Here is a 104027-nt window from a genome sequence, read left to right on the forward strand (position 1 = left end):
TTGGTTAAGGTTATAATCAGTCTCCAGAAATCAATGTGTGTCACTGTAATGTCGCATGGAAACACAACTTGTATGTGTGTATATGTTTTGTGGAGGCACATGTGTCCTTTGGGTGCTTGTGTGTGTGCGTGTGTGTCCTTAGGGTGCTTGTGTGTTGTAGGTGCATGGGTGCGCACACATCTGAGGCTGTTTCTGTCAGACTGGAGCTTTGATCTGGCCAGGGCTGACCTAACACAATCCAGTGCTTTCACCCACACACTCAGACTGCAGCCCACCGACCCTATGCCTCCCTTTATCAAAGCAAAACAAATGTACGTTTTTTTCTATAAAACTATATGGACTGTATAAATAAATAAATGGACTGTGTGTATAAATAAGGGAGATTTACCCAAGACTCAACAATCACTGCAGGAAATGAAAACACAAAGAAGACACAAAGCAGTATTGGAATAAAATGCGAGAGAAAATGGTCATTTTGTTATTGATTCGTAATCGGTAACGGTTTGGTTGGGGGGTCCATCACCTGCTTATTTCTATGGATGTGTCTCTACCTGGAATGTTCCACAGTATGACATTAAACGACTCTACCTTACTTTTTTTTAAATTACAGATGGCTTTATAGCTCCAAAATACCTAGAAATACAAACATTCTGAGTGTGAGCAGGGTCGCCTTTCCACAGATCTGGCCCGTAACTTGGTCTAGTTTGGTCTCCATGAAGATATAAAGGTTTAATGCCATACTGTGAAGCATTCCACTCAAAGCAAAACATCTCCACGGAGAAAAGCTTTTGACAGACTCTCCACCAGAAAAGTTACACAATGCGCCTTTAATAGTTAGTCCTGCACTGGATTGGATGCAGGACATTGTTGTTATTTGTCTCTCCAATTGTCTCTCCTCACTCGTCACCCCCATTTCACACCACCGTCTTGTCCTGTGAACCACAAAACTCTTCTGTTCAGTGGAACTCAGAGTGCTACAGTGGCTAAAGGTGCACTATGTCACTTTTTCATGCCTTCTGCTTGTCTCCATGGCGATGCCACTTTGCCTGGAATGCTGAATGTCGTTCTTACTGTGAGCAAGATTGTTTCTCCACAGATCTGACCTACAACTAATCATGGTTTCACTTACTTTTCACCATAGCGATAGATACATTTAGATAGATGAAGGAAAAGGTTAAGGTATACTTTATTGTGTGTTCATGACATGTATCCTTTGGGTGCTTCTGTGTATGTATTTGGGTGCTTTGGTGGGTTTTTATCACATTTCTCACATCATGTAGGACCTACTTTCATTATGAAAAAAAAATTAATAAAATCAGGTCCCCATGACATAAATCCTTTATTAGATAAACAACATCGTTTAAATCAAGGGTCTCCCATAGGGTGCATCATTTGCCTCGATGTCAGAAATTCAACTTGTACCCAATTTTAAAATGTGACAATACCAAATAAAAGAAAATCTGTCTGGCAGAAAAATAACTTTAAAAATAATGCATTTAGGACCATGGTGTCAATGAAAGTTGAATATAAATGTTGCTATTGTGCATCTTTTGGTACCAATTTTATATCTCTATCTCCATAACTTTTTAAGACATGACAATTTTGTCCAAATTTTGTGTTTTTTTTTTTTTTTTCGTAATTATCCAATACCCACAAAGGCCAAAGATGAAATGAGAGACATAAAGTTTGTCCTTTCTGTAGTGATCATAGACTGATAACGTCTCAATGACAGGTACAGCTCAGGGTTTGGTAAACCCAAGCTTCCAGAAAGGTTAAGTTTGTTATTAAAGAAACACAGATTTTTCAGCTCAGATTTAAGGCATCCACAGGCACTAAACTTCAGAGGCTTGGTGGACCCAGTAAACATCAATAGAATTTCATCATATTTCTCACGGAAGTTTGGCCAGTGTAAAATATTGATACTACATATAGATTGATTTTCAAAAATGTTTCAGAAAGTTGAGCAAATGATGCACCCTAGTTTCTAATCTGTAGCTCAGAGGCCATCAGTCTTCTAAGTAGCTCAAGCAGGGATTAAATTAAAGTAAAATTTGATGAATTAAATTCCTTTTCCAGTTGTACATGTAACATTTTGATGCTTAACTTTGTGACTAATAAATGGATAATGTTTATGTTTTATAGGCATCTAACTGTACCTCATCTAAGGCTTGCCATGGCTCTTATATGCTCATTTTTTTGTGACCGCTGAAACTAGTAGCACTCTGGCATTTTTGTTTTAAAAAAGCTCAGCGAAGGAAAAAGGTTGGAGCCCGTGGTTTAAAGGGTCCATATTACAACGTTTTCTGATCAATTTTATACATTGTTCCTTCCTCACAAATATACTTGGGGTTGTGTTTTGTTTCATTCATACATGTTTAACACACAAATCCTGCTTACTGTATTTAGGATGAGTTTTTCCTCTCAAACTCCATATGTCTTTGATTTGATTTGGATGATTTCAGCCTTGGATTCTCAAAAGTTAAAAGGTCACTGTTAACTTGAAAATTACCGCTTCGTGACATCACAAGGTCGAACAGAGCATTTTGACCTTCGGAGATGTAGACAGACTAATAATAAATGGTTACTGAATGAAACAAAACACAACTCTGGGTATTTTTTGAGGAGGTAACAGCATTCTAACATGGCTTAAAGCTCACAAGAGACAATTTTGCCTAATAAAAAGTTTTGTTTAAGGTTCATATATGGGTTATGGGATGGTATTTTAATGCTGTACTGTGGAACTTTAATGTTAAAAGTATGAAAGTAGAAGGAGAAGTTCATTTTACCAGTTCAATCAGCATTTCTGCAGTTCACCTTATTAAGAGACAGCATGACTAAATAAACAGTGTATTGCTCCAAATCTGTCAGAGTGCACGCAGCCCACATGTGAGTCTGAGCTTTGCGCAGATGGGTACATTACAGTGTTTTTGCCGTGGCGCCCGTACACTGGTGATCAGCTCATTAGCCATGCTTTGTCAGTGTGATGGGCTAATGGCTAATTGCATTGTGAGGCCTCGGTGTGTACATGCCGTAATGACTTAACGCTCTAATAAGATTGAGTTACAGGCAGTTGGATCGGAGCAGCCAAAACACTGATCCTGGGTCAGTGCTGCGCGTGGCCCCCTAATGGCCGTGATGGGAAAGTGGATAGGATAAAGTGATCTCCAATGTCCCGTGTGCCTACTGCAGCCACTGAGTGCAATCCATCATCTTAAGCAGACGCAGTTTAGATGCCAGAGCACAGGGTTCCTCTAAGAAAAGCTTTTACTGATCTTTAATAATGACTGGATTTGATAAACTACGTATTATATTTAGTGGCACTGTGGGATGCAGAGAGTGGATTGAATTGTTGATTAATTTTCCGATTCAAGAGCGCGTCCTTGTTTACATCACCAAAAGACAGAAACACAGGCTGCAGTTTGATTTGAAACACACATAAATCATCTAAATTGAACTGAGATGCATCAATAATCAGACATGAGAGTCAGTTCATTTAATCCCTGCCCCAGTTGTTAATGTGCCTTCCAAAAGTGTGAGTCATGTGCCAAAATGAGTTAACGCTGGAACAAACTTCCAACAAATATGTCTTTTTCAGAAAGACATTCCTACATTCAACTCACTGTTGCAGTAAAACAAGAAAGACTGTTTGGTGCACTGGTTTATTACAAAGCCCTGTACTTTTCTCACAATCTAAATAGGAAAGCACTGATCCAGCCTTTTCAGTTTTGATACCAATATCGATACTTTAGCTGCCAATACCCCAATACCAGTGCGCAGATGGACAATAGCACTTATTTCTTTAAAACACAGTAAACACAAGAGATCTAATAATATTCTGTAACTGTTATTTATCGTTCACATTACTGAACAGCTTTGTATGAATAAAAGCTTAAACATTATGTGACGCTCTAGGCCAAAATTAGCCACTAAATAGTCTTATTATATCCAGTTAAAGGCCCAACCAGAATATCCTCTGAAATTATATCATGGAATCGATAACCAATCCAGCAAATGTATCAGTATTGGTGCCGATATGTGATACTAGTGTCCAATCAGTGCATCCCTACTCTCAAGTATTTATTTGTTTAGGACTTATCTATAGCTTAAAAACAAGAATTATAGTTACAAGAGTTGAAATTGGTGGTTTGGTGATTCTAGAAAGTGATATGTCATAATCTCAGAAGCAAGTCAGGAGACACTTTTCCCTACTGATAACATTGTAAGGTCAATTCACCAATTTTGAACATGATAATTTTTCTTTCTTTCTTTCTTTTTAAAACATAAAAAAATATATATGATTACTGTACTCCTTGTTTAATGCTGCACACCATACCGCCAGAGCACTAGCTAGGCTGGCCCCGCCTAGTACCTCCACTCAATTTCATATCTCTCCAGTGACTAGGTCAGGAATCGGAATACACTAGATGGTTTGCTAGAACCCCAGAAGTGCGAGTCCGGGCACCAGCCAATCAGCGAAGACCCATATATTCTGTGTTGGCAACGATTCCCAAGACTGAGGATTCAAAACCTACACAAAGAGAATGTTTGGTTAATTTTATCAAGGGGAAAGACATTATTGCCCTTCTGGCAGTAGCTCAGTTGGTAAAGCATTCTCCCACTGATCTGAAGTTTGGCGGTTCGATTCCAGCTCTCGACATAAACATCACAGGTTGAGTGGTTAGATCCACTGACCCACAGGTTGGCTGGTGTGATTCTAGCTCCCACAGATGAATGTTGTTGTTGTGTCCTTGGGCAAGACACTTAACCCACCTTGCCCACAGTGTCTGCATACACTGGTGTGTGAATGGGTGAGTGGTTCCTTGTTGTAAAGTGCTTTGAGTGCCTTGAAGGTGGAAAAGCGCTATAGAAAAATGACCATTTAATATGCCAGTTAGCCCCGTTAGTGGTGCATTACATACATCACGACCAAATAGCATTGATTGGTTAAATAAAAAAAATTACCTGCCTACCGTCAAGCGAATGAATCCTAATGATGCGAGGTCAGATGGAGTGAAACTGGCTGATGAATCAAGTTACCAAAACGCAGCCCTAGTTAAAGAACTGTGTTCATTGACAGTGGGAATAAAGCTTTTTTTGACATTCTGATTCAATAAAAAAAAAAAAAAAGTCAATCAAGTCAAATCTAAACTGGGCCCATTGTGTTTTATACACATATATTTTCTTGCATACAAAATAGTGATACAGCTGCATGTGACATGATCATGCATTATTTTCATGGCTTGCCTCTGAGTGCTTTTGGAGCCCGGCCTTAACTTCTGCTCAGTACATTTGAATAGCACATCTCTCTCCCACTGCACCTGTATCAGCCTTCATACATAAACATTCACATATGCGCCGTGTGCTACGAGCCTCAAGTCTGATCTACAGCTCATCTCCTCTCTCCTTTCCATGTAGTATAATGCAATCTACTTATCTGGCAGTGTGATTCTCTGTCCATCATAATTGTCCATATTCATATCCTTTTGTTCCATGTAACTTCAGTCCCACAAAGCGCATGTACGGTGGCCTGCATGTACAAAAAGAGGCCTGTTTTGCTTTCATCATGTCTCAGCGCCGCGGGGTTCTACAACTCACGGCTTGATCTGCGGAGTTGAAACAGCAGTATCCCTTTCATCCTCTGTGCTTATCCCCCCCCTCCCCCCTCCATCTTCACACTAACCCTGTTTCTGCATGCACCACTGTACGCACTGTACTGGACACCGAGGAGCAGGCGCACCACAACTATATCAAATGCATGTTCAAAAGCATATATATCTGTTATTTAAAAATAAAGAGAAATGTGTGCAATACATAATGCATTCACTGAAACTTTTACTTTCTCATATAACGTAAGAAAAAACAAATGCACCCAGTTGATACTTTGCAGTGACATTACGCTGAGGGATGCTCTACATGTATCTCTATGGTGTAATGTTCTGTTTAGGTGTTTGATTTTCAGCAAAAAGGTGAGAGTGACTAACTGAAAAACTGTTGGCCAATATTATGCAATTTTATGTGAGAGGGTTTTGTTTATCAGCACCTGCTGTAGGTTCAGCTAAGGCTACATTTACATGATGACAGACTGAACAGAAGACGCAAAAGTGGCATCACGTCTTCACTTTTTAATCTGCGTTTAGAGAGAAGGAGATCTGTGTGCGACAGTGGCTCAAAAGTGTGTGGAATTTGATTGGGGATGCATGCAAGGTGGCTCGGTGATGTACGTGACGTAAACGCGTACGCGACGTGAGCAGATCTGACCAGAGTTTTGCGTCTTGGGCAGTGTAGATGGAAACGCTACGGCGGAGTGTATTCAACTTTTCCACTCTGGAGGATGATTTCATATTTTTGCGTTTTTAAGCCCAAAAAACGCTGTCATCGTCTAAACAAGGCACTTCCTATAAAATATTTTGTCGTTTTTACCCACAATCGATCTTGTGTAAACAGGCCGTAAGTCAGCTCTTTCTGTTCTGATTGTGTTAAAATAAAGCTCAAATTAAAGTTTAATAGAGCCTCAGACAGTGCAGTGCCTACAGTTAGCATCACATCCCCAGGGAATGTTCATGAATCTTGTGTAAAGTATCAATTGTAAAGCACAAAAGAGATCTAAATTAAAATATGTAATGTCTATGCTCTGTAATGTAGAATAGAACTGTAATAATGTTAATATCCCCTTATAATATATACTATTACATAAAACTGCATATTTATCTAGAGGAGGCACATCACCTGCATATTTTCATGGAAATAGAAAACCAGACTTTGGAACATCCTTTATGGAGAATAGAAGTTTTATGTCATATTATTGAATATTATAGCCAAAGGAAGTTTTTCATTGCAGTAAACACAACCAAAATGAAAAAAATAAACAACAGCACTTTCCTTTTAGTCCTTTTTTGGGGCTAAAAGTTATATAGTGTAGCTTTAAGTATACCATAATGACTAGGAGTGTGCAAAAATATTGAAACATCGATATATCGTATCGTTTAATGTGATGATACAGTATCGATATCGTGGGCTGTTGTATCGATATATCACCAAGAGTATTTTTTGGTATATTTTACTAAATTATTTTGTTACAGAGCTACAGTTTTGTTGTTTGTTCAGAGGAAGGAAACATTTTCATGGAACACATTTAACATTTTCATTTTGTGATGATTAACTTTGCACAAGAAATGGTTTACATGAGTTAGGCTTTATTTTTTTATTGAACCACATAGAATCAATTTTAAATATATTGTATCGAATCGAAAACTCACTGTATCAATATATGTATCGTATCGTGGCCTATGTATCGAGCTATGTATCGTATCGGCAACTTCTTAATGATACCCTGCTCCAATAACGACATGACCCAACTTCTCTTCTCTTACTTTAACCTTAATCTTTACATTGACATTAACCTTAATCATGTAATTGCCTCATGTTGTAGATTGTTTTATAGGTAGATAGATAGAAGGGATGTAACAATAACCAAAATATTGTGATATCGTATCATCAAAAGTCTCACAATAATATCGTGGCCTGTCACAATATATCGAATAACAAGTTCCTTTGCTTAAATGCATGGTTTTATAGGAGCAACATTGTATAAACATAAGGAACTCCATATCCCATGATTCATTTCAGTGCAGACAACGTGAGGAAATATGCTTTTTGACTTGAATTCTTGGGATTATGGTGGAAATAATTCACACCAAAATATTGTTAAGGTATTTTAAAAGCAAAAAAGTGTCATATCTACAATTATACAAGCCTCTTCAAAATATCGCAATGAGATGCATATCGTGATGGTATCGTATCGAGAGATTTGGATATCGTTACATCCCTGAATAGACAGATGATTAGGCAGCTTCAAATTAAACTAAATCTATACTATAACCAAAATAATCATTACAGATAGTGCATCATCATTGTTGTTTTTCCACAAAATAATTCAATATGAGACTTGGCATAATAATTGGTGGCAGCACAAAGGCAGAGACGCTTCAGCTGAATGCTCATACGTTTAGCTCTGTATCGCCTATTTAAGCTGAGACTTTCTCCTCTCAGCACACTTTCTCACCTGTTATAAGAAGGGCTGTTTACCAGTCCCATGCATTCTGTCCAAACAGGGAAATAATGACCAATCAATGCCAGCACTGAAATGCATACTGTCTCCCGGCGCTCATGGTACCTCCAAACAAACAAGGAGCTCTTCCCAGTAGGACCTCTCAGAAACAATTACATTTAGCTTGTTTGCTGCTTGTATCCATGGAGACGTTGTTGTTTTGCTTAGATATACAGTATATCTATCTTCACGGGTGATTTTATTCATCAAAATTACCTCAAAAATCATGTATTCTTACTGTAAATGAGCTCTTGTATGTGTTGATAGCGACATCTGCTCGTCTCCATGGAGATAGATAAGTTTAATGCCATATTTTGGAGCATTCTAGGTAAAGCAATACAATAAGGAGGCATGAAAGTTGCATTGTACATCTTTAAAATACAAAGAAAATACAGTGAACCAGTTATGATCGATATGATATTTTCACGATGCACATTCCATGGTATGATATTTATTGCGATATTTTGTAGACACTAATTGTGAAAATGCAACTTTTTCTTTTTAAAATGCCTTCACAAGACTTTTGTTCTGTCATAAACTAAAGAATTAAGATTTAAAGGTGCTTAAAAATTATGATTACCGTATTTTCTGGACTATAAGTCACTCCAGCCAAAAAATGAGCAATGAAGAAGAAAAAAACATATATAAGTCGAACCAGACTATAAGTAGCACTTTTTGGGGAAATGTATTTTATAAAATCAGAGACCAGACATCAGAGAACCTTTCATCTTGAAAGGCAAGTTCTAGTAATATCAACAGAATAGAGAACAACAGGCTGAATATCGCATAAACAACAGAACATAAGTTTACCAAACTCACGATCTCACTCCAAATCACTAAATCCATTGAATCCTTCATCTTCGGTGTCACTTCTGTGCAACTTCCTGAGATAAATCATAGATCCATGATGTAAATGGAGCACCGTTTCTTCTTCTGTGTAGCTGTCGTCAGACTCAGCATCAGTTCCAGTTAGAATTATTCTGGCCTTTCTGAATCCCTACAGGATGGTTTCAGTTTTCATTGAAGTTCAGGCTTTGTCGATCCATCCAGTGACTTCCAAAAAAGATTCATGGTGCACCCTCCCGGTTGCCTTGAAGCTGTGTTCTCCATTCCCACTTTCCGCCAGTCCCTCACAGGTTTCTCATTCACTCCAAACTTTCTTTCTGCTGCTTGATTACCTTTTTTGGGTGAATATTTCACTATTTGCAGCAGAACAATGGCTTTTTCTACAGGAGGCATGCGCAGTAGAGAGCGAAGTAGTACAGGAGTAATAGATGCTGACACACAAGCCTAGAGCGCCCTCTTGCTGTTGTCAGTCTGAAAATTTTAATATTGAAGTTGCACTGGAGTATAAGTCGCAGGACCACGCAAACCATGAACATAGTCATAGTTATAGTCTGAAAAATACTGTATTATTATTATTTGTATTCATTTTCATGTAGTTTGCATTGTAATAGAGCAAAGGGGTGGGCAGACTTTTTGACTCATGGGCCACAAAGGGTTTTAAAATTTGATGGAAGGGCTGGACCAGGAGCAGATGGATGGATGGATTTTAGCTATTGCTGCACCAAAACAATGAATTTAAGCAAAGAGACTTGTAATTCAATATATTGTGTTATTGTGAGACTTTTCACGATACAATATCACGATATTTCAGTTATTGTTACAGCTCTATAAATAATATGAACTAGTGAATGAAATGTATTTTGGGCTACAGTGCTGCACTATACTGCTCCCTGTTAAACACATCGAGATCCATTCATTACACCAAGAAATGAAAACAAATACGATGCCAAAACCTCTCCATCTGGTCCGGTCCATCTAAATAAACCTAAAAGCTGTCAAAATTACTCATACAGGACTTGCTATGCTTCGTAGATATTCCTTTGAACTGTGTATTTCAGGCACATTTTTTGCCAGAGAATCATTTGTAAGCAGGATTTCCCCGTAAAACTCCAATTGTCATCTCTCTTGTGTCTCGTGTATGGGACAGTGCGTGCCTGTGCCTGTTGAATGCCGGTGTGTGTGTGTGTGTGTGTCTGTGCTCGTCTCACACTGTCACAGCCTAAAGGGAATCCATCTTGGAAGCCTGGGATGAAAGATTAAGATACCCCCACAATTTACCTTGTTCTGTGGCGCCTCATTATCCCAGCAGCCCCCTCACCCTCTCCCCCTCCTCCCCTCTTTCATCCTCCCCCTTGAGCACATTTTGTTCACAACCTGCTCGCCTCTCTGTGCTGTAACAAAGGTTGGGTCCACAGCTGAGGCTTTCTCTGTCCATTTGTATTGTGCACACATTGTACTCTGAAGGTTACGCTGCCACATGTTAGTTTACTTTAGGCTAGTGTTGGCAGAAGTATTGAAAATCAAGTACTAAAGCTAGTATCGAAACTACTTTTGAGCAAGTATCGATACTAAAAAGTCACATTCACAGGACAGAAATGAACCTTTCCTGAACAAATTTAGAATGATCTTTTGCTGTATCAGAACAAGTACAGAACCTATGGAACCTGCCAGGACGACTCTGAATTAAAATGGAGGTTTGAATCTTAATATTGTGACAGCTTGGGCTGGGTATCATTCAGCAGTTGCCAATACAATACATACCTCGGTACAGAGAGATTACGATTCAGTACGATATATTTAAAATCGATTTGATATGGTTCAATACAAAATAAAGGCTATGTCATTGCTGTGACACCGAAAGTTTTTGTTAAACCACTTCTTGTGCAAAGTTTATATGAAACACAAACATTTTAATCATCAAAACTGTGAAAATGGCAAATGTGTCGCATAAAAGAATTTCCTTCCTCTAAACAAACAACAAAACCGTAGCTCTGTAACAAAATAATTTTGAAAAATATACCAAAAAATACTCTTGACGCCCATGATATTGATACTGTGTCATCACATCAAACGATACGATATATATCAATATTTCAATATTTTTGCACATCTAGTGACACTACAACAGGTTCTGTTCAACCAATTAATGCTGTAACAGTAGAAATCATTTTGCATGGAGATTTAGCATTTTTTGCATTTATATAATAAAAGGCAGATTTCCTAGTACTTACTTCTGTATAAACTGTCATTTTTGCATGAGCTCTCGTGCAGTTATAGTCTTGTGACTTTAGGTCAGATAGAGATACGTAATAGTCGATTAATCATCTTTAGTCAACTACAGCCCGATGTTACTGGGGAGCATGAGTGCAACCAGTTACTGTTGTTACTATAGTAATCGTGTCGCATGGTGATTTGGCAAATATTTATGCCAGATGCCCTTCCTATCACAACCAGCCAGTGCACTCTGAGGGCTGCCGTGCACAGATGTTTGGTTATGGGCTCTGTTCAGCCAGTCAATGTTCTAGCAGTAGTAATCATTTTGCCTAGTGACTTTGGCAGATTTTTATGCCAGATGCCCTTCCTATAATAACCAGTTCCCTCTTAGTTTAGTGCAGTGCCAATATGTTATATGGCTGGCTCAACCACTACTATTGATTTATTGAGAGGAAGCTGAGCTACCTGCTCATTTGAGTTGAGTTTTTTATGTTAGATGCCCTTACATCACAATGAACGTCATCAGAAAAGTAGTAGTAGTAGTAGTAGTAGTAGTAGTAGTAGTAGTAGTAGTAGTAGCCTTGTAGTAGTGGTAGTAGTATTAGTAATAGTAGTAATAGTAGTAATTGTAGCCATAGCAGATGCTGTACCAGCATTTGTGTAATTTGAGTTTATTTTTAAATGACTAGCCTTTCAAATGAAACATGTTGTGTTTGTTCCACTTGTGACAGACGCAGCTGAATTTTTGCCATGGCTCTCCTCTTCACATGTTTGGTTTCAGAGCATGTTGTTAGCTTATGGTAATGCTATCGGTTGGAATAGAGCTGGGTACACAGTGGAGTAAATATGGAAATGATGCTTCTTTGGGTTTGTCGGCCATGTTGACAGGTCCTAATCTGCTGCCAAAATCCTCATGGGGCTGCACGAGGTCATTTGTTTTTCTCTTGTCCAAATCAGAGCAGACTCCCTTCATTAAAAAACATACAGAGGCTTACTGTTACATGGGAGTGAGTAATGCTGACAAAAATACATGATTTTCTTAAAGGGCCCATGTCACGCTATTTTCTGATCTATGTTTTATGCTCTTTCTTCATCACAGACAGACCCGGAGTTGTGTTTGGTTTCATTCACACATGTTTAAAACACAAACCTGCATATTTAGGCTGAGTACTTCTCTCAAATTGGAAACTCTTTGTTGCATCTTGTGATGTCATGTGTTAATACAGGAAGTGCTCCACCGTGTTTTTTAAACTCCATACACCTTCACTTTGGATACTTTCAGGCCCCATCCACACTAGTACGTATTTGAGTCGTTTTCGTTGTGGATGCAGTGTTCATCCACACTAATCTGATTGAAAATGACTCCAGAGACGGAACGATCTGGTGCCACCAGCTCCCACAAATTCATCTGTGTATGGATCTGATCCAGCACTGTGTGGACGCCTGAAAACGCTGATACACTGATGTAGTTCGATACACCGTGAAGTAAGAAATTAAGAGGTTAGAATATATGTCCATTCATATATATGGTCTATGCCCTGCAGACGTATAATCTCTGAAAAGTTTAACATGGACCATGTCCAACGCGACAGAAGCACAGACTCACCATCAGCAGAACACCCCGCTGTCACAGAAAGAACACTCATAATCCACTGAGTTGTGTCCTTTAGTCCGAAGGAAGCTGAACCGCATCAGTGCACAATAGCGTGCTGTTTTTTTTTTTATCTTAGTTTATGCAAATTAGCCATGCAGTTTAAAGTTTTGTTTCTATAAAATGTAAACAAATATGCTCAAAGCTGTGTGGATAGGGAAGGTTTACGGACGGACACAGAAACGACGTGTCTGGATGCAGATCCATTTCCGATACGGTGATTTGTTTCAGTGTAAAGTTTCAATTGAAAACTCCTACTTCATGACATCACAAGATGGAACAGAGCATTTTGAGTTTTGGAGATGCAGACAGACTAATAATGCAGGGTTACTCATGTGTGAATGAAACAAAACACAACTCTGAGTATGTTTTTGATGAGGTAACATGACATAAAGGTGCACTATTACATTTTTTGGCTGGGGGTCCATCACTTGCTTTTTTATATGGATATGTCAATGTTCTGCCAGGAATGTTCCACACTGTACTGTTTAGTACCTTACCCATTTGTTTTCAGTTACAGGTGGTTTTACAGCTCAAAAACAATCCTACGTTTCCTTACAGCAGGGGTCTCCACCCTTTTTCCTCTGGTGAGCTACCTTTACAAAATGAAAATGCCAGAGAGCTACTAATGTTAGCAGTCGCAAGAAACTGAGTGTATATAAGAGCCGCAACGAGCTTTAGATGAGGTACAGATGGATGCCTAGAAAACATTTATTCAGTTATTAGTGCACAAAGTTAGGCATTAAACTTATAGATTTACAATGATAACAGACATTTAATTCCTCATTTGGAGTTCAGCACAATAAGTAAAATTAAAAAATCCTTTGGTGAGCTACTTGGAGGGTGGTGGAGAGCTACTGGTTGGAGAACAATGCCTTACAGCCACCCAACCACCACAACTACCCGACCCCACACAACCAAACATCACAGTCACATGCACACAGTCTCACCCACATGCATACACTCTGACGCATGCACACACACTCGCACACACTAACATGCTAAAATACATACAACTACATAGTAAAACATGTGGCACTCTAGAAAAAAAGGTATTCTGTCTGTTTGTGGGGTCGCCTCTCCACAGATCTGACCTGTAACTTGGTGTGGTTTGGTCTCCATGAACATAGAAAGATTTAGTGCCATATTCTTCCAACATTCCAGACATTTCAGAAAAGCATTTGACGGACCCTCCACCATAAAAGTTACACAGTGTATCTTTAAAGCCCACAAGAGTCCATTTTGCGTAATATTGGGCCTTTAATGATAATTTGTCAGCAGTATGTTTGAAGTCCACTCGAAATGTGCTTGTCAGTTTGTAGAGGAAAGGATTAGAGAGAACAGTTGAGATCTCGATAAAACCTTTTCTTTTACAATCATAATTTATTCAGTTTTATAGCGCTTTTTAAAACCCTCGAAGGCACTTTATATTACATTACTTCTGCCACAGCTATCATGGGGCTGACTGGCATGATAATGAGAAGAATATTGTTCAGAAATTCCTTAAAAGACCATTTCATCAAAAACATACTTTTTATGGTTCATTTGTGCTAGAACTCTTAAGTTTCTATATTACTGTCTCAGAGCAAACAGAGCCATTAAAAACTTAAGCATGTGTTGTTCAAAGAAAATACAAGTGCATTTATCTGGAGGAGGGTCTGTCACCTGTTTGTCTCCATGGAGATGTCATTGCTATGTCTGGAAGGTTCCACAGTATGGCATTAAATAAGCAGCTACAAGATGCATGATGCCGCTGCGTTAAACTAAGATCAGATCTCACAGTCTTTCCATAGTGAATACATGTGATATATCTAATGCCATTCTGTGGAATATTCCAGGCAAAGTAATAATATCTCCATAGAAACAAGCAGGTGGCAGATTCTACACTGGAAAAGTTGCATAGTGATTCTTTAACTATGATGCATAAATGTCACTTTATACTATTGTTTCAGGGTTCCTGCAGTCATGGATATCCTAGAAAATGTCATTTTTCAGGCCCGAAAAAGTCATAGAATTTTGTAAATTTCCTGAAAGTTTTGGAAAAGTCATGGAATTTTAGTTAAGCTAAGTCATTAGGCTATTATGATTATTTCTGAACAGGTGCGCCATTTTTTAAAAGAAGAGACAACAATAAATGCACTGACAGTATTTTCAATGTTAAAAAACTATAATACAAAACCATAAGGTGAGTGGAAAGGTTAACATTTCATATTTAGCCCTAAAAGTCTGATCAATTCTACACATGTAGATACTGTAAAGTCATGGAAAATTCACTATAGGTCATGAAAAAGTCATGGATGGAAAAGTTCTGAAATTTTATCAGTGAAAAAGAGTGGGAACCCTGTTTATAAGCTCTTTGCTGGTTTAATCATAATGTACTTAGTATTTTCGTTTGGGATATCACTAAATTTGACATCTTTTTGTGTACACTACCGGTCAAAAATTTTAAAACACCACAATTTTTCCAGTTTCTTACTGTTTACTGTTGACCAAAACGTATTCTAAACTTTTGATTCATGGAAGTGTTCGCCTTTGGCAGATATAACAGCTGAACACACTCGTGGCTCGTTCTTTTTACAATAAAAATCAAATATCCTTCAGAAAGTTCTTCCCAAGTCTGTTACAGAAGTTCCAATAAATCTGTGACACTTGTAGGTTTCTTGGCTTTCACTCTTCTGTCCAGTTCATCCCAAAACCAGCTCGATGGTGTTTAAGTCTGGAGACTGTGCTGCCAAACCTTTCCTGAGGTAGTTTTGGCAGAGCTTAGACTTGTGTTTTGTATCTTTTATCTTTTTTTTTTAACCTCTGGCTGTTTAGTACTTACCTTTGTACCATTTCAAGCTCTTTATTGGACTTGCACGACTTGAATTGCAATAATTAACTGGAAAAATGAGGGTGTTCTAACTTAACGGTAGTGTATATTGCCAAGATATATTATTGTAAGATTTTGAAGTATGTTCTGTATGCCTATGTTTTTTAAAGTTGCATTGTGTAACTTTTCTGGTAGAGGGTCCACCACCTGCTCATCTCCACGGTGATGAGATTGTTTTCCCAGCAGTATTAAACATTTCTATTTTGCATTTACTCCATTACAGATGTTTTTACTGATTACATATTCCACGAAAAACAAGCGCTCTTACTCTACACTGAGACACCTCTCCACAGACCTTGTATCTTGGCCTAGTTTAGTTTCTGCTTATTTTCTTGGAGGTAGATGAGTTTACTGCTTCATTATGGAACATTCCAGGCAAAGCAATGGCATCTCCACGGAGTCAAGCAATTGGCGGAGCGGGCCCTCCACGAGAAAAGTTGCACAGCGGACCTATGACTAAGTCTGTTTCTCTTGGATTTGATTGGAGGAGAGCGGCGGGGAGTCGGACCAGGTTGAATATGCTTTGGTGTGAGTGAGCGCTTGTTAGCCGTAATGGATGCGTGTAATTGGTGAAGTGCTGATAGCTCTCTCCCAAAAAGATGCCATCAGAGGAGGATTTTCTGTTTCATTAAACCGTGGTCCTGAATAATAAGATAGACATCTGTAGAGAGGGGAGAGAAGGACCGCGCCGAAACCCTGCTTACAGCTCCTGCTTTTGTTGTGCTGTATGATTACTGTATTCATTTGCATATAGCTCCTCGGAGAAGGATCTGCTTGGACAGTTAAATTACAAAAGGAAATGATTTGCCTTCTCTGTTGCTATGAGAGGGGAAAATGATGGCTAGCGGTCAAATGTAGCTATTGGTAATTGAAGACGGAAGCACTGCAGCTGTGTTCAGATCTCTCGGTAATTTCAGTCTTACAGTCAGAGTCATTTGCATAACTCCAAATATCCCTCATTTGTTATAAATATTTGCTGGTAGTAAAAATTATTGAGTTTTATAGTTCCCAGAGATTTGGAAGTAACTTTATAGCAATCTACCCAGGTGCTAGTTAGTGATTCAGTGTTTTTTATTTTAATTCAGCTCTGTGCTCAACCACAGCCACATTCTTTTGTAGTTACCAACAAATCCAAATCCACTTTATTTATATAGTACATTTCACAAACAAAGCGGCTTCCAAAGTGCGGCGCAGAAATCAACAAATGGTATCATTGCTAAAAATTTGATCAGATCTGTTCTAAAACAATAAAATCAGTTTCCTATTAAATAAAAGCAAAACCATAAAATCATGAAATAGCAATTTTTGGAGTGTTTTAAATGATTGGGCAAGCTCTCCCCTCCATAGACTTGACCTGTAACTTGTTCTGCGTCAGCTTCTTGTCTCGTGGTGATATATAAGAATCAGAAAACAGCTTTATTTCCATTGTCAGTATATAACTTTAAGTGCAAACTATGGAACATTCCAGGCAAAGCAGTGACATCTCTCCACCAGAAAAGTTACATCGTGCAGCTTTAATGTTTTACAGTCCTATAGTGCAGAGTTTCCCACAGTAGGGACACACAAGCACTAACCAGGGGGTACTTGAAATGGTTTCAGATGTAAAAGAAAGATGGAACGGAATAGGATATGAATCTAAAAGGTTCCTAGTGATACGATTTACATCTTTAATAATATTTTGTCATTTGTAATCTGTAGGATAATTTTACATAATCATCATTAGAATAACAAATTACAGAAGTTATAAATGGCTATATTAGTAAACAATAGGGGGTACTCACTTTTAATGTCTCATGATGGTGCACTTTGAGCTTTTTGCTGAGTTTTTTTTTAACTACAAATACATTTTGCCTGACATAAGAGTTGGGTTGTTGGAAGTGAAGGTGAAAGTGCCAAACCTAAGAGTTGATTTGCTGAAAGTGTAGAAAGTAAGATATGAATCAATATGAGTTTTAGTATCAAAACTACAAATGGCAAATGAAGTAGCCAAACCTAAGATTTGGGTTGTTGAAAGTGTAGGAAGTCAGATATGAATCGATACTAGTTTTAGTATCGAAACTACAAATGGCAAATAAAGAAACTGAACCTAAGAGTTGGGTTGTTGAAACTGTAGAAAATCAGATACTAATAGATATTAGTTTAAGTATTGAAACTAAGGATAGGTAAATTAAATACTTATCTGAGCAAATATCGATACTGACAGGATCAAATTGGACCTTTCTTGAACAATTTATCTTGAGTTTTATCAGACCACAAGTTATAATGCCCACAAACATTATTAAAATTGTCAGTATTGTCTAAAAAAAAATCTTTCAAAATGATCTTGTGGACGTCAAAATCTGTATCAAGCATCAAGTGTACTCTTAGTATCGAAATTGAGTTTGAAGTTTTTGTGTCATGACAACACTGCCCAAGAGTGTGAAACAACACTTTGGAGGTACACGAGATAAAAACAGCTGGGAAGCACTGGTCTATATCAGGCTGGTCTCGTGTACAAGGCCGGTCTCTTTATGGCCCGGGATCAAAGAGTGTGAAACATGAGGAGAAAGGCACGCACACGCACACCATTACCCACACTTCACATCCACAAGTGCTTACTCATCACCTCTCTCCCTCCTGCAGCACCACTGGCCTGTTTATGTGCCCGGCTTTGTAATGCTCTGATTACTCAAGAGGAGAGCTAGCCCCACCGATATCACCTCTTAGACTTTTTTTTCCCTCTCCTCTCGCTCTTTCTACAATGAATGAACTGCTTATTTACTTGTGATAAACGGACATGACCATCCAATATTAGACTGATCACTGTTGTGGACCAGAAAATGAAGGCGCCGGGGCATAGAGAATCTGTGTAATGCGCAGAGAGACTGAAAAAATCTGCTTGACGAATGCTGAGATGACATGTCGCTTTGCAAGATAGGCCATGTTCACACACACTTTCTCTAGATTTAAAACAAAGGAACGCATAAGGACACACCTAAACTCCCTGTTATCCTGCCAGCTGACACAATTCTGCTCTCGAACAATCTTGCTAATTATAATTGTTAATTAATTCTCTGCCTGCGTCCTCATCAGGAGACTAATAACCTACATTCCCATTAATTAGACCTTCCACCCCGCGCTCTTTTGGCTGGTCTCGGCGTCCCTCTCCAATCGGACCGCAGTCCCCCGCCCCGCCACACAAACAACAGTGAAACAGCAAAGTGATTAGTGACGACTGTGTGTGAGTGATGGGTGTCATGACGCAAAGCATTATGGGAAATCAGAGGGTATAACTGTAGACTGTATATATAAATGGACATGGCTCATACACTAGTCACCGTGTTCTAAATAGGAAGCTCCATCGACTGTCAAGTGTTTAGAATTGACTTTACACTGAAAACGTCACTCTCTCTGTAACTGCGGCACTGAGCCTTGTCATTTTGGTCTTAAAATGTTTGTATTAACCCGCTCTACATGATCCTGGTGTTTTAATACCCTATTTTGTCTGTAAATAAATTCCTATTCCTAGTGTAGAACTCGTTTCCAAATTTGCTCCTATAATGAGGAGGGTCGGTCTGCAGCACGGGCGTTTCAGATGTGCAACAGAAACTCCCTAATGGATATTTCTGTAGAGTGTAATCAACTAATCAGAAAGAGTTTTGCACTTTTCTGCTTTTTCGCCTCTTCTTGGCAAAAGTCTATACTGCCTCTGGTCGAAACAAAGGTGCAACACATGTGTTTCACGAGTTTCACAGCATGAGCCTTGACATTGGCTATTGATAGACTGCATAGCTGTGGTGTTGTTAATTGACTTGTTAACATGGTTGCTTTCATTTTCAGCGTACTTACCGGAGAGGGTCTGATCACATTCTAACATTGTTCTGTTTATGTACATTTACCATGATGCTGGAATTGCTCAAACTGTTCAAATAAATGATACTTACGGACAAAACCTCTTGTGAAACACACGTGTTATCGCTTTGCTTCGACCATTGAAGTTTCTGCTTTTACTATTCGGTTCAATCATAGATGTATCTACATGCATATATGTCTATGGGTTCAGTGCTAACATCAATGTACAAATCTGACTTTGACATACAGTATATGTTAGACCGGATGTTGACAGTTCCTTGTGGAAGGAGAAGAAGAAAACAGGAGGTGCTCCCGTTTAGAGAAGAAACGCCCATTTATGTTCTGCAGACTTTGCTTGCCTTTGTGACTAAAACCAAATGCTGTGGGTTACGTCACACTCCCTTAGTCCACTTCTTTAGAGTCTATGGGTCTAACATAGCAGAAAGCCCAGTGAGCTGACGGTGTATACACAGTAGAAGTTATGTTGGTAAGTTCCATATAGGTGCGAACAGCTTAGGGCACTTGAATAATTCACTTTTGGGGAGTTTTAAAATTATATAATGCAGAGGATCTCAAACTTTTCACACCAAGCACCACTTAAGGGTCTGTACCTGATTTCAAACTATGAGTCAGGAACATGTTTTAGTTTGAACTTATTGCCCCATGACACCGGTGTAACTGTCTGGGATAGTCTCATTGTAGCAGATGTTTCCATACAGTTCCCCATCTCTGCCTGCTATTAACTCTTCTGACGCTCTGGAAAATGCACCAAGACAGAGAATCAAGTGTCTGGGATCGTGCCAGGCAGTTGGTTTCCCATGATTCTTAGTAACAATGTGCCTGAGTGGGCAAAAAAGGTGCCAGTAGCTTCTGTGTTAGATATTACTACCCAAGAAAACGCTATGTAAAATGAATACATTAGATTTTACAGCCCAATTTTTTTCTTTTCTTTTTTCTTTCTCTTATTTAGCAGTTTTTGCGATATTATGCAAGATGTAAAGAGCATCTATCTTGACAAGAATAAATTAAAATCATAACAGGCCCAGATGTAAACCCAGACTCAGACTTAGGACAAAACTTGAACATGAAATTAAACACTCACAGTTTAAGAAATTATCTAGTGGTTCTGAATTTAAAAGAAAAAATTTGTCATTCTAGTATTTCAGGACTTCTTTATGTTCTGTTCTGAGTTTTTAACCATTTCAAAAATTCAGTATTATGAATTGTTATTTGCTCTAAGATAAGTGTCAAGTATGAATGTAGTGTGTGAGTAAGTTATTTGTAGTGTATGGTAAAGACAGCCACGTTTTCACTATTCAAGGCGGCTGTTTCTAGAATTAACTTTCTGAAATTAGTTCCTGTACAGCACTGGTGTTTATGATGTGTAATCTATCTGTTATTCTTAAAGGTGTTGTGTAACTTTTTGGGTAGGGTTGTACACCACCTGTTTGTCTCCTTGGAGATGTATTGCTTTGCTTGGAATTGTCGACATGGCATTTATTCAAGTACAGGTGTTTTTATTGCAAAACACAGGGTTCCCACAGTCATGGAAATCCTGGAAAAGTCATGAAATTTGAAAATGTCATATTCCAGGTCAGAAAAGTCATGCAACTACAGTGTTCTGTTAAGTTATCATTAGGCTGCTTAGATTATTTCCAAACGTGTGCACTTTTTGTTTAAAAGAGACGACAATAAATACACTGACAGTATTTCAGATGTTAAAAAACTATAATCCCAAACCATAAGGTGAGTGGAAAGGGTTAACATTTCATATTTAGCTACATTCTAAAGATGTAGGTGCTGGAAAATTCACTTTAGGTCATGAAAAAGTCATGGATGTAAAAGTTCTGAAATTTTGTCAGTGAAAAAGAGTGGGAACCCTGTTTATAAGCTCTTTGCTGGTTTAATCATAATGTACTTAGTGTTTTCGTTTTGGATATCACTAAATTTGACATCTTTTTGTATACACTACCGGTCAAAATTTTAGAACACCACACTTTTTCCAGTTTTTTACTGTTTACTGTTGACCAAAATATATTCTAAACTTTTGATTCATGGAAGTGTCCACCTTTGGCAGATATAACAGCTGAACACACTCGTGGCTCGTTCTTTTTACAATAGAAATCAAATATTCTTCAGAAAGTTCTTCCCAAGTCTGTTGGAGAAGTTCCCATAAATCTGTGACACTTGTAGGTTTCTTGGCTTTCACTCTTCTGTCCAGTTCATCCCAAAACCAGCTCGATGGTGTTTAAGTCTGGAGACTGTGCTGCCAAACCTTTCCTGAGGTAGTTTTGGCAGAGCTTGGACTTGTGTTTTCTATCTTTTATCTTTTTTTTTAACCTTTGGCTGTTCAGTTCTTCCCTTTGTACCATTTCAAGCTCTTCATTGGACTTGCACGACTTGAATTGCAATAAATAACTGGAAAAATTAGGGTGTTCTAAAACTTTTGATCGGTAGTGTATATTGCTAGTGTATATTCACTTTAGGTCATGAAAAATTCATGGAATGTTTTGAAATTTGGTCAGTGGAAAAGAGTTGGAACATGAGCTGAAAACATGAAATCTTACTGTGAGTGAGATTTCCTCTCCATGGATCTAACCTGTAACTTGGCCTGATGGTGTCACCTGCTTGTCTCCATGTGGACAGATAAGGTTAGTTACATAGTGCACCTTTAATACCATAATAGACATTTCAGATACAGTATATGGAACAGATTGGAAAAAACACTTGGCAAGCTAAATGGAAATTAGTTAAAACATATGACATCTCAACCACTGCGCTCCAGTCCGCCTTGTGTGGTTTTTCACTGTTCTGTTTCTGTCAGAGCTGGACACAGGGCCCACCACAGCCCCCCCTGGAGGCGGAGACGACCTGCTTTCAGACGAGCTGTTTCTGTGCCACACTGCTCTGTTTGCATGGCATTGTTCAAACTAAATTAACATGTTCATTCTCAGGCCTGCTTCTGCTGTCAGCCCCAGACCAGCAGCACAATGTGAGTGTGTTCCAGTGTTGTGTCATAAGATTCTAAGGAGGCCATGGTTTAAAATGGAGATCACAATGTCTGGCCCAGTTGGCGGCTTAAAGACTCCACCTGTGTGTAGATTTTGCCACGTCAGTTACAGAAATAATTACTGGATGTATTTATATGGCACGAAGTTGTAACATAGAAGTGAAGTAGGTCATTACTTTTCTTCATTTGGATTTCTATCAGTTTAGATCACTTTATATTAAATGTTTGTCCTTACACATGTATTAAAGCCACGAAACCTTTTCGTGATTTTTCACTTACAAAAAATTATATTTGTGATTTTTTTTTACTGGATAATTAAAGCAAAATTCTCAATTTGATTAAAATTAAATTCCCAAAAATGAATGCAACCTATTCACTGGCCATGTTTTGGACCTTGGTGAGCTACATATTTTTACTGATGGAGGTCACACCACCTGCTTGCCTTCATGGAGAGGTTTATGCTTGATCCAGCAGACAAAGTTAGAGGTCAGATCTGTGGAGAGGCTGGATGTTAAATTAAAGCAATTAAAACACCTAAATGAAGATTCCAGATTACATGAAATTGACTCTTGTGAGTTTTAAGTCATGTTATAGTGTTGTTGCCTCCTCAGAAACATACATGGAGTGTTTTGTTTCATTCACACATGTTTGAATAATCCTTAGTCAGCCTACATCACTGTTTCCCTAAGACTGGGTCACAAGAGATTTTTTTTTTAAGTCACCTTGTCACGATCTGCATGTAGGTCTGCAATTAGACAGGCTACTTATATAGGCTACTTCTGGATACCTTTTATTGCTGGTTCAGTGACTGTTTTTCATTGTTTAAAACTTGAGTTATACTAATTGTTCAGAGACACGATCACTCAGTCAACAATAAAACATCCTCATTAATGTTCAGTAATGGTCAAATCCACTTTTATTTTGTGATTTACGAATAATGTCTATTGACTTGGGTCGTGAAGGTTTGTGACTTTTAAAATATGGGTCCCCAGAAAAAAGTTTGGGAAACACTGATCTACATCTCCAAAGCTCAAAATGCTTGTTTCAACTTGTGATGTCATGAAGCACTACTTTTCAAGTTAACAGCTATCTTTTACCTTTAGTTAAATTGAGATGGGCAATTCCAGAGCTGGAATTATCCAAATTACTTTAGTGAAGATGTATGGAGTTTAAAAACACTGCGGACTTTTTACCACCTGTTTTACCACATGACATCACAAGGTGGAATAGAGTGTTTTCTATTAAACGTGTGTGAATGAAACAAAACACAACTCCAGGTATTTTTTTGGTGAGGAAACAACGTAACATAGATGTAAGAGAAAACAGAAAATGTCATAATATGGGCCCTTTAAATGCCGAACAGGCAAGCCGATAGTATCCATGGAGACAAACAGGTGCCATAACCGCCCCCAGAAAAGTTACGCAGTGCACCTTTATGCCTCTGCTGTGTCTTTCCACGTTCTCTCCCCTCTCTTGTCCCTAGGTCCTCCTCTCTCCTCCCCCGGCACACGAGAAGACAACTTGGCTGGTGGTTCTGCATCAACCGGTGGCAAAATGGCAGCTTGCGTGGTGTTTTTTAGCCGTCCTCCTTCCCCTTCTCTCCTCGCTCTCCGGAGACAAGTAACCCAGATTTCAAAATGAATCGCTGCCTATTCCCCTCAATCTTTCTCTCTTTCTCTTCCCTCTCTCTATCTCGCTCTCTTCTGGTCCTCCTCTGCGTCTTCATCTTGGAAAGAGACTACCACCACCTCTCCATCCTCCTCATCCTCCTCATCCTGCCTGTGGGTTCACGGATATACTCGACTTCACTCTTCTATCTTTGGTTACTAGAAAGCTCCAATCTCGCCCAACACTTGCTGCTTTGTTTTCGAACGTTGATTACTTTTTAATTTTTCCTCACAACTTTCTACATTTTTTGGAGCTGCTTCGAGTTGGCAAGCTACGAGTGCCACTTTTGGACAATTTAAAAAGGAGCAGCTAAGAAAAGCAAGTGAAGATTGCATCCAGAATTCCAGGTAATTATCTGTTTTTCCTTTGCAACATTTTGCTTTAAGGCTTGATAGACTTACTCCCTCTCCATCTTCTCATTCCCGCCACAGGTTTCTAGCTGCAGGCGTAGTTACAAGCATTTATTTATTCATTAAAATCTGTTTCATGTATCATTTATACAAGCAACGCTGGTATGCTCCCCACACAGTATTTGCTGCTTTGCACTTTTCACAGCACCCCATAGACATCGAGAATTCTCCAAACTTTTTCCCCTTCTCTAAATGGCGCTAATTAATAACAAGGGCGGCCAGGAAGTGGAGAGAAAGAGGCATGCTATATTGGAGCAGGTGCTGGGGGTGTAGTCGACATGGCAACAGGAGGTGCAGCTGACACGAGGAGAGCGGGGGCGGGGGGAGGGTACGGGGAGGTGGAGGTCCGTAAATGGGACAGTAGCGCTAATCGTTCCGAGTTGTGGGTCTCAGAGGAAGGTTCTGTTCCAGCTTTAAATTAACCTCTCTTTCTCCTTCATCGGTAAAGCGTTTCATACTGTAGTGTACGCGCACTTGTCGCCTGGGCAGTGCTTTGCGTCGCTTTTCTGGAGCTTTCTCGACTTCATTCGTAGCCTACTTCCTGTGCACTACCAGTGTAACTGTCTCCTCTCTTGTGGCCACTGCAAAAAAGTCAAATGAAATAGTGTGTGAAATAGCGTCTGGATTTTGTGGTAGTTTTGGATAAAATTGAACTTATTGAGTCTAAATAAAAAGTTAAAAAAGAAAAAATAGTGAAAATAAAGTTACTTTTGACTGAAACGAGGAAACCTAAATTGTGAAAACTGTCAAAAATATGTAGGAATAACTTAAATATCCTTGATCAGTTTACTAAATGAATATAAAGTGGTCTAAATACCAGTACTACAAAATTACAAAGGTTAAGCTCTCTCATAGTTTTGCAGTGTAGTGTCCTTGCTTCGTTCCTATAGCCTAGTTTCCGGCGCTCATTATCCTCCTCTTTTCCAGCAGGTGCGATGTCCACCCCGGTCTCCCCGATGCTCTCCCCTCTGAACCTGGCCTCCCCCACCTCCCCCTCCTCAGCTGGAACGTCTCCCCTCCCCTCGCCCCTCTCGCCCCCTCCCCGCGTGCCTGTGTTCCAGAGGAAGGGGGCGCTCAAGCACAAGCGCATTGTGGAGGTGAAAGACCACCAGTTCACCGCACGCTTCTTCAAGCAGCCCACCTTCTGCAGCCACTGTACTGACTTCATCTGGTAAGACGCTGTAAATGTACAGTACTCTCGTAAAACACAATGGCAAAACATAATATTCAATGCTAGAACGGGGAAATACACAACACACAATTAACTGCACTAACTTTATGCTGTTTATGTTATTGCTTTCCCTGGATTATAATAGTAAATGTATCTATCTTGCATTTATTGTCACTTCCCACTTCCCGTCTCCATAATGGTATAGTGTGGAATGTTCAGTGTAAATAGGGTTTCATCGGTGGTCATCTGTTTTGCAATCAAAACGTTTTTTTTAGCTCAAATCGTTAAATATGAAAATTACTTAAAGGGACAGTCTGGAATTTTGGACATAGAACCTAATTTCCTTGTGAGTCAGAGTGTTTAAGACATGTGGAGACACTTTAAAAAAAATATTCCATCCAGTCCTTGTATTTGCAGAGGTCATTGGTGCTCAGCTAGGGCATATCAATGGCCATAGTTAGGCTGCCACTAAAAACAGTCTTACCCTCTCCACAAAGCACCCGAAGCAACTCTATTATAATGTCAGACTGTCAATGTGAATATCTGTGTTGATAGAATCATTTTAGAAGTAAAACCAACCTTGCATTTGAAGGATTTATGTCCGAGCAGCAGCAGTGAGTTGTACTTCCTGATAGAATGCTTGACAGCGGCGGACTGATATATGAAAAAATAGTCCCTCAACATGCAGCAATTCATGTGATGCAAGGTTAGTTTTATTTCAAACATTATTCTGTCAACACAAACATTCACATCGACAGTCTGGCGTAATAATAGATTTGCTTTGGGTGCAGGACAACTATGGCCATTGACATGCACTAGCCTAGCAAAAGCGACCTCTGCAAATACAAGGACTGGATGTACTATTTAAAAAAGTGTCTCCACACATCTCCAACACTCTGACTCACTAGGAAATTAGGTCCTATGTCCAAAATTCCAGACTGTCCCTTTAAGAACTTGAACTGGCTTGGTACATCATATTGAACCTACCGTAATTTAAGGACTATAAGCTGCGAAGTGACTCAATGCAAAAAGACGACAAAAGCTTTCAGAGGCAATAAAAGCAGACGGCCTGAACTTGATAACATTCTTGAAGACGTGGGCACCTGAGGCTTATATTTAGGTGTGGCCTATGTATGTACAATTTAAAAATGTTGTTAAAATTTAGTTGATGCAGCTTCAATAGTCTGGAAATAACGGTATATTGAAGCACCTACGCTGAACCACTCCTGGACGAATAAGGGAATACGCTATATCTTGGAATATTCCAGTCAAAGTCATAAAATCTCCATGGAGACAAGCTGGTGGAGTCTGCTCACCAGAAAAGATATATAGTATAGCAGAGTGTAATAAGTATATTATGTTATTCAAAAATAGACAAACACAACACAAAGGAAGTGTGTCCATGTCAGCCGCCTCAGGGCTACATATGCAAAACATGAATATATCAAAGCAGCATATTGTATTTATAACACATCCATCACACTGTTATATAATGTGTGATAGACAGTGGAGCTGTTTATATTGTAAAACATGGCACTTTGTAACTTTTCCAGTAGAGGGTTCACTGTCTGCTTGTTTCCATGGAGATGTTAAGACTTGCCCAGATGTTCCGCAGCATGGCATTGTACTTGCCTATCTCCATGGAGACAAACAGAGGGCCTCGCCAAGCCAAGTTAGTGATGTGGAGAGATTTGAAAAAGTCTTTACAGCGCTGTTTCTTATTTCTACACAAAAAACAGGACTAATTTGTTTTAAACAGTTTGCAGTGGTCCAAAGTGATTCCCCATTTACCTTATGCATTCTGAGCATCTTAATTTTTGCTGTGATGTTAATACTAACAACAACTAGCACACAGCTGACTGGTTTTGACCTAAAGAGCTGCTTATACAGTTCATTAGGGACAGTGGCAGAGTCAGCAATTTGGGGGCCTGAGGCGAACTTGAGTTTGGGGCCCTCACTATAATGCACTGTTTTTCTGTTGTTGTTGTTGTTTATATATAGATTTATTATCTGTTTTTCCCCATTGTTCTTGAGACATCCACATCTCCGTTTATTTATTATTATGGTGGATTGGAAACTTGTCTTAATAGTTTGGTCGCCTACTAGATAACCAGAACTGAAAGTAGTTTTATTTTTTTGCTAGTACAATTACATTTTTGTTTATATCATTACACATGTTTATTATAATTTTTTACCATGATTATTATTTAAAAGTAAATTACTCTCATTTAATGTCATATTGAGAGAAAATCTGATTACTCCATTTGGCCATTAGAGGCACTGAGGGTAGTCAGTTGGGGCCCCTCCAGGTTCGGGGACCCTAGATAGCCACCTACTTTTGCCTAATGGTAGCGCCGCCTCTGATTAGGGATGTAATGATATCCAAATCTCACGGTACGATATTTACTGCGAATATAATTGTAGATGGAACACTTTTTTGTTTTTAAATTACCTTGACAATATTTTAGTGTGAATTATTACCGTCATAATCAAGAATTCAAGTAAAAAACATATTTCTTCATGTTGCCAGCACTGAAATGAATCATGGGATATGTTGTTTTCGATTTTTATAAGCTGTTGCTACCATAAAACCATGCATTCACACAAAGGAAGTTGTAATTCGATATATTGTGACAGCCCACGATATTACTGTGAGACTTTTGACAATACCATATCACAATATTTCGGTTACTGTTACATCCCTTCAATATATCTGTAATTGAGCAAGGAAAATTTCGCTCAATAACATGTGAAAAAGTAGGGTACATGACCTTTAATATCAGCACATTCAAATCAGATTATTTTAGTCGATGGTATAAACAAATTCTTACCTCAAAACCATTCAACAGGCAGTTCCTCTGAAAACCTCTGCTCCATCTTCTCTCTGCTGCTTGTGTGTGAGATGGAGAAACCACCCACACTGCTTAGCAACCAACTCTGCCCCATCTGGTCACTACAACCTCACCTCTGCACATGGCACGCCCCCGGGACCTCAATTAAGGCACACGGCTCCACTGTCAATATTTATGCATGTTTCATATACTGTACTGTGGGGGCAGGCCTATTCAAACCTACACACATGCACCCATCCAATCTCCCATCTCAATCAACTGGTTTTCAGCCGCTGGGTTCCAGTTAGGGGGCGGTGGAGAGCTGAAGCCCGTGTAATTTAGCCCGAGGCGCATGCTGGTTAGGTGCAGGGCTAACATGTAACATTCACTCTTGACTTCGTTCCCCATGGGCAATTTAGAAATACCATTCCTTATACATCCATACCTTTGGACTTGGATTGCACCATATTGGAAAATGTTGTGATGGGTGAGATACAGTAGTTCTTAAAAGTCCATATTACGCTATTCTCTGATCTATGTTTTTATAATGTTGTTTCCTCATTAGGAGCATTCCCAGGGTTGTGCTTTGTTTAATTCACGCATTTTTAACACACAAATCCTGCATATTTAGGCCGTGTTCTTCTCTCAAACAGAACACACTCTGCTCTGCCTCATTTGGATAATTCCAGCCCTACAATTTCTAATCTCTTCTAAAGAAACGGTAAAAGGTAGCTGTTAACTACAATATTTTTCAGACTATAAGTCGCTCCGGAGTATAAGTTGTACTAGCCAAAAAATGCGTAAAAAAGAAGAAGAAAAAAAAACATATGTAAGTTGCACCGGACTCGCTAGATCGCACTTTTGGGGGGACATTTATTTTATAAAATCAGCGGACCAGGAACCGACATTTTATCTTGAAAGTAAAGTTATAGTAATGACAATAGAATAAAGAACAGGCTGAATAGGTGTTAATATGTTAACGTAATATATGAACAATTCAGATAACTATAGCATAAACAACAGAACATAAGTTTATCAGAACTCTTGATCTGATTCCAAATCACTACATCCATTGAGTCCATTGAATTCTTCATCTTCAGTGTCACTTCTGAGCAACTCTGTGCAACTTTGGTTGTCACTGAAGTCCAGGGTTTGTCATCCAATGACTTCCAGGAAAGTTGCATGGTGCACCCTCCCAGTATCCATGAAGCTGTGTTCTCCAATCCCGCTTTCTGCCAGTCCCTCACAAGTTTCTCACTCACTCCAAACTTTCTTTCTGCTGCTCGATTACCATTTTCTGCTGCATATTTCACTACTTCCAGCAGGACAGTGGCTTTTTCTGCAGGAGATATTCCCAGAAAAATGAGACACAAGCCTAAAGTGCCCTAGAGCGGCTGTCATATAATTTGCACCGGAGTATAAGTCGCAGGACCACCCAAACCATGAAAAAAAGTGGTTGAACAAAGTTTTTGAACTTTTGGAGAAGATGGAGACAGATTAATAAAGTGTTTCTCAAAACTCCAGGTATGTTTTTGAGGATAGGAAGCTTTACTAGTGTCAAAATAAAATTATACAGACACAAAACCAGGCCTAAATCAATGCTAAATTTGAGGAAAATCATTAATAAAATCAGCTTTTACTAATTCATAAAAACGTCAATTTAAAACCTTGGTGGTACTGCAAAGTCATTAGGTTTTCTGCGATATCGATTAGTGCGTCAGTGAATATTGCATTATCGATTTTTTTGCGATATATTGTTCTGCCCTACTTTGGACACTCAATTCTTACAATGAAGTATCCGCTCTCCATTCACAACAAGTCATATTTGAAAAGCCAATAAGTGTCAATGATGTGAAATATTAGGCCCTGGGTAGATGACATTTTATTGCGGGTATGGTTGGAGTGATTCATTTGCCTATAGTGACTGAATGTTTAGTGTTTGAATGGGCTGTGAGTATTTACCCTGCACTTGACTGCCAATCCCCCCCTCCCGAGTGTAGCTCACCTCAGGCTTAAAGCAGCTGCACATAATCCAATGAACAATGGAAGTGAACCAAACAACATTTTCATATACATTGTACCACAGTACGACATCAAACTGCTGTGCATTCATCTTGAAGGGTCTTGAAAATGATGTCGGCTTTTCTAACTGTAAAGGGACTCGTCTCTCTGCAGCCTCGTAGACTCACCTGCTCATCTCTATGGATATAAATGTGTTTAAAGTCATACTGTGGAACATTCCAGGCAAAATCATAGCTGATGGGGGGCCGTCCACCAGAAAAGTTACATAGTATAACCATGGATCTATAATAAAAACTGGATAAACATTCTCTCTCTGCCCCGGCTCCAGACAGACTAGTGGTCGCTCCAGGTACTGCAGCTCCCGGGAGCTTGACCCCAGAATGAATTCTCCCATAGAAGCACAATGCATTTTTGGGGAATTCAGACTGCCCGTGTTTGGCTGACAGGGCATCCACAACTTTCACAAAGGTCGGATTTGTAGGGATTCTTCTCTATTTTCACAACATAAGCTTTTTAAAATTATTAAATCCTCAAAGCGCTTAAAATTGACCTTTGTAAGAGTTAGCCTAACTTTGCTTTGAGCCACTCTAGCTCTGCACTAGCACCTCTCGATCTGATTGGTCCAAATGCTCCACGCTGTGCACGTTACAGACATCACACGGGTGGGAGGCGCTCGCCCCTATTGAGGAAGCAAATGCGGAAGTGAAAATTATTTTTGGGACCATGCACCAATGAGCACAGGCCACTGAAAACAATACAACGCCACCTTGGATTCATCTTCCAGATTTGATTATAGTTCTATGAGTACAACAGGGTATATTGGGTGTAATATGTTATGCAAGGGTTGAACTTTTTTTTTTTAATCTAATTTTTCTGTCAATTGTTGTTGTTGTTTAAAATTGAGATAGTTGACTAAACATGCCAATGTTCAAAAAGGGAGAAATTTCAGATGTACTGAGAAATATTAATTGCTAAACCAACATGCATTCCACCTTAGGGAAACTAAGGGTCAACATGCTTTATTGACAGACAAAGATAAGATCATTTGTTGTTTGCAGAAGAATCCCATTGCAATTTGCTAATTGTGCCCATATTGTAATATCAGTTGAATAGGCTGTATTCACGCTTTTACATCACAAACCAGGAAGACATTTGGAAAGATGCGTTTACAACTTCCAGTGTAGTTACCGACACTGGGCTCGCCTAACATGGATCTATTATAACCGGCTGTGATAAAACCTACTGAAGTAAATGTGATCAGCGGTAAAATGAAGCCTGCATATGTATGTGCTGTTTGGAATCATCTTGAATTTGGCATCTCTTCTAATCGCATGAACCAGTGCGCTCGGAGTTGTGTGTCAGTGGGGAAATTAGGAAAGCTGAGGTATGGTTGTAATTGTTGATTAGCTGAACATAACAGAACTCTACAATGACATTTAGATGAAAAAATTGGGCTTGGGAAGTTGTAATTGCATCTTCCTAAACGTCTATTGCTATTACTCATCCCGCCATCCTGCTCACTACTCCCCCTACAGTCTGCACACAGAATACTCACACTCCTCCAGCTTCATTGTCTGTTTGTGCGTCGTAACAGCGTTGTTGTGTAAGCGGAGATGACTTTGTAGCTCACAGTATGAGCGGGCGAGCGGGCGCGGGGTGGACATATGGTGGGCGTGTTTTCAGATGTGGGGCAGAGCAGGTGCCAGCAGCCTCAGGGAAACTCTCGGGACATTTCTCCAACTGTCTGTGGCTCTGTGGTCATTCATGGCATTTAGTTCAGGCTGAAGCAGTTTCCTTTACAAAGATGTCACTGCGGCCGCTCCTCAACCTGAGCTCTCACTTCTTCCCCGCGGTGGACTGTGACATTAATTAAAGACTAAGGAACATGGCCAATACAAGGAACATCATTATTCAGGGGACTTCTGGTTTTACATTCTTCATTACTTCTCTCTGGCATTTATCAACTCTGTGAAAAGGTTACAAATCTGTCACAGTTTGATGGTAAAAAATATCTCCAATTATGTACAAAATTAGAAACAAACATAACTGAACTTTTGAAATTGAGTTCATTGTTATCATAAAACACTGTCTTCTTCACTAAAGCCTCTTCAAAACCTCATGTCACGTCAAAACCGAAAACTTATTGATGCTTTGTCTGCTGTCGTCAATATTTCCTGGGGTGTGATGCTAACTGATGGCACTGCTCTGTCTGAAGCTTTGTTACTCAAGTTAGACTTTAATCCGAGCTTTGTTTTAACACAATCAGGCAAGAAAGAGTTGATTTAGCCGGAACTATAATAGGTGAACTGATTTGTGCTGTTAAAGGTGCATCGTGTAGCTTTTTAGGTAGAGGGTCCGCCAATTAATTGTCTCCATGGAGATGTTACAGCTTTGTCTGAAATGTTCCAAAGTGTGCCATAAAAATCTGTAATATTTGATGTTTTTTACCTCAAAATGTTGCAGAATCATGTTATTAACTTTAACGCCGTTCATAATCACCTACAGAACATAAATCATAGACTACAACACATGAACCAGGACTACACCAGGACTGGATCAGGACTAAACCAGGTCTAAACCAGGACTAAACCAGGACTAAACCAGAGCTGAACCAGGACTAAACCATATCTAAACCAAGACTAACCCATGACTACACCAGGACTAAACCAGGTCTAAACCAAAACTGAACCAGGACTAAATCAGGTCTAAATCAGGACTAAACCATGACTACACCAGGACTAAACCATGTCTAAACCAGAACGGAACCAGGACTAAACCAGGATTAAACCAAGACTAAACCAGAACTAAACCAGGTCTAAACTAAAACTGAACCAGGACTAAACCAGGTCTAATACAAGACTAAACCAGAACTAAACCAGGTCTAAAGTTTAGACCTGGTTCAGTTCTGGTTTAGACTCTAAACCAGAACTGAACCAGTACTAAACCAGGACTAAAAGGACAGAAAATTGGTTAGGAAAGGCTGAGATTCTGTGCGATGACCGAAGTTTTGCGAGGATTCACATGGGTCGGAGGTACATTGTCAAGGTGGCCACCTTAACTATAAAGTGTTGCGGGAAACATTGGTGTAGTCGCCTCTCCACAGATCTGACTTATAACTTGGCCTTGGCCTTGTAACATCACTTGCTTGTTTATGTATTTTGAAATGGATATGTTTAATCCATGCTGTAGAAAATTCCAGGCAAAGCAAAAACATCTCTATGAAAACAAGCTGTTGGCGGATCCTCTACCAGAAAAGTTACACAATGCACCATTAAGCAAGTCATTCACACATAAAATTAGAATCACAAGTTTTAACAAACATTAGCAAATAGTCACACTTAAATCACATAGTCACACTTAAACAAGACCATAAACACTTGGATTGATCACAGGCTCCTGAACATGTGCTGATTAAAGCCATTTTGGATTTTTTCTTGACTTACCAGACGATCTTAAAAGTTGACTGCATTGTGTGTCCATGGTAACTGCTGTCCACCATACACATACATGCAGAACCTCCCCAGCATGGCTTTAACTTCTTGGGTTCTTTTTAAAGACAATTCAGTGAAGTGTATGTACCTTGTTGAAATGTTTTGGCTGCTGCTGCAAGCCATCTTCAGAACTGTCACCTGTGTTGGTGGTGACTTGTCGTAGATCAGCTGGTGTTATGTCCTGTCAGCCTGATGGACCTGGTGGTTCAACAACAAGTTCAAACGCTGGATCAGGGAGGCCATTGAAATCAGGAAAAGAGGCACAGACGGCATTAACCATGATGACAGAGCATTCCTCCTTTTACACACCTGGGACACCCTCCTCCTGAGAACACCGGGCGACGGGAGGCGTGGTCAGTATGAGAATCCTGCCAAGCCCATCAGGCTGACCACACCTACAGGAAGTAACAACAGCTGATATACAACACGTCACCACCAACACCGGTGACAGTTCTGAAGATGCCTTGTAGCAGCAGCTGAAACATGTCAACCAGGTAAATACACTTGTCTTTAAAAAGAACCCAAGAAGTTAAAGCACATAAGAAGACAAAATGAACATCTTTGGCTCCCCAGCATGACGTCACTGCAAAGTATCAAACGTTTTTTTATTATATTTCCTTACCCACCTCAGAGCTTCATAATTTGATCCTTTTTGACACTAATATATTGCTATTTTTATGCCAGATGTCCTGAGACTACCCCTTCATTTATCTGGTCTTGAGAGCACACAGACTTCTGACACTTAGTTGAATTATATTTTAATGTCCTGCCCAATCAATGAAACTCTCAGTCTGGAATCCCAATAGTTTAAAATGGAGCTGGAGGACGGGTCAGGATTCAAAAGTGGAATTAGCTGTTTAAAGTGTGTCTGACAGGTTAGACTACTCAAATCACTAAAGCAAATTTGCCCAGTTTTACTTCTTTCCTTTTTTTTTTATTTTGGTGAAGTTCATTATCTTGCTTCCTGGTTGGAGACGGGAAACAGATGTTGAGGTAATTTGGTAACTGTTACCTAGCAACCATAATATTAGCAGTGGTCTAAACCAGTGGTGTAGAGGGGATTTTTTAAGTGGGGGTACGCGAAATCGTGACGTCATCGAATGTGATAAATTCTGCCCACTGACCCCCCCAAATAAACATAAAGGCGCCAGCTCAGTTAAAATCAGTAATATTTGATGTTGTTTACTCAAAATGTTGCAGAATCACATTATTAACATTAGCGCTGTTCATAATTACCTACAAAATATAAACCAGGACTAAACCAGGTCTAGACCAGGTCTAAACCAGGTCTAAACCAGGTCTAATCCAGGACTAATCCAGGACTAAACCAGGTCTAAACTAGGTCTAAACCAGGTCTATAACAGGATTAAACCAGGACTAATCCAGGTCTTAACCAGGTCTAAACCAGGACTAAACCAGGTCTAAACCAGGTCTAAACCTGAACCAAACCAGAGCTGAACCAGGACTAAACCAGATCTAAACCAGGACTAAGCCATGACTAAACCAGAACGGAACCAGGTCTAAACCAGGACTAAACCAGATCTAAACCAGAACTGAAGTAGGATTAAACCAGGTCTAAACCAGGTTTAAACCAGAGCTGAATCAGGACTAATCCAGGTCTACACCAGGTCTACACCAGGTCTACACCAGGTCTACACCAGGACTAGACCAGAACTAAACCAGGACTAAACCATGACTACACCAGGACTAAACTAGAGCTGAACCAGGACCTAACCAGGACTAATCTTGGACTTGGAGTCAGAGGGAGAACCCAGAGTCCGTGGAGCAGGGTGTCTGCGATCAGGCGATGGCTGTGCTTAGCCCCGTGGAGCTCGAAGCTCTGCACTGGTCTTTTCTCCTGCGATCACCCGACAGACAATGCGGGCGCACCCCCGGGCCCATCCCTACACTCAGTCCTGGTTCAGTCCTGGTTCAGTTTTGGTTTAGTCCTGGTTCAGTCCTGGTTTAGTCCTCTGGATTCAGTCCTGGTTCAGTCCTGATCCCCTCATGTCGCAGGTCACTATCGGACAGTACTGGAGATATCATGAGTCTATGCAGGTTTTCACCATTGCCCATAGCTCCAGTTTGGCATTTAAGCTGTAGCTATTTTATATTTGTTATTTTTTTTATGTCTCTCATCGGGAGAAGTGGGTGGATGGCGTAACCCCGCATACCACGCCAACTACACCCCTGGTCTAAACTAAATATTAGTTATGGTTAGACTAGTAAAAGTATGTTCAGTTCAGGAGTTTCCAGCAGGTACCATTCCACTGAACCAAGCCAAGTAATAATTAAAAATGAAAAACTCTACACTTTAACTTTCAGATTGCAGATTTGTTGACCTGGTTTACGGTTAATATCACTGCAATTAAAACTCTGTAATTGGGCCTATCCACATGAAACCAAAACTTGTTCAAAGTTCAGCGCCTCCTCTCCCTGCATAAATAAAAGGAACTAGAATTATATTTTTTTACAACAGTTTAAGAAAGCGGTGCCATTACTCAAGATTCAAGATATTCAAAAGGTAGAATATTTTGTCAATGGAAAACACTGCGGTGAAAATCTGCTTATTCATTTTCAAACAGAAGTGATAAGAAAGTCCTCTATTTTCAGTCATTATTAAGCCAGTTAGTAGAAAGTAGTGTACACCCATGGAGAATACTTTGACTGTGGAGTGTGGGTTATTTTGAGTCCACTATTAAGGGTATGATAATTTTTGCTACACAATCAGAAAGCACTAACAAGGCCACTTATTTAAAGAGGCACTGTGGAACCTTTTTGGTGGAGAGTCCGCCACCTGCCTGTCTCCATAGAGTTGTTTCGCTTTGTCTTGAATGTTCCAACATTTTAATTGCATGGTAACACTTATTAACATCTAACTACCTGCTGATTACCATAGTTATAAATGGTTAATTTGTCATGAATTAGTATTTATTCAGCACTTATTAATGTCTAATTCCCCATAAGCTTATTCTCCTATTAGTTAAACATTTACAAACACTTTCTTATGAATACACTCCTTATTACTGCTTATTAATATGATAGTAGGTCATTTTTGTCCATGAATTAAATAAGTCAAAACTACATTTCTTGTGGTACTAGTCCTTAACAACACTAGTTTATTAAAATCATAATTAATATACAAAAATGGCCTAGTATCGTAATAGTGTGCAATAATAACAAGTGTATTAATAGGAAAGTGTAAATGTCTAATAAGGCTGGGTATCATTAAGAAGTTGCCGATACGATACCTCGATACGTAGGCCATAATACAATACATACCTCGATACAGTGCACTTTTAGTTTGATATGATATATTTCAAATCAGTTCGATACAATTCAATAAAAAAAATAATGGCTAAATGATGGCTGTGATACTAAAAGTCTTTATTAAACCACTTCTTGTGCAAACTGAATATGAAACCCAAACATTCTAATCATCAAAAAAGTGAAAAATGTCAAATGTGTCACATAAATGAGTTTCCTTCCAAGAAAACAAACAACAAAACTGTAGCGCTGTAACAAAATAATTTAGTCAAATATACCAAAAAACACACTTGGTGATATATCGGTACAGCAGCCCACAATATCGATACTGTATCATCACATTAAACCATACGCATAAGCATATGGGGAATTAAATACGAATTAATCACAAATTAACCATTTACAACTATGCTAATCAGCAGGTAGTTAGATAAGTTAGTAAGTGTACCTAAAATAAAGTGTTACCAATTGCTTTTGTTCAATTAAAGATGTTTTAGTACTCAAAAACACCTTGAAAATGATGCTTTCTTACTGTTAGTGTTCTCGCCTCTCCGCAGGTCTGATCTGTAACTTGGCGTTGCTTGTTTCTATGTAGATATGTAGATAGAAACAAGCAAGGCCAAGTTACAGATCAGACCTGTGGAGAGGCGAGAACAAAACTTTATTTTAGGGTGCACTTACTAACATCTAACTACCTGCTAATTAGTGTAGTTATAGATGGTTAATTTGTCGCTAATTAGTATTTATTCAGCGATTATTAATGTTTAATTCCTCATAAGCTTATTCTGCTATTAGTTAGACATTTACAAACACTTTCCTATTAATACACTGCTTATTATTGCATATTAATATGATACTAAGCCATTTTTTTACATTATAATTTAATAAACTAGTGTTGTTAAGGACTAGTACCACAAGAAATGTAGTTTGTACATATTTGTGCCAAAAGCTTATTAGAATCATAATTCATGGACAAAAATGACTTACTATCGTATTAATAAGCAGTAATAAGGAGTGTATTCATAGGAAAGTGTTTGCAAGCGTCTAAGGGTAGGTATTTATTCAACATTAATAATCGCTAAATAAATACTAATTAATGACAAATTAACCATTTACAACTATGGTAATCAGCAGGTAGTTAGATGTGTACCCTAAAAATAAAGTGTTGTTCAATTAAAGATATTTTTAGTACTCAAAGCGATCTTGAAAATGATTCTTTCTTACTGTTACTGTTCTCGCCTTTCCACAGGTCTGATCTGTAAATTGGCCTTGGTTGTTTCTGTGTAGATATGTAGATAAGTTTGATGGCACACTGTGGAACATCTTGGCGTACGACACCTCCACGAAGACAAGGAGGTGGCAGGTGGCTTCCTCTCCTTCAGAAAAGTTACACAGTGCAGCTTTAAGTAATCCACCTTAGCTGTAGTGATTTGAAGACTGCAGTAGTGGAAATGACTGTTATTTCTGTTTACTTGTAGCCTTTAAATGTTGAGAGGGACTGAAATCAAGGGACGAGGAGACAGAGGACATGACAAGGAAGTATTATCCACTCAGGCAGGCTTCATATTGAGGATGCGAGACTTTGTGATGGCTACTGTTTTGACAGAGGTCACCACTACACAATATTGAATCTTACACAGTCCTGCCTTTCCCACTGAATCCACTGTCATATTTACTGCAGGGTCTATGGTGAACGCGCTGTCAGGCTGCCGCTATCTCTGACTGGCTCTCTTATGCCCTCTGCTGGCAGGAAGTAGAACAATCCTGATGGAGACTTGAGTGTTGAATACAAATGAAGAATGCGATTACTCTCTGCGAAACATCTTCAATTATTCCTGAGCCAGATGGTGAACCAAAGCATGATGAGTAATTATGGTCAGTTTAAACCTTGTCTTTTGCGATTGTGGTGGTTGAACTCGTCTCTTGTTTTCTCTGATTTCTCTAAAGCTTCTCATCAAAAAGCTGATCCGTGAACAGACAGGCTACTGCTGAGTGGACCCTTTAGTCAATCAATGGCTTTAATTATTCAATTACAGCTCTAAGGAGAGGCAGGAAGCTAGTCAGCAGCGCTCGGTGCAAACTGGAGTAATTGTGTTGGGCGCTGCATGTGGCTGCGTGTGAATATACTCTCCAGTGTCCATGAATAAGAATGAGGGAGGGAGGGGAGGGAATTGAGTACAAAGCTGCACTATGGAACTTTTCTGGTTTTGCCATGTTATGACATTAAACATATTCACCTGTAATTTATTCATTACATGTGTTTCCATTGCTCAAAAATACAAAATTCTGTCTGTGAATGGGGTGACTCTCCACAGATCTGAACAGTAATGTGCTTAATCTATACTGTGGAACCTGTGGAAATGTTACGCAGTTCACCTTTAAAGCTGCACTATGGAACTTTTCTGGGGAGGGTCTATCGCCTGCTTGTCTCATGGAAATGTTGTTGCTTTGCCTGGATTGTTTCACCGTATGGTATAAACTAGGAATGTAACGATTTGGGATGTAACAATAATCAGCAGGTGTGTTAGTTTCAGTGTAGTTAGCTCCTCTCTGCAGACAGATATAAGGAAGTGTCCACCAGCGTCTGACCAGAACTGAAGAAGCAGCTTGGATGAGCTGCGAAACGTCTTCAACCAAACTTACTTTTGTCCAGTCGACAAACTGAATTTTCACCTCGCCATGGATTCTACCTGGACAACTCAGGGATTCTTCACAATAACCAAACTATCGTGACATCGTATCGTCAAAGTTCTCGCAATAATATCGTGGACCACCACAATATATCGAATTAAAAGTCTCTTTGCTTAAATTAAGAGTTGGCCACCTAGTGCCTCCGCTAAATTTCATTTCTCTCCAGCAACTAGGTTAGGAATCGGAATACACCAGACGGTTCACAAAAACCCTGTAAGTGTGAATTCGGGCACCAGCCAATGAGCGAAGAGCCATTCATTCTGTGTTGACAACAATTCCAGAGATCGAGGATTTAAAGGCGGAACAAAGAGAATGTTTGGTGAATGTTTCAAGGTGAAAGACATTATTGCTCTTCTTCCTACGGGATTTGGGAAAAGCTTAATATACCAGTTAGCCCCGTTAGAAGCACATTACATACTATATGTCATGACTAAATTGCAGCGATTGGTTAAATAAAAAAAGTATTTGCCTACCGTCGAACGAAAGAATTCTAATGCTGCGAAGTCAGACGGTTTATACAAAGTTAAACCGGCTGATGAATCAGGCTATTATGGTGCAGCAATAGCTAAAAAAAGACAGAGGGAAATACACACCATGATCCTTTGCTCCATTTCAGTGCAGACTACATGAAGAAATAACAGTTCTAAGCATTTTTAAGTCTTAGCTCTTTGGATTAAGTTTTGTCAAAGAATTTTAAGAGGAAAACACAGCATATTAACAGTTTTGTTGCCTCCACAAAATATCACAATAAATATCGTACCGTGAGATGTATATCGTGAAAATATCGTATTGAGAGATTTGGATATTGTTACATCCCTAATCATGAGCATTCCCACCATATCGTGAGCTCTCCCATGATATCGCAATAAATATTGTACCATGAGGTTCATACCGTGACGATATCGTATTGTGAGACTATCCAAATCTCACAGTATGATAATTATTGCGATATTTTGGGGAGGTTAACAGAATTGTACATACACTATTTTTTCCTTTTTAAATACCTTGACCTTGTCTTGAGTGTGGATCATTGCTGCCATATTCCAAAGAAATAAGATTTAAAATGCTTAATAACAGTTACTTTACAATGTAGTAAAGTAAGTAAAGTATCATGGCCTATGCAGGTACATCTTTTTTAATACTTTCAAGTGAAAAACCTTGCAATTCGATATATTATGACATCCCTAGTATAAAAGTATCTATCTTTCATTTATTCAGTTCTTGGTGTTTTTATATCCAAAAATGCTTGGTTTGAGGGAGTAATTGGCTTGTTTCCATGGAGATAGCTAAGTTTGTGCAATTTTGTGGAAAGAATGACATGGAGAGAAGAAGGTTAGATGAAGGACGTAGACTTAGACAAACTTTATTGATCCAACAAGGGAAGTTATTTGAACACTGTAGTTGACACATCACAATATAATATAATAACAAACAGCGAAAATATAAACAGACTAATTTGAGGCACTATGTAAAATTACACCTGTTTCTACCTGTCTCCATGGAGATGATATTGCTTCGCTGATGGTTCCACAGTGTGACATCAAGGCCCCGTTTACATATACATGGGTATTTTTAAAAACTGAGACATTTCCCTTTGTTTGTACCCATCTTTTACTTGCAAACAGTGAAGTCGCCTCTGAAAACGAATCTTTCTAAAAACTCCGGCTAGAGTGGAGATTCGGGAAAACTACAGTTTGGCATTTGCATGTAAAGTGAGATAAACAGAGTTTTAGGAGCTGACGTGCCAAAAGTGTGACCAATGTTTCCCTTTTGCTCTGATGGTGATGATCATGGAAACATTCAGAGCAGCATTCATATTTCTTCTGGTGCAGACACTTTTCATGTGTTTGCATTTGCACACACAGCTTGATGTTTTATATCCATGACCAGAGACGAATGAGGCTCTGAGGTCAGCAATTTTGCCACTTCTTAAACATGTCTGTAGAGAGGTGAGCCCGCTCCATAATGCAAGTTTTAAAAATATTTTTGAGTACAGTAATACTTACAACTGGAATGAAATAAACGCTACAGTTTTGAATCTAATCCAGGTGCCGTCCAAAGACTTGGCGTATTTATGATGGCGCTCAAAGGTGTATTTATGTGGGATGATGTGAACGAAAACTTTTTTGAAAACGATGCTATGTGCACGATGTTATTTTGGAAAACGGAGGGAAATATTCGTTTCTAAACATACCCGGTTATGTGTAAACGTAGCCTAATATCTATCTGTATGGAAACACGCAGATAGCACATCCAGACCATGTTCAGGTTTTGTCTATGGAGGCTTTTTTTAAAAATACTTTTTGGACCAATAAAGAGGTTTATTTAATGCCATACAGTGGAAAAGTTACACACTGAAGTACACATTTACTTTCATATTTAGACTGTATTTCTGTGTTGGTATTTTGTGACAGACATTTACATATGCAGTTTACATTTTCGCTGCATAAGAAATTGAAAGGCCATTTTTCAGCACAGTTAAAATCAATGCTGTGGTTCCTTCACTCTGTGCGGACTGAATGCAGAATGATGCAGGAGAAACACAGAAACTTTTGATCATCTTTTGTTTCCAACTTGAACTGTATTTGAGGCTTGATGGTTGGGTTAAAAACATCATTCTGAGCAGAAGTGTTTTGGGCACATTTTGATGACAATGGATTTTCCCGTAACAGCTATTGCACCCACAGCTATTGTCGTGTCTCTGTCATTTTCTCCAATACCTATACTCCACTGGCAGCACATAAAAACGTTTTGTGTTTTAATCCTCGTCTCCCTCTTCTCTCTCCCCCTCTCTGTTTACTTCCTCTTTTACTCTCTCTCTCTCTCTTTCTCAATCCCTTCTCTCTTCATCTTTCTGCCACTATCTTTCTGTCCGTTATAACCCTTTCTCTCTCTCCTTCTCCTCCTCCGCATCCTCTCCTCTCTCCCTCTCGATCCACTTTGTTGTCTGTCTCTTTTTTGTTTTCACTCTCTGTCTATGCTCCTCTCCCCACTTCCTCCCAATCTCTCTCTCTTTCCCCCACTTCACATCCTCCTCTTTCTCCCTCACATTGCTCTCTCTGCCCCCTCTCTCCACTTCCTCCCAATCTTTCTTTCTTTCTTTTCATTCATTCCCTTTCTCTCTCTCCTTCTCACCTTTCTCTCCCGCTTCACATCACCTTCTCTCTCTGCTTCTCTCTTCACTTTCTCCCAATCTCTCACCCTTTCTTTTCATCCATATGCTTTCTCTGTCTCTTTCCTTCTCTCCTCCTCTTTCTTCTTCTCTCTCTCTCCCTCTCTCTCTTTCTCTCTGCTCCTCTCTCCACTTCCTCCCAATCTCTCTCTCTTTCTTTTTCATTTATATCTTTTTTTACTCTCTCTCTCTGCTCCTCTCTCCACCTCTTCCCAATTTATCTTTCTCTTTCTTTTCATTCATATTCTTTATCTCCCTCTCCTTCTCACCTCTATCCCCCACTTCATATCCTCCTCTCTTTCCCTCACTCTCTCTCTCTGCTCCTCTCTCCGTTTCCTCCGAATTTCTCTCTTTCTTTTCATTCATATCCTTTCTCTCTCTCTCTCTCTCTATCTTCTTCTCACCTCTATCCCCCACTTCACATCCCCTCTCTCTTTCCTCCACTCTCCACTCCCTCCCAATCTCCTTCTCTCTTTTTTTTCATTCATATTCTTTCATTCTCTCTTACCCCCTCTCTCTCTCCTCATCTCCCTTCTCTCCCTTCATCTGCCCTTGCTCTCACTCTTTCTCCTCTCTCTGCCACCATCTCTCGCTCCCCCCTTTTCTTTCTCTCTGCTCTATGCCTTCTGTTTCTCTCTCTTCTTTCTCCCCCTCTCTCTCTCTCTCTCAGGGGCATCGGCAAACAAGGATTCCAATGTCAAGGTAGATATCCACTTTTGGCCCTAGCCTCCTGTTTGTCACTATTCCATTTCCTCCGGCCGTGTTTTGTAAACCCGCTCTCCTTGTTTCTCCTCTTTCCTCCGCAGTCTGCAGTTTCGTCGTGCACAAAAGATGCCACGAGTTTGTGACCTTCACTTGCCCCGGCTCGGTGACAGCGCCCAGACCAGATGTGAGCCGATCTATCACTCTTTACACCTCTGCCTCCTATACACGCCATTTATCAAGTCCTATGTGTCATCATCATTATATTTAACCAGCTGCTTCGTGCCGCCGATAGGTGCCAATGAGTCATCCGTCAGCGAGCACGGGTGTAACTCAACCGTGACGCGCAATCATGACATGTCAGCTACAAGGCCGAAACATAAGAGAGAGAGATTTAGGGAGGAGGGGCACGAGAGGTGACAGTCGGGGTAACTCTTAAAATAGGCGACGTTTCAGATGACATCATGAAATTCTATCACTATTTTTAATTGAGTTGGGAAGAGTAAAAAATCAATTAGGGCAGTTTAATAATAGAAAATTTAAAGGGGCGATATTACAGTAATTTGAGTTTAGTTTAGCCGTGTTATAATGTTGTTACCTCATCAAAAACACGCTAGAGTAGTGTTTTGTTTCATTCACACATGTCTGAGTAAACCTTTATTATTAGTCTGTCTTCATCTCCAAAGCTCAAAATGCTTTGTTCCACCTTGTGATGCCTTTTACCTTTTGTTTAATAGAGACTGTACTGAAATTATCCAAATAATTGTTGTGAAGGTAAATGGCATTTAAAAACACAGTAGAGATCTTCCGGTATTACCAGGTCACAAGGTGGAACAGAGTGTTTTCTGTGTGAGAGAATTCTAAATATGCAGAATTTGTGTGTTAAACATGTGGGAATGAAACAAAACACAATTCTAGGTATGTTTTTGATTAAGGAAACAACATTATACTTACTGTATTTTTGGACTATATACCGCACTTTTTGAGGGAAATTTATTTGATAAAATCAGAGACCAGGAACCGACATTTGTCTTGAAAGGCAAGTTATAGTAAAAACAATAGAACAGAGAACAACAGGCTGTTAATGTAACATATGAACAGTTCTTCAGATAAACTATAACGTAAACAACAGAACAGAACAAGTTTACCAAACTCTCCATCTCACTCCAAATCACTAAATCCATTGAATTCTTCATCCTCTGTGTCACTACACAACTTCCAGAGGTAAACAGAGCGCTGCTTCCACTTCTGTGTAGCTGTTGTCAGACTCAGTATCAGTTCCAGTTAGAATTATTCCGACCTTTATGAATCTCGACAGGATGGTTTCGGTGTCACTGAAGTCCAGCCTTTGTCGATCCATCCAGTGACTTCCAGAAAAGTTTCCTAGTGCACCCACCCTTTTGCCGTGAGGCTGTATTCTCCATCTCTGCTTTTCGTTAGTCCCTCACAAGTTTCTCACTCACTCCAAACTTTCTTTCTGCTGCTCAATTACCGTTTTCAGCTGCATATTTCACTACTTGCAGCAGGACAGCGGCTTTTTCTACAGGAGACATGCGCAGTAGAGTGAAGTGACAGTGGTACAGGAGTAATAGGAGCAGCAGATACTGGCACACAAGACTAGAGTGTCCTCTCGAGGCTGTCAGTGTGAAAATTTTAATATATAAGTCACACCGGAGTATAAGTCGCAGGACCGCCCAAACCATGAAAAAAGTGTGACTTATAGTTCAAAAAATACTGTACATAACTCAGAAAATAGTGTAATATGGGCACTTTAATTGTGATATGGCCCCTCTACCAAAAAACAAAAAGAAAAAGATAATACATATATAATAAGTTTGTTATTTTTTTGTTTAAAGTTTAGTGTGAAACTGATTTATTTAAATTTATTCAATTATAGGTGTTTCTAATGCACAAAAAACTGTAAGCGAACTCTCCACAGATCTGACTTGCAACTTTGACTGACAGCGTAAACTGCTTGTCTCTATGGAGATAGATAATTTGAATGCCATAAGGTTAATTCAAACCGTTAGTATCAGCCCCAACTCACTGCTGGCTCTGAGAAACCTTTTTCCATAGTTCAGTCACTTCAAACGGTTTACTATGCAGAGAGCACACGGGTCTATTTTTTACTGCTAATTGCTCCTTTTGCAATATCGCCTGTTTATACTCTATTGAGCAAAAAGGACTTATTATTGTTGTTTTTCAGATATTCTCAGTACTCTCAGTCAGATGGGCGACAAGAGACAGTTTTAACTATTAATTACGTTGTACTTTTCCATGAAATATCCAAAAGGTAAATACACAAATGTTGAACCTCTTACTTTATATTTTGACTAGATTGAAGAACTTGCTAAAAATCTGGATTAACAATATGAATTAGTTTTAGCTGCGCCCATCTGTACGAAATATTATTTGTATTTACAATGTTGTGATGTTGTGATGAACTCAGCAATATACAAAGACGAGTCAGCTGTAGTCTTCCAGATTGTGTTATGTGGTTTTAATTATTTACACTGGACCTATTCCCAAGTATGGAAGCTAGAGCTCTTCATAACATTTGTGTAATTTCCTTTTTCATGTATATTTCTCGTGTAAATACAATGCAGTGAGTACAGGAGAATACTACCTTTTGTCCTCCATCTGACAGAGCAACATTAACACAGTTTACAATCTGAAAACACCCATCGCACCAACAGCTTTCCATTTATACTTGTCCTCTGCTGCCTGTAAAGAGGCGAGCAGGAGGAGAGCGGTCAAGGGTAACGTACATGCGCGCACCATGTGACCGGCCCACAGAGGGTAGGAGGGGACGGGACACTATAGGTTGTGTTCGTGTTCGAGAAGTCAATGACGTCAAAATAGTCTCAAGTGGGGGGCAAGAGCCAGATCTAACCTTTTCATGGGTTTCAGGCTATTGCAACCGTCCTCTGTGGTCATAGCGATTAAGCAATTCAGATCAAAATATTATGTCTTGCGTGGGAAAAGGTCCTCACTAAATCTTTCAAATCAGGGAGAAGCTGTTTGTCTGAAATGCATGAATTTGAGATGATTTTTAGATGACAGAATGTGATGTTTCCTATAAAATATCCAAAAGTTAAATGTTGAATCTGATCATTTCTGTTATTTACTACAAACTCACTGCACTGCAACAAAAATTTGCATTTAAATCATACACATTTTAGCTGTTCCCATCTGTTTTCAATCTTTTTCGCTTATAGAATGCCGAGATGCGATCTGAAACCCAGCAATTGATTCCTGTGTATGGTTTGCTTTATGAGAAATATCTGAAAGGCAAATCCACAAATGCTGAACCAGATCATTTGAACTTGCAAACCAAACCAAAAATCTGCATTTGAACTGTATTCATTTTAGCTGCCCCCATCTGTATCTCATATTATTGGCCGTACACCATATTGTAAATGTGATGTCATCTGTACTCCAGGCATAGTGCAGCTCTGCAGTCTGTGTGGGGCTGAGTGCTGATGGGCTCTGCAGAGCTGTGGAGTGATAAACATGATTCATCATTACATCCATTCATATGGCACATTGTACAGTCACACTCCCCACTGGACAAATGTAATTGGATTCTCCATAAATACCACTCTCAACATTGCTCCACTTTCGGGCTGCAGAATATAGTGTCAAAGTGTTGTAACTGCAATATCAGCTAATGCCGTATACTATGCATACGGACAAAACGGGATTAAATCATTTGCATGTGGTAAGGTTTTTCATTGGACAAATTGTTGATTTACGAATCTTAATCTGCAGAATATGTAAATTATGCTTTCAAATAACGACCACACTAACCTAACCTTTATTGTGGGTCTGTTTAAGTCCTTGATTTGACTTTGACACGGCTAAATCAGTGAATATTTAAATTTACCAACCTTAAAACATTGCCAAAATTGTATTAAATGTATAACAAATAAATTATTACTTGTAAATTATTGCTGGTATGATCAGAATACTTAGTTGGTGCAGTGTTTGTCCACTAATCTGAAGTTTGGTGGTTCGAATCTCGCTCTTAACATAAATATCTTTGGTAGAGCAGTCAGATCCACCGTCCCACAGTTTGGCAGCATTATTCCAGCTCCCACAGATGAGTCCTGTTGTTGTGTCCTTGGGCAAGACACTTAACCCCCCTCTCCTCCAGTGTGAATTGATTTTTTATTTTATTTTTGGAGATTATAGTTGTGATGAGCAATGTAAAATAATTGCCTTTATGTATCTGTTGATTACTACATCATAATGCAATTTATCATTTATGGAAACATCCGAATAAAATTATCATCATTTCATTTCACTGAATAGGTGGTTTCTTGATGCAAAGGCCCTGAAGTTGGAAAAGCACTATATAAAACCGTGACTATTTACCAATTAATCTACTAGAAAGGTCAAATAACACAGTGTTGTTATATTTCAGTGTGACTGTGAGGAATAGTTGGAACAGCAGAGCCCCATATCTCTATAGAGAATTAGATATCACATTTTTCATATGGACCATCCTTTTTCTACTTCCATGTACTTGTAGTTTATTGTGAAAGCGTCCTTGCCTTGCTGTATAAATGTTTTTTGTTTTTTTCATTGTGTTTTAGGACCTGAAAAGCCGACACACCTTTAAGATCCACACATACTCCAGTCCCACCTTCTGCGACCACTGCGGCTCTCTGCTCTATGGGCTCATTCACCAGGGCATGAAGTGCTCCAGTAAGTACCACAGCTACTACGTGTATCTATAAAGGGCCATATGAGTCAGTGTAATCCCTCATTTGTCCTGGAGTGGTTCAATGTAGAGACGAGCAGTGGACATCTGGACGTTGTTTTTGCGATCAACACTCACGTCCAGAAGCCATTTTCAGTTTGATGGAATTGAAGCACAAACATTATCCTGATGACCACAGCTGAAACGTCTGAAAAGGGGCATAGATGTTATAACAAGCAGTATTGATACGATTGCATTGGATAAGTAATAGGGCTGAGTATCGTTAAGAAACTGCCGATACGATACATACCTCGATACAGTGCACTTTTTCAAATCAATTCGATACAGTTCAATGAAAAGTAAAGGCTAAATCGTGGCTGTGATACTAAAAGTCTTTGTTAAATCATTTATTGTGCAAAGTTCATATGAAACACAAACATTTTAATCATCAAAACAGTGAAAATGTCCTTCCACTAAACAAGCAACAAAAACTGTAGCTGTAACAAAATAATTTAGTCAAATATACCAAAAAATACTCTTGCCGAAATATCGATACAGCAGCACACGATATCGACACTGTATCATCACATTAAACGATACGATATACTGATATTTTGATATTTTTGCACACCCCTAATAGGTAATAATTTACATAACAAATGTGTGAGTTATTGTCAAACAAACTATTGTGATGAACTATTTGTAATAAGAAAACTAAATCAAATTACAGTTTTTATTTTTAAGGGCCATTATTACACCATTTTCTGATTAGAGATTTTAATGTTTCCTCATCACAAACCAAAAACAATACGTGGGGTTTGTTTTATTCACAGAAACCCTGCATATTTAAACTGTGTGTTCTTCTCTCAAACAGAAAACACTTTGTTCCACCTTGTGATGTCATGTGGTAATACAGGAAGTGCTTCACTGTGTTTTTAAACTCCATACACCTTCACTAGAATCTTTTGGACGGTATGTGTTAACTTGAACATGACAAGGTGGAACAGAGCATTTTGAGCTTGAAAGATGTAGAAGAAATGTTTTTTGAGGAGGTAACAATATTCTAACATGGCCTAAAGCTCACAAGAATCAATTTTGTATAACCATTAAAAGTTAAAAGTGCATTATATAACTTCTCTGCTCTGATGATTCAATCCAATTCACTTTATTTATATAGCACATTTTACAAACAGTTTCCAAAGTGCTGCACAACTACATACTAATACAACAATAGTAATATAATGATAAAATAAGCACTCAGATTTAATCATACTAGTCTTAAATTAATAAAAGCAGTAAAATAAAATAAGAGCAAAACCATAGAATAGCAACAAATAAATAAAACCAATAAAATACATTGATGTTTTCACTTCACATGACACCACCAGACCAAATTACACGTCAGATCTGTGAAGAGTCGACCCCGATCACTTTGAGAATGCATGTTTGTCAATGTACTTTTGAGCAATAAAAACACTTGCGACTTAATAAATGCAAATATACAGGTTTAATGCTCCACTGTGGAACATCTCCATGCAGACGAGCAGATCACACTATGTAACTTGTGGAGGTTCTGTTTTTTTTTCTCTTTGGAATTAGTTGTACTTCATTATACTGTTATACTAGAAACCTGCAAATGGGACAAATCCGCTTTTATAATTTTAGCAGTAATTCTTTGGAAATTATTTCACTGTGGTTGAGATCCACACCAAAAACTCGTTTATTACAGTCTTTCTTGATCCATCACTAATCTTGGGCTGTTTTGGAATTATCCTGCCAACAACCCACAATGAAAAATAACCAGTGCTCTCGGAAACATAGAGATAATGAAGCATCTTGGCTCGACTGGCTGCAGCTACACTGTTTTTCTGTCAGAAGCCAACAGCCTTTGATGAATTATTCTGAGTGATAGTTTAGTGTTGTGTTTGCAGCTGTGATGTGATCTGGTTTTGACCTGGTTTGGGTCAGTCCAGGTTTAGTCCTCGTTTAATCCTGTTTCGGTTTTAGTCTTAATCTAGTTTAGTCTGGTTTTGTCAGAGTTTAGAATGGGTGTGAAAGTGTTACGCTCTGGTTGAGTTGATTTTCATGAATTATTAGATGTGGTTTAGATCAGGGGTGTCAAACTCAAATTCACAGAGGGACGAAATTAAAAACTGGGGCTAAGTGGTGGGTCAAACTTATTGAAAATAAAGGTGGGTCAAAATGTATTGAACATTTTCAACAACATCTGCGTGTTTTCTCTTTTTTTGAGTAATGTTAAACCCTTTCTTATTAAAATAAATGTTTAATAATAGTTTTGCATAAACATTGAATCCAGAACAAGCATAATGTAAAATAATAACAAAATTTTAAATAAATATTGTCTCTATAGCCTGTCTGTAGTGGGCAGGCCAGCTCTAATACACTTTTGATAAGATCTCGCAGGCCAAATATAATTATATCGTGGGCCAAATTTGGTCCCCGGGCCTGAGTTTGGCATGTCTGGTTTAGATCCTGGGTACATATTGCCAGGCTGGCACCACCTAGTGCCTTCATTTCTCTCCAGCGACTAGGTCAGGAATCAAAATACACTAGACGGTTTGCAAAACCCCGAAAGTGCGAGTTCAGGCACCAGCAAATCAGCGAAGAGCCATATATTCAGTGTTGTCAACGATTCCTGAGTTCGAGGATTTAAAGCCGGAACTAAGAGAATGTTTGGTGAATTTCATCAAGGGGAAAGATGTTATTGCCCTTCTTCCTATGGGATTTGGAAAAAGCTTAATATACCAGTTAACGCCGTTAGCTGCACATACATCACGACCAAACTGCAGTGATCGCTTAAATGATAAAAAGTATCGCTGCAAGGTCAGACGGTTTCTACGAAGAGAAACAAAGTGAAACTGGCTGATGAATCAGGCTAGTCTACATAAACATGAGCAAAACAAATATACAACTAGAGTCATCAGATAACACAATAATGGTAATTAGTAGATTAGGTGCATATGGAGAATGAAGTACAATCAATTTTAAAACAACCCCTGCAATCTTTAACATTTTATTTTTGTCTTTTCCACATTACTTTGCCCCATTTTTGCTTATTTGCTCTTGTTAAAAACCTGCACAGATGGGAACAATCAGAAGGAAATCACATTACACAGATCTGATGCAACTGGTTACACTGAGATGCACACTCCAAATCTGATTATTATGAGATGTTTGAAGTTTTCAGATGTTCACCAGTTGACACCGTTACATTTTCTTTTGCTATGAAACCTACCTGGAATATTGAGGCATTACACAGATGAGTAAAATGATCAAAAAGACACAAAAACAGACACATCTGATGGGAGTAATCTGTTTTCTCTCTGATTGTGGTCTTACTCAGATTTGCTTGTCGTAAAAAAAAAAAATAACTGAATGATTATCAAATCCCTCTGATGTACACAGACACATCCAAGACAACACAGTGAAGCCAGACACACTACATATGAAAGAGACAACATTTATGGCAGAGAATTATTTAGCACATTGAAGGCTGTTGGAAAAAAGCATTTTGATTATTTTAGAGGTTCAGAAAACAAATAATGACAGATCTTGTGTGTATGTTTATGTATATATATTGTTTGTTGTCCTGATAATGGCTATATATTATGCAAATTGACCCTTGTGAGCTTTTGGTTAGGTTAGAATGCTGTTACCTTCTTAAAAACATACCTGGACTTATGTTTTGTTTCATTCACACATGCAATTTTTTTATTATTAGTCTGTCTACATCTCCAAAACTCAAAATGTTCTGTTTTATCTTGTGATGTCTTGAAGCGGTAGTTTTTAAGTTAACAGCTCCTTTTACCTTTTGTTCAGAGATTGGTAATTCCACGGCTGAAATCATCCAAATGATTCTAGTAGATTCGAGACCTCAGAGCAATTAGATTTTCTCTCAGTATGACATTAAATCAGAGTATTTGACTTTTAAACAATAATCATTAGAACAATAATAATAATCATATGTAATGGATGTAAAGAAAAATGTAATTGTACAAGCAAAAAAAAAATAAAACTACTTTCAGCTCTGGTTATCTAATAGGCTTTCTAACTAATAGGACAAGTTTCCAATCCACCATAATTCAAATAAATATAGATGTGCGTGTCTCAAGAACAATGGGGAAAAACAGACAATAAATATACTAAAAAAACAAAACAAAACAGGAAAATGGTGCATTATAGTGAGGGCCCTAAACTCAAATTGCTATCTCCGCCACTGTTAATGAAGGTATACGTTTCCGTTTGAGCGAAGAACTAAATATGCAAAATTTGTGTATTAAACATGTGTGAATGAAACAAAACACAACTCCATGTATGTTTTTGATGAGGAAACAACATTATAACAGAGATCAGAAAATAGTATAATATGGGCCCTTTAAGATCTGGTTGAATACACACTTTAAATTCCCCACTGAATCTTTACTTCTGAGCCGTCATGTGACTGTTTATTATATCTAAGTGTATGTTGTATTATTTTTGAGGCTGTGACATGAACGTGCACCGGCGCTGTGAGACCAGTGTCCCCAGTCTGTGTGGACAGGACCACACAGAGAAGAGAGGCAGAATCCACCTGACCATCCGTGGAGAGAAGGAGGACATCTACGTCACAGGTTAGAGCAGGGCCCATGCCACACATCCACACCCACACATCATCGTCATGTTCATACTGCATTTATTTAAACAAGTCAAATTACAGTGCCTATACTCATTTTACTAAAACACAGTTGACATCATATTTAAGATTTTTACTAAATTTGGCCATTTTTTTTTAGGTTTACACCAGTACGCATTAGGAAATTTGATAAATGTTACCTAGAAAAGCTCCTTGAATGTTTACAGAAATAATTATCTGACAAATACAAACTTTAATTTGTTGAAATCATGTTTAAAGTCTCAGAAAAAATGTGTTTCTTGCATATAAATTGTGCTGAACTTCCTACTGTGTTATCAATATTTTTTTAGAACTCTCTACTTCCTATAATTTTCAGCATATTTTTCAACTTTTCTTGCAAACTGGTTCTTGATTGGCGTAAAACTATCATTTATATTTATATTTATAATTCCATGAAATTAAGTAAAAATTTTAGAATCATAAAAATCTCTCATACGCATTTTAAATCAGTTAAAAAAATCTAGTTTGCAGCTATGTCATGTATCTGGGTTTATGGTTAAAGTCTCTGAAATGACTTTGCCTAGCCACATGAAACCAAAACTGGGGCAAATTTCATGCAAATATTAAAGTGAATATGGCGAGTTTGTGGAGTGAGTCCCTAACATATAATGATACGGTTTTGGATCATAAGTTTTCATGTATAAAATAAGTGATCTCCATAGAATGAAATAGGCCCCGGGGTCTCCATCAAAAAATATGACATCGTGAAACCTCTAAAGATCCAAAGATGACCCTTTTTACAGATGTAGTATCACTGTCTGTGGAAGGTACTATTTTCACACCTTGCATTAGTGATTTTGCCTGTATTCCTCAAGTAGACCCACAATTTACACTTGAAAACAGCCGTTTCGCGTTCATAGTGTAGTTATGTTATGTATTACAGTGTATTACTTGGAGATGTTATTGCTTTGCCTGTTGTGTTCCTTGGTAAGACATTAAAAATATCCATCTAGCATATAGTCATTACACGTGTTTCCATTGGACAAAAATAAAATCCAAATTCACTTGGAAAAATGCAATAAATCCTCCTGTGAATATCCAGTCCACTTTATTTATATCACACATTTTATAAACCTGGCAGTTTCCAAAATTCTGCACAGACAATTTATACAATAAAAGACAGTAAATCATAAATTTAAAAAAAATTAATAAAAAGTGTTCCAGCCATTCATTTTCTTCTGTTTATCTGGGGCTGGGTTGTGGGGGCAGCAGTTTAAGCAGGGACTCCCAGACTTCCTTCACTCCAAACATTTCGTCCGACTCCTCCAGGAAACCCTGAGGCGTTCCCAGGCCAGCTGAGAGACATTGTTCCTCCAGCATGTCCTGGGTCTTCCCCGGGGCCCCCCTCCAGTGGGACATGCCTGGAACACCTCCTGGGGAAGGTGCCCAGGAAATAAAGTGTGTGTGTGTTTGTTAGTTTTTGGGGTTTTTTTACACAGAGGACCACAAAACTCAATATTAGAGACTCCACAGATCTGAATTGTGATGTAGCATTCTGCTGTGCTGTTTAATGCAGCTTTGCACACATTTGTTTACGTTTTACAAAAACAAAACTTAAAACCACATGATTAATTTGCATAAACTATAAGTACTGAAAAAAAAAAAAACAGCTCACTCCGTTTGCGCTGATGCGGTCAGCTTCTGACGGACTAAGGACCGTAAATTAGGCTTTACTCCTCGAGGCTCCTGACTAGAGTGGCTGTAATGCTCTGACAGTCCATCAAGCGGTGCGGCTTCGTAACTTACCAAAGTTGTACTAAAACATTTTGACAGATTTTTGAGCACCGTGTACCACATAAAATCAGTTCGAGATCAGTAAGCACAACCAGAATTAATACATAAGGTGCACTGGATGATAAGGCGCACTGATGATTTTTGAGAATATTTAAGGATTTTAAGTGCTCCTTATAGTCCGAAAAATACAGTATGTATTTTGTATTTAAATAATTAAAGGTATGTTTATATTAAAACAAACTTGGAAAAACATGCATTCTTACAATTAACGGGGTTGCCTCAATGCAGATCTAACCTGTAATTTTGTCTGGAAGCGTTATCTGCTTGTCTCTATTGATATAGACACATTTAATGCCATACTGTGGAACTTTTAAAGCAATGCAATAACATCCATGGAGACAATCAGGTTGCGGACCCTCCACCAGAAAAATTACACAGTGCACCTTTAAGAAGATTACATACAGTGTCATATCATTTCTCAGCCTTCACCTCAGTATCATCGCTCTAACATGAACCAGAATAAAATAACATTCTTATAATAAAACAGTATTATACCAAGGACATTCAGGTGGTGGCGCTCTGTAGTGTGTTTCTGTGTTTCTGTATGTTTGTGAGAGAGGCCATGCCCAAAACAAAGCCTTGGTTACGCGGGTAATGAAGGGTTTGGCTGTGCTGTCGTGTCTAATCAGCTCCTCTCTCTTCTCAGTGAGGGAGGCCCGGAACCTGATGCCCATGGACCCTAATGGCCTGTCAGACCCCTATGTTAAACTCAAATTGATTCCAGACCCAAAGAGCCACAGCAAACAGAAGACCAAGACCATCCGCTCCACTCTCAATCCTGTCTGGAATGAGAGCTTCACCTTGTGAGTTTCTATGAACTTGAACACAAAACTTATAGCTCTTTTACTTAAAGGGCTCACGTTACAACATTGTCTGACCCATGTTATAATGTTGTTTCCTTACTGAAAAGGAAATTGTGTTTTGTTTAACACACAAACCCTGCATATTTAGGCTGAGTTTTTCTCTCAAACAGGAAACACTCTGTTCAACCTTGTGATCTCATGTGGTAATACAGAAGTGCTCCACTGTGTTTTTAAACTCCATACACATTCTCTAAAATCATTTGGATGATTTCAGACCTGGAATTGACAATCTCTACTAAACAAAAGGTAAAAGAAGCTGTTAACTTGAAAACTATCACTTAGGGATGTAACAACAATCAAAATATCGTGATATCGTATTGTCAAAGTTCTCATAATAATATCGTGGATCATCACAAAATATATAAAATTACAAGTCTCTCTTGTGGTGCAACAATAGCTAAAAAAAAAGACAGAGCAACTACATCGCCCATGATCCTTTGCTCCATTTCAGTGTAGACTACATGAAGAAATAATTGTTCTAAGCACTTTTAAGTCTTAGTTCTTTGGATTAAGACATTTTAAGAGGAAAAAGTAGCATATTAACACAAAATATCGTACTGTGAGATGTATATTGTGAAAATATCATACTGAGAGATTTGGATATTGTTACATCCCTAATCATGAGCCTCCCCACCATATCATGAGCTTTCCTACGATATCTCAATAAATATCGTACCATGAGGTTCATACCGTGACGATATCGTATCATGAGACTTGGATATCATTACACCTCTACTACCACTACATGACATCACAAGGTGGAACAGAGCATTTTGATCTATCACAGGGGTCTCCAACCTGTTGCTTGGGAGCTCCTAGTAGTTCCTCAGGAGCTCCACCCCCTTCCAAGTTGCTCACCAAGAGATTTCGGAATTCTGTGTATTGTGGATAATAAGTAACATTTTATTAATGGTTTATGTTTTATAAGCATCTGTTCCCTATCTGTTCCCCATGGCTCTTATATTTACTCAGTTTCTTTGCGACTTCTGAAATTGGTAGCTCTCTGGCATTTTTGTTTCATAAATGTAGCTCACTGAAGAAAAAAGGTTGGAGACCCCTGATCTATGGAGATGCAGACAGACTAATAATGCAGTTTAATAATGCAGATTGAGAACTGACCAAATGTGTGAATGAAACAAAATGCAACTCCAGGTTTGTTTTTGAGGAGGTAACAGCATTATAACATTCTCACAATTCTGCCTTTTGTTAACATGTTTTCCCCAGTCCAGCTCCATTTCCCAGTCTGTTCCAGTCCTCCTTTTGCTGCCTCTGTCCTTTTCCTAAAGCTGCCTCTCATTTCCTAATCATCCCAAAGTAGTCTATATAAACTCCCTCTGTTCACTCAGTCTTTGCTAGAGTGTTGACCTTTCAAGACATAAACTCAAGCTCTTTATCTGAAACTCTGAATCTGAACCCTGTTGTTTGGGTTTAGTGCCTGGTATCATTTAGTACCTGTTTCTAAGTTTATTCCCAACCCATTTCTACTTAGAGTATTTCCCAGTTTTGGAAGATATTTTAGTTCCCATTTGATAATCATACATTCTTCTGTTGTTTTTCAGTCAGATTTGCCATATTAAACATTATCTGTTATAGGACTGAACTAAGACTTTGTTTGCTTGTGTTGCATTTGAGCCCAAGTTACCTGCGTGATTAAACATGATGAAAAGAGAGTCCATTTTGTCTAATATCGGACCTTTAAGTCTTGATTGGGTGTTTTCATGAGTTTTTAAGTTTTCCATTATATGAATTTTGAGACCTGCCATTCAAAATTCAGTTTAATATTTTGTTTTAAGTAGTTAATCGCTATGATAACGGTCCAAAATTGTTATTATTCTAAAACCCATTCACATGACTTGATTGGGTCTATGGATTAAGTGGATTCACTGGTTTCAATGTTTTGTTTGTTAGTTTCTTTGTTTGTTTTTTTCAATCAAAAAATGTCTTACTACTACACTACTCCTGTCTAAACATGCAACATATTCCTAAACTTGTATAATTTTTACTCATATAGTATATTTTTGCTGTGATATTTAGGTCCCAATTAATGAAGAATAGTCATATGTTTTAATCCTTTTTAGTAGCGTGTTGATAAATTGTTTGACAGATACACCATCATTTCTTTTTCATTTTTGTCAAGTCATCTGCTCCATTTACTTGATGATTCTTGATGATGCTATCTGATCTGATACGCCACTTAGAGTTCAAATAATAGGTTAGAGTCAGACCACTCAATTTATTATTTGACAAACAAAAACAGATGACAACATTAAACTAGAGGATAAGTGTTTCTGGCTTGTCGTTTTTGCCTTTCGCATATGGAAGGAATTTGAATCAGTTTGGATGAAATTGCTCCAACTATGTCATCAATGTGTATAGAAAATATAACTCAGCATCGCTTCCTGTAATTTTTCCCAAGAGTTCTTCACAAACTATTTGTATAAAATTCAGATTTATAATTATCACGAGTATTACGCCAGCAAACCAAGTAATCATTTGAAAGACACGAAAATCTGAGCTGCTAGTTTTTCTGCCTGTTTATAGTCAACATTTTGAGCACTTTAAGTTTCATAAGATAGTATACTTTTGCTTTGAATTGTTAATTGCTATGGAAACCGCGCTCATTTCTCACTATCCTCGACCGGAGATGATCTTGACTAGATTTGAAATACATGAAAATCTGCACCACTAGTTTTGCTTTCTGTTTATAGCCGCCATTTTGAGCACTTTCAATTTCCAAAAGATGGTTTATTTTTGCTAATTGTTAATTGCTATGGCAACAGCGCTCATTTCTCACTACTCTCAATGTTGACAACTTTTTGGCTGGAGCTGATCTTGACTCGATTTGAAAGACGTGAAAACCTGCACTACTAGTTCTGAAATTTATGAGTTTCAGGTTCATGTTTACAGGTGCCATTTTGAGCACTTTTCACCTCAAACATAGTAAAATAGAAGTATATTATGCATTGAATTGTTAATTGCTATGGTAACAGTCTTCACTTCTTACCAGAGGTGGGGCCAAGTTGTTGTTTTGCAAGTCTCAACTAGGTCTCAAGTCTCTGACCTCAAGTCCGAGTCAAGTCCCAAGTCAAATACAGCCAAGTCCAAGTCGAGTCTTGAGTCACTGGCCCATAAGTCCAAGTCAAGTCCAAGTCGTCTGCTTTGAGCTTCAAGTCATTTCAAGTCTTTAAACCAAAGTACCAAATATAGCTTAGATTTCTGCAATTTATATGACTTTTAAGATAAATTGTACTTTAAAAATCATAGTATATTTATATTTAAAGTATTTATAGAGTATGTATGAGTTGTAGAAATGCAGTTTTTTTCATTTTTAAATGTCTTGACAAGATCTTACTGTGAATCATTACAGTGAGAATAGAAAGAATTCAGATTTAAAAGTGCTTCTCAAGTCACAGGCCTCAAGTTTGAGTCAAGTCCCAAGTTATTGAACCTTCAAGTCCAAGTTGAGTCCCAAGTCTTAGTCCATTTTATCAAGTCAAGTCTCAAGTCCTAAAAATAGTGACTCCAATCTGACTCCAGTCCAAGTCACGGCTTGCAAGTCCAAATCTCTGCCTCTCACTACTCTCAACATGAACAGCTTCTCTGGCTCAGAAAATCTTCAACTGGTCATTGTGGATTTTCTCACTCAAAACAATTTTCTCCATGGCAGTGTGTTCCTCCTGTGGGATGTTGAGTTTGTGTTTCCACTTTGCTCCAGCTCAGTGCGCGGACACCAGTGGGACCGCCGCCTGTCAGTGGAGGTCTGGGACTGGGACCGTACTTCCCGTAATGACTTCATGGGGGCGCTGTCGTTCGGAGTGAGTGAGATTTTCAGACGGCCCATTTGTGGCTGGTTCAAACTCTTGGCCCAGGATGAAGGAGAGTACTACAACATCCCTGTGCCTGACCCAGATCTCCAGGTAACTACTGATTTATAAAACATATAGGGAAAAGTGCATGGAAGTTTTAAATGTTTTGGTTTTATCCAGTTTTGTCCTGGTTCAGGCCTTGTTAAGTCCTTTTTTAGACCTGATTTAGTACTAGTTTTCTTGTTTCGTTTAAGTTCAGATGGGAGGAAAACTTGGGAAACATGTAATATATCATGCTTATTTGGGGGTTGGGGAAAACCTAATATAGTCCTGTTTTAGACCTGGTGAAGTCCTAATTTAGAAGGCTTGGTCCAGTTCTAGTTTAGTCCTGTTTTAAGCCTGGTGTAGTCCCAATTTAGACCTGGTTTAGTCTTGTTTTAGGCCTGGTGTAGTCCCAGTTTAGACCTGGTTTAGTCTTGTTTTAGGCCTGGTGTAGTCCCAGTCTAGACCTGGTTTAGTCCTGTTTTAGGCCTGGTGTAGTCCCAGTTTAGACCTGGTTTAGTCCTGTTTTAGGCCCAGTTTAGACCTGGTTTAGTCCTGTTTTAGGCCTGGTGTAGTCCCAGTCTAGACCTGGTTTAGTCCTGTTTTAGGCCTGGTGTAGTCCCAGTTTAGACCTGGTTTAGTCCTGTTTTAGGCCTGGTGTAGTCCCAGTTTAGACCTGGTTTAGTCCTGTTTTAGGCCTGGTGTAGTCCCAGTTTAGACCTGGTTTAGTCCTGTTTTAGGCCTGGTGTTATAGACCTTGTTTAGACCTGATTTAGCCCTATCTTAGTCCCATTCAAAACCAGATGAACTCCTAGTCTATAGTTTAAGGCCTAGTTAAGACCTATTTTACAGATTTTTCCGATTTACTCCGGGATTTGTGTTGGCTCAATAGTAAATTCATTTTACTGCTGACTTTTATGAGACTTTTATGGAGGATACAAACAATGTCAGTAGTTTGGGGATATCTGTGTAATTAATTCTTATGATTAGCTCTCTGCACTGTGAGGATATTACAACTATTATTCACTATAATTGTAGTCATGGATAAGTCTTATCATCACCTGAAGTGCAGATAGAATCCACCTGCAGAAACACATTGAAAAGTTATTTGTTATCAGGCTTTTAAGCAGACGCGGGTATTCAAAACTATACTCAAGTAAGAGTAATGTTACTTCAGAATTATATTGCGCGAGTAGTGGTATTTTCAAATGATGGGCAGTGTTCAAATTATTTAATTTTGTCAACATAAAGCTTTTGTCACTTAAAGTGTTACTCACAGTTGGAAGAGTAACCACAATTTTTACTTTTAACTATTTACGTTTTAATAGGTATTGAGTAGGGATGTATCGATATCCAAATCTCACAGTACGATATTTATTGCGATATTTTGAAAAGTCTTATATAATTGTAGATAAGACACTTTGTTTTGCTTTTAAAATACCTTGACAAGATATTGGTGTGAATTGTTACCATCATAATCCCAAGAATTCAAGTAAAAAACATATTTGTTCATGTTGTTTGCACTGAAATGAATCATGGGATATGTAGTTTACGATGTTTATAAGCTGTTGCTACTATAAAAACATGCATTTAAGCAAAGAAACTTGTGTATCAATATATTGTGACAGCCCACAATATTATTATGAGACTTTTGACGATACGATATCACGATATTTTGGCTTATTGTTACATCCCTAGTTTTGAGTACTGTTACTTCAGTAAAAATAAGCTGCTAGAAAAGTTCACAGTAATGATAATAACTACTCATGTGAGACTTTATTATGACTATTATTTAATTTGAGCTATTTGTGTGAAGTGTTTTGCCAAATTTGTCAGTGAAAATAAGCATTTGGACAATTGTAATTTAAGAAAAGTCAGTTCAAAGTGTGAGCGGTCTCTTTGCCTCTTTGTCTCTCCTGTAAAGTTACCAAATGCTTCCTCTGTTTTGACTCTGAGGCCTTAATATGGAAATGGCTGCAGGGGGAAATATGACCACACCTGGACCGTGGACAGGCCCACCATTTCTTTGTGCTAATCACCATTTATCCTCAGGCCTTGGCGCTACCTTTTAGGAATATAATTATCAACTTATAATAAACAACATCTGTCACCACTCGCTATGGGTCACGATTTTCAACTGTCCCTCTGCTTACGATTCACTTAAAAAAAAAAAAAAAAACTACCAGAGATTTATGCAGCGGCTGTTAGCTAAATAATGAGATAATAAATAATGTCCTGGCTGTAGCTTTAGTGCAGCCTCGCTCAGACTGCGCTGCAAAAAGAAATATGTCCCAGTTAAATGGCCTCTATTCCCAATATTAATCTTGGTTTCAGTAGTTTTGAATGAAGATTGATTCGGTTAAAGGGTTTAGATCAGTGGCTCTTAAAGTTTTCATACCAAGCACTGCCCCAGAGAATATTTAGCTTCCCAAGTTCTACCAGGACAAGACGGGTTACAATTCAATGCTAAAGCTAATCTGTAATAGTTATTAACGGTCTGAATTACAACTAATCTGTAATTAAACCAAGAAAGTAGCTGGCTTTATTGCAGTTCCAAGGCATACATAAAGTTCTAACATATTAAAATGATAAAGTACAACTATAATGCAGGATCTTGCCTAAAGTAGCCTGCTTATTACTGATTTGACCTATTATGATGAATTGATTATGAGATATTTGCTCTTTTCTGCTTCTGTCGAGCTAAATGGTCTTCAAGAGCAATAACTATAACCAACTCTTTTAGTTTTCTTTACTCCACTGCATGATATATATTGTCGAAAGTCTATCAGTAACATCGTGGACCATCACAATATATCAAATTACAAGTATCTCTGCTTAAATTCATTGTTGTGGTGCAGCAATAGCTAAAAAATCAGAGGGAACTACATAGACCATGATCCTTTGCTCCATTTCAGCGCAGACTACGTGAAGAAATAACAGTTATAAGCACTTTTACATCGTAGTTCTTTGGATTAAGTCTTGTCAAGGTATTTTAAAAGGAAAAAGTAGTATAGTCACAGTTTTGTTATAGTCCACAAAATATCACTATAAATATCAGACCGTGAGATGCATAACATGAAAATATCGTACTGAGATATTTGGATATTTCAGATGAAGAATGATCAAACAAAAGAGCCAAATGTAAACAGAAAGTGAAAAAGGTTGAGACAACTGTGGTATGTTTACTACAGTGGGGCTTTCAGGGTCTCCTGCTATTTTAGACTTTATTTAATATAAAAACTAAAAATTCATGTAACCATAGCGATGCATTCATGATTTGGGTCTCTCCCTGCTAATCAAATCTTGCTGAGTAAACAAATGCAATAACCTTGTGTACTAGAACTATTCATCGTGTTTGCTGTGGTCAGCCCCATAGTAAGTGTGTATATGTTTGTTTCAGGAGCCTCAGCCAGATGCCCTGTCGCCCTTACCCCCTGTCTCCCCTGTCCCCCTGTCGGAGAGTACCCCGGGGCCCCTGTCGCCCTCCTCCATCGCCCTGCACCCCTGTGTGCCTGTGCACTGTCCCAGCCCGGGCAAGCACAAGGTCACCATCCACGACTTCAACTTCCTCATGGTGCTGGGCAAAGGCAGCTTCGGCAAGGTATGTGTATGAGTCTGTACACACTATGAGTCCTGTACACACTATGAGCCTGTACACACTATGAGCCTGTACACACTATGAGCCTGTACACACTATGAGTCCTGTACACACTGTCATACATTTATGAGTCTGTACACACTATGAGTCTGTACACACTGTCACATTATGAGTCTGTACACACACTACTATGAGTCTGTACACACTATGAGTCTGTACACACTATGAGTCTGTACACACTGTCAGGATACATTTATGAGTCTGTACACACTGTCAAAGTACATCTTGAGTCTGTACACACTGTCAAGGTACATTTATGAGTCTGTACACACTATCAAAGTACATTTATGAGTCTGTGCACACTATCAAAGTACATTTATGAGTCTGTGCACACTATCAAAGTACATTTATGAGTCTGTGCACACTATCAAAGTACATTTATGAGTCTGTGCACACTGTCAAGGTACATTTATGAGTCTGTACACACTGTCAAGGTACATTATGAGTCTGTACACACTGTCAAGTACATTTATGAGTCTGTACACACTGTCAAGGTACATTTATGAGTCTGTACACACTGTCAAGGTACATTTATGAGTCTGTACACACTGTCAAAGTACATTTATGAGTCTGTACACACTGTCAAGGTACATTTATGAGTCTGTACACACTGTCAAAGTACATTTATGAGTCTGTACACACTGTCAAGTACATTTATGAGTCTGTACACACTGTCAAGGTACATTTATGAGTCTGTACACACTGTCAAAGTACATTTATGAGTCTGTACACACTGTCAAGGTACATTTATGAGTCTGTACACACTGTCAAAGTACATCTATGAGTCTGTACACACTATCAAGTACATTTATGAGTCTGTGCACACTGTCAAGTACATTTATGAGTCTGTGCACACTATCAAGTACATTTATGAGTCTGTACACACTATCAGCTACATTTTTCAGTGTGTACACATTGTCAGGGCGAGACAAGGACTTTTCCATTTTCCCATAGACCTTTCGGACAATAAAAATAAAGAGCCATGTCAGGAGGTAATCAGCTAAGTGGTCACGATTTACCAGTCATATCAATTCCAACATCAATGTTTAAAGAAGGCATTATTTTTTGTCTGCAATATTTAAATCTATGACCCGTGGATCATTAAGACAATTTAAAATGCAATAAGGATATAAAAAAGTATAAAACTACAGCTCTGGTGATGAAGCAAATTGATATACAGAATATTTATGAAGATTTAGAATCAAACGATGATGATGATCTTTGGTTCATCTGTATGTGAGACTATAAAACTAATAGTAGTACTTGTAGCAGAGGTGGGGACTTCAGTCACTATTTTTAGGACTTGAGACTTGACATGACAAAATAGACAAAGACTTGGGACTTGACTTGGACTTGAAAGTCAGTGACTTGGGACATGACTCTGACTTGAGGCTTGTGACTTGAGAAGACTTGATGCTTCTCCTAAAAATGTAGGTTTTTAGCAAATGCTTTTCTGTTTACAGCTGATAAATGCCGCGCTGAATTTTTATAGGAATAAATTGGAACATGCCCCTCCCACTTCTGCTTGTTACTTACTGAAGTACTGTAATGTGGTATCCTCAAATGTACTACAGTAAAATACAGTACAATACAGTAAAACGGAGGGAACTACATAGAACTTGATCCTTCCATTTCAGTGCAGACTACATGACAGAATGAAGAACTGTTGTTAAGTGCTCTTAATTAAATCTTAATTGTTTCTATTCTGACTGTAATAATTCACACTAAGATTTTCTCAAGACATTTAAAAAGGAAAAATTGCATTTCTACAGCTCTTATATAAACACTCATATACCATGACTATTTAAGTACAATTTAGTTTAAAAGTCTCATAAATTGCAAAAATTTGAGTTATTTGCTTTTTTTGGTTTAAAGACTTGAAATGACTTGAAATGTAGCTCAAAGCAGATGACTTGGACTTGACTTGGACTTATGGGCCAGTGACTCCAGACTCGATTTGGACTCGCCTGTCTTTGACTTGGGACTTGACTTGGACTTGAGGTCAAAGACTTGAGACTTACTTGAGACTTGCAAAACAACGACTTGGTCCCACCTCTTGTAGTATCAGGTAGGAGTTTTGGCTGTAGCAAATACGTACTTGCAGTAAACTCCAGGGTCCATAGCGAAGGGTCATTATTACTCTATTTTCTATTATTCTCTTTTCTTTGTTATGTTTTTCTTTCTTGATCAAAAGAGATGTAGACAGCCCAAGAATGCAGAATTACTCCAACATGCATGAATGAAACAAAACACAATTCCAGGTATGATTTTAACAAGATAACAATATTCTAAAATGGCTTAAAGCTCCCAAATCTCCAGTCAATTTTGCATAATACAGGACATTTTAACAAAAGTGCTCTTTTACCACTTCTGTTTAAAATTTTAATTTGCGATTATAACAGTGATTATAACTAAATGACATGTTTTCTTTGGCATTTTACATCCTTAAATGAGATAAATTACTCATGAGTCCCCTGAAAACATAAATGGGATCAGTGTATTCTGCCTCTTAACAAACAGTGCTCCCCTCAGTATTTGGAGAGGCACTTCACGCGGCGACAACACCATCATTGGCCACTTTAAATAACTTTCTCTATTGATATCCCTGACCTTCAAATGGCATTTTATGCACGAGCGGCCGGCACCACCACACACTTTATTTGCTTTGATAAATCCTCCCTCCCACTAACCTGCCTTTTGTGGCTCTTTTTCTGCCAAGTGAACAGGGACTCCTTACACTGCACTTCTCACTAACTACATGGACTTAAAGGACCTTCACAATGAGAATTAGAACATTTATTTTGGACATGTTTCTTGGTATTTCTGTCTCAATCCAATTTATTTTTCTTGTTTCAATTAAAATGATGTGTCCTCAGAGTAAGATGGCCTTTTTATTTGATGCATAAATTTTGAGTGATATTTGAGTGTAATTTCTTACACCATTTGTTATTTTATTAAAGGATATTATGCTAAATTCACTCAGAAATACCAGAAAATAACCCTGAAAACTTAGTCTATGAACTTGAAGTGTTAAGATATGTTTAGTTCACTGTTCTAAGTGAAATGTTTACCTCATCACAAACTTACATTTCATTCACACATGTTTGAGTAATTCTTCATTATTAGTCGCTAGGGCTGAGGATCATTCAGAAGTTGTCAATACGATACATACCTCGATACAGTGCACTTTAGATTCAATAAGATATATTTCAAATCGATTCGATACAGTTCAATACAAAATGAATAATGACTAAATCATAGCTGTGACACTGAAAATCTTTGTTAAACCACTTCTTGTGCAAAGTGAAGATGAAACACATCCATTTTAAATAATCAAAACAGTGAAAATGCCAAAAGTGTCACATAAACAAGTTTCCCTCCTCTGAACAAGCAATAAAACTGTAGCACTCTAAGAAAATCATTAGTAAAATATACCAAAATCTCTTTGTAGTAAAATATACCAAAATACATATGTTACTCATGATATTGATACTGTATCATCACATTAAACGATACGATACATCAATATTTCGATATTTTTGCACACCCCTATTAGTTGGTCTGCATCCTCAAAGCTCAAAATGCTCTGTTCCACCTTGAAGCAGTAGGTTTGGTGAATTTGTATGAAGAAAAACGAAAAACCCATCACTTCAATCCAGGTAAAAAAATGCATTGTAATGCGCGTTACTGACATTTGTACCAAGTAAAATATGACCATTTTTCCCTGTAATGCCTTACATTACTGCATTACAGCAAAAAGCAATGTATTAATTAGTAATTTGTTACTTTTATAACGTGTTACTCCCAACACTGTTGGTTTACAGCTACCTTTACCTTTAATTCAGTAGAGATGTGAAATTTACAAGTCTAAATGATTCAGGTGAAGGTGTATGGAGTTTAAAAACACAGTGAAGCACTTCCTGTATTACCACATGACATCGCAAAATGGCACAGACTTACACAGCCTAAATATGCAGGGTTTGTGTGTTAAACATGTGTGAATGAAACAAAACACACTCCAGGTTTTTGATGAAGAAACAACATTATAACACAGAAAATGTCGCAATATGAACTCTTTAAAATGCATATAGTATATCTGTTTCCCCATTGTTGTGAGCTCCAACTACTCCCCGCATCACTATCAGTTTGTTCCCCACTTTATTATGAGTCTAATCCCACAGCCAATGAGCAGTTACAACGACAGCTCTGAGTTCTCGGTCCTCTTCTTCTTATTTCCCTGCACGGTTTCATAACTGTCAGAGCTATTCCACCGAGGACAGGAGAGATAGACCGACTCTCCTTACATAAGATCAGAGGGAAAAAAAACACAGTTGGGGAAAGAGAGACGGACCCTGCGGCTGCAGAAAACCATCTGAACACGCATTACTGTTCAGAGGAAAATGGCCAAAATGAAATGGCTTGACAAGATGGGAAAAGGCGTTAAAGTAATATTATTAGGGCTGTGTGTAACTAAGCTTTGTAATATCGTAGAATTGATCCCAAAAAAGCCAGCAGTATCAAAGGACTTCTCTGACTGTCAGCTTATCAATACCCTGAGTTAATACGACAAAATAACCCTATTCTAAGTGAAAATTAGATTCCCCTATCTCCCCGAACCAGCGGCCATTACACTGGGCTTGCAGCATGGGCAGATAAATAGCGGAATAGAGCAAGGTCTAAGTTTCATTTGAACTACACAAAAACAGATACGTGAACGCCAGGGCGCCGACTGATGGGCCCATTAAGTTTCAAAGTCATGTGCTCGCAGACACTTTTACAGCCGAGCATCGGAGGAGCTAAGCGAAGCAAAGTTACAAAGTGGTAGGAGCTGAAAACAGAATTTGAACATTGTGAACTTGAGCTGACCTTCCGTGAAAAATACTTTGATGCTTTTTTGGGTTGATTTTTTTCGATGCGCTCTTTAAATGTGATGTGTGCGATTTGTCTTTAACATGAAAAACACTTCGAGCTGGTTCATTTTAAATGGTTTGCAGTGGTACAAAGTTATTCCTCATTTACCTTACGTATTCTGAGCATCCTGTTATTCATGAGTTCTGCTGTGACAGTAAAGTTAACAACCAGCATGCTAATGTACAGTTCCTGATTGTCAATTAAGTGCTTTCAAATTAGATGCAAACTGTTCACAGAGACACTTACTTTGACCCCAAGAACTGCTTATACACAGTGATGGGAAGAATTCTTTGAAAATAAAATGTATTTTGTAATGTATTCTGAATATTTTTACATCAAGTTGCATTTAAATTATAGTGCTTTATGTTTGTTTCTCTGTTTGTTATGCATTTCCTATCACTGACTAGAGAAGGAACAGTTACACTTTACATGTACCACAAGAGCTGTGTCTATTTTTCTCCAATTTTTGGCAGTTTGAAGCCAAAATTGTGAACTCAAATACAGCAAAGAATTCCTGGGATTTTAGAAAAGTAACTATATTCTGAATTCCACCAAATGAAAGACTAACTGTAACAGAATAGACTCAAAATCTGTATTTAGAGCACGTATTCTGGGTATATGTGTTCAGTTACTTCTCAACACTGCTTATACACTAAAATATCTGTACTGGGGCAAGACAAATTTTATTCAAATGCGCAAAAAAAAACTTTCAACTTCATCTTATGAGGGGCTGCTACAGTGAGTCAGTGGCATTTTGGTTTGGCTGTAACTATTAATCCACTAATTGTGACTAAACAGTGTGTTGTATTTTGATAAATATAATCATTATCTTGACATTAATAACTTTAGACTTAGACAAACTTTATTGATTCACAAGGGAAATTATTTGGACACAGTAGCTCACACGTCACAATATAATGTAATAACAGAGAGCGAAAATAGAAATGCTATATAAATTCTAAATAAGTAGCAGAAAAAGATAGACAGGTGTCAAATAAGACATGATTATATAAATGTAAATAAATGTAAAATAGAAAGATGAGAAATAAAATATAAAAATAGAAAGATACGTAATAAAATACAAAAATCACAGTTTTATACAAGAGGTCATAGGAATACAACTTTATCACTTTATTTATAAATATTCTCAATTTAGAAGCCTTCAGTCACTATTTCTCAACATTTATTTATTTAAAAATGTTTGCAAAGTCAATATGTACATTTGAAATATTCATGTATTTTGTCGACTAATTGAAAAATAAGCCCTGAAAACTCCCAGGTATTTTTTTTTTTTGTATAAACAACATTATAACAGGGTTTTAAAGTAAAGCCTAGTTTAGCATAATATAATAAACCTACAAAGGAAATGCATCTAAACTTCACAACTCCTCCAAACAATATCAGTATTATGAATTGTTTGAATTGAACTGAATTGAATTGTTGAATTGTTGAATTCCACCAAATGAAAAAGTAACTGTACTGGAATACAGTTACTCAAAATCAGTATTCAGAGTGTGTATTCTGGCTGTATGTATTCAGTTACTTCCAACACTGCTTATTAGGGGTGTGCAAAAATATTGAAATATCAATATATCGTATCATTTGATTTGAAGATACGGTATTGATATCATGGGGTGCATAATTGATATATCACCAAGAGTATTTTTAGGTATATTTTACAAAATTATTTTGTGTAAGAGCTACGGTTGTGTTGATATTTTCGTTGTTTTAACAAGTAAAATGGGTAACGAGTAAAATGTTTTTCATATTACTTTAACTTTGCACAAACTTAGTGGACTTAGTTGACCTTTAGTATCACATCCATGATTTAGGCTTTGTTTTTCACTGAACCGTATCGAATTGATTTTAAATATATCGAATCGAATCGTATTGGATTAAAAGTGCACTGTATCGAAAAGTGTATCGTATCGAGGTATGTATCGTATCGGCAACTTCTAAATGACACCCAGCCCTCTTACTTATACAATACAGTCTGTACTGGAACAAGACAGATTTTACCCAAATGGAAAAAAAAACTTTCAGCTTCAACTTGTGAGGAGCTGCCATAGTGAGTCAGTGGCATTTTGGTTTGGCATTTGGAGTTTTATGCCAGATGCCCTTCCAGTGTTATTGTGGGAGTGGGTCACGTGTATGAATTTTCCCTTCCGACCTCGGACCTGAACTTCATCTGTTTGGTCACTGGGCTCAAATTCTCATAAACTTTGCATTTGTCACGTTACATATTTAAAAAACTACTTCTTAACTTAATTGTGCACTTCATCTGAGAAACAGTTTTAGTCTTAATAGAATTGCCTGCAGCTATTTTTCTCACCTTTAAATGAGATTTCTTGTATGTCTAAATCTAATTAACTCTTGGCTTTGAATTGCAGTGAGCTTGTTCTGCTTTGTACTCGTGCAAATGACAAAACATTCCAGTCTATTTTCAAAACAAACCAATGCATTAATAAGTAGTAATTGGTAGGAACTAGTCTGCTCAAAACGCTATCACTTTTTCCTGTCAATAATTAAAGGTGCGCTGTGTAACTTTTCCACTGGAGAGTCCGCCACCTGCTTGTTTCCATGGTGATGATATTGCTTTGTTGCGCAGAATGGCATTGAACTTATTTAGTAGCACCACTGGGCCAATTGGCAAGTCAGATCTGTGGAGAGGTGACCCTGCTCGCATAATAAAGCACATACATTTCGAACTATAAAAACATGTCTAATTAAATCCAAGCTCTAGATGTTTAATGCTTTACTGTGGAACATTACAGATGACTTTATAACGTGTAATAGCTCCACAGACCAGTGAAGTTCATTTGGTCTTTTGATAATCTATTCTGACTGATTCTTTTTTCAAACCTCCACAGTGGTTGGCAGACACCCCAACATAAAAGTTACACAGTGCATCTTTAATCGAGCCCTATTACACAATTTTCTGAGCTGTTATAATGTTGTTTCCTCGTCAAAAACTGACCTGGAGTCGTGTTTGATTTCATTCACACATGTTTAACACACAAATCCTGCATATTTACGCTGAGGCTACGTTTATATGATGACGGTCTGAACAGAAGACGCAAATGTGGTGTTGCATCTTCACTTTTTATTCCGCATTTAGACAAGGGTCAGGTCAAGCGGTAACGCAGGGAAACAGGGGCAGATTTTTTACATTCCAATAGCTCTTATTCAGAAACTAGAGGGACTATTGAAATAAGTAAGGTATTAGAATGTAGGAAAGAGTTAGCACTCCAACAGGGTAAAGTTAACCCTGCGATATTCTTTCAAAAGTACCAACTCTTGTAACAGAGGTAATGAAATATGCAGCACTTTTTGGGCAATAAATACAAAAAGCGATAACTAGCGGTTCTCACTTACATATCCTTAACAAACTGGTTTGAATATTTGCTTAATATAGTTTTCTATCATATGGTACAAGATTAGGTTGAAAAACTTACTTACTTTTTGAATAATGAGATTTTTTATTAAGAAAGGTCATGGTAACAGACGGAAACATAACAGAGGGAAAAGGATGGCAGCATCATCTGCAGTCCGATTTCCTTAGGACAGTATCTGTGAGGAGTGTGAGAGTAAAAATGCCCCCTCGTCTCAGTTTATAGTCCCATGAGCACATTTTTTTTTTTTTTTTTTTTTTTTTTTTAGCATTTTGAGTTTTGGGGATGTAGACAGACTAATAATAACTGGTTATCAAAAAACATGAGTGAATGAAACAAAACACAACTCCAAGTGTGTTTTTGAGGAGGTAACAACACTCTAACATGGCTCAAAGCTCACAAGAGTCCATTTTCTGTAATATTGGACCTGTATAAAAAATAGACTTTTTTAGATTATAACCCTGTCTTTAATTGTCTGTAGGTTTTGCTGGCGGAGGAGAGGGGCAGTGAGCGTCTGTTTGCGGTGAAGGTTTTAAAGAAGGACGTGCTGCTCCAGGATGAGGACACAGAGAGCGCCATGGTGGAGCGCCGAGTCCTGGGGCTGTCCTCACGACCACATTTCCTCACCGCCCTCTACTGCGCCTTCCAGACAGAGGTGTGTGCCCTGATATTCTATTATACTATTAACTCAATACTTTGCCATGAAATATCCAAACAGTAAATTCACAAATGTTGAACCTGATAATTTCTATTTGCAGTTTAACTCTAGAACTAGATATCACTACTATGTCTTTAAGCATCTGCCAATATCTGATGTTTACCGTTATGAGTGCAAGGACTGAAAATTACCAAAAAAAATGCAGAAAATACAGTTAACTTATTACAAAATTGTCTCCTGCAAGTAACGACTGAAGAGCTATGAATTCAAGTTTAAACACTGTGAGACGTCCTGGGCCTACATCACTCAGTAAAGAGTCCAATCAGGATATCAACTGAAGTTATATCAAGGAACCAATACCTGCAAATGTTTCTGGATCGCTACTGATATTCGGGTTAAGATAAAGGGATTCCAGACTGTTGGGATGTCACGTGAACCTAATTCAGTTCATTTTGTTTTGCCCATTGCTCAGTTTTACAGAAAAGTTCACTACAGTTATTGCATTAACTTTCATTGCATTAAACTTTTCCTTTAAAATGTGCACTCTGAACACAATCCTATTAAAACATAAATGGCAAATCATAATTGTATTGCATGTCAAAGAAAAAAAAATGTGATTGGATATTTTTCCAAAATGCAGATAACTATTCCAATAATGAAACAATTACACAAACACTGCAGAGGAGGAAAGGCTGATATTGGTAACATGCTGCAGTCTTAATGTGATTTCTTCGGGATTAGGGCAAGAAATCACATAAACTCTCATAATACATGAGATTATTATGACTCACATAAATATAAGAAAATAATGTATCACAAGTTTTTCATCATGGGTTATTTTCATATAGAAATAAAGCATTTTATCAATTCAAAACAGAAACATGAAAAGAGCCAGATTTTATTTTCTTGCTTCATTTTATTTTTATATTAGATACTAAGAAATATACAGAGGGGAGTTTGGATATATTTCAGATTTAAAATTCTAATTTTGTCTCATTTTTTAAAGTTAAAACTTTAATAAATCAGGCTTGGATTTAGATTTTTTTTTAAATCCTTCTGTACTTGTCGCCAAAATGTTGTATAAGATTCAAAGGCTTTAAAGGGAGATTACAAATAATTTCCCTTGTGGATCAATAAAGTTTGTCTAAGTTTAAGAGTCCCTATGAGCGGAAAATGCATTTTCAGACAACAGCCTTTTAAATTACAATGTCCCTTATGGATTTGAAAGCTTAAATGCTAAGAGACCAAGAGACTGGCCAAAAAACTAAACATTTTTTAAAATGAGCTGTAGCGTCTCACCTTAAGACTATACAACCTCCAAATGATTCAGCTGGTTTTGATATGAAACAGTTGTTAAAAGTGCACTGTGTAACGTTTCTGAAAGAGAGGAAGGCAGAATTGGTTTATGTAGAATGTTCGACAATAGAGCATTATCTCGCATTTATTCAATTCAGTTTTTGTTGCTCAGAAAATACCTTGAAAAACATGCATTTCTACTGGGAGCGGGGTCACCTCTCCACAGACTTGACCAGTAACTTTGGAGTTATATACCTTACAGTGGATCAAATCAATACATTTTCGCTGAGACATACAGGATGGTGTTCTCTCCTCCAGAAAAGTTACTTAGTGCACCTTTAAATAAAATATCTTGGCATTTGAATTTGAAGTTTTCACAGTGTTGACCTGGAATATACAACCCCATATGAACCCAAATTGTGCACGTCTGGATACTTCTGAGCAGGTTCTAAAGTTGCTGTATTAACCTTGGGACAAATCGAACTTTTTTTACTGGTAAAAAAAACTTGTTGAAATTCTGTGAAATGCGTTTAAACTGCTAATTCATGTGAGAGAATAGAGCGGAGCTGAGTGAACCGAGTGACTTCAGATGTAACAGCTATTGTTGATGATAATGAGCAAACACAAACTTTTTTCTATCTCTTTCTGCGAAATAGTCAAACTTTAATTTACTGTATCTCAATTTAAACTCAGCAATACTCGGGGCTACAGCAGACAGAGCAGACAGAGCCAATAATAAACATGTTTAAAAGAGTTAACCCTTTACAAATCCAGCCTTTATATTTCCCTAAAATGCACAAAATGACTCAATTCAAGCTGATTCTGTGTCTGAACCCTTTGGAGCGCAGACAAATGGCTGGGCTCTTTGTGAAGCTGAGGCTCTGTATTTTTGGCTTTCTGTCTGATCTGCTCTCATTATAAGTGGGAACAATCTCTGCACAGAGCAAAATCAGATTTCAAACCCTGCCTGGATGTTGCTGGTAAATATAAGAACAGGTAGCTGCTGTCTGGAGGCATCGTCCCGTAAAGAGATTATTTGTTGTTTTGACAATTCCCATGTCAAAGCTGATGCATAAATCACTTAAAATGAGGTTTAGAGACTGGTTATTAAGTCAAAAAAATAAAAAGTCCATGCAGAAATCCTACAAAAGTCTTTTTAGGAGTTGTTTTTAATCTGTGGGTTTGGAGTACAAACTGGTCCAGAACGGTTGACTTGTCAGAAAATAAGTGGGTTACAGCTTTGCCTTCATCTTTCACATACCTTGCAGCTTCACAGTTTCCTGATGGTGGACAAAGAGAGAAAAATCTAATTCAGAAAGCCCGCGAGCAGACTCTTGTGAAGTTAAATGAAACGGGTGCAGACTTGGGCAATGACAGTTCCTAGTTCCGAGTTTTGGCCTTCTGTTTGTAGGCGCCATTTTGAGTAATTTACACAAGTCAAAAGAAAGTAATATTTCGTTTTTCATCACTCTGAAACCCATAGATAGGAGCAATAAGAGTTCCACTGTCCCCATACCGTCTTCTTTGCCATATGGGATCTGCTGTTATTATCCAGATTGATAGTGTGCGTCCTCACCAGTGTGTGCCCCCTGCAGGACCGGCTCTACTATGTGATGGAATATGTGAACGGAGGAGACCTGATGTTTCATATCCAGATGGTGGGCAAGTTCAAAGAGCCTCACGCAGCGTGCGTTAAAAGTGCCTTTTCTTCTTCTACCTTTAATCAGTGTCTCCATCGGCTGCGTCCCATTTCACGCTCTCCTCAGTCCTTTGTTCCTCATGCTCTTGTCCGGGCTTCGTTCACCTGAGGCACTGGACAAAAAGAATATCTACATGAGTTGAAAGAACTTGGATTCAGAATATAGATTGAATACTTTTCACTAGTTTAGATTTATTTAGATAAAGGTGCACTACAGAACTTTTCTGGTGAAGGGCCTCTCACCTGGAGATGTTGTTTTTGCCTGGAATGTTCCACAGTATGGCATTAAACTTATCCATCTCCATGCGACAAGCAAATAGAGTCATCAAGCAAAGTTACAAGGTCAAATCTGTCAAGAAGAGATCTCACTCACAGCACAGAACAGAACAGTCTGGGAACATTCCAGGTAGAACAAAACCATCTCTATGGCGATAAGGAGAAAAGTTACAAAGTGCTCCTTTAACTGGTTTACAAAAAGATTAGATTAGATTTAGATTTATTGTCATTGTACAAAATACAACGAAACTTCGACAGAGCAAATCTGTAGCAGTAAAAATGAATAAATATAGACACATTCTCACATCCTTACCAATAAAAACATTAAATAAATAAAGAGATTATAGCACTGAGTCCCTCCAGGCCTTTTATCTGTGCCTGCGCTCCTGGAGCACGTCCACTGAAAAATGGTCTCAGAACTGTAGTATAGTTATCCCCGCAGGTATACAGAGGGATCTATGCAAAGAGAACAAAAATATATAAACCATTATCCTTTTGTTACTGTTTGTTGATCATTTCTATTGTAGCTTCAAGCTGTTTGCAGTTTGTTCTTTTAAATTGTGCTTCATTTTACAAATAATATAAATCTAGTTATTCATCACAACAATAGAATGTTTGGGAACAAAAATTTTGGACTTTTTTGAGTAATAACCTGAAGAAATAAATAAATACACAGTTTTACTCTGAATTTACTCTGAAAATTAGAGCTGCAACTATTAATCCACTTATCGTGACTAGACAGTGTAGTGTATTCTGATAAATGTAATCATCATTTTGAATATACAAACTCAAAAATACATATGAAAATATATTTTATAACAAAACCAGTGGGATTGTCAAAATAAAATGTCCAAAATGATCATTAATAACTATCACTTTATTTAGAAATATTCTTAATTTAGAAGGTGTTTAGGTGTCAAATAAGACATAATTATATAAATGTAAATGTGCAAGTAAAAATAAAAATAGAAAGATAAGCAATAAAATACAAAAATCACAGCTTTACACAAGAGGAAGACAACTTTATTACTTTATTTATAAATATTCTCAATTTAGAAGCCTTCAGTCGCCATTTCTCAACACTTATTTATTTAAAAATGTGTGTAAAGTCGATATGTACATTAGAAATAATCATGTGTCTAGTCAACTAATCGAAAAATAATCTCTTTTTATGTGTAAACGACATAATAACAGGGTTTTAAAGTAAAGCCTAGTTTAGAATAATATTATAAAAAGGAAATGCATTTAAACTTAACAACTTCTCCAAACAATATCAGTATTCTGACCAAGTCCAAGTCATTAAAACTCATTTCATATTCTCTTTATACAGTGTGACTCATCCCTGGGAGCATCACTAACTCTCGTCTCCTCCTGTCGCCTCCTTCTGGCTGTTCGCTGAATCAATAATCTTTGATCAATCATGTACGACTAATTGTTTTCCTGTTGTTCATTTCCGTCTCCGTCTTCGTTATCCCACCGTCATCTCACCGTTGCTTTTGCCTTTCATCATCCTCTGTTCCTCCACCGTACCCCTCCTCTCTCTCTCTCTCTCACGCGCTCTCTCTCTCTCTCTCTCTTTTTCTCTCTTCACTTTCTTGTCGTCCTTTGAATTATCTCAAATTCAAAGAGAAGCCAGCGCACGTAACTGTGTCTCTGTCCTCCGCAGGTTCTACGCAGCCGAGATCGCCGTGGGCCTCTTCTTCCTCCACAGTAAAGGAATCATCTACAGGTGAGAGAAGAAGAAGAGAAAGAAAGAATGAGAATGAAAGAGAGGAGAGGGAGAAAGAGAGACACTGAGAAAAGAGAGAGAGAGAAATAGGAGAGTGACAGAGCGTGAGAGAGAAGGGAGAGAGATAAAAGGGAGAGAGAGACAGAGAGAAAGAGAGAGATACATAGAGGGAAACAGAGCGGGGGCGAGAGAAAGAGAAACAGAAGCGAGACAAAGAGGGAGGGAGAGGGAGAAAGACAGAGAAATGGGAGAGAGAGAAAGAGAGGGAGACAGAGAGAGGGAGAGAATGGCAAAGAGAGAGAGGAGGGAGAGACATTGAGAAGAGGGAGAGAAATCGGAGAGTGACAGAGAGAGAAGGGAGAGACAGAGAGAGGGAGACAGAGAGAGAGAGACAGAGAGGGAGACAGAGAGAGAGAGACAGAGAGGGAGACAGAGAGAGAGAGACAGAGAGAGAGAGACAGAGAGAGAGAGAGAGGGAGACAGAGAGAGAGAGAGAGGGAGACAGAAAGAGGGAGACAGAGAGAGAGACAGAGAGAGGGAGACAGAAAGAGGGAGACAGAGAGAGGGAGACAGAGAGAGAGAGAGAGCAGAGAGAGAGGGAGACAGAGAGAGGGAGACAGAGAGAGAGGGAGACAGAGAGAGGGAGACAGAGAGAGAGAGACAGAGAGAGAGACATTGAGAATAGAGAGAGAAATAGGAGAGTGGCTGAGAGGGAGAGGGAGAGAGAGAAATGGGAGAGAGAGAGAGAGACAGAGAGAGGGAGGGAGAGAGAGACAGAGAGAAGGAGACATTGAGAAGAGAGAGACAGGGGAGTGACAAAGAGAGAGAGAGAGATGGGAGAGAGAGAGGCAGGGAGGGAAGGACAGAGAGGGAGAATGAAAAAGACAGAGAGGGGAGAGACATTGAGAACAGAGAGAGAGAGAGAGAAACAGGAGGGTGACAGAGAGGGAGACAGAAAGAGAAAAAGAGGGAGATAGAGAGAGAGAGAGACGGGAAGAGGGAAAGAGAGAGAATGAGAAAGCGAGACATTGAGAAGAGAGCGAGAGAAAAATAAGTGAGTGATGGAGAGAGAGAGAGAAGGGAGAGAGACAGAGGGAGGGAGAGAGACAGACCAAGAGAGGGAGACAGAATGAAAGGGAGAGAGAGAGAGAGAATGAGAAAGAGAGGGAGAGAGAGAATGAGAAAGAGAGTGACAGAGAGAGAGAGAGAGAGAAGGAAGAGAGACAGAAAAATGGGAGAGAGCCTGAGAGAGACAGAGAGAGGGAGGGAGAGATGCTTGAAAACACAGCCGTCTTTCCGAGGGGGTTCATCTTGTAAAGAGTTCAAAAACACACCATAAAATATATATATTGCTCAGAGATGTGTTCGCCAAGAAAGAAAGAAAGACAAGATTGTAAACAAGAGGAGCAGCGTGCACCAGCAGCAAAAGACAGGCACGCAACAATACTCATTATAATATCAAATACTTCAATACACTTTAACCCTTTGCAGTAAAGTACACACTTGTGACTGAAGGGTAAAAGTCTGAAATATTTGAACAGAGAGGATACATAATGCGACTGAATAAGAAATCCACTGAAAACTAACATTAAAAATCTATCTCCTGAGGCCTAAACATATCAAAAATTGTATCGATATCACGCCCCCGAGTATCGTACAGAACTTATTGAAATTTTGAGAAGGCTAAACAGTTGCATTGGTAACTTTTCTCGCCAAAATAAACCTCAAATGTTTCAAGGTTTCATAGCGAGTTTAGTTCACTTTTCACATCAGTTTAATCCTCAGTTTTATCCTCATTTATAATTTGGTTTAAATGGTGTATTTAATGAACGAACGTGTCAAGTAGATTATCAAAAATATCAGTAATCATAAACGGATGTCTGATCATCTGTATTCACGGGGATTAAAAGTGTGTCTGACAAGAAAACGTTTTCAACTTTTAAAAGAGACATATTATGCCAAACTTTTATGAGCTTTTAACCATGTTATGATGTTTCTTACTCGGCTTGATAAAAAATGTTGCATAACCATTTTTCTCAAAACACTATAAATTTAAATGTGCTGCTAAGAAGTGGAGCGCTCGTGTTATTAAGCCCATTTTGATCAATGTCGCTGTTTACAAAGAATAACATGTAAAAATAATTATATACGTTTAATAATAATACCAGCAAATTAAGTCCTGAGCTAGTCCCAGTTTAGTCCTGGTTTTGTCCTGGTCTAGTCCTGGTCTAGTTCTGGTCTAGTTCTGGTCTCACTCTGGTCTAGTACTAGTCTAGTCCTGGTCTAGTCCTGGTCTAGCCCTAGTCTCGTTCTGGTCTAGTCCTGGTCATGTTCTGGTCTAGTCCTGGTCTAGTTCAGGTCTAATTCTGGTCTAGTCCTGGTCTCCTCCTGGTCTTGTTCTGGTCTAGTTCTGTAAATATACAAGTTAGTTCTGATATAGTCCTGGTCTACTTCTGGTCTCGTTCTGGTCTAGTTCTGGTCTAGTCCTGGTCTAGTCCTGGTCTCATTCCAGACTAGTTCTGGTCTAGTCCTGGTCTAGTCCTGGTCTAGTCCTGGTCTCGTTCTGGTCTAGTCCTGGTCTAGTACTAGTCGAGTCCTGTCCAATCCTGGTCTAATCCTGGTCTCGTTCTGGTCTAGTACTAGTCTAGTCCTGGTCTTGTCCTGGTCTTGTCCTGGTCTAGTCCTAGTCTAGTCCTAGTGTCGTCCTGGTCTTGTTCTGGTCTAGTTCTTGTCTAGTCCTGGTCTAATACTGATCTAGTCCTAGTCTAGTCCTGTCTAGTCCTGGTCTAGTCCAGGTCTAGTCCAGGTCTTGTCCTAGTCTAATCCAGGTCTTGTCCTGGTCTTGTCCTGGTCTAGTCCTGGTCTAGTCCTGATGTAGTCCTGATCTAGTCTTAGTCTAGTGCTGGTCTAGTTCTGGTCTCGTTCTGGTCTCATTCTGGTCTTGTTCTGGTGTAGTTCTGGTCCAGTCCTAGTCAAGTCCTAGTCTAGTCTTAGTGTAGTGCTGTCTAGTCCTGGTCTAGTCCTGGTCTAGCTCTGGTCTAGTTTTTCTCCTTTTGGATGTTTTTATCGCACTGAAAAACATGCAGTGTTACTATGTGCTTGCATCTCCACAAACCCGACTCTTCCTTGGTCTGAAGGAGAGACTTTTCCTATTTATAGAAATGTTTCTTTATCTGAAATATTCCGCAGTCGCCATAAAATATGTCTATCTGCGCGGAGAGTGTTCCAAAGTATGATTTTAACTTTCTATTTCAGTTTTGCGTTTGACATTTACAAACATGTCAACATTTGGAGGATATTTTATGCAGCTCCTTCTCATCCGACTGCGGACGACACCGATTTATCATTTCTGTTGTGACTTCTGCTCAATATAAAACGTGTATCCATCAAAGTGACTGATGCCGTGTGCTGCGTGTGCTCTCAGGGATCTGAAGCTGGATAACGTGCTGCTGGACAGTGAGGGACACATAAAGATCGCTGACTTCGGCATGTGCAGGGAGGGCATGTTTGAGGGGGACACCACGAGGACCTTCTGTGGGACGCCTGATTACATCGCTCCAGAGGTACAATACACACACACCCACACACACACACACGCGCACACACACACACGCACACACACACACACACACCAGAGTCTTGTACGGGTCCATCAGAATATGAACTGAAAAATTACGACTTCAAGAATTACAGTCACGAAATGAAATGTGCTTTCTTCAGTACGAATACAAATGTCTAACTAATCCAGGACTAACCTAGGACTGATTCCAGGACTGATTCCAGGACTGATTCCAGGACTGATTCCAGGACTAAACCAGGACTGAACTAGGACTAAACCAGGACTGAACTAGGACTAAACCAGGGCTGATTCCAGGACTAAACAAGGACTAAACTAGGACTAAACCAAGACTAAACCAGGACTAACACAGGACTGATTCCAGGACTGTACCAAGACTAAACTAGGACTGAACTAGGACTAAACCAGGACTAAGCCACTGAACTAGGACTGTACCAGGACTAAACCAGGACTAAACCAGGGCTGATTCCAAGACTGTACCAGGACTAAACCAGGACTAAACTAGGACTAACCCAGGACTGATTCCAGGACTAAACCAGGACTGAACTAGGACTAAACCAAGACTAATTAAAGACTAAACCAGGACTAAACCAGGATTAACTCAGGACTAACCCAGGACTGATTCCAGGATTGATTCCAGGACTGTACCAAGACTAAACCAGGACTGAACTAGGACTAACCCAGGACTAACCCAGGACTGATTCCAGGACTAAACCAGGACTGAACTAGGATTAACCAGGACTAAACCAGGACTAAACCAGGACTAAACCAGGACTGAACTAGGACTGACCTAGGACTGTACCAGGACTAAACCAGGACTGATTCCAGGACTGTACCAGGACTAAACCAAAACTGAACCAGGACTCACTGTCGGGACAGATCCGCAGATCCGTCGAGTGACCACAGGTGAAAGAACCGGAGGTAAGTGCTGCGTTTTGCGGACACGGGCTCGGGGTTCTCCCTCTCTTTTAAGTCCAAGATTAGTTCTGGTGTAGTCCTGGTTTAGACCTGGCTTAGTACTGACCCGCCCGTGTGTAATCACTACCCGCCTGTAAAATTCTAGAACGTTATAACCCACCCGTTTCAGGAACTATTTGCCCGAACCCATCGACCTGGTGCAGGACTCTGACACACACACACACACACACACCTACACACACGCAAATACCCCGATGCCCTTTCCGTTTGTAGTCCTGTGCGGGCTAATCCAGTCTCCTGTATGCTGACCCGCTCCTCCTCTGGCCTCCGTGTGCCCACCCCCCACTCGTTTGCTTGACCCCATTACGCGTTGGTACACGGCCCCCCGCTCGCTCGCCCTGTGTAACCTTGTCAGCATTTTTGAGTAATTAACTGCATATGATTCTATTAGCGGCTGTTTATAGGAGGAATTTAAAAAGGCCTTAGGGGGTCCGTGCTGGAAGAGAGCACTGTAAAAAAAGGCACACACAGAAGCACGGGTTGTAAATTCAGAATCTTTATTTAAAACTCATTTGAAGATTATTATTGTTATTACTTTAAATGCACTGCGGCGTGATATAAAACCCAGAACCTCAAAGTCATTTAACAATTTGACATTTTTTGCCATGTCACAATTGGTTCGTCTGCAGACTGTAAAAATTCAACCTGGAAAAACTCAAGGACACAAAGAGAAAATATTAGTACATACGCTTTCTGGAATGAGACGACATTAGCAGAAGACTTTGCAATGACAAGCAAGGTCTTTCACCAGGGGCCTGGACACTGGAGTTGGTGAAGGGGAAGATGAGAGGAGCTGAAAAGCGAAGGGGACAATGAGAGGATGAGGAAAGTGAAAAGGATGAGGAAAGGATGAGGAGAGCGAAGGGGACGAAGAGAGGATGATTAGAACGAAGACGACGATGAGAGGATGAGAAGAACAAATTGGGCGACAAGAGGATGAGGAGAGCGAAGAGGATGATTAGATTCGGATGAGGAGAAAGTGAAGGGGATGATGAGAGGATGAGGAGAGTGAAAGGAATGATGAGACGATGAGAAGAGAGTGAAGGGGATGATGAGAGAATGAGAGGAGCGAAGGGGACGATGAGACTCGGATGAGGAGAGTGAAGGGGTTGATGAGAGGATGAGGGGAGAGCGAAGGGGACGATGAGACTCAGACGAGGAGATAGCGAAGGAGACGATGAGACTCGGATGAGGAGAGAATGAAGGGGGGCGAAGAGACTCTGATGAGAAGAGCGCTGGGGATGATGAGAAGATGAACAGAGTGAATTGAACGATGAGAGGATGAGGAGAGTGAAGGGAATGATGAGACTTGGATGAGGAGCTAGTGAAGGGGACGATGAGAGGATGAGGAGAGTGAAGGGGACGATGAGACTCGAATGAGGACAGAGTGAAGGGGACGATGAGACGATGAGGAGAGCGTGAAGAGGACGATGAGACGATGAGGAGAGCGCAGGGGACAATGACATTCGGATGAGGAGAGAGTGAAGGGGACAATGAGAGGATGAGGAGAGTGAAGAGGATGATGAGACTCGGATGAGGAGATAGTGAAGGGGACGATGAGAGGATGAGGAAAGTGAAGGGGACAATGAGAGGATGAGGAGAGCGAAGGGGACGATGAGAGGATGATGACAGCAAAGGGGACGATGAGACGTGGAGAGTGAAGGGATTGATGAGAGGATGAGGAGTTGTGGTGAGTATTTGGATTGAGGTGATGAAAGCTGAGGAGCAGGAGTTTGGTCTTCCAAGCTCCATTTGTAAATCACACCTCAAGCAAAATTACTTAAATTCAGAATATTAATACTGATTTGAGTTTTGTAGCTCATTTCCATCTAGTTACAATATAATTTACTTTGAAATAACTAATTTAAAACAGAGGAAAATGCTTTTTCTTACCTCATTAGCATATAATTTGTCAAGAAATAAGAAGTACTGTGTAGAAACAAGTCAGAAACCTCTTGAAACTACTTAAAATAATCTCACTTCATTAAGAAAAACAACATTTTATCTGGTCAACACTCCTCAAGAATGTTTGACTCATTTTTGCAGTGCATCACATCTTATCAATGCAGCGCGCGCTCCCTCTAACCACTGTATTATTATTATTATTATTATTATTCGACAGAGCCGACTGTTAGATCTCTCAGTATTGAATTTGACACGGCCTCTCATTGCTCACTGAATAGTTAATTATCTTGAGTGTAATTCCTCCTGAAGCGAAGAAACAGGTATAGTGTGTGTACAGTTCCAGGTTTGTATCAGGCAGACAGGATGAGCAGATGTGGCTGTTGAACTCATCTTTGATTCGGTAAACCTTTGTGTGGAACCCCTGGGTATTGAGCCGGTTATGTAAACACTCATTGATTCTGCTGCAGCTGCCATTTTGGAAGAGATACAATATGTTTCCCCTGCAGCTCCTCTGCTCCCGATCTCACACTGTCTGGGTTCAGTGTCAAATCCATCCACTTGTGTTTGGAGATTACTCACTTTTATTTATTTATACTACACTGCAAAACATATGTATGATTTTGATTTAAAAAAGGTCTTCAGAATACTAATATTAAGTAATTATAGGGATGTAACTATATTCGAATCTCTCAATACGATATTATCATGATATGCATCTCACGGTACGATATTTATTGCAATATTTTGGAGAGACTAACATAACTGTACATAGGACACTTTTTTTGCTTTTAAAATACCGTATTTTCCACACTATAGGGCGCTCTGGATTATAAGGCGTCATTAAATGGTCAATTTTCGAACTTTTTTCACATATAAACCACACGGGACTATAAGGCGCATTAAACGAAACACAACAGTGTGATGAGTGTGGCTGCGGGTGTTTTTCGCTGTGCGGTCGCTGTCTGCTCAGTGCGTGTTTGCGTGTGCTGCGGGTGGTGCGGCTTTGTAATTTACTGAAGTCGTGCTGGGACATCCGAGTGGATTCGTGTATAGGGCGCTCTTGGATTGTGGGGCGCACAGTCGTTTTTTTGATGGGGTCTGTGGCTTATGAGTGCGCCCTATATTGCGGAAAATACAGGTACCTTGACAAGATTTCTTGGAATCATAATCCCAAATTCAAGTAAAAACATATTTCTTCATGTTGTCTGAGCTGAAATGAAACATGGGATATGTAGTTTCTAGGGGTGTAACAATATCCAAGTGTCACGATACAATACAATCGTCACGTGTGAATCTCACTGTACGATATTTATTGCGATATCGTGGGAAAGGTCACGATATGGTGGGGGATTAGGGATGGTGTGGGGTTAGGGATGTAACAATATATTTTCATGATATACATCTCACAGTACAATGTTTATTGCGATATTTTGTGGAGGCTAAACAGCTAAAAATGTTCATATAAGACTTAATCCAAAGAGCTAAGACTTAAAGTGCTTAAAACTGTTATTTCTTCTTATAGTTTACATTGAAATGGAGCAAAGGATCATGATCTATGTAGTTCCCTCTGTCTTTTTTTAGCTATTGCTGCACCATAACTCTTAATTTAAGCAAAGAGACTTGTAATTCGATATATTGTGATGGGCCGTGATATTATTGTGAGAATTTAGATGATACAATATCACGATATTTCGGTTATTGTTACATCCCTACTAGATTATTTTAGTCATATACTTGTTTAAATAGATTGCTTTTCATTTCAAGTTTTATTATTTGTCAAAACTGAGGCACTAATAGCATTTAGGTCTATTGATTTCTCATTTTCTTATCTTTAAAGATGTAGATGTAGCTTTTTCTGTTGGCAATCTGTCTCCATAGATTTTTTTTTTTTGCAGTCATATCAATATTGCATTCCTTCAGCTGCATTTATTGCTCAAAAAGTACTTTTAAAAAAATAAGCATTTTTACTGTCAATGGACTATCCTTTCCTCTGCCAGAAAAGTTACACAGTGCGCCTTTAAACTTGCCTGAGATCCGCAATATTCGATGTTCAGATGAGCATGACTAGCAGATGGATTCCCAAATCAGCGACATGCACGGTTTGTCCGTATCAAAACAAATATGGCTGCTCAGAAGGAAAAAAGAAACAAATAAGTAAATAAACTAAATAAATCACAGAGGACTGAAAAACATCACAGATTTCTACAGAATCAATGAGCGAAGCAGCGAGAGGGAGGGATGACCAGACTGATATGCCTCTGTACAAAAAACACAGACAGACATCATTGTGGAGAAGCTTTTAACCGGCCATATCGTCTGAAATACTGAAAATATTTTGAATTCATTTTAGCCGTGTTAGATAAGCTCTTTTTGCAGTGTACTAATATTGAATCTGTAGTGTGGAAGCCTCGGCCTGTCTGATAGCTGCGTGTCATTGTAGCACTCCTCTTTCACTCCTCTTATCTTCACTCTTTCTCATTCTTTACTTTTATCTTGTGTCTCTCTCCTCTTTGTCTTTCACTCCAGATTGTGGCGTATCAGCCGTATAACAAAGCTGTGGACTGGTGGTCATATGGAGTTCTGCTGTATGAGATGCTGGCGGGTCAGGTAAGTTTGCTCTCTCAATAGAAACAATAATTAAAGCTGCACTATGTAACCTTTTGTGTATAGGGTCCACTGGATGCTTGTGTCCATTCGGGTTGGATGGTAATACGGTATTACGGTATACTGCGGTATCAAAAAGTAGCAACGGTATCAGTTTCATTACAAAAAATTTAATTTCATTAAAAAAATCTGCAGCTCATAAGGACCCAATATAATATTATAATTTATTAATACCTACATTTGTTTGCTCAGCACGAATGAATATGACGATTTAAAACGAATAATGTTTCTTTTAACTGCGTGGGGAGACAACTTTCAGTTAGTTTCGTTCTGTTGTCATGTGACAGCACATAACAAAGACCAAGACAAGACAGCAAGTCCGGCCACAAGCGACTTGGTCCCCCCCCAAAAAAATACTAATTCTTCTGCAATTTGGCAGCATTTTGGCTTCAGGTGCACATTTGTTTACATTTTACAGAAACAAAACTTAAAACCACATGGCTCATTTGCATAAACTATAAAGCGCTGATAAAAAAGCTCTTCCCCTGTGCGCTGATGCGGTTCAGCTTCTGTCAGACTAAAGGACACGACTCAGTGAAATATGAGTGTTCTTTCTGCGACAGAGGATGTGCTGCTGATGATGAGTCTGTTCTGTGCGTGTATCGCGTTGGAGATGATTCATGTGAAAAGATTCTAAGTCTGTAGGTCACACGCATAGACCGTACAGTGGTGCGGCCCGTAGCTTACCAAAGTCGTATTAAAACATTTTGGTAATATGGTAATACTGTATACTGTGGTGAAATGTTAAGAAGGTTTAACGGTATCAAAATTTGGATACCACTCAACCCTAGTCTCCATGGAGATGCTTTATTTCGCTATAAATTGCTTAAAAATACCTTTAAAACATGCATTCTTTCTGTTGGCAGGTTGGCCTCTCCACAGATCTGACCTGTAACTTGGCCTATTTGTGCTATCTTCTTTTCACGAATATAGATAAGCGTAATACCATACTGCAGAACATGCCAGGAAAAGCAATAAATCTCCATGGAGACGGACCCCAGAAGAGTTACATGGTGCATTTTGAAAAGACGGCCTTAAAACAATATTTACATGAGTTAAAATGGCACAACAAAAAATTCTGACAAATATAACACCGCCCTGAGTGACTAGTAAGTACAGAAGACAGAAAATAGGTGCAGTGTGCCTTTGGTCAGGTGTTTTTTTTTTTTTTTTTGTTTTTTTTTTTTTTACTTTGATTTTCTTTATTTTCTTAAACCTGAGCATTTACCAAGATCAAATTTGTACATGTGAATGCCTGCTCTGCGTGTCAGTGTGTGCCTCCAATGAGATGTTCAATGTGCAAACAAATGATTAATACTGGTAAACCCAACATCAAATATTTGCTTTTACATCCTTTGTTCCTTGTCAATACTCTTCAGATGTCAGCTAAAAAAAAGAAAGAAAGAAAGAAGGAAAGATGTGAGCACGACATGGGGATAAAAACATTCAGCAAATTGTTGTAAGTGAGAATTGATTTGACGACGCTGAGAGCGACGCAGAGCCCGGCTTATGTGCTGCAGCTTCAAACACTAGACTGCGTGACTGCTCGGGAAAATCTTCAGTCTGTAGAGTCACATTTGTTGACTCATCAAGTGCACTTTTCATTCCCCATGGACAGATTTGTATTTATGTTTTATAGAAATTAGCTAAAACAGTGCTGATATCAGTCTGAAATACCTCAAAACCCTCATCTATGCAAGTCAAACAAAATTAAACGTCCTGTATTACACAAAATGGATTCTTGTGAGCTATAAGCCATGTTATAATGTTGTTACCTCATCACAAACAAAGCTGGAGTTGTGTTTTGTTTCATTCACACATGTTTAACACACAAAGCCTGAGTATTTAGGCTGTGTTCTTTTCTCAAACTGAATGTGGTAATACAGGAAGTGCTCCACTGTGTTTTTAAACTCCACACACCTTCACTAGAATCATTTGGATAATTTCAGAGTTGGAATTGCCAATTACTACTAAACAAAAGGTAAAAGGTAGCTGTTAACTTGAAAACTACCAATTCATGACATCACAAGGTGGAACAGGGCATTTTGAGCTTTGGACAGGTACACAGACTAATAATAAAGTATTACTCAAATACGTGTCATTGAAACAAAACACAACTCCAGGTCTGTTTTTGATGAGGTAACAACATTATAACATCGCTAAAAGCTCACTAAAGTCAAAGTTGCACAGTATAGGACAGACCTGGGCATTGTACAGCTCTCCGGCCATATATGGTTGCCTGATTCATCAGGCAGTTTCACTTCATGGAAACCGTCTGACCTCGTAGCATTAGGATCTGTTTGCTCAATGGTAGGCGGGTACTTTTTTTAATTTAACCAGTCTCTGCTATTTGGTAGTTACATATGTAATGCACTGCTAACGGGACTAACTGGTATATTCCCAAATCCTGTAGGAAGAAGGGTAATAACGTCTTTCCCCTTGATAAAATTCACCAAACATTCTCTTTGTTTTGTCGTGGTTTACATTTTATAATACCCAATGTATCTTCTCACCTGACTGTGATGCTTCCTGCGTTGGTGTGGAGTGTTTAGAGAAGAATCCAAAAAGAAGCTCTGATAGTGTAATACTATTTATTACAAAAAACAGAGTAAAAAGCCAAATTACAGACAAAGGTCCGGGCGAGCTCTGGCCAATATGAGAGACACCTCTAAATCAGATATTCTCAGATTTTATAGTTTCTATAAGCCATCCCCTTTCGCAACCTGATTACTTATTGTCCAAGGGTTTAAGCATTTCCAGATGTTGCCTATATGTTTATCTTACAGTTCTTGGAATATGGACCCCCTGAACTTAACTCTTCCATATATTAAGACCTTATAGGGAGCTACGAGGCTCAAAGGCCTCAAATGGAGAATATCAGACACCACAGTTTTGGCTTTAAATCCTCAATCTTGGGAATAGTTGCCAACACAGAATGTATGGCTCTTCGCTGATTGACTGGTGCCTGGACTTGCACTTCCGGGGTTGTTGCAAACCATCAAGTGTATTCGGATTCCTGACCTCGCTGGAGAGAAATGAAATTGAGCGGAGGCACTAGGTGGCACCAGCCTGGCTACACATACGGCCCGTTGACTCTGACCGGCCCGATTGAGATTTTATAATTTTACCTCATGCATGGACTAAAGCTGCATTGCTTTTAATTTAGAGGTGTTTTTTTAAATGACATTTTTTGTAAGGCAACCTCACTTTTGTCATAACATCAACTCTTACCAGTATTATCAGCTCATCAAAACAATCCTATTTACTGCTTTTTATAAAGACATACAATTAATATTATGCAGAACTGAGTTAAGCATTTTGGCCCTCCACAATATTTTCTGTTTCTCATGTGTCCCCATGGAAAAAATAATTGCCCACCCCTGGACCCTTAAACAGACACAACACCAGCATAATTTCTTGTTGTTTTTAAGATTTGATGAGACATCGTGTATAGTCCCAGTATACAGTTGTACGATGTAATTTTCTGTCTGTAAACCCCCAGCCTCCGTTTGATGGCATAGACGAGGAGGAGCTGTTCCAGTCCATCATGGAGCAGAGTGTCTCGTATCCTAAAAGTCTGTCACGTGAAGCTGTGGCCATCTGCAAAGGAGTGAGTTCATTCTGTCTATTCACACGTATAAAAATACATACAAACACATACCCCAGAGCTGCAGAGCATTTTCTTTGCCAAACTTTTAATAAATGCCAGCAGCTTGTCAGATTCTCTCAGCATTAGCCAAGTGCAAACACGGAGAGAGAGAAAAAGAATATTTGTTTTGAAAGTGACTGAATTAAATATTTAAGGGGTTGTTTTTCCATGTATTTGAGCAAAATCTTTCTTGCCAGAGTAGATTGTATCGTGAGGTCAAAATAAGTCAGCTTACTACATGATGTCTGAGTGTAATTATAAAGCATTATATTTTCTGACAATCAGGCAGTGCACATTAACATGCTAGTTGTGGTGAAATTTCTTCTGGCCTCCGAAAGTTGTGAAAAGCACTTATAAATAGTTTAAAATCAGCTAGTTTTGTTTTTCACAGTATAATGTGCTCTGCAAAAGACAAAATATTTGGAAAAATCTGCAAACAACTCCATATTTTTGTTCATTTATATATACAATCTATAATTCATACCTTTACAAAATATGTTCTGCTTCTTTTATTCGTTTAACAGTTCGTATTTTAGTCTTCTGTCTGATTTTTTTGGCCCTGGACTTGTTTGTGCACTGTGAACTGAATCCTGACTTGAAATCCTAAATTGAAATCTTCTCAAAATTGCAATTCTTGTCAGAAAAATTGGAATCAGATTCACAAATTTGTTTCCCAAACTTTTCCTGACCTTATTCTTTTAGTTTGAAATAAAACGAGAAAGCAGCTCTGCCATGGGTACAAAAAGTAATTTGTTAGATGTTCATAATACTAAATTAGATTGACTATTTAAAAAAAAAGATAATTACAATCCACAAATCTGTTTTCACAAAATAATTCTTCACTTCTGATTATGTTTAAAACTGCGTGAATTGTGTGGTCCTCTGTGTTTTTAATTAAATTTCACTGGCTTATTGCTCTAAGACTAGTACGATTAATCTGATTCTTTTTGTTTATTTTATTATTTCTATTATCATTGTTAAGTGGATTATGTTTTTGTTTTCTGTTTTGGCTCAGCTCTTGACCAAGCACCCGGCCAAACGTCTGGGGGGAGGAGAGGACGGAGAGAGGGACATCCGCGAGCACCTGTTCTTCCGATGGGTGGACTGGGACCGACTGGAGAGGCTGGAGATCCCGCCCCCTTTCAAGCCCAGAGCTGTCAGTCAAACTCACTCTCTGATGCACACCACACTGCCAAAATGTAGTCTTGATTATACTAACTTGAATTCAGAATATTCAAGTTATTTTGCAAGGTTAGATTTAAAGGTTTTACACAAAATGGACGTTTTAAACCGTGTACAATGTTGGTCATCGAAAACATACCGAGAGTTGTGTTTTGTTTCATTCACACATGTTTTAAGTAATCCTATTTATTATTTTATATACCTGTCTACATCTCCAAAGCTTAAAATGCCTTATTCCACCTTGTGATGTCATGACGCAGTAGTTTTCAAGTTTACAGCTACTTTTACTTTTAGTTTAGTAGAGATTGGCAATTCCAAGACTGAAACCATCCAAATGATTCTACTGAAGGTGCAGAGGTGAGGCACTCCCTGTATTACCCACAGACTGTACATATAAATGAATTTAACTAACACTCTAGCCACAGAGTTCCAAATAGGACGTGAGCTTGGGGGCACCTGTGGCTCCTTCTGATCCTGGCTGCCTTTGACTTACATTGGAATGTTACTCTGCTGCAGTGAGCCGATTTATTTTGGGGTTAAAATGTTCGTATTTATCCGCTCTACATTACATATGCTATGGCTGATGTCACACTCGCTTAGTCCACTGTAGAGGTCTGCATGGGACAGAATTTTCACTCTCGCTCCTGCCCACACCCACATTGTGCAGCCCTGCTCCGTCCCACTTCCGCAAGATGGGGATGTTCGCTTTCTTAAGCTCTATCAAACACGGAGAAGCGGAAAGGAATTGTCTTAATGTGTGCAAGATTAGTCTACGTCCGTAAATTTAGGCTTCTTAAAATGTTTTTACTGATGCCAAATAAAATATCCACCTTAAATTATGTATGATAGGTAGGAGTGTAACAATATCCAAGTCTCATGATATGATATTGTCATGGTATGAACCTCACAGTAAAATATTTATTGTGATATCGTGGGAAAGATCACGATATGGTGGGGAGGCTCACGATTAGGGATGTAAAATCTCTCGATACGATATTTTCACAATATACATCTCAGGGTTTGATATTTATTTTATTTCTTCATGTAGTCTACACTGAAATGGAGCAATGGTCTTTTTTTTTAGCTATTGCTGCACCATAACTTTTAATTTAAGCAAAAAGACTTGTAATTCGATATATTGTGATGGTCCACGATGTTATTGTGAGAACTTTGACAATGTAACATCCCTAATGATAGGCCTACATCAGTTATTTGTGTATTTTACTTTACTCCCATATTTAGTTTGTGGGACTACAGTTTATCATCTCACCCGCATTGTGCAGTCCCGCTCCCGCAATGAGCTTTCAAACTGTGTCCCCCGCTGCACTGTTTTGCGTTGGGTCCCACAGGTGCAGGGCTCCATTTTTTTTTTTTTTTTGGTTAAAATGTTCGGATTAACCCACTCTATATTACATATGCTATGGCTTATGTCACACTCGCTTAGTCCACTGCTTTATACAGTTTATAGTATTACCACACGACATCACAGAGTGGAACAGGGTGTTTTCTGTTTGAGAGAAGAACTCAGCCTAAATATGCAGGTTTGTGTGTTAAACATGTGTGAATAAAACAAAACACAACTTCAGTTATGTCTGTGATGAGGAAATAACATTATAACATTGATCAGAATATAGCGTAATATGAGCCTTTTAATGTGATGTAGGATATTTCTCTAGTTACAAGGCATTTCAGGCAAGATAATTTAGCTCGAAATTGAAAATTGAATTAAGACTTAAAACTCTCTGGAGCCAGGACTCCCCAGAAAAAGAGATTCTTAATCTCCCTTGCATTATCCTGGTAAATTAGGCTTTAAATAGGAAATAATGTATTGAAACAAGTCATTTTTGAAGTAAAATAATCTAGGTCAAACAAAAAAATCCATATTAAAGCCCCAGAGTGTCCTGGTGGAGATTCTAATAGAAGTTCTAGCTTTGCCTGAAATGTTCCACAGTATTCCATGAAACTTATCCATCTCTTTTGGGCCTGTTTTGCTGATTTTCCTACTTCCATGAACATAAAAATTGCTGCTTTAATTAGTCAAAACCACTGGAATTAATATTCATATTCTGAAGTTAAGTAATTGTTTTGCTCGTCTAGATAGTGCTGTATGTTGTTATGTGTCGTTATCTATTGTGTTTGTATAAATAACAATACAATTTCTGTTGATCTGCGTAGTCTCACAACTTTACTGCAACATGCGAGCTGTCACTATTCTGCCTCATATCTCAAATACCTTAAATTTTTCCTTATTTTCGACAGCTAGTGCAAATAATGACTGTACACACTGTATGTTTGGTAGGTTCCAGGCAATTAGAAGGAAACTAGGAGTAAAAAGTCTAGTGCCTAAGGGCCTGAAGCTGTGACTCAAACCAAGGCCGGCGGTTTGATGTGGAATGTACTAATGATCACATCTGTAGTTTCTTAAGGAATCCACAGAGCACACTCTTTCATGTGTTCAATTATGAAGTCAGTGCACCTCGCTCTGGGTCAATCAATATGTGATGCTATGTTTTTTACTTTACATTTATTGATAGTTGAAGTGAATCTTGTTCATGCTGCAACATCACCTGACATTCCTCTACCTATTTTCTGAAGATGTTCTGTACATTGCAACATCACTTCAAACGTCTTGAATCTAATATTAATAATAATTTGAGAAGTTTTGACTAGTTGGGATTAATCCACTTGAACCTCACTGAGGTTTCAATTTCAGTGACCTTTTTGAATAAATTGCACCTTATTTCCTGGGCTCCTTCTAAAGCTTTTTTTTTTTTTTTTTTTTTTTTAATGTGACCTTGTCTCTACAGAGCAGGGGGTCTCCAATTTTCTTCCTTAGGTGAACTACTTTTAGTTTTACTTACTTTTAACAAAAATGCTACTAGTTTTAACGGTCAAAAGAAACTTAGAACATAGAAGAGACACGTCAAACCTTAAATGAAGTACAGTTAGATGCCAATAAAACATAAACCATTATTCATTTATTAGTGCACAAAGTTAGGCATCAAAATGGTACATGTACAATGGTTAAATGCATTTAATTAATCAAATTCTACTTATTTAGCACAATACATGTAACTCAGAAATCTTTTGGCGAGCTACTTGGGAGGGGGTGGAGAGCTATTGATAGCTCCCGAAGCTGCTATAGAGGAATTGGTTAACCTTGAATGTTCTAGCCAGGCTGGCGCCACCTAGTGCTTCTGCTCAAATTCATTTCTCTCCAGAGACTAGGTCAGGAATCGGAATACACTAGATGGTTCACAAAAGCCCCGGAGGTGTGAGTCCAGGTACCAGCCAATCAGCAAAGAGTCATACATTCTGTGTTGGCAACAATTCCCAAGATGGAGGATTTAAAGCCGGAACAAAGAGAATGTTCAGTGAATTTTATCAAGGCGAAAGACGTTATTGCCCTTCTACCTACGGGATTTGGAAATATTCATATATATATATATATATATATATATATATATATATATATATATATATATATATATATATATATATAGAGTTAGTTAGTTAGTTACCCGTGAGCGGCACATTACATACGTCACAACCAAATAGCAGCGATTGGTAAAATAAAAAAAAGTGTGTCATAAAATGTCATGTACAGGCTTTTTTTTCAAAACAGCTTGACAAACATGCATTCCTGAGTGGGACTGATTCTCCATAGTTCTGACAGGTAACTTGACTTGATGGCAAAGAAGTGGGCTGAGGGAGCGTGAAGTCTCCCATAGCGTTCAGCTCCAATCAAATGAAGTTTACTTAACAAATCAGCAAACAGGACTTGAGTACACATATCCTACAATGTCTAACCATGGAGCAGAAGCTAAAAGAAAAAAACAAAGTGCCAGTGAAAGGTGACAGTGGGTCCATCTTACAATAACCAGTTAGAGGGACAAAATTGGAGCCAGGTTCCATACGAAGAATAGGAATTTATATACTTTCAAAACTGCAAAATAATAACACCAGGATCATGTAGAGCTGGTTAATATGAACATTTTAAGACTGAAATGAATGTAAAGTCAATTGGACCTTAACTTTGATGGAGCCGGAAGCGCGCTCCTGAACAAGTGGGTTAGCTATGTCCATTTCTATACTTGGTCTGCTTGTCTTCACGTATATAAATAAATGTAATGCCAAACTGTAAAACATTCTAAACCCTCCACCAGAAAAGTTACACAGTGTGCCTTTAAAGGTTAACATGAATATGCTAAATTTAAGTAACTTTGTCCAAGGGTAGAAATCCCCTTTTTGCAGTGTAACGCCACAGTCCAGTAGAGCAGGGCGGGAGTTGTGACCCTTGGGTGCTGTCTACTCCTCCCTATGCAAATTTGTGGCATCATTAGTCTCCCTTCTCCAGTCTGCGGTCTGTGGTGAGGTGTGCAGTGGGCGAGCCGAGTGAGCGCGGGGGTCAAAGGTCAGGCCTATTAACCAAATGAGATTCAGATCATTCAAAGGAGCGGCGTTGTGTCAGGGTGCGGTGAAGAGAGAGGAGGAGATGGATGCATGGAAGCCTTAAGGGAGAGGATTCATTAAAACTCTACTCTGGACTGTTTGTTGTGTCTTTAGGAAGCACTTTAATGATATGGGTAGAGCAGATTTAAGAAAAAGTATTGTATCTTAAAAATTTGGACTTAGACTTCAACAAACTTTATTGATTTGCAGTTAAAAATACTTCAGGTTTTACTTCTTCTCCCTCTTTGTCATTTTAAAAGGCCCATATTACACTATTTTCTGTTCTGTGTTATTTTATAATGTTGTTTCCACATCAATAACAGACCTGGAGTTGTGTTTTGTTTCATTCACAGATGTTGAATGCATTTTTAGGCTGAATTATTCTGTGTTTTTAAACTCCATACACCTTCACTAGACTCATTTGGATGAATTCTGCCGTCTAACTTGAAAACTACCGCTTCACGATATCACAAGGTGGAACAGAGCATGCAGACAGACTAATAATAAAGGATTACTGAAACGTGTGAATGAAACAAAACACAACTCCAGGTATGTTTTTGAGGAGGTAACAACATTATAACATTGCTTAAAGTAAATTTTGCATAATACAAGATCTTTCAACAATAACCGCAAAACCTTAAGTGAGAGCAAATAGAAATGTAACGAAATATCAGTGACATTTGTGGAATTTTGTACATTATATTCAGTGTTATAACAGTAACGAATTGCTGTAATGCATTGCTTTTTGCTGTAACGCAGTAATGTTTGGCATTACAGGGAAAAATGTTTTAATATTTTACTTGGTCCAAATGTTAGTATGCGCATTACAATGCATTTTTAACTTGGATTAAAGTGGTGGGTTTTTTGTTTTTCTTCATACAGATTTGCTAAAATCACCGTGATATCAGCAGCAAAAACGCCATCGCTATATTTCTGAATGTTGGGACGGGCCCGGAGGTGTGCCCTCGTAGACCATCGGGTAACCACTGGAGACAGGACTGGCATTGGTTTAGTCCTGGTTCAGTCCTGAATTCAGTCCTCAATTCAGTCCTGGTTTAGTCCTGGGTCAGCAGAGCCCAAAAGACTGGCATTTTCGTGTAATTATTTTGGTGAGAGTAACTTAAAAGTAATACAGTAGTCGTTTGAAATGACAGTAACAGGTCATAAATAAGGCATGACAGTTTTGAAGTAACTTGCCCAACAGTGATTATATTAAATCAAGCAGTCAAGAGATGTGAGACGTATATTGTGAAAATATTGTACTGTGAGATTTGGATATTGTTACATCCCTACAAATAAGTAATATAAATTAATTATGTTATAATAATTAAGTATGAAAAAATGAGTACAGAGGAACATTTTGGATAAGGTTTGGGAGAGGCTAAAATACATAAACAATAACTAACCCATGCTTAAGTGTGTCAATCATTACTTATTGTTTCTACATAAATTAAAATCAATGTTTATCTGAAAGTATCCAGTTTACTGATTGGTTAGTTTAATTCTTTTGTTGACTATTTTGTTGAACTCCCTTAAACATACACCTACAGAATACATTGTCCAAAAATCTAGACCTAATAAATAAATAAATTCCTCCTATAAACAAAAGAAATAATGAAGCCTCAGTTTCCCATTTGCAGTTTCACAGTGAACCTGATCTACCTGCAGGGGTGAGTCTAGACTATTTTTAGGGGAATATAATATTAGGCTTAACGATATTATTAGATTTGAAGTAAATATATTTTTTTCTTGGTTCATCAAATAGTTTTGCAAAGAAAGCACATCCCTGTTTTTCTTTGATGGGACCTGTGCGCTGTGCCTGATGTTACCTGCATGCTGAAAGGACCATCAAAGACTTAAAGATCATTTTGGATTCCATGAATATTTTGTGCACCCCTTAAGCTTAGTCAGTTTTTATTTTTTAAGTCACCGCTGCAAATGTGCAAAACTGTCAGCTGAATTCTGATCAAAGCAAAATAAAACATAAGATGAAGAGTCTCCCTACAGCGCATTAGGATTTGTTTTCCTGCGGGGGGGAGAAAATCTCAGAGTCGAGAACCCCCCCTGCCTATCTGGACTTATTTTATAGTGTCGTTTGGTGTTAGTTCATCAAATCTGTAAAATTATAACCTTTGCCAAAGTTTTTCGTCCTGTCCTGCTCTCAAATTGTCACTGTCTTAATTCTTAAAAGTGCACATTTCAGGTGAAGCCTTTGTCATCTGATTTTTTTTTTTCCCATGGAGACTTAAATGTTTCACAGTAGCATTAACCTTTTCCATCTTGCTTAAAAGTACATGAGTAGGGTCGCCTCCCCATAGATCTGATGTGTAATTTGGCTTGGTGGTGTCACTTTTTTGTAGCCTGATTCATCAGCCAGGTTTCACTTCATAGAAACCGTCTGACCTCGCAGCATTAGGATTCGTTCGCTCGACGGTAGGCAGGTACTTTTTTATTTAACCAATTGCTGCTATTTGTTCGTGACTTATGTAATGCGCCATAACGCTCAGTGGTGTCCAAGTAATTGCTGGCACAACAGGAAAACAAAATAGAGAGTGAACATATTTGTCAATGATCATTGTCGTTTCTGTGAGATGAACTTACGAAATAAAGGTGCAAAAAAAAATAAATAATAATAATGCGAATTTTGTATTTGTCAAATGAAGTCCAAAGGAGAATAGCATATGTAGTCTGCTGTCGCAACTTGGGTTGGTTCAGCTCTTCACCGATTGTCCGGTGCGCGATCTGCAACTTCCGGGGTTCATGCAAACCGTCTAGTGTATTTTGATTCCTGACCTAGTTGCTGGAGAGAAATGAAATTGAGCACTAGGTGGCACCAGCCTAGCTAACTTTTTTGGCTCCATGGAGAGAAATACATTTAATGCAATACTGTGGAGCATTCTGGACATAGAAACAACAGCTCTTTGGAGACAAGGTGATAACTAACCCTCCAATGAAATGGAAAACACACACCAAAGTTCTTGTAGAGGAAATGCAAGCAAAATAAAAGTGAAAAAATGCATAGCATGCTCAGATGGCTGATATTCAAAAGCGTTTTTTTTTTTTTTTGAATAACATTTTGTCAGTAAAGCCCTCGTTAAATAATTTTTTTTGCTTTGGACCACAGTATGTAATGGGCCCTCCACCAGAAAAGTTATAATTTTTTGACATATTACAAATTTTCTGTTCAAATGTGGTCTTTCCAATTTTGAAATATAACAAGAAAAAGAGGGGGAAAAAAGACTGAAAATAAAAACTAAACTATTTACAGAAACAAAAACTGCCATCAAAAATATTGTGTTATATAGTGTAAAATAAAATATAACAAATCTTCACCAGAAGTGGAGAAGTTACAAGAAATCTTTTCTGATTGGATTGAATGTACTGATCTATGTTTTAATATTGTTTCCTCATCACAAACATACCCGAGTTGTGTTTTGTTTCATTTACACATGTTTAACACACAAACCCTGCATATTTAGGAGTTATTCTCTAAATACCGGAAGTGTTTTTAAACTCTATACACCTTCATTAGAATCACTTTGATAATTTCAGCTTTAGAATTGCCAGTCTCTTCATGACATCACAAGGTGGAACAGAGCATTTGGAGCTTTGGAGATGCAGACAGACTATTAATAAAGGGTTACTTAAACATGTGTGAATGTAACAAAACTCAACTCCAGGTATGTCTTTCATGAAATAGCAGCATTATAACTTGGATTAAAGCTCAGAAGAATCAATCTTTTGTAACACAGGACCTTTAAAAGTTCTTATCTTGTCCTTTCTTCCTTCAGACTGGACTCTATCTAAGTGTGTCTGACCTGTCTGTGTGTCTCTCCACAGGGCGGGAGAAAAGGAGAAAACTTCGATAAATTCTTCACGGGAGCTCCGGCCGTGCTCACTCCCTCTGACCCCGATGTCCTCGCCGCCATCAACCAGGAGGACTTTGAGGGCTTCTCCTACCAGAATCCAGACTACGCTCCATCTCCGCTCACCGCTGTTTGAGAACGCCTGCTCCTTCTCCTGCTCCTGCACCTGTCACTCTGCCCTGTACTCCTCCTATTCTAGTTTTCTATTAGACTATTTAACCAGTTATTACAATGTTCTCAGAGTTTAACATAGCAAAGATTCATCACTCGTCTATTGTTAAAGAGGGGGTACTATGCTGAATCAACTTCTTTTTAGCTTCTACCATGTTGTAACGATGTTCCCTCATCAGAAACATGCCTGAAGTGGTTTTCTGAATTATTTGTGCGTGTTTGATTGGTTTCTCATATGAACTAATCGAATCCTCTGTTTGGTTAGGCGCACGAGACCACGGAGAACAGCAGGAGCTTCAAAAATGCAATTGAAACTAATGAAACTTTTAAACACACTCATTCCGATGAATAGTATTTTCATGGTGATCTAAATATGTTATGTGTTCACAGTTAATACCACATAAAAGTGTAATACCCCCTCTTTAACATTTGTGTTGCAAGTCTGGAAGATAGTTCTCCTTATTTAAATCATATTCAAGTAATTGGCTTTCCTGGAATTTCTGTTATTGTGACTGAAGAAAAAAAAAAGGTATAGAAATAAACTCAACTTTCTAATACTTATACATTCTAAGAAGAAATTATAGACATAAATATTTCCAGGACCCTATTTTTGCTAAACAAATATAATCTCTTTAGTTATCTACAAATATTTTCAATATCCGTAATCCAAAAACAAATATATTTCTGAATCGTCATTGGCAGAGAAACGTTTTAATTAAAGCTAATCAACCATATAGATTATAAAACCAAAGTATGGACAGTGTTGGGAAGTAAGTGAATAGTTGTACAGACAATATTTATTCTGAAAACTAATTTTGAGTCACTGTTTTCTGGTACAGTTACTTTTTCATTTGGTGGTATTTTCTACAATCAAAGAAATGCACAGTTGATCTTCTTCTACTTGATCACCCAGTTTAGGCTTCAAACTGCACAGAATCAATGAGAAAAATATAAAACGCAGCGTGTGTGGTTTTTCCTTCTCTGATCTGCGATATATAAATACAACAAACACAAAGCTGTTTCATCTTTACACTATCATTTAAAAGCAGCTCTGCATGAAAATATTCAAAGTATTCACAATACAGTACTCTGATTGGACCATGGATCAGAATACATTTTAATGCAGGTATTTATTGTTCTGTAACTAAATATATTTTCAGAGTATTCTTCCCGTCACTGAGGATAGAATAGTTATTGCTGTGGTAATCCCCAAAATAAAGGAATAAAAAGTTATAATTTAAAGATTTTTGGGCTTTCACATGAAGACTGTTATTGTCTCATCGATGGAGACCTGGACGGATGGCGACTGGTGCTAGTGGGTTCTGTTACATTTAACTATGAGACTGGACAAGTGACACAGAGATGTTTCATAACCAAATGTTTACATAAGACTGAACGACACCTTCTACATTACTGAGTTAGATGTAGGGTGACCATCTTCAATAGTTGTGGTATAATATAAGAAGATTTAAGCTTAAAAACGATCAGGATTTTCAGTGGTGTCTCCCGAAAACACAGTGAAGCAGAGGGTAGAGTGGCCACATTTTTTCCTCAAGTAAGCATACTTCAGAATAATATTACTCAAGTACTAAGTAGTGGTCCAAGAAGTGACTCAAGTAAAAAAGTATTTGGGAAAACTACTACTGAAGTACGGTAAGAGCAACTTTAAGAGTAAAAGTCAGGACATAACATCTGATTTGTAATTTGAAATGAATAAAATAGAAAGGTTAAAACATTTCAAACCTGGTATTTTTGAAGGATAGACCACAAAAATGAGAAAAACTAAATAGTATCTGAAGGAATAATTCTAGAAATACAAATATCAAGTCATTTAATATTCAACGTAAAGCTTTTGTCACTTACTTACAGAGGGAAAAGTAACCAAAACGTTTACTAGAACAATAGTACTGTTACTTAAAAAATACTTCTCAGGTAGGACTAAACGTGTGCAGCTATGAAAGTACTCTGAAAACTACAATTTATTTTAAAAAGTTACTCAAGTAAACAGAAGTGAGTAAATGGAAATCAGCAAAAAAGTGTTAATTTTATGTAAGAAAAATATATATTGTATGAAACTGATGTGTTTTGAATGCAAATCTCATATTTTTTATTCAGTTCTTTGGCATAAATAAAAGTGGGAGAGTCTTTAAATAAATGGGACGAGGGTCAGGATAAACCAAGAGAGGGACAGGTGGTCACCCTAGCCTAGTTAAATGTCTCAACAAACACATTTCTGTCTGTAGAACTCTTAATAGTGTCTCTTAGTGTGGATTTTATAATGAAGTACAATTGTCTATGCATGCATGAGCCACTCAGAAATCTATAGTTAAGTGTTAGTGTTATAAATTGTGTTGGCAAAGATTATGTTTATGTTCAAGAAATTAAGATTTAAAACCACATTTATTTGATTTTAATAAGAAAAAATAAAAGCGAATTAAAAAGTGTGACTGATCCATATGAGGAAAAAATGTATTTGTTTTTTTTTTTGCCATTTTGTCCAGTCCTTTGCTTTTGAGTGAAGAATTAACTTAACGTAAAGGTGCATTGTGTAACTTTTCTGGTGCTTTTCTCCAAGGAGATGTTATTGCTTTGTCTGGAATGTTTCACAGTATGGCATTAAACCTTTCTATCTTCATGGAGCCCAAACTAGACCACGTTACAGGTCAGATCTGTGGAAAGGCGACCCCGCTCACAATCAGAATGTGTGTTTTTCTAGGTATTTTTGAGCTGTATTTTAATAAATGTAGAGTAGAGTGGTTTAATGCCATATTGTGGAACATTTCAGGCAGAGCAATGACACATCCATAGAAACAAATGAGATGAACCCCAACCAAAAAGTTACATTGTGCATCTTTAAGATTTACTAAGCAAATGTCATTTTATTCAATATTCCTCTTAAAGGCACACTGTGTAACTTTTCTGTCATCACCTGCTTGTCTCCACAGGAAAAGGAATGTTCCACAGTATGGCATTAACGTATCAACCTTGCATTTATTTCATTACAGGTGTTTCTTTTTAAATATTATTACTAAGAAAACCTTGTAGTCACACTTACAATGATCTTACTTGAAACTTGATCATACTGTGGAACAATCCAAAGCAATAAAATCTCCATGGAGACAAGCACAAAAAGTCCCAAAATGCACCTTTACAACAAGAAAAAACTGATACTATAAATAATGGAAAAACAAAATTAAATAAATATACTTGATGACAGGTAACACTATATAATAACTGTACTTTAATTAGCCTAAACAAAGAGTAAACAAAGAGTAGCTGATTAATTCATACTCTAACCTTGTAATGAAGCAGTCACTAAGCCTGGATCATTCTGAATAAACAATTGTTGTAATAAAGTGATACTAAATCAATGCTAGCAGTTTTAAAGGGGTTATATTACTCTATTTTTGGTCTATGTTATAATATTGTAAAATAGCAGTACAGGTTCTCTACGAGGGTTAAACTAGTAATCTTAACAGAATGTAGCTCTTACTGAAAAATGTAAAAGTGGGCAAGGTACAAACCCGAGTCCAGATAAATTAACCCCAATGTGCTTCGATCAGCAAGATGGTTTTCTCCAGCCTGATTTATCAGCCTGTTTCACTTCATGGAAACTGTCTGACCTTGCAGCATTAGAATTTGTTCGCTCGACAGTAGGCAGGTACTTTTTTTATTTAACCAATCACTGCTATTTGGTCATGACATAATGAACTGGTATATTAAGCTTTTCCCAAATCCCGTAGGAAGAAGGGCAATAACGTCTTGATAAAATTGACCAAACATTCTCTTTGTTCTGGCTTTAAATCATCGATCTCAGGAATCGTTGCCAACACAGAATATGGCTCTTCGCTGATTCGTCGGTGCCCAGACTCACACTTCCAGGGTTTTTGCAAACCGTCTAGTGTATTCGCTGGAGAGAAATGAAATTGAGTGGAGGCACTATGTCTTCACCATTATTCCCTGACGAAGACCATCTTGCTGGTCGAAATGTGTTGGCGTCCCTTCATGCAATAATAATTTAATATATTCAGTCGGAGTGCCTCGGGCTTGTACCTTGCCTACTTTTACATTTTTCAAGTGTAGCTTTCTGTTAAAACACCTGGAG

The 104027-nt window shown here is 38.4% G+C and overlaps 1 protein-coding gene across 1 annotated transcript; it reads left to right on the forward strand.

Moving 5' to 3' along the window:
- The first annotated feature begins 25544 nt into the window (after positions 1-25544).
- prkcg (protein kinase C, gamma) lies at positions 25545-99887 on the forward strand. The gene is made up of 16 exons (XM_020927935.2): positions 25545-25780; positions 43925-43956; positions 44061-44143; positions 48555-48666; positions 53164-53292; positions 55795-55951; positions 59727-59928; positions 63260-63460; positions 72302-72475; positions 75370-75461; positions 77416-77478; positions 80903-81041; positions 86465-86545; positions 90105-90212; positions 91267-91407; positions 99726-99887. Exons 1-16 carry the CDS (start codon positions 25545-25547, stop codon positions 99885-99887), a joined length of 2112 nt encoding a protein of 703 aa, XP_020783594.1.
- Positions 99888-104027: the final 4140 nt, after the last annotated feature.

This window comes from Boleophthalmus pectinirostris, unplaced genomic scaffold (genome assembly GCF_026225935.1).
Source record: "Boleophthalmus pectinirostris isolate CB_2022bp ecotype Guang Dong unplaced genomic scaffold, ASM2622593v1 HiC_scaffold_6, whole genome shotgun sequence".
NCBI lineage: Eukaryota > Metazoa > Chordata > Actinopteri > Gobiiformes > Gobiidae > Boleophthalmus > Boleophthalmus pectinirostris.

Bases quoted from the DNA above. Each gene is read 5' to 3' on its own strand.
- prkcg (XM_020927935.2), top strand. From the start codon at position 25,545: ATGTCCACCCCGGTCTCCCCGATGCTCTCCCCTCTGAACCTGGCCTCC. The intron at 44,144-48,554 runs GTGAGCCGATCT...ATTGTGTTTTAG, and splicing joins TGACAGCGCCCAGACCAGAT to GACCTGAAAAGCCGACACAC. The intron at 55,952-59,726 runs GTGAGTTTCTAT...ACTTTGCTCCAG, and splicing joins TGGAATGAGAGCTTCACCTT to CTCAGTGCGCGGACACCAGT.